The 117,442-nt window shown below is 37.9% G+C and overlaps 6 protein-coding genes across 9 annotated transcripts; 3 read left to right on the top strand and 3 right to left on the bottom strand.

The window, feature by feature from the left end:
* The first annotated feature begins 5,352 nt into the window (after positions 1–5,352).
* Positions 5,353–9,573, top strand: ing2 (inhibitor of growth family, member 2). The gene is made up of 2 exons (XM_042512397.2): positions 5,353–5,649; positions 8,202–9,573. Exons 1-2 carry the CDS (start codon positions 5,505–5,507, stop codon positions 8,900–8,902), a joined length of 846 nt encoding a protein of 281 aa, XP_042368331.1. The 5' UTR covers positions 5,353–5,504; the 3' UTR covers positions 8,903–9,573.
* Positions 9,574–10,148: 575 nt separating this feature from the next.
* Positions 10,149–42,495, bottom strand: LOC148185581 (uncharacterized). Its single transcript, XM_088073341.1, has 30 exons — positions 42,442–42,495; positions 41,836–41,931; positions 41,428–41,728; positions 40,588–40,787; positions 40,081–40,496; positions 39,728–39,882; positions 38,787–39,001; positions 37,916–38,055; positions 37,716–37,826; positions 36,285–36,443; positions 35,287–35,410; positions 34,924–35,127; positions 33,871–34,215; positions 32,995–33,521; positions 32,219–32,358; positions 30,424–30,552; positions 29,206–29,414; positions 27,349–27,474; positions 26,838–26,971; positions 24,213–24,341; positions 23,638–23,885; positions 21,115–21,280; positions 19,862–20,051; positions 19,571–19,704; positions 18,726–18,847; positions 17,312–17,460; positions 16,134–16,340; positions 15,849–15,943; positions 13,164–13,288; positions 10,149–11,244 (listed from the first exon to the last, which is right to left on the bottom strand). The coding sequence occupies exons 2-30, from the start codon at positions 41,860–41,862 to the stop codon at positions 10,997–10,999; spliced, it is 5,475 nt and encodes a 1,824-aa protein (XP_087929467.1). The 5' UTR covers positions 41,863–41,931; positions 42,442–42,495; the 3' UTR covers positions 10,149–10,996.
* Positions 42,496–46,288: 3,793 nt separating this feature from the next.
* On the bottom strand, positions 46,289–52,806 carry rwdd4 (RWD domain containing 4). The gene is made up of 7 exons (XM_088073883.1): positions 52,614–52,806; positions 51,860–51,940; positions 49,388–49,497; positions 48,330–48,480; positions 47,925–48,033; positions 47,047–47,224; positions 46,289–46,965 (listed from the first exon to the last, which is right to left on the bottom strand). The coding sequence occupies exons 1-6, from the start codon at positions 52,635–52,637 to the stop codon at positions 47,160–47,162; spliced, it is 540 nt and encodes a 179-aa protein (XP_087930009.1). The 5' UTR covers positions 52,638–52,806; the 3' UTR covers positions 46,289–46,965; positions 47,047–47,159.
* A 1,836-nt stretch (positions 52,807–54,642) lies between these two features.
* On the top strand, positions 54,643–58,989 carry LOC121962386 (uncharacterized). The gene is made up of 2 exons (XM_042512647.2): positions 54,643–55,013; positions 57,935–58,989. Exons 1-2 carry the CDS (start codon positions 54,728–54,730, stop codon positions 58,348–58,350), a joined length of 702 nt encoding a protein of 233 aa, XP_042368581.2. The 5' UTR covers positions 54,643–54,727; the 3' UTR covers positions 58,351–58,989.
* Positions 58,990–59,807: 818 nt separating this feature from the next.
* On the top strand, positions 59,808–73,321 carry tspan5a (tetraspanin 5a). 3 transcript variants are annotated; one of them, XM_042512523.2, is made up of 11 exons: positions 59,808–60,213; positions 62,146–62,196; positions 63,918–64,064; positions 64,162–64,332; positions 64,793–64,918; positions 65,124–65,171; positions 66,301–66,417; positions 66,525–66,586; positions 68,430–68,545; positions 70,380–70,420; positions 70,527–73,321. In XM_042512523.2, exons 1-9 carry the CDS (start codon positions 60,133–60,135, stop codon positions 68,500–68,502), a joined length of 876 nt encoding a protein of 291 aa, XP_042368457.1. In that variant the 5' UTR covers positions 59,808–60,132; the 3' UTR covers positions 68,503–68,545; positions 70,380–70,420; positions 70,527–73,321. The 3 variants fall into 3 exon arrangements, with proteins under 3 accessions (XP_042368457.1, XP_042368459.1, XP_042368458.1); XM_042512525.2 differs by lacking the exon at positions 68,430–68,545; XM_042512524.2 differs by lacking the exons at positions 70,380–70,420; positions 70,527–73,321 and having other exon boundaries at positions 68,311–68,431.
* Positions 73,322–76,792: 3,471 nt separating this feature from the next.
* On the bottom strand, positions 76,793–116,096 carry rap1gds1 (RAP1, GTP-GDP dissociation stimulator 1). Of its 2 annotated transcripts, XM_042512110.2 has the most exons (15): positions 115,710–116,096; positions 111,211–111,318; positions 109,747–109,869; positions 107,119–107,244; positions 100,408–100,554; positions 94,344–94,472; positions 92,834–92,959; positions 90,514–90,657; positions 87,495–87,626; positions 86,919–87,053; positions 85,048–85,173; positions 84,353–84,492; positions 82,275–82,401; positions 81,000–81,128; positions 76,793–80,013 (listed from the first exon to the last, which is right to left on the bottom strand). In XM_042512110.2, the coding sequence occupies exons 1-15, from the start codon at positions 115,711–115,713 to the stop codon at positions 79,886–79,888; spliced, it is 1,824 nt and encodes a 607-aa protein (XP_042368044.1). In that variant the 5' UTR covers positions 115,714–116,096; the 3' UTR covers positions 76,793–79,885. The 2 variants fall into 2 exon arrangements, with proteins under 2 accessions (XP_042368044.1, XP_042368045.1); XM_042512111.2 differs by lacking the exon at positions 100,408–100,554.
* Positions 116,097–117,442: the final 1,346 nt, after the last annotated feature.

Genomic DNA, 117,442 nt, shown 5'->3' with positions numbered 1-117,442 from the left:
CATTTTAATTTTGCTTAAAAAAATAAAAGGTTAGGCTTAAGGGGAAAAATGAAACAATATTGTTGAATTGCTGAACTAATTTAAATAAAAGGGAATTGTACAAGAAATGTCTTTAGCATTAGTCTTGGTCAATTTAGTCAAATTTGCCAACACAACAGGAGGAGCAGGTGCTTTTGTTTACCAGTGAGACTGTAATGTCTATGACTGTGAGTCAGCTGCCTTCACAGTGTTGTGTTTGTATAATAATACCTGATCTGAATTTTCCTAAACCTTGCCCCTGACAAATTCTACCCATATTGTTAAAAAGAAAAAAAATCCCAATCTAACTGTAACTAATAAAAAACTATACACATTGTTGAACAATAAAAGCTAAACTGAAACAAGCAAACCCTGCAGATGAACAACAACAACAAAAAATAACAAAAACAAAATACAAACAAACAAACTAGATACAAACCACTGATTCTGATTTAGGGAATTCTTATTCAGTTTCCCAACTTAATGTAAAAAAAGAAGGATTACAATACATTAAAAGTAATACTATTCTTGTTTTCTGCAAGTATTTGAGGGTGTTATAGAAAAAATAAGTATCCCCTAATATGCACCTCAAAATGCCCATAAATGTTTTGCCTTAAATTAATTTAAAATATAACTTAATTCAAAGAGTACTTTGTAAATTCAAGCTGTTATGGGCTTAAGTGGGTTTTCTGAACGGATTACAGGGTTATATTAGCTACTTTAATGATGTTATTATAGCTAAAATTAAAGAATTCATCACAAATCTTACTTTATGTTATATATTTTATATATATATATATATATATATATATATATATATATATATATATATATATATATATATATATATATATATATATATATAGCTACAATATTTTTTCAAATTAATATATGACTACAACCATGGAAAAGGCTAACTACATTAAATAAAGGTGGTGAATGAGAATAACAAAATGATTACTGTAATTATTATAATCCACAATATTATGAATCCTCGAAAATCATTATGCTTCAAGCAAGGCATCCTTGCTTGCTATAGCTATTTTATTTTGAAAGAACAAACCCGAAACGCGGGTGTTTATAGTTAGTATGTGCTGATGGTGGTTTTAAACTTGCCAACTAACAGCAATACTCAGGAAACGAAAGTAATGTGACAGCAGGGAGGGAACTAGTTGCCTAAAAGTGGAGCTAAAGGTCGCTTGTCATTTTCCACCAGGAGAAAACGAAACCGTCACCTAACCGGACTAACCGCACACGTACCGAGCAGACCGGCTCCGGTACTTTGCTCATGTGATTTCTTTATCGTGTCAGCATGTAACTGCGTTTATCACGGCCCTGATTTCAACCACAACAAACATTTAAATGAAGAAGTAAAGTGGCTTTAGGCTGCCAGCGCAACGCATGTGAACACACTGCAGCTGCAGAAAGCAGCATTATCAAGCCTTCACGCACTATCTCAGCAGTCGCAGCCATCATGAGGCTGGAAGTGGTAATATAGCAATAAAAATCGTAAAAGTAGTCTTAGAGGTGGCATTTTATAGCAGCAGTTATAGTATAATTGTGGCAGTAACAGTAGAACTGGCAAAATTCCAGCTGGCAGTTTTTGGTTCTCAAAATGTTTTTAAAATGGTACAATGCAATGTTTTAGAAACGTTTTCAGCTGCAAGTTTTGTTTGAGTTTCCAGAATGTTGTTTTAAAAGTTAGGGTAACATTCTCTATAGATATCATAAAAATGTCATTATTTTATTTTATTTTTTTAACATTTCACATTCACAACAAAGTTTTAAAAGAAATGTGTCATCATCAGGCCATCTGTTTATTTATTTATTTCTGTTACTAATTTTCAGGTAACATTTGACTAATTTCTTGCCAAATTTCGAGTCATTTCTTTTTGAGCTTTATTTCCATGTCTTTGACAGAAACTTAGCCAATTTGTTCAGGTTTCAAAGGGTTAAGTAATGACATTAAGTCAACCTAAAGAAAATGAGTCAGCGAAAATGATATCATATTTACAATTCACCACAACTTTAAGCCTACTCAACGCAACTGAATTATTACTTTAAAAAATAATTTCTGAGTAATGATGCATTAAAGTGTTTAGCACTTTAATGTTGCAGCTGGTAACAGTTGGGCTTATTTCAATTACTTTGCATAAGATATTGCTGGGTGGCTTTACCTGTAATAATACATAATAATTAGTTAAGTAGTTGATTTATGTCTCTGCAAAGTAACTAGTAACTAAAGCTATCAGATTAATGTAATGGATTAAAAAGTACAATATTTGCCTGTAATGCAGTGGAGCAGAAGTCTAAAGTACAAGTAGGTCAAAACTTTACTCAAGTACAGTATTTACATAAATGTATTGAGTTACATTCCACCACTGAGTATATGATGAGCGGCTGGGGTGGCAACACTTGTAGTAGCAATAGTACTATTAGTTATAGAGGGCCTATTAGTAGCAATGTACATAGTAGTTCTAGTTATGGTAGGAGAACTGGTAGCTGGAGGAGTAGTAGTATTTGCAGCTGGAGCAGTATTGTTGATATAATGGTAGTGCTGTTTTTAGTAGCGGTGACACAGTTACCCACAGTAGCTGGCCTAGTAGTATAATAATAGTAATAGTTGTAGTAGAAGTATTAATAAGAAGTATTAATATTGTAATTGTACTACAGTAGTAGTAGTAGAAGTAGTAGTAGCATTGGTAATAGTAGTTTATTGTATTATTGCAGTTAAATAGAACTGGCAATACTGGTAGTAGTAGTAGTAGTAGTATTAATAGTAGTTGTTGTCATTGTACTAGTAGTAGTAGTGATAGTAGCAGAGGTGGTAGTAGTAGCAGCAGTAATGGTAACAGTAGTTTATTGTATTGTTGAAGTTTTATAGAACTGGAAGTACTCATAGTAGTAGTAGTAGTAGATAGTAGTGATAGTGGCAGAGGTGGTAGTAGTAGTAGTGGTAGTATTGGTCATAGTAGTTTAGTGTATTAGTGTAGTTGTATAGAACTGGCAATACTTGTAGTTGTAGTAGTGATAGGAGCAGAGGTGGTAGTAGTAGTAGCAATGGTAGCAAAGGTGGCAGTAATAGCAGTAGAGGTGGTACTAATAGTAGAAGTAGTAGTAGTAGTAGTAGTAGTTATAGTAGCTTACTGTACTATTGCAGATGTCCAGAAATAGTAGTAGAGGTGGTAGTAGTAGTATTAGTAGCAATAGCCTAGTTAAAGTATAGTGGCAGATGAAAGAAAAGAAATGCAGTCCTACTTGTTGTATTTGCAGTAAATGAGAAGCTGTACTGCAGTAATATAAATCAGCTGAATGTTGCTGTTAGCATCAATGCTAACATGGTTCACAGAACACCAGAAAAAAAGGAGTCTGAAAAAGTAACAAAAAAAACAAAACAGATAATAATAAATAAAAATTTTGCACAACTTAAAATGACAAAATAAACAATGAAATGTTTATGCTTTTATGTTAACACCTAAAAGTCAATAGAATAAATAAAAACGAGAAATAAAAAGTGATAGACAGAGAAAGGCAGAATACTGAGGACATTTCCTGACTGCATGTGACTCAGAAAGAGGAAATAAGTCAGCTCTCTCACACACACACACACACACACACACACACACACACACACACACACACACACACACACACACACACACACACACACACACACACACACACAAACATGCAAAGACAAGAGGAAGGAGCTGCATATTGTCACAGTCAGGCCTGGTGTCACCTCTGTGTGACTGAGAGGACAGCAGATGCATTTGAGGTGCTCTGAATGAACGCATGCTCTGTCAGAATCAGAATCCAGTTTAGGGAGGTTTCCACACCCAAGGAATGAACTTTGGTGTTTTGGTGCATAGACCAAAAACATTAATATGGAATAGAAAAAAGAGACACAAATAAATATGAAAATTAGGCCTATATGTGCACTGTGAATGTTAAAATAAAACAGTGCGGCAAGAATATTCAGTGTCAGCTCAGTTCCTGTTTTTTCCCCTTTTACTTTTGTTGCATTTACAGCTGGTTCACAAAAACCTAAATAATGCAACATATCTAAAAATCTGAGGATTTGTTCATTTTGTAACCCTGTATCAATTTTTCCTACTCCGTGCTCCAAGCTAGGATTGTGTTTTTTGCCTATAGGAACAGTCTTCAAACAAGTACTTTCTAATTAACAGCAATGTGCTTGATACATTTCCCCCAGTCACTAAAGTAGGCTCAAGGAAAAATATTTGTAGCTCTCGAAACAACCAAACCAAACCAAAACAAAACAAACCAAAACAAAACAAAACAAAACAAAACAAAACAAAACAAAACAAAACAAAACAAAACAAAACAAAACAAAACAAAACAAAAATGTCTTTCACAGGTATTTAAACCTTTGAACCCTGAGAAAATTGGCACAGTTTCATTCAAAAACATATGTAAAAAGCAATGAACAGCTCAGTAAGAAATGTTCCATAAATAGCAAGAAATTAGTAAATGTAGATTTTTTTAAACAAGGTAAAATGTCTATAGAAAAAAGAAAGAGCTAGGGAAAACTATATTTATAATTATCGTAATTGTATATCTAAAATTACATTTTATTACAAGTTTTACTTTTAAACACACTCAGCACATTAAACATGTATGATTTTAAATATTCACATACATGCAAGTGCTAATTGTTTATTATTACTACTATATTTCTATTTATATATTTCAGACACTTAATATTTTTTTTAAATATTCACATACCAGGGCTAATATGCTATTGTTTTTATTATTACTGTATTTCGATTTTTTAGTTTACATACTTTGTGCTGGTGCTTATTCCTACTTTCGATAATTCTCTATGATTCACTGTAATGAACTACAAAAAAAAATCTACTTTAAATGTAATAGATCAAAAATAATGCAGTTTTTCCCCTCTAAAAACATGCCTGCATCATGATAAAAAGTTGGCATTTAAAGGCTTAACTCAATATGTTAAATTAACTCAAATATCATAGATAAGATCATATTAATTTGTAATAATTTTATAGTCTGATTTTGAAAGGAGTATTTTGTGTGCAGAGCAATACAAGTGTGTATAATATTGAAGCGGACCCTGAGGGTTAATCTTGCTGCTGCTCTTTTCTTATAAAACACAAAGTCGAATTTGGTCTCCGTCGAAACTCTGGCAGCTCTGTGTTTTCTATTTCCCCATTGGTTCAATTTCCCGGGAATTGTTTTTATGATAATGAGGTCACTCTGTGCCAATCCCTACCCTGCAAACCCATTTAGTCCCGCCTTCGGTGACGACAAAAGAGGGGAAACTGTACAATACCATAAAAGGAAAATACTCCCGCATGCGCAGTGGCTTGAGTTTTGTTTGAAGTGAACTGCTGCCTGGGACTGCCCTACAAGCTGCAAAGTCGCCAAGCATTTGATTTTCAGTGTATTTTTCACATTTCCTACATATTCTTTCAGCGCCTCTATGCATCGTAGAGACGATGTTAGGCCACCACTATACGAATTCCGACAAGTCGCAGCAACTGGTCAACTATGTGGAGGATTATCTGGAATGTGTGGAGTCCCTGCCTTTGGACATACAAAGAAATGTTTCTCTGCTTCGAGAAATTGATGCAAAGTATCAAGGTATTGTGCTCATACATTTCTATCATTAATTCCAACTGCGTGTGTACAACTGGCAAACATTAACGGCAGTCTGACACGGTGTGCTGAAATGGTGGAGCTGGCGCGAGCCTTGTGTTCCCATTTTGCAAAACCCGAGCGCCCCACGGTCATGTCTACTTGGATAAACAGTAATGTGACTAGCTGAAATATAGCTTATTACGCTGACGAGACTATTGCTGGTCAAACAAGTCAACCAACGGTCAGTTAACAAAACCCGGACACGCTCCGTCCTATTTAGTGTGTTACACCAAAGTCAACGTAAAAAAACAGAAATTTTATATTTCTCACTCTCGGTAAAGCTACACATCCATTGCGACATAATACTGGAGCTGTTGTGAATAAGTGATGTCCAACAGCAAATTCGGCATCAATATAATCCAAAAACCAGCACTATATTATGATAAAATCTTAACTTTTTCAGTAGATACACACTACCGCCCACCACGGTGTTTCCGCGCAGGATTATTGTGCAAATACCAGTGAAAACAATGAATAAACTTGGATATATACGTGGATTAAACGCTGTTTAGTGTGTTTAATATGTGCAGAATCCCAAAACACAGAAAAGAGATGTGTATATGATCATAAACCGTGTTCATTGAGGTGTGAACCCCTGCCACGGTTAACATGCCGTTTTTAAATGTGAAAACAAGCCATATCGATGTTTTATGTTGACGCAGGCTGAGCAGCGGAATAACTAGCCTCATTATCCATAAAATACGGGATAACGTCGACATATAAAATGACATAAACGGAGAGAATCAACGACGCATTCGATTCAAATTGTTTAAAGGGAGATTACACATCTCCGGGGGATAGTCTAGTGTCTGCCTCTTTACTCAGCTCCGTCGAGTGAGAGTCGCACAGCCGGAAAGCTTCTCTTCTAGGCAACCCCCTTCAGCATCTGACTGGCGTCATTTCCTGTAGGCAGGAACTCACTGCGGCTCAGCCCTCCTCCTCCTCCTCCTTCTTCTTCCTTCAGGGTTTACAGCAGTTGGCATCCTTGATGTCGAGATACTGTCTCCCCCTGGATGTGGGTCCAATCTTCCTTTTTTTTTTTTTAAAAAAAAAACGTCCTTTTATTGGTCCAGTAACCCCAAAAAAACGAAAAAGCCATTTTCTTCCCTTCACAAATCTCTTCACTCCATAACATCATCCAAAAATTCAGAGAATCCAGAGAAATCCTTCACAGGGCAAGGCTTAAAACCAACACAAAACTGCGACCTGTGACCCCTCAGGTTGCTCTGCCTTAAAAACCACATGATTGTATTAAGGATATATGGGCTCGGGAATACTTTGGAAAACGGCTGTCGGTAAACACACTTCATCGAAGGAACTACAAATACAAATTGAGACTCTAGCATGCAACGTGAAAGCCAGATATCAACAACATCCAGAAACACAGATGACTTCTCTGAACTCATCTGAGGTGGACTGACACAAAGTGGAAAAGTGTGCCGTGATCTGACAAGTCCACATTTCAAATTGGTTTTGGAAATCATGGACATTGTGCCCATGGCATCATGGGTAACTTCACACCTGTGAAGGCACCATGATTGGTAACAGATACATACAGGTTTTGGAGCAACATATGCTGCCATCCAGACGACATCTTCCACCTTGTATGTAGTCAAGCTACTACAACTACTAACCGACGATCTGTTGTTCTTTGAGGGGCAAACAGTAGATTTCACTTTTACCTGTTCAGCAGAATCCTGTTCATGTACGATTTTGAAGTCCAGCTCCCCAACCAGTACTGCACTGTGCAATACCAAACCCCTCCCCACCCTAACAAAAACACAATTACTTGCGCAGCCTGACCTAAAACCACAAATCCTATAATAACCGTACGCTGTTCAAATAATCTGGTAAAGCACCACTTTAAAGAAATCATTTTGGGACATTTCATTCATGTGAAACTAAGGCCACCTTTAGATGAGAATGAGAATGAGAATGAGAAAAGCTCTCCTTTGCATTTAAAAAAAAAAATCCATGTTTATATGATAACAATTCTTGTGTACATGGATCTACAAACATGCTGTAGTATGCATTTCAGGCCAGTAGTTGGCAGTGTAACCTTGTAATGACACACCATAGAAGAACCGTTCTTCCAGGATCTACGCATTGCCAGTTTACATGGCGACACTCTGGAGCCCGGTTTCAAAAGTTTGCATTTTCAGGCACCCAAAATGCCGTTGACGTGAGAACGAAAGGCAAACCCGCAACAAAAGTTAAATCTTTCATGCAAGAACCGTTCCTGTGTAAACAGACCCTTAGATGAGCACGAAGACACTTTGCCCCTTCAACAGATGAACATGAAAAAAGAAAAAAAACTTTGCATATGCATATACCACTCTATACAGTAAAGCACAATAAATAAACTCAAGGAACAATAAAAAAAATATTTTTGAGTGTTGTTTAAAAATGTTTTCCTAATTCTTATCAACATGTATTCCCTGTCTGTTTCTCACTTTCAATAATGTGCAAAAATCTCCATCTTTGTACCCTTGCAGAGGTGCTGAAGGAGGTGGATGAGGTGTTTGAGAAGTACAAAGGGGAGCAGGATGCAGCTCAGAGAAAGCGGTTGCAGATCCAGCTGCAAAGAGCGCTCATCATCAGCCAGGAGCTGGGCGATGAGAAGATCCACGTCGTGACCCAGATGACGGAGCTGGTGGAGAATCGCTCCCGCCAGATGGACTCCCACTCCCTCTGCCTCCAGGAGCCCAACGAGGCCGAGCGACTCACTACAGAGCGGCGCACTAGTGTCCAAGACACCCCGGCCCCTGAGCGCACCTCAGCTCGCCGCCCACGGCGCCAGCGCAACAGTGAGAGCCGCGACTCCAGCCACCCGTCAGCCAACGGCTCTCTGGTGGACGACCCTGTGGAGGAGCTGTCCATCCCTCAGCCTCGAGAGAAGAAATCCAAGTCTGCCAAAAAGAAAAAGCGCAAGGCCAAACAGGAGCGAGACGCCTCGCCGGTCGACTTCGCCATCGACCCCAATGAGCCCACCTACTGCCTCTGCGAGCAGGTGTCGTACGGAGAGATGATAGGCTGCGACAATGACCAGTGCCCCATCGAGTGGTTCCACTTCTCCTGCGTGGGGCTGACCTACAAACCCAAGGGCAAGTGGTACTGCCCCAAATGCAGAGGGGACAACGAAAAGACCATGGACAAAAGCCTAGACAAAAACAGAAAAGACCGCCGGTCCAGGTAGTGAGCCTTCAGTTGCCCCTCGCTCATCTGGAAGACGTCTCCAGGCTGAGGGTTAGGACTATCAGCTGTAGTTGATAACAGTACTTGTGATGTTGTAAGAGCACAATCGAACACCATTAGTAGCAGCGCTTCTTATTAATCAAGGACATGTTGGGATTGAACTCGTGCTGTTACGTCACTGGTTGTCCCCACTGGCTATAACTGTATCATAGTCCACAGGAAGTCCAGCTGCTGCAAGAATCATCAGCTCAAAGCTGCCACACTCCTCAAGTTTTTGACTTTCTGTGAGACTTTTATTTTGACGAATGAAGAAAAAAAAAAAAGAAAGCATCTTTTGATTTATTCTCCATTTTCATTCTGGACAAGGTCCGAGTTAAAAATGCGGCGTTCCTGCTAATGATTATTTTCTGCAGTTTTGGCCAAACTTTTATTTTTTTTTCTTTAACTTTCTACATTGTATGCAGTTCTTTGAAATCATCGTCTGTCTATACAATAATGGTTCATAGAGAATAACCTACACACGTGTTTACAAGAGATTGATATTTAATTGAGGAGATGATTGTTGACGGGACACTGGAATAAGATGTCATGTTTGTGGACATAATGTTTCACTGGTTCACTATCACTATTGTGTAAATTTCTTTTTATATTCATTAAAACAAAGTATAGTCATTCAGTTTCCTTTCAGTCTTCTTTTCTCCTTCAGCATGAACTTTGCAATATGGTTTCTGCATCAGTCTGCTCTGCCACTTGTTAAGATTGTTTTCACAAATCATATTAATATTCTTTTTTTAACCCCTTAAGCAGTGGGCCTTTGGGCTGGCCATGTTAGTCACTAGTGGTTAAGTGAAATATCACCTAATGGATGTACTAGATTGCTCTAAACTTTGAAAGAGAGACATAAATTCATTATTCTTCAACCAGAGACCACGGATTACCAGAACCATCTGGAAATATGGACAAATATAGAGCAGCAGCCAACAATGTTAAAGGTGCAAAAAAGGACTAAATTGCAGTCTACGAATATGAGTTTTACTTTGTATAATTTCCATCAGGGGTTGGCGGCTTGTTCCATGCATGATATATGAAATAACTTTATCACTAATGTTGAGTATAAATTGTCTAGTTTTCTCACAAAGCGGGTTTCCATTAATCCTCAAATTAAGCAAATCAAAATTGCACATCCAAAATTCACCTGATGGAAACGTTGAATTTCAAAAAAGCTATCATTTATCGCAAAAGTTTTTACACTCACATGGGGTGGTATTTCAGGCGATTCAAAAAAGCAATATTTTATTAGCAAAACTGCAACTTTTTCTTTTTTTCTTTTATAGGTCACATGATATACAACAGAGTCACATGGCCTTCTACAAAACATGGCGCCATTAAACCCAAATAATAATAAGTACAACCCAAGTCACATGACATTCTACAAAACATGTAGACGTATGTGTGATGGAGGAAGAGACCAAGTTCTTCCTAACTCTTACGCAAGACAAAGAAATTAGTCCAAGTTAGATTGGCTTTATTGAGTGGCTGCAATAGAAATTAAACCTGCTAATGTTTTGAACATCCATCGCCATACTGGAATGTTATCGTGAGAGGAAAGTTGCGTAACATCACTCAGTGGAAACACAGTCATCTCGCCATCTCTCCCCCTTTCCTGTCACTCTGACTGTACCATAATAAAGCCAAGAAAAGCCCAAAAAAAACCCTTGAAAAAAAAGAAAATTGTAACAGTAGTGTATATACTTTTATTATATGACAGTAGCTACTGTATTTAACTTTATAGTACCTGCGGTTCATTCAATAATTTTGTAATGTAGTAGTTAACATTAGTTATAAGTACATTTAAAAATATCAAGATATATATATTGTGTAATGCAATCTAGCCTTAAAATATTGCAATATTATTTTAAAGCCATATCAACCAGCCCTAATGTCCATGTAACAAACAGTGATTGATTGATTGATTGATTGATTAATTGATTGATTGATTGACTGATTGACTACAAATCATTTGACACCCACTGGCCTATAAGACCTTTTCACATACACAATAGTTATGAAGAAAGAGGAGTGAAATGCTGACTTTTCAGGAGTCTTCCTCCTCTTCCTCGCTGCTGCTGGACTCTCCAAACAGGTCTTGGTGTTTAGAGACTTGAGTTGCAGAGCTGACAGTCCCAGATGTCAGCCTGACGCAGATGAGGGCGGGGCTGTGGCTGAGGCCGAGCAGGATGGAAACCTGGTTACCGTGAAGCAGCTTCATACAGCGGACACGTGCGTCCAGGGAGAGCACAGACAGGACATTGCACGCCTCCAGATCCCACAGGCTCAGCTCTCCTGCATTATTACAGCAACAGAGAGAGACTAGGCGAGATTCTATTACAGATTTGCACAACACTTAAGTGATATTTCGGAAATGTTGATTAAACACAATTATGAGATGACTGTGTGTCCACTGAGTGATGTTCTGTGACTTCTCCTCTGGTGATAACACTCCCAGTGACCATGGTGATGGATGCTCAAAACATTAGCAGCTTTATTTCTTTTGCAGCCACCGCACTAGCCGTCATTATTTACAATCCAAGGCCACGTAGGCGTGTTATGGAGCCATAATGGAAAGGCGAGCCCCTTATATGTGGGAATGGCCACGTACATAGGGATTGCTGGGAGGTGATAGTCCACGATTTCACAGAGGAATTGTGGATTCAAAACTTCCATATGATCTGCTCAACTTTTGACGAGTTATGTGATGCAATAACAGCTCTTGTAGCTCCTGCTGCATCATGAGGGAGCAAGTTCCTACTGACAAGCACATAGCCATAGCATCATGTGACCTAGAAAAGCCTAAAAAGTGTTTCTGTTGCAATTTTTGAATTGTCTGAAATACTACTTCATGTGAGTGTAAAAACTTCTTTTGACAATTGGGAGTTTTTCGAAATTGACATGTTTCCATTATTTTATATCTGCAATTCCATTTTGCGCAATTTGAGTGTTGTTGCAAACCTGCCTTTTGTTACACATAAGGATATTCTGCTGTGTATGATATGACTGATAAAACATTTTTTCTTAGGTAGTAATGTGTACAGTTATGTTCTGTTTACACAGCAACGGTTCTTGCACAAAACGTTAATCTTTTGTTGTGGATTGGCCTTATAAAAGTGTTTAGGGGGCCTGAAAATGCAAACTTTTGAAACTGGGTTCTAGAGTATAATCTTTTGAAAACGCCACCCCTTTCTGTTGTGTGGCAATGTGCAGATCCTGTGAGAACAGTGATATCACGGCGGTACGTCATTCAAGCACATGGTCTATGGTGCGTCGTCACAATGTTACACCAGCAACTACTGGCCTGGCATGCATACTACAGCATTTCTGGTTGTTTTTGCAGATCCATGTACACAAGGATTGTTTTCACAAGGTTATCATATGAACACAGATTTTTTTTTGAAATGCAAAGGAAAGACATTTTCGTTTTTAGTTGAGCAGTTCCTTGCCTAAACATGGCCAAAGACTGAGTTTTTAGAAATCCGATTTTTGGAGTATGTTATTATCTTTTTAAGGCTTCAGCTCTAGAGGATCTGATGTTACCTGCTGTTACTGGTGGTAACATTGAGTGTATTTTGACAATAAGGTCAAGGGAGCAAATATGGCATAAGTGGCAACTTTACAAGCTCCCTGTAACACTGCTGCTGATCCAACGTATCCCAGCAGAGAACCATGGCCTCAGACATGGAGGCACTGACTCTCATTCAGAAATAATACATCTCGTAGTACAAAAAAGTTCAGTTGGTCTTAAAATTAAATGTATGTCAGCATCCTTTAATCCTTTGATACCTGAGCAAATTGGCTTAATTTCTCATATATATATATATGCAGTTTTTCTCCCCTTTTTAAAAAGATATCTAGTAATCACCACAGGCTAACTTTCAGATTAAAGTAGCTCTTTATGTTTCTTCACTGTTTTTGAAAGAAATTATAGCACTTTTCTCAGGTTTCAGAGATTTTAATGTTTGTGAAAGGCGCATGGACGCAGAAAACTGACGCTGATCCAGGTGTTAAAGGGTTAATCCAACCTCATCTTCCTGTAACTGCACTGATTTCTCTCGATTCAAAGTGTGAAAGAATAAAGAGCCTTGAGGAAACAGTTGGTTTTTAGCACCAAAGTGTGAAGACGAACACACACTTCAGTCATATGACTGAAAGCCAAATAAATCTTTCAAAGCCTTTAGAGGAGCCTAATGAACTGTTGTGTTTCCTACCTGACAGCAGGATGGCTCTGCTTCCTCCCTCTGTCACGTGAAGCTGACTGGAGGCTTGGATTGTCAGGTTCCCATAGCCACTTATGCTCCTACAGTTTCCTTTGAAAGGCTCCCACACGGTCAGTCTGTCAGAACAAACACGGACAGCAGTAGTTATTAACTAGAATTAGTTAATAGCTAAGTTTTATGCCTCACGTTGCATTTACAGTTTACATCCATCACTCTGAAAACACAAACGCTTCACAAAGATCTACACAATCAGCACAGGACTATAAGGTGCTGTACAGAAAATCAGGCAACTTCAGTTACTTGAGAGTCAGAAAGTGCCCAAACAGAGACAGAAAACTAAATATTGGAGTGCTATTGGAGTAGAAATGATATATATTAAAACAAAGCTATGCAAAGTTTAAACACTTCTAAAATGTGGAAGAGAACCAGCTGATCTGATACTGAGGTTGTCAGGAGCTGACACAGCGGGAACAGCTAACATCCGCCACTGAGCAGTTAAATGGTCCCAGCAAACTCACACCATCGCTAAAATAGCACCACTCTGTCATTTAACTTATTAATAACCCTTAGGTAACTGTAGCCATGTGATGGCAACAGTTAGCCCTGTGATTTAGTTAGTTAGATCTTCATTTCGAACATGCCCAATAAAATGGAAGAAAAAAAACATATATAAGTAAGAAAAACAACACCAGCATGCCCATTGGACATATTTAGTAAACTTAGTATTTAGCACAGCACAGACCTGGAATAATCTTCCAGATTATGTTAAACAAGCCCCGACTGACCAATTTTAAGTCAAAACTAAAACATTCCTTTTTCACACTGCCCACTCCACCCACTAATGACCACAAACTTATTTTTTAAACAGGATTTGATATCATTTAAATCTTCTTTTTATCTTTGCACCTCATCTTCACTTTTTCTATTTTAATTTTTTTCTATTGGCATTTTTTTATTTCAAAATTTCAAAATAACGTAGTGATTAATTTTTCTTTTATCTTATCTCTTTGTTCTATTATTGCAAATCTGTATTTATTAGGTTTCATGTTTTATTGCTCTGTAAAGACCTTTGAATCAGCCTGTTGTACAAAATGTGCTATACAAATAAAGTTGCCTTGCCTTGCCTATGTCATGTCCGAAAAGAAGTCGGCGGAAATGAATACTTATACTTATCATACCCCCCTTTTTAAAGTTTTATATAAGAAAAGGTTCATTTTAAACATGAGTATTCCCAGTTTCTGTCCCAATATTCACCACACACACCTTGATCTAATCAAACAAGAATAAAGACAACAACAACAACAGATCAATCTGAATTAACAAACACACACACACACATCACAGAGCAAAGAAACACATGAACACAAAAATAAAGGTCACACTATCAGAAGCAGCCTAGCTGTCTAGAATCATATCTCACTGCCTGTTTCCTGTATGTTCTACCAGCTCATATCCCTTTAACTGTTTTTAACACTACAGCTGTTCCATAAACAGCTGTTCCTTTAACTCTAATACAATGATATTTTGCATTAGTCCTCACTAACTGTTTCTTGAACACAAAAATTCTTCTCAAATCATGTGAAATTTCTTTCATTTGAAACAACTTTTGGATATTATTAGGTAGCAGAGGATTTTTAGCTTTTTAAATGATTTGAACCGTTTTGAAATCAACCAGATCTTCAAATTTAAGTGCCTTTTATTTGGTAAAGAGTGGGTGTGTTTGTAAGTAATTGTGCGTGCACAGGCAGACACTCCCTCTGTCACTGCGGAGTACTGCAAGGTTCTGTGCTTGGACCAGTCCTATTCACTTCATATACGTTAACCCTAGGCAACATTACTAGAAATCACTCCATAATTTTCCATTGTTATGCGAATGATACGCAACTATACTCATCGATGAAGCCAGAGGAAACAGATCAGTTATCTACACAAGTGTGTCTTAAGGACATAAAAGCCTGGATGAGCCGCAATTTCCTGATGGTAAATTCAGACAAAAGTTGTTGTTCTTGGCCCCAAACATCTTTGATTTTGATTTTTCTAAGGATCTAGTTTCTCCAAATGGCTTGCCCTGGCCTCCAGCTCAACCGTAAGGAACCTCTGAGTTATATTTGAATTTGACCTGACTTTGGAAGCCGTTCTTCCAACACGGTGTTAATGCGCTTTGAGGTCATAAAGTGGGAACAACATGGAAGCTACAAAGAAGATGGGTTGCATTTTAATGCTAAGAGCATTTGAACAAGAGGTTGATAGCTCTTTCCATTTTGGTTATATTTGTATATATTATTTTATTTTTCAAATGTGTTTTATATATTTTATTTTTATATTTAATCTGGGTCACTCTACATGGACAGCATTAATACCACATTACAGTTTACATGTGATCAAAATTTGATATTTAATATGTGAATTAATAAAAAAGTTTCGTCCCATTGACCAAACAATGACTTTTGCCTGCCATATTTATGCATTTATGACGTCAAGTCGGCAACTCTTGTTATAAAATAACGTTGTTATCAATGTTAGTATGCTGGCCTGGCATGCTTTATAGTTCAAAGTTTGCTTGCTTGCTGCAGCTAATAGATGCAGATGCTAAAATGTGCTCACCTGTGTTACCATGATAGGACATAGTGCTGAGCTGATGAATAACACAGCCATGTCACTGAGCTGAACACTCACCTGTTACATCCTGTGACTCCAAAGACGACCCTGTCTGCTCTGTCTGTGATCGCCACGCAGCAAACGCCAGCCTCACTCCTTAGTCTCTTCTTCACCTAAAAGAATCAGCACAAACATAACCTGAGGACAATATGAAATCAAATCATCCACAAGACAATCACAAATGACCTATTCTGGCCTCCAGAGAACCGAGAAATACAAGGAATAATCACTGAAAAGAGTAAAATAAACTAAAAGCAGAACATTTTGGAGCATAGCAAAGTGTAACAAAGATTGAGAGCGCACCGTCCCTGTGGTCAGGTCCCACAGGCTGATGTCGGGGGTCCTCTGCTGTTGGTTGTAGCTGTTCAGCAGCAGGTAGCTGCCGCTGTAGGTGACAGCTGCAGTGTGGAGACTCAGCAGTGACAGTTTATCCTCCAGCATGTGGATGTGTTCCTGTGACACCAGGCTGAAGACATTAAGGTGGTGAGCAAAATAGGAGCATACCACCACCTGCAAAATAAAGGAGGGGAACATTGGGGGTCAATGATGCAACAGCTACTGATAAAGTCAAAGTTTTTTTCTCAACATGTTCCCTTAAACTATAGCTCAGTTTGCCACAAGTCTAAACACAAAATTCAGCAAATCTGTTGCAAATTGAAACACTGTCTATATTTATCCCAAAACAAGCTGCAATGTGATGATATTAGTAGTATAAAGACTGTTGCCTTATTTCATTAACCCTTAGGGCCTGTTTTAATATTACACACACTCATATTGCTCTGCAAACAAAGTGTGCTTTTCAAAATCAAGCTGGAAAAATATTATATGTTAATATGATTTTCCACTTTCATTGAGTTAATTTCTTTTAATCAACATCAGTACTGATAATGAATATCACATATACATCAATTTTCTGAATTTTAACCTTTTAAATGCCAGGTTTTTGTCATGAACAGTACAATTATTGAGTCCATGTAAATATTTGTGTCAAATTAGAAAAAAAATACTTGAAGGTATACTTGAGATATTGCATTCACAAGAATGAAATAAATCTAAGGTCACCGTGACCTTTGACCACCAAGATCTAATCAGTTAATACTTTAGTCTACTTGAATGTTTGTGCCAAATTTGAGGTAATTCCTTTATGGTGTTCTTGAGATATTGTGTTCGTAAGAATGAGAGAATGAGAGATGTTACAGTGACCTTGACCGTTGACCTTTGACCACCAAAATCTAATCACCTCATTGTTGAGCCCAAGTGAATGTTTGTGTAAAATCTGAAGAAATTGCCTCTAGGTGTTACATAATGCTTCCAGGGCTGGGTTTGTAGAAATGTAGAACATCAGCATTTTTTTCTGCTGATTTGTTGTGTGTGGAATTCTACAGATACAGAGCTGATTTATCAGCCTAAAACATGGCAATATTCCTTCCAATAAAAAAGACAAAAAGATGGTTTAAGTTTCTAGTTGTTTTGCTGTGTACCTGTTCATCTCCACTGAGGAGGTACTGCTCTATAGAGTTGTATTTCTCTCTGTGCAGCCTCCTTTGGGCCTCTCTCTCCCTCTGAGTCTCTCTCTCCAGCCTCTTCTTCTTCGCACCCTGGCTCTCTGTTCGAATGTCCCACGGCATCACTGTGGCAAGGAAGGAAAACTTGGAGTTGCTTACAACTACAGACCTATCCACACATGGACTACAACCTAACCAAGTAAGGTTTTATAGCAGCACAGCATCAACTTTTAAACAAGAAAGAGTCCAACCCATTGTCTACATGTTTAGGTTTGATACAAACAAAATAAAAACAAAACAACAAACCCTCGGCTACAGAACATCATTTTTTTATTTCGTTTTTTGACCCTGTACTTATTTTCTACCCCTATTTTATTTTATTGTTTTTATTTATTTAATTAAACTGCAAAAGAAATTACCTGCATTTATTTAGTTTAAAAATTAATCTGCCCCCCTCACCTATTTATTTGTACATTCTGTTTATTTATTTATCTATCTATTCATGTATCTATTTATTTATTCATTTTCCCTTTTTACATTATTAAAATGTCTTATGTTCATTTGGTTGTGTATTTTGTTTTTGTATGTTCACATAAACCAATAAAAAGATTATTACATAAAAAAAGAAAGAGTTGATGATTCCTATATTTCTGAGTGCAGAATTTGAAGAAAAAAATGAGAATCTTTACCAATTTTTACCATAATATAGGAAGGAGAAGACATTACAGAAAATATTAATCAGGAATCACATGGCCTGGCACTGTCACTCTTGTCTAACTTTCCACAGTTTCTTTTGATGATCCATGAAAAGCTTTCTTAAGGTGTTTACTTTAACCAAATCTAAAACTTAAATCTATGTTATGGGTAAACAGAAAGAGTTTGTTTGTATTTGGGACTCATTTATGTCTGTCTATATCAAGGAAATGATATATGGATAAAATGAATGTATTTATCCTGCCTTTTATTTTATTTTTATTTATTATATTTTAGCTCATTTTATTTTATTTCTTTGTTTGTTATTTCACTTTACTACTCAATTTTTATTCTTGTTTTAAATTGTTATTCTATTCTTTCTTCCTTAAGTTTTAATTTATTTTTTAAATTATTTATGTATTTTGGTTAATTTATAATCTGTTATTGTTGGAATGTGTGACTGATGTACATATTTGATATACACTTGAAATTAAAAAAAAATATTGTTATAAAAACCTTAAATTTAACTTGACCTGTACCAAGTACTTAGTTGAACAAGATTACACCTAAAAACACTAAAAATACTGATAGGACACTAACAATTGGTTTGGATGTGTGGATCAGTCAAACCCACAAAAAGGTGACTGTTGCTGTTAAAGAATTAGATCAAAAAAAGAAAGGGAATCAGGGGGCTCACAGGTGGGCTCTCTGTGTGGTGTCCTGTCAGGCTGCAGGTGCTGGAGCACTGACTCTCTGTGTGAGGGTTTGATCTCGTGTTTGATGGAGCCAGAGTCCAGGTCCCAGAGGATCAGATGACCTCTGCAACAACAGACAACACACAGAAATCACACTGGAGGTCTGCTGGAGGGGATTTTTGCAGCCCTGTCGCCAGGAGAAAATTTTGGCATTGTTTGTCTCTGCAAACCTCGACTACATTACATTTGTACAGTTCATAGATCATATCAATGTCTCTAAAGTGCCCTAAAATATGAGCTGACTTTCTCATCGGGAGAAGACGAGATGCGAGACGTTATGACACCCAGGCGAGACGCCTGTCATGCTGCAGTCATACCAACAAACAACAAAACATTTTTTTTTTTTTTTTTTAGTAAGTCACTGCTGCGTTTTCCAGCGGTTTTTTAGCCACCAAACAGATTTTTTTTGTTGCAAAAATGTTGACATACAAAAATACAATGGGTCTGTACTTAGACTAACATTTCCTTTATTCTACACGCCTAGAACATGGAGGACACTCGCCTAGAGGAGCAAGGTAAAGAAAATATTTACATAGATTAAAATTAAAAAAAATCATACCTATGTTATTGTTATAATCATATATATATATATATATACATATATATATATATAGTGTGTGTGTGTGTTAAAGTAAAAGGTAGAATAATCAAAAACAAAGATCAAAACATTTTCCCCCTTTACTTTTCTTAATTCCCAAAACATTTTCATATATGACACTCATATGGTGTGGAGTGGCCCCATAACTGCAGACGTTCCACGCTCCCTGTATGCCACTGATGAACTCACCTGGTCTCTGATAGGCCCAGAAGTGTCCGTCCATCCCCCAGAAGACGGTACTCATGCTGAGGACAGGGGACAACTGAGATCCCAGTCTGTCTCCTCACGTAGCTCCGCTTAATCAGGTCATACACCAGGAGAGTCTGGGAGATCACACATGACACATACATGTTACTGTGACAGGATGAATGGTTAGTTCAGTAATTCAGAGCTTAATGATGTGCCAGTTTAACAATGTGTAGACAAAAAACCGCTGAACACATGTAGTGAGAATGAGCAGATGAATATAGAGGAACAGACCTGGAATGGATGTGAGGGGGCGTCCATGCTTCTACCTGTGAGGATGTAAAGTTTGAAGTCATGTGCGAACACCACATCAGTGCTGCTGTAGAGGCCGTGCTCCACTCTGACTGGTCGACAGGTGAAACGCCGTCTGGCCAGGTTCCACACATACACCGTCCCTGGTCTGACAGAGCGGCAAACAGCGTACCTGCCAGGAGAGGGAGCCACATTCCATCACAGGAGCATCATGGCACATAAAAAATTTGGACGTTAGGGCACCTTCAGGAGTCACTTTGGATGGGAAGTCTTCCTTGATACCAGTGGTCGAGCAAGTATTCAGATCCTTTACTTAAGTAAAAATACTAATACTGTCGTATTAGTACTGTGAGAGTACTCTGTTACAAGTAAAAGTCCTGCATTGAAAATGTTACATAGGTAAAAGTAAGTAAGTATAATCAGGAACATTTAGTATTTAGTATTTAAAGTGTTCAAAGTAAAAGTACCTATCCAGAAAAATTTTCTTTTTTTTTTTTTTTTTAAAAAAAAGGAGAATAACTCACTGAAAAAACGCAGTTATATATATTTTTTCTTTTTAGAAAAAACACCCCATAAACTCAAAACTTTAACACTCTAAATTTAAAAAAAAACCCATCAAAACTTAGAAAAAAATAACAAAAAGCACCCCAACTCAAAATTATTGAGATAAAATAGAAATGTGCTAAAATAGAAAAAAAAGATAAAACAATAAAAAATAAAGACTTATTAATGACAAAAAAGATGAAAAAACACTACAAACTTAAAATTCTAAAAAAAAACATCCCCTCAAACTCAAAATTATTGAGAAAAACATAGAAAAAGTTTTAAAATAGAAAAAAACCCAATACAATAGAAAAAGACTTAAAGGGTTTTAAAAAAGATAAATACGATACAACAATAAACCCCCCTCCCCACACCCCCCAACCCACCAAAGAAAATTACAAAATATTTAAAACCACCAGCCAAAGTAAAAAAAAAAAAATAGAAAAACAAAATAGAAAAAGATTTCAATGTTTATCAAAATAGTTGGCAATTAATTTTCTGTGAATTGACTGATGGGACTAAAAATCTGCCAAATGTCAATAAAACAACACAAAGTTCAAATCCCACATACAGCAGCCTCTTAAGTCACATGAAACATACTGAGATAATATTTCTTGACACTGACTAATATCAGCCGTTTCTGAATCAGAAACACCAAAAGATCAAGGTCAGTGTTCCATCTCAGTCGTTACCTCTGGGCTTTCCCCATCAGGACTACATCCTCGGTGCCGTCACTCCTCAGCTTGTGGATGTTATAGGTCAGAGCCTGGTCAGTGATCCTGGAGCTCAGATCCCACAGACGAAGGTACTTCTCTCCGCTGCAGATCCCCACGCAGAGACGCAGGTCAAAACACAGGCCTAAGGGGACAGGAACATTTCACAATTTTGAAAAGTATGGTAAACCTCAATTAATAGCCCGGGCTATTATTTGCTTAAATCATTGAACTTAACAGGCAGATATTTGGAACAGGCGTCTATATGCGACAAGCTTTCAATTACTTTCACACACAAGTTGCTCAGCAAAGATGGAAATACTTATTTTTTTTATTTTATTTTTTATTCTATTTATTTATTTATTCTTTTCCTCTTTTTTACTTACTCATCTCCTGCGTGCTTCCACCGTTAATACTGTTGTAAATACTTGCAGTTATCATTATTGTAGTTAGCATTGTTGTCATCGTTTTCATTGTCGTTGTTGTTGTTATTGTTGCTGTTGTTTTTGTTGTCTCTTGTGTCTTCCCCTCCCCTCTGTGTCCCCCAACCTCTCTCTTTTCTCTCTCCCTATCCACTCTAACATTGTGCTGTCCGGTAGCCTTGCCAATAAATCTCAGTACGGACTGCAACAGGAAGAAGTATGTCAGACTCCTCCTTTGCAGAGCAAATCTGTTATGGCACCTCAAGGCATCCAGACCTCGCATACTGCATGCCTAAGCTGCCGAACAGGACAGGTTACAAAAAAAAAAAAAAGATGGAAATACTTACAAATCATTTTATTTGACCCTTTGAAACCTAGGCAAATTGGCTTTTTTTTTTTTTAGAGAAAAACAAACAAAAACAAAAACATTGGCATAACATGAGCAACAAAAGAAAAAATGACCCCCAGCTTATCAAGAAATCAGTGAAAAGTGCAAGAAACTTAGCTTATAATCTGCCAAAAAAGCTTCACCAAAAAAAGAAAAAAAAACATGAGAAAGTAATTCTAACAAACAAAATACGAAGCAAGAAATTACCTGAAAAAAGCATATTTATAATTTTAATTAAATAAATATGAATGTAATTCACTGGACATTTTTTCTATTTTTTTTTTCATCTCTTTTGTTTACTGTGTCAGCAATACTGTCTTCCTTGGTGCTCATGGTTTCAGTAAAATTAATTGAATGATTGAATTGTGGAGAATCGTTCCAGGCTTAACATGTGTGCAGCATGTCCATATTAACAAACGTTTAAACATTGATAAATATTTATATGTGTGTTCTGAGCAGCTAACTAACGTTATCTGCAGCAGCTAACAACCCAGTTTTATAAATCCAAGAAATAACTTCTATAAAAATGAACTGCATAATAGTCAGACCAAGCCTCTAAATGAGACAGGCCTTTATTTGTCAAAATGTGTCGCCACACTAGGCTGGCAAAAGGGACTGGGAGTTTAATGGCGACCAGGCTTTTATTTGAAGTTTTAAAGTATTGTAGTATAATCAACAGACCATTGCTGTGTGAAGTGATTTCAGGGAAACTACACTTCATAAGAGTAAAGTTATTCAATATTTTTGTAGAAACTTTTTTGACATTGCATTTTGAAGACGGTCCCTGCTCACTTTGTCCCATCTGCACAGGTGTTATTTGAGCAGCTTAGAGGATGGCTTGTTTTAATAAAATGTTGCCTATGAATGTAGCTTATTGTCTACCCTGATGGAAAGCGGTGTTGCTTGTCTTTGAGGAATGTTTTGCTTATGATTTAGTAATCTGGACAGTTCAAATCTGTAAATGCTGTTCAACTATACCAAACTGTTTTAGGCAGTAGCTGTCCCCTCTTCCTGGCATTGGGCCTAGCACCAGACCAGGCCTCCTTTAGACCCTGGTTATGAGTTAGTATGGCAAAGAAATATCCCAAAGATAACGGCTACTCGCAGTCAGACACACAGCAAATACAGCCCCAATCACAGAGTCTGCAGAGCTCTGAAGCCTCGCTGCCACAGAGTCACAGACCACTGTTCGCTTGTTTATTCACAAGTTAATAATATTTAATGAATTGTGTGTCTACACTGCACCAAATTTGAAAAAAAAAAAAAAATTTGAGCTATTCTATTCATTTAATCCTTTAAAGCCTCAATAAACTGGTTTGATTTTTCTAATGAAACAAGGAGGGAAAAAGGCAATTAGCAAATTGGCAATGAAAAATTGCAATAAATTAGTAAAAGATGACAATAAATGACCTAAAAATGTGTTTTAAAAAGAGGACAGGATCATAAGAAAATTATCCCCCCAAAATAGAGAAAATGTCCAGCAAACTATACTCATAATTAGAATAATTTAAAATGTAAACTTATGTTACAGACATAAATAAATAAATAAATAAAATAATGATTTTGTTTGTCTTTGCATTTTTGTTCTTTTTTTGGTGCTTATTTGCAGATTATTGTCTTGTGATGTTTCCTTATTTTTCAGTTTTAAAGAAATTTGCTCAGGTTTCAAAGGGTCAAAACACAAAAACGAACCTTTGGTTAGTACTGCAGGGAAGCGAGTAATATGTTTGTGGTCCTCTGTCTCCAGGTTCCAGGTGACCAGCTCAGTGATGCCGGTACGTAGGGAGGGACAAAAGGCCACGACATGTGTCCCCGCCCAGTTGACAGAAACCTGGGAGATGCAGTCCTGGCTGCAGCCCAGTATAGAGCGCAGGTAGAGGAAGGACACAGCGCTGAAGAGCTCAATGTGGATGATTTCACCACCCCTCTTGTACGGGTATCTGACAGGGACAAAATACAAAAAGTGAGGTGTCACACATGGGCCAACTAAGTCCAGGGAAACACCACATTTTGTACAGAATTTAAATTTTGATTTATTACTCCTATTACTTAGTGAATTGTCCTTCTGAGCATTTTTACATCTTTATTAGAATTACAAGCAATTAAAATCTTTTATTTCAGGCATTTCTTTTTTAAAATTATGAACTTTTGTACATAGTAAAAGACACAGTGCAGACACAAATTCTCTCGGAGAGCTTCTGGAAGTTATAACAAATACAGAAATGGACCTGTATTCCCCCTGCGGTGTGTTTGTGGTGTTGGCATACCTGCAGAAGAGCAGCAGGTAGTCTTTAGTCATCTCCACAGCTTGTATGGAGGCAGCACCATGGCGAGCAGAGAGGACAGACAGCACAGCGCCCCCTCTAGCACTGAACACTGTTGCCTCACCAGCAGACCTCAAACACAGAGCACAACAACTAAAAACCCAATAATCATACAAAAGTTGTCAGAAGCCAAAAAACTGAGTGAACCTGGTTTGTAAATCATTACTCACACAATTACTAACAATTCAATCAATATTAAGTGCAATGGTGCTATTCACCTCTCACAGATCATGAGCATTACACACCGGTAAATTTTTTTAACTGCATCTTGAGCGGTTGTGACTCTATTGTGTTGACAAAATCTGTCCTCAGACAGACATATAAACACCTTTCAAAGTACTGTGTCTGTGGTATTTCTACTACAATATTTGCCACCTGGACCACATTTTGCCATGAGGACACAGACTCACAAGGTGATAACAACATCAGCCCCACTGACACAGCCAGTAGACAATAGCAGAATTAATATATCATGCAGCAAGACAAGTTGCCAGAGAAAAAGATGTAACTAGCTACAAAAGCTAAAATCTACATTACATCGGACTCAGAAACAATCAAGTTTGATATGATCAATGTAAACTGAAAGTTTATCTGGAAGCCTTGCGCTGCCTGACCTCATATATACATATTTTACTAGGTCCTGAATGTCAACATGATAGCGAGCACAAAGCAGAGGAAGATCTAGAATCCAGAAGTCTGTGAAAACATGGATGCTTCAAGCACAAAGGATCTATACAATCTGCACACTTTTATGGTGGTTCATGAGTTATGGCAAAAAATATGTTAAATAAGCTCATCATGATCCTGACCTTTGACCATTAACCACCAGATCATTTCTTTCTTGAGTCCAAATGAACACATAAGTCAAATCTCAGAAAGCCATCTACAGATATTGCGTTTGCGAAAATGAGACCGATGGAAGGTCACAGTGACCTTGACCTTTCAACCCCAAATCCTAATCAGCTCATCGTTGAGTCCAAGTTAATGTGTGTGTCAAGTTTGACTAAATTCCCACGAGGTGTTCTTGAGATATTGCTTTCAGAAAAATGAGATGGAGGTCACTGTGACTTTGACCCTTGACCACAAAGATCTATCCGGTCCATCCTTATGTCTATTCAAACATTTTTGCCAAATTTTAAGTAGCTCCCTCAGAGTGTTCTTAAGATACTGCGTTCACAACAATGAGACAAATGCAAGATCACCTAGTCAGCCCATCCTTTCGTCTTCTAGAACATTTGTGCCAAATTTGAAGAAATTCCCTCAAGCCGTTTCTGAGAAAATTGCGTTCACAAGAATGAGACTGATGAGATCATAGTGACCTTGACCTTTGACCACCACAATCTAATTGGCTTATTGTTGAATCCAAGTGAATGTTTGTGCCAAATTTGAAGGGATTCCCTGGAGTCGTTCTTGAGATCTCGCGTTCACAAGAATATGACGAATGAATAGACTGATGGACAACCCAAAAACATAATGCCTCCGGCCTCGACACTGGCGATGTGGAGGCGTAAATACTAGAATTGTCCTGCAGATCATCTCAAAGGAGATTTCTATAAAAAAAGGAATCATGAGAATATTGATAAGCTATCTGCTACAGAGCACTTCCCCTGCCTGTTGTTTTGAAAGTTCAGGCTTCATCACTAACTGACACTCTGTAGAAAGCAAACAGTAAATCTGATGCTCTGAGGCGCCCATATTATTACCATCCCTGCCGTCTCTGATTACCAGCAGCCACCAGTGACCCGCTTCTGTTGTTCACCTGACACCTCCTCCTGTCAGGTGTGAGGATATGGCCTCTGTGCTAATTACTCTGAAGCTACTGCACTACTGCCTTTTATTCAGATGTTAATTAAATGATAACAGGATGCAAAAAAAACTGTGCAAACTTTTTTTTTTATCTTGCCGCTATCCCCTGGTCATCAGTGTCATTGTCACTGATCTTTGTGACAGGAAGGCATCTCCTCTGTGCTACATTACACTGAGGAGGCACATATGAGTACTGGCCCGCCTTAATAATTCACAACGGTTTCCAAAGCCATCGCTGACATTTGTGTGGGGACTATGGATGCCTGATTTCACAGCTTGTTAACAAAGGGACATGTGATAGTATTTAAGGACAAGGTCGCTCGCGGTGACACTTGTGACTCATGCATAGTGAATGTGATGCTGCTGAGGTCACCATTGTTTGACAGTCATAGTACCCAAGAGGGATCCGGCCTGCTGTCCAAACAGGGTTTTGATAATGAAGGTAGTCATTTACACCGAAAACTGAGTTTCATAGTTATAGTTTGTGTGACTCACTAAAATGTGTCTGTTCTGTGTTCAAGTCTTGACTGTTTTCCTCAATACAGTTTCTCAACTTAATTCTCATCATTTTGACTTTTTTTCTCATCATGCATAATAAAAAAACCTTCCTCCTCTCAAAATTATTTCTTCTGTCTGGCCCTAGTCCTCTTCCATACATATCAAATATTGCAAAAAAAATTCCAATGTTGTGCAACCCTATCCAGCATTTAACAAAAGGCCATAGCGTGGTTCTGACCTGGGTCTGAACTCATGCTGTCTCACCTGTAGGCACAGAGGACATAGTCCTGGACGCAGTTGTTGGACAGCAGAATGCAGCAGTCTTTGTGGATCGCCTCACGCTCCATGGAAATGTCTGCACAGTGCAGCATAGAGCAGGATGAAGCTAGGTCAAAAACCTACAGAGACACACCAGAGAGACACATTTAGTTCATCTATATAAACCTTTTTTTGTTTTACTTAATGAAACATACAAGGCTCTCTGTAAAATTTGGGATAATAACTCTGCTTAACAAATTCACTGATTTTTTTTCTGCAATTCAGGGGCAGCAGAACAAGATGTTTTTACACATTCAGCAAACTAAGAGCAACATCAAAATACATTTGGATTTTTTTTTGTCCATCTGATAAATTCAAGTCAAGCATTCTCATTCAGTTTTGCTTTTGTCTGCAACACCTCCTGAGGAACACATCTTTTTCTTTAGCTGCTGAATTTTCAAACTATGTTCACCAGCTAGTCTCTAACTGTGTCTGTCTGCTGTTTGCTGCTGAGCACCTTGACTCGATGACTTCCATCATAGAAAACCACCAGTAGCTGTCCTTCACAAGTCGTGGTGACGATGGGGACGTCCACCGAGTCACTCTCTGAATACACAACTCGCCCGGATTCAACCTCTCTCACCTGAAATGCAACACACTCATTATTTCAGTTGGGTTGGCGTGGTATCTAATAAATGATTGCTTCCTGAAATTTCACCAAGTTCTATGGTATATGACGAGTGTGCTACTCACTTTTAGCTTTTCAGATGAATAAATAGACAAAACGTGAAGAGAAGCAATATTTTCACAGCTATTTTCCTTGTCAAACAGAGAAATGCAACTGTACACCTTTTGAATTTAACTTTCTCTCGGTCACAGAAGACTGACAAGGCTTAACTGCCTAGTTAATTCATCATAAAACACACTTCATTCAAACTTGGCAGAAATGAAATAAAGCTCACTTAAACCATCTTGGTTACTCTTGTTAGTAATCTAGTTAGAAAGTCCACTGTTCCAACAACCACCAGCTCCGGTTTGGTCCAAATAAATTCTTAATTCAACAAGTTAAATGTAAAAAAAACATGCCGTTATTCCCTACAGCCTCTCTGTGCCTGCTGGCCGGCTGTTTACAGTCCTGTAACTTCTCCCTCCACCACTAGGTGTCACTGTGTCTTTCAGCTCAGCTACCCATTCCACCAGTAGAGATCAGAGATTGAGCTCTGGTGGTGTGTGCTGTACACTGCATACAATGGCTTTAATAGAAAAAAGAGCTGCTGTATGTATGACGGTATTGAAAAACATACCTTAAGGATTTCTAAATACTTTGATGTTTAAGGAATTTCTGATTGGGTCTGAAGGATCAGCATAGAGCCTGATCAAGGAATTTTTAATTGATTGGCATCAGTTATTTTGAGGAAGCGCCCCACCCGATCTTTTGTTCATGTCTGCTGTCATACAGGTGTCATAAATGGAGAGCATGATTTGTGGCAGATATTTAGATTTTATTGTAACGCTGCTACTCCAATAAGTAGAAACTGTTTTTTTCATGTTTAACTTAAGTGGCTGCACCACTTTAAGTATAATTGAAATTGTTTCAGTGATCTAGTTTTACTATAATAATAGTAATAATAATAAAAATAATAATAATAGGTAGAATTGTGGCTGATTTTTATTTGTTGTGACTGGGAAAAATTAAAGTTTAGCTGTGATATTTTTGAAGTGGAATTGTGATTATATTACTTATTTTTTGTGTTCTGTACTTTTATTACATTGTTACACTGAGTGAATTTTAGAGCAGTTTCTGAAGACACAGTTTGTTGACTTTGTTATTGTATTGCACTAAATAGAAATAGGATAAGAGCCATTTAAAAATACTTTTTGTTTGTTTAGTTAGGTATTTTGTAAAAATAAAAGCCCTTCATAGCTGTTTGGATGCAGATTGTTTTGTATTGCACTGCAGAGCTATGAGACTGCCAGGCGTATGCACCGGATTGATTTCAATAACTTTTATGAACTTGAAGTGTGCCTTGTGCAGCTGTATTAGCCAGGTGAATGCAAGTATCAGATTGGGACTCGGTATCAGCGGATACTCAACATCAAATGACTCGGATTGGGATTAGGGGCAAAAGAACTTGATTGGGATTACCTGGTATGCTGTAACTCCACCCAAGCCTAAAGTCTGTATCTTGTGAGCACAGTCTTCCAGTTGTTTTGAAGGCTTGGTGTTTTTTAAAAAAAACACAACTTGTTTTCTACTACTTTGAAATAATTGTGAAATAATTAAGTTACAAGCTTACTTGTGAAGATAAAGAAAAAAAAAAAAAAAAAAATCACTTAAATTAAGCAGTGAAAGAAAATGTAGCCGAACTCTAACCTGCAGACTTTGTCCCATGCAGACTATAACCATTTTATCATCCAGACCCAGGGTGATTGAATCTCCCACAACTCCCCCCACTGGGTCCAGGCTCCTGATGATCCGCCTCTGCTCCAGATCCCAAAACCTCAGGCTTCCATCAGATTCACTAGTGACGCCCAAGGGTCCTCTCTGCCCCCCTCCCAGGGCAGTCACATTGGTCAAGTGACCTGGTTAGTAAACACAAAATCATTCGATTTGTATATTATTTTAATGTAAAGCTATAGCATGCAGTTACAATACACTCATATTTGTTGAAATATTTAGAAAGCATTAAGTGTATTCATCAAGTCAAGGCAAAATCACTTATTTAGGCCAATACCACATTTTTTTAGGGCTGTAACGGTTTGTGTTATTGTCCTGAACAGTCATTGTATGAGGGCCACAGTACATACACAATTTTTAAATTGATGCACATAATGCAAAACCAGAGATGACAACCACGAATTTCACTTGGTAAAATGCCCCACTTTACAGCAGAAATACACGTTTAATGCCTGATACAAAAAACGCTTTTGGTCTCTGTTGCTAATTTCCAACTTCATTCAACTGACTTGACTTCATGACAACTAAAAGGGGAGGGGGAGAGTTTAAATAATTCATTCAGTTAAATGTTATTATGGCTAAACGTTATGTATAATTGCCACTTGGAGTGATAGGCTGTGTGCAAACAGTGCCATCTGGCTCACAGTCCATCCTCTCATCCAAATATGGCCACTTATGGCTCCAGACATACAAGATGGCAATGGCCAAAATGACAAAACTTGAGGCTTAAAATAGGAGCCCATAAACCAATGGAGGACATCTTTGGCACTTCTGTTTGTTCACAGTCAGTAAAAAGAAACATATCTTTACGCATTTGCGTTTTTTTCCAGTTGTGCTGAACTCACACTAAAGCTGAATTCTATCTACGCTGTGGTATGAACTGATCTATGACTTCTTTTATGAACCCAACCATCTATACAGCATACAACACTCTTAGGCCTTTGCTCCATGTAAGGAAAAACTTCCTCCTAAAAATAAAGAATAAAAATTAAAAATGTACCCTAAGGAAGAGCAACAAAGGACAGACAGACATGCAGTAGATGTCGTGTGCACAGAATAAAACAACACTGCAAAACTACAGTATGGACAATCAGGATGATAACGCTGTAAAACAGATCAGATATTATGTGTTACCTGCCAGCAGGGTGTGTTGGAGGCCTCCTGGGGGCAGAAAGCAGGTGGAGGAGGGCAGCAAAACAGGAAGGGAGGACTGAGCACACTGAGCCAGCATCGAGTGGAGGTAGCTGAACTTCAGCGGGTCACCTGAGTCACACACGAGATCGAAAAATATTCACCAATATCGGAGCACAATATATTTAATAGAGTTACAGAAAATTCATACAAAACTCTTTAAAAAAAAGGCTGCAATTACTTCTCCAAAGTTTTACTTTGCTTTAACAGCAAATCCAGTAACTGTAGTATTTTAAACTGGTCGAATATGTTTTGCCACAAAACATAAAATTCCCTCACAGTACACTGATTATGCATGGGTAAGTCCATTTAATTGAGCAATACATACATTATTGTCTATTCTGTAAAGTAAACCATAGTGTTCTATATTTTATAATGTTTTTTTATGGGTTTTTATTGTTTTTTATGTAGATTGTTGAGAGCCTGTGGATGCAAGACAAATTTCTGTGAAAATGGACAAATAAAGTATCATCTTATGTTATCTTATCTTGTCTTATAGTCAGTCAGTGTCCGCCTCTATGCAGATGACTGTCACATCTACTTCTCTTTCACCATCCATCTCTCTGTTTATGGCATTCATACTTTTGAATGTTACATTTTATTTTATCCCATGGTGGACAAAGTGGCTGAAAGTCATACTTGAGTAGAAGTACATACCTCTGACTTTGGTAGATGTTTAGAATATTACTTGAGTCTTAAAGTATCTGATATTTACTGTATTTACTGCAGTATCACAAGAAATTTTAAAATATTAAATGTAATGAAGTTGACAGTAAAAGTACGACTAAATTGTGTTAATAAAAAATGCAAGCAGTCAGAATTTTGAGAATTATAGTTTATGCAGGATGCAGACCACATTAAAAATTGTGCAAATATTGCATCTAAAGAAAAACAAGTTTGTTTTTTTTTGTTTTTTTTTTTTAATTTAAAGGATTCAGAGAACAAAGTCTAGTTTTTCCTTCCTTCTCATTCCTTCATTTGTCTGTCCGTCTCTTCTTTCTTCAGTTCCTTCCCTATTTTGTAGTAAGTAACAAAGATGCTTAGGGAAAGTATACATTTTTTTAGGAAACATTATGTAACATTCTGTAGTGACAGAAATACCAATACTTAAGTAATGGAAATGTACTGTTCTCTAAATACTATTATTATTTACATTACAACAGTGATTTTATCTTACTATTACTTACTATTTATATGGTCTTTCACTCTGAATTTCTCATTTTCATTTCCTTTTTTGTTTACTTAGTAACTTGTTTTTAAATGGAGAAATTAAGTTAATAATACTTCAATTTACAAATTAAGAAGTATGCTGGTTTAGATTCATTCATTCATTCATTTATTTTCCGTAACCGCTTGTCCTCGCAAGGGTCGCGGGGGGGAGGGCGATGACAGTCCCACCTGTCATCGGGCGGAAGGTGGGGTACACCCCGGACAGGCCGCCAGACTATTGCAGGGCTGACACTTATAGACGGGCAATTTAGAGTCACCAATTAACCTGAGCTGCATGTCTTTGGACTGTGGGAGGAGCTGGAGACCCCGGAGAGAACCCACGCAGACACGGGGAGAACATGCAAACTCCGCTGGTTTAGATTCCTCATTCAAATTTATACACCTCCATAGTTACCACTTTTCTTTTGAGACAAAGGCACGGTTGTACACTGTTTCATAGTTAATATGATTTATACTGTGAATAAATACGGACATTCACAATTCAAAGGCAGATTCGATCAGAGTGTACCTTTGGCCACAGGACGGTCCTCAGTAACCATTTGTCCCAGTCGACCCATAAGCTGGGAGGCCAGCTGACAGGGGTCCTGCAGCAGCACCTCTCTGGACATTTCCAGAGCATCCGACAGCACCTTCACATCCACCAGCACCCTATAGGAGGAGGAGAGGGAATACACACTCTGTCACAAGCTCCTGTCAGAGGTATCTGATTAGATAGCTAAAAAAAAGTAGCAGGAAAATCAAGAGAAGAGCTCCAAAGATTGCTGAATTCAAATGTGGGATGAGATTACAACTGCACCTAAAACACATTATTGTAGTGCAAACAAAGAGTCAGATCATCTGACAGCATTTAAAGTCTCCTTTTAGAGGACAGAGCTGTGGAGAGGTAATGTTTGACAATTTTTGGTCTTAAACCATCAATCATGCCACTGTGTGCAGTGACTCGCTAGGCGTGAGGAGGCGTTAAAGATTGGATTTTTCATTCAGTTTGATACAGCGCGCTTTTGTTGATTTGTTATTTTCCCAGTTTTTTAGCAGTGTTTTTATTCTTTTAAACATTTTGGCAATTTGTTGTTTTAGTCCCCCCATTATAGGGTTTTTTGGGGGGAGTTTTTCCTTAGGCGATGTGAGGGTCTAAGGACAGAGGGATGTCGTATGCTGTCAAGCCCTCTGAGGCAAACTGTGATTTGTGATAATTGGCTTTATAAATAAAAATGAAATTGAACTGAAATATATACCATTTGAGACATAAGGACAGCTTTGTGTCTGTCTTCTGATTGGACCTACTTGTCTGGAAGCACAGCCTTCTTCAGGTCCTCCTGGATGTCCAGGACAGACAGACCCCAGGCCTTATGTAACAGGAACTCGTAGTTGAAAACACATTCAGACATGAAGGGCAGGATTTGATTGGAGCGGACCAGGTGGTAGGGTAACCCATGAAGCTTCCTCAGATTGAATCTGTAGCTTTTTGTCCGTCCTTCACCCTCCTCTTCCTCTTCCAGCGTCCATGCCAGGGGGTGAAATATGTGTGCGTGTTGCGACTCATCTCTGTAGTAGTTGGCGTAGTCTTCGTGCACAGCCATGCAAGAATCATCTGTTTTTAAATAGTGCTTGACACACACACGGCCCAGCTCAGAGTGCGTCCAGCGGTACACCCATGTCCCGTCTGTCCTCACCTCAGTTAGGTGGCGGCCGAGGTCATGCCTCAATCGAGCCCACAACACATAAGGCAACCTGGAGTGGCTGGACAAGGGGTGGCATGAGGTCACTTCCTGGAGCACCTTTTCATCTTGGGCCAGTAGCTCCAATAACTCCTGAGAACACAAATACGTAATGCAATGATGAGCAAACAGACAATATGTTTATATGTTTATGGAAATATGCTTATTTCTGTAATATAATATACCCTTTCTTCTAAAATTACGACTTTTTTTCTCATCAAATTACAACTTTATTCTCATAAAATTACGACTTAATTCTCATACAATTGTGAATTTATTTTGGTAATATTACAACTTAAGAGGTTCTTCTCATAAAACTATGAGTTTATTCTTGTAATATTATGACTTAATTCTCAAAATCTTACTTTTTTCCCCCGTTTAACATGGCCCTGATCCTTTCCTGTAGTATGTGCAGTATGTAGTGAAATGTAGATCTCCCCACCTCCTCAGTGACACCCCAGCGCGAGATGGATATCAGAGACGCAGCCCGCCTCACCAGCTGCCTCCCCAGCTCTCTCTCCAGGCGCGCCAGCACACCGAGGTAGAGGCCCTCCAGGCTTGCGGGGAGGCTGAGGCTGGTCTGGGGGGAGTAGGAGGTCCAGAGCCGGCTCTCATAGCAAGCTGCCTCCAGGTACAGAGGGCTGGGACAGCACAGACAGGCCTGGAGCAGCCGTTGCCACTGATCCTCCTGTAGATGCCGCCGCTCAGTCCGCAGCTGGCTCTCTAACGCTGCTGTGATGTCATCAGGACTGAGTGGAGAGAGGGACAGGACTGTGGGACGGGCTGACTGTTGGGGAGAGAGAAAAATCTGTCAACACTAAATACCATATTTACTTCACTGCGTTTAACAGTGCAACATGTACTATTTTCACTCTCTGAAAGCTGGAACGACATTTCTTGTGCTGCATTTAGATTTCTTTGACATGCATTTAAATCCTCGAACCAAGAGAAAATTGGTTTGATTTATTTTAAAAACATCTCTAAAATAGCAAGCAAGCAATAGCAACTTGGCAAGAGATGTCCCAAATTGGGCTAAAAAGTTGACAAGAAAATTACATGAAAAGAGACAAAGAGCAATTATTTTAATAACATTTTTTTTTAAATGTGGAAAAAAATGTCCCGGAAACGTTCATAATTAATTAGAATTATATACATATTGACTTTTTTAAAAAATGTATTCATTTATATATATGTTTTTTGCTTTTTACACTTTTTTTTTAAACCTTTTTTTCTTTTCTTTGTGCAAATTTTCAGGTAAGTTTTCTGTTACTTGTAACTTCCTGTGTTTTTGACAGAAATCAAGCCAATATGATTTGATAACTCCTCCTAAAATCATTACCTACTAAGTTCTCACATCTGAGGAAAAAAATTCTAACCATGTAAGGTGTAATATTTTACATTTCTTGTTTCTCACATTTCTGCCTCTTTGCTGTATCCTCCCCTCTGTTTCCTCAGTGAAATGAAAAGTTTCAGTCTTCAGCTGAGCTGGACTGACCTGCAGAGTGTGAGTGCAGGGGGAGTCAGTGGTTGCAGAGAGGATGAGGTAAACGTTTGGAGGGAGAGAGGCTGAGATCCAGGAGAGGTCTGCACCGTGTTCCTCAGACAGCTCATCCAGCCCATCCAGCAGGACCATGAGGGGCCTCTCCTCTCTGGCCAGGCCCAGCAGAGCGTGGAACTCATTGATCAGCTGAGGGAGGCCCTGAAGGAGAAACATAACCCTTTAGACTCCAAATGTATCCTAAGTCATGTGATCCAGATCAGTCAGAATTGATAGACTGTTCATTTCTGGAATTAATCCTTACGGTTCACAGGCAAACATATGTCAAACGTTAAGGCTGGTATCACCTGATTAAAGTACCTCTGACAGCTGTGTGTGGGGACAGCAGGCTTCAGCCAGCTGGATGCAAAGACTCTGCAGGAGCAGACGAATATTCCTGCTCTCTCCAGTCAGGCCAATGAAATGCACCAATATCTTCACTGCTCTGAACAAACGGGACAGGAAATTAAAATTAGCTAATCAACAAGTCAAAGTGCACGTTTGTGACTAATTTGAAGAAATTCCTGTAAGATGTTCTTGAGATATCCATGGTTACAAGAAGCAGACAAACGTAAGATCACAGTTGCCTTGACCTTTCACCTATGACCAACAAAATCTAATCAGTTCATCCTTTAGTCCAAATGAACATTCGTGCCAAATGTGAAAAAAATCCTCAAGGTGTTCTTCATAGGAATGAGACAACTTTTGACAACCAAATCTTATTACTACATTGTGGAGTCCAAAAGAACATTTGTGCCAAAATTTAAAAAATTACCTTAAGATGTTCTTGAGATATTGCATTCATGAGAATGAAACAGGCAAGGTCACAGTGACCTTGACCTTTGACCACTAAAATTTAATTAGTGCATAGCAGTGCAAATGGGTGTTTGTGCCAAATCTGAAGAAAAAAACAAACAAAAAAAAAACAAACCTTGAGGTGTTCTTGAGATATGGGGGTTGATTAAAATGAGGCAGATGAGGTCACAATAACCTTGACCTTTGACCACCAAAATCTAATTAGTACATTGTTAAGTCTAGGTGGACGTTAGTGAGAAATTTCAAGAAATTTCCTCAAGGTGTTGAGGATATCAAGAATGGGATGTACGAACAATCCAAAAACATAATGTCTCTGGCCATGAATATCACCTATGCAGAAGCATGAAAATTGCATTGTTATATCAATGAAACTGTGTGTGTATGTACTGTATGTAATCTATGCCTTTAAATTGTGTTACTAGCAATGCATGTGTGCAAAACTATGCTGAACACCAAAAACCTTCACTGCTGCCATGTGTTCATCTGTTTTACCAGCAACTCACCCTGGCAGCCAGGAGGGCGCTAGCTGTGCCACTGCAGCCATAGTGGTGCTCTTTCCCCAGCCTGCTGGTCCCAGCAGGAGGATGGGTCTGCTTTTTGACTGCTCCACTGCTTTCTTCACTTCCTCTAAGAAAGCCTTCCTCAAGGTACAGTCCTCTGCCCTGAGAGATGAGGGGAAAACTCACTGCAGTTAAAATGGAACCTTGGCGTGTGTAAAATTACTGCATTTACTCTGTTTAATTGTCTGATTAGCCCAGGTGATAGCTGTAGGTTGCTCTGAAACGTTATACTATTTTGTCTCCAGTGATTGGTAATAGACAGAACAGACAATGGGCCTCATGCAAGAAACAATATACAAGCTATTTTTCCCCTATTTTTCCAGGATTTGTTCTTATTTTGTTAGTACCAACTGATTTTTGGGATTCACCAATGTTTTCTTATTTTTGCTTTTCTCTTAGGTGAGATGAAATTTTACGAGTGGTCAAGAGCACTCGTACCAAGATTAGAGAAAAACATGCACAGGCTACAAATTGTTGTCCAACAGAAGGAAAATAAGTTTTATATTTGAGGAACATTTAAAAATGCATGAATATCATTGAATCTAATTTTAGTGATGATGTTTTAGAGTAATAATTATAACTGGATTATTAAATTTCAGGGCTAAAGGGATACTACTATACTTGGTCTATTGATCGAAATGACTGTAATTTCAGTTCCTGTGTGTCCCTCTGCTGACCAGAGCTGGAATGTTATCAAGTACCTTTACTCAAGTACTGCACTGAAGTACAAATCTGAGGTCACGTTTACATTACATTGAGTATTTTCATTTCATGCCACTTTGCACTTCTACTCCACTACACTTCAGAGGGAAATATTGTTTTTACTCCACTACTATTATGAGATAACTTATTTAAGTACAAACACAGCTGAAACAATTAGTCACTTAATTAGAAAATTAATTGGCAAATATTTCTATCATTGTGCAAGTAATTTTTCATCCAAAAATACCATATCATGGTTCCAGCATCTCATAAATTATTTGATTTTTTTCAATTTTATCACATTTACTTTATGTTTATTTTACAGTACATCAGTTTCTTTCCTGCAAAAGTTCTTCTTACAACCTTTTTTGGTGTCATGTCTCCAGTCTTGTTCATGTGTCAGAGTCTTTGCACACGGCACAAAACCTGCCCTTATGTGGTGTTTAGGGGGCGGTACCTGTGCTAACAGGTGACTTATGATCAGTGGGATTCAACGTTGAGCAAAGGTGGTCAAAGCAGATTTGGATAGTTGTTTAGACATTTGGTGCATCTGAACTTACTGACTGACTGAATCTCTGACTTCTCTTATATTTTCTCTTACCAGAAAATTAAGAGTAAATTTAAGAGAAATTTAAAAGAATGTTGCTGCGTGAGGTCCAGTGACCCACTCACAGACGGAGTCCAAAGCTGACGTGACGCTGTATCTCCTCCTGAATCTGCACTCTGACAGCTTCTCTCCTCACTGTGTCCAAAGAACCTTTGGTTTTGGTGACCTTGATTACTCTGAAAAAGTGAAATGACAAAAAGTAGCTGTGGCTAACCCATAAAGCACAGACATATTTATTGATTTATAAAAAGTCTGTATGCTGTACTTGTTGAGGGAGCTGATGACAGTCCTCTTTAAATGGGACAAGGTGCGCTCAGTGTAGAACTGGCGTGAGCAATTTTGTTTGGACTCGAGGCCTTTTCGTCCCCATCCCACACTACGCTCATAAATGTTGGTGTGGCGTAGCTTGATGAATTAGACACAGAAATAAATACAATTTAAATGAGGCGCAACTAAAAGACAAGAGAACCAAATCTATAAAGACATGTTTTGCCCGTTGGTTTACTTAATCCATTAACACATGCACATGCACATCAGTTTTCTTGTGCTGCTTTCAGACGCCTTTTACAAGCTTAAAAACCTGTGGCACCTGAGAAAACTGCTTTGATTTCACTCAAAAAACGGAAAAAAATGGAAAAAAACACCATTAGCAATATGGCAAGAAATGGCCCTCAGCTTGCAGAAAATCTGTAAAAGGTGACAAAGAAGTGTGTCAAGAAATGTTGTCATTATTAGCGTATGAATTCTTGAGTTATGGCAGAGAACATGTGGACGTTTGTGCTACAGTTGAGTTTAATCCCTAAAAGCCTCCTCCAGCTACCGTGTTTACGAGAATGAGATGGCTGCCAAGTCACTGTGACCTCAACAAAATCAAATAAATTAATAATGTAGTTCAAGTGAACGTTTGTGCCGGATTTGAAGAAATTCCCTTGAGATGATCATGAGATATCACATTAATAAGAATTGAATAGATTGACAACCCAAAAACTTGACGCCTCCAGCAACGGCATTTGCCAGTGCAGAAGCAAAAACATGTTAACTATTACTTAAGAAATCACTTTGGCACAATTTCTGACAGCAAAAATACATAAAATGTGATTTCATTTGGTGTTTACAGCTAGTACGAGAGAAAATACCTTTTCATGGAGCCGGTCCATAAAGTGCTGGTATGCTGTGCTGAGCTCTGGATCTGGCTGAGCTCGTCCCCTCAGGACGTCGGTGTGCTGAGCAGTGAGTTGGTTCTTCAGGTTGCAGTTGAGGTCTGGGATGAGTCTCTTGTAGCAGTGACAGTGCTCCTCTGGTGGAGCCCCATCAACAGTCCGCAGACCAGTCTCCAGCTCCCAGTCAAGAACTACACAGAAAAAAGAGATGTTTGTGCCCAAAGTCATTATCTGAGAAAGTTTCATGTCAGACATTAATCAAAATGTGGAAGTTAGCATGTACTTTAACCCTTGTCTTTTTATGTTTATTGTTAATTTAGTTTCTATCTAACCACTTACTTTTTTTACGTGCTTTTATTAATGACGTATTTATTATATAGCTTTGTGCTTTTGAACAGATTACTTAATTTACTGATCTGTGTTGTTTTTCCTCTTTTTTCCCTTTGCTGCTGTAATAGCGCAAATTTCTCCGCTGTGGGACGAATACAGGATTATTTTTCATTATCTTATGTTAGAGAAAAAAAGAAAAAAAGAACCTTTTTTTTTTAGCACTTTCTTTTCTTCTTACTGCTGCTTTTTTCTTTTTGTTTTTTCTCTCTCAGTTAATTCCTGTAACTTTTTACCGATTTCTAGCCGTATTTGATCCATTTTGCTGGTTACTCTTCACCCGTGTTTTTGAAGGAAATCAAAAGAATTTTCTCAGGTGTCAAAGGTGTTCTTAGTTCTTGTTACTGCATTTAAACTATAGGACCTGTTTGAGTACTACCAAATTAGCTACCAAATTAAATTCATCTATATGTGATTTCACTGTCATTTTCCACACTTGCACCTCTTAAGCCGCAGAGAAATAATCTAACAGCAAAGTAGAGTGATATCTCCAGTCTAAAGGATAAAGGAGAAACCAAAACCCGCCATACCTGTTCTGAGTAACAGTGATGCCTCCTCTTGTCCGAGTGCCTCTGCGGCGCCGCGTTGTAGAACTCCCCACAGTCTGCAGGCGGTAATGCTCCATTCCTCCTCGGCCCGCCTCCTGTGCTCCCCGTCCATGCTCAGTATATCAGGGTGCTGAGAACTGTGAACATTAACAGAGATAATGAATGCTGTGACAGGATGATAAATAGTGATATACACGTTTGAATTTTAATGCTTGAAGAAGAAGACTAACATTGCATTTTTTTTTTATTTAAAAATTTTACACAAAAATATAAAGGGGAAGACAATATAATGGCAAAATCTGATGTCAAACTGTGACCACAGTCTTCGCCCTCACCTGATGGGAAGTAAGCGATAGACAGGAGGAAGGCAGTTCTCATCCAGCCTGTAGCACATCTGGAGTGATGTTAGATCTTTGTCTAAATCTGCGGGGCTCCTTGTACCCTCAGGGCTTAGTCTCGCTTCTCCTCCTGCTGAAAATGACTCATGGGAGCTCTGGCTTAGCAGTCCTGAGACTGTAGCCTGTTTGCTGAAATTCAGATAATCCTCGTGGATGGAATCTTGGAGGAAACTGCCAGAGCTGCTGTGTGAAGTGATGCTGGACCGAGAGCCTGAGGCAGAAAAGTCCTCCACTGGTTTGTTCTGAGACGCCTGCTGTCGGTTTCGGTCCAACACTCTTACTATGACTTCAAAGGCCTCTCTGGGGATGGTAGAGGGAAGACTCGGGACCTCATACTTCTGTCCAACAAACAACTGACCAACAGATCGGAGTCATACATGAATTTATCATTCTAAGAATCTGCACTCTAGTGCTGTCAAATAATACTACAGTATGATATCTTACAATAAAGTTTGGTCCCCGGGTTTCCTGACATCGCCGGAGATTCTCCAAATGCAGCTCTAAAGTGTCGTGACGTTCAGAAGCAAATGTTCCAACCCCCCAGTGGAGGTCCACCATCCTGAAGTCGTAGCCTCTCTGCTTACAGTACAGGTACAGTCTGGGATAAACGTTCTCCATGAGTGCACTTCTCTCCGCAACTGTATCTGAATGAAACACATGGAAAATAATCATTACGTGTACCTGTTACAGTATGCCAACAGTGACTGAACTTGCTTTAGAAAACACAGAAAGACACATTCAGAATGAGCATTACAGTAGCGGCATTCCTTTGCATTTAACATAAATATGGTTGTGGTTTTGAAACTGAAAGTGATACAGTTCAGGGCTTTATTGGAAAAATAGAAGGGCAGAAAGCAGTCTACCATTCCAAAATCTAATCACGTCATCCTTGACTTTTGTGCCAAATTTGAAAAAAATTCCCTCTAGGTGCTATTAAGACATCATGCTCACAAGAATGAAACAAATGCAAGTTCACAGTGACCTTGACCTTTGACCACCGACATCTAATTAGTTCATCTTTGAGTTTAAAAGTTGACGTTTTTGCTGATTTTGAAGAAATTCCTTCACGATGTTCTGAGATATCATGTTCACAATAATGAGACATACAATGTCACAGTGACCTTGACCTTTGACGTATAACGACCAAAATCGAATAAGTTCTTCCTTTGGTCTGAGTGAATTTTTGTATCAAATTTGCCAAATCACTTCATTCTTGCATTCAAGTGAACATTTGTGCCAAATTTGAAGAAGTTTTACAACCATGACAGTTTTGTTTATTCTTACCTTTGTATCCGCCACAGACGTAGACCATGAATCTCTTCTCTTCACCATGAAACAGAGCCTCGTCTTTTCTGGTATTTGCACCACACAGCAGGTTTGTCACTGGGAATTTGTTTTCACTTCTTTTATCCACATCGTCTTTGTTGGACCTGACAGACACATGAGTCCAACTGTCTGCCTCCCTAATGTGACCTTCATCCTCATCCTCTACAACCAGTGCCTCCATGCTCCTTAGTAACTGTGTTGAGTCCTCAATTGTTCTCCCATAATCATGCAGGTCTAAAAAGGACTTGGCAGCTTTAACCTGTTAAAACAATTGGGCTCTGTGATTAACGGGACACATTACAGTCTTTTTATTTTATTTTAAGGATGCAAAGGTCACTGACATGTTCAAGTCTATAAAGTATGTACCTTGAACAAATGGCCTTGCTGCAGCATATCAGTTACCCTGTCCTCTGAGTAAGGATTGCTCTGGGTTTTGCCTGTTTGCTGCAGCTGTAGTCGACACTGGAGACATACAGGATAACTAAGTCAATTTGTATTTAAACTACTTAATGTAAACACTTACGAACAAAAAATACATTTGCCAGTACGCTACGTTAAGAAGATTACTGTAACCAATAATTTCATTACACACAACAATATCCTGTGACTTTTATCATAACCATCCATGATTTTTTTTCTAATTCTATGACTTTCCAGGCCTGGAAAAGGAAATTGTGAAATTTCATGATTTTTTCAGGTTTTCCATGATGGTGTGAACCCTGGTACAGAGGACTTTCCATAAAAGGCCAACAATATACCTAGTGCACCCAAGGAGCTGTGATTCATTTAGAGGACATAGGAAATCCTGCTCAGCCTTACAAGAAAAATCAAACAAATAACCAAAATTATTTCTATAGCATACCAAACAACTCCTTGAATTCAGACACAGCTCAGACACATTTAAATTTTACTATTACTATCAATAGTTATATACATATCTGTTACATGATAGTACCTCAGTGCAACGCTCACCTGACACAGTGAGATCGGGCCATTGTTCAGAGGTGGAAGTGTTACAGTCTCTCTGTCCTCCTGCAAGACAGCGAGTGTCCAATATCACTTTACTACAGAGACTCATCCAGCTTTTATGAAACACTGCATAAATACATATGACCACCTAAAGATAAACAACATTTTGTGTATATAATACCTTACAAAACTGGAACAGTCTGCATGAGCGTGATATGGTGACATGTAAGAATATTGGAATTATATTGTTTTACCATAGGAGTGCAGAGTTTTTATACTCATCCAATATGTAGATGCAATATCAAATATTGATAATGATAACATAATGGATTAACTCAATGCTGGGTAAGCAAAATGAGGAGGTACTGCAAAAAAAATAGAATTAAAAAAAGAGCTGGGAAGGAAGTTAAGTTCTTTATTTGGGTTAGGGAGGGGACATCAACTTTAAATGCTTGTTATTTTGTATTTATCTTGAATATCTGCATAACCCCCAAACTGGGAAGTGCTTTTAAAAGACATGGTTTGATGAAAGAAAAAAAATCACACCATTTATTATAGCCATAAACTGTGAAATTGTTATTTAATCATGATATTTAAAAAAAAACAAAAAGAAACACCACAGTCACAGCCCTATTAAAATAAAACACCGTCCCTCAGCTGCAGTGAGCTCTAGTACTGCAGTTATTGATGGCAGAAGTCTTGATAAATAACCTGTGGAGTTATTTATTATTGACAGTTAAAATTATATATTATTCTTGAAAGCAAACACAAACAAACAAACAACAAATCCCACTTACTTTCTTCTTCTTTTTGGGAAAAAGCTCATCTCTGTTGTAGGTCCACATTCTGTCACTTGCAGCTGAGACAGGAGACCGCCTCTGTCAAGCATGAGAAATGAAAGGCAACTTCCAGTCACGTATTTCAAAATAAAACATTCAAAGGATCACATCAAATTCCAAAGAGACATCATTTTGGTGAGACAGTGCAACAAGCTGTTTTTTTTTACATCTCAGATATATTCTTACAGTAAATAGCAACATTAAATTTGCTTTGCCTGAGGTCCACTTCTGCAAAATGATTGTAGGCCAGGGGCCTGTTAATAGGCAAACATATTATTTATCAAATGAAATGAATAAAGAAGGCAAATCCAGTCGCAGCAGCCCCTCGAAGATGATCTGTATGCAGGGGTGTTTCTAGGATTTGAGGACATTTGGGGCTTAGCCCAGACCCCTGATCCTCCCCTTGCACTTTCTTAAAATTAATTAATTAATTAATTAATTTTTTACTTTTTTTAAATAATAAAACAAACTAAACAAAAGGCATAGCAAGCACCCAGTGCTGTTTACAGAAAATAAGAGAAAGAAAAGAAAAGAAAGAGTAAATAATCTAAAAACAAACAAATCTATATCACATAATAAATAAATGCATAAAATGTTATGAAAGCAAAAAAGTGAAAAAAATAAATACATGAATGACACATGAATTCAAATAAAAAATAAAACAAATACACTGAGGCGCATATAAACAAACTATAAATTTAAATAAATAAAAAATATAATAATACAATAATCTCTAAGCATACACATATATAAAACGTATATAAAGTAAATCCAATAATGTAATAAAAGCACAAAATAATAACACAATAAAAAACTAACAAACAAACAAAAAACATAAATATAAAACATTTAACATACATTAAAATTCGAAAATGTATAAAAATTAAAAACATGATTACAATTAATTTGAATAAATACACTTATGTACATATAAACAAACTATAAAAAAGAATAAATAAAAATGCCCTCAGATTTACTGCTGAATTTATACTGTTACTGTTTATTGAAAAACCTTTCATTAATTAATTCATGTATATATATATATATATATATATATATATATACACACACACACACACACACACACACACACATATATATTTATATATATATATTTTTTTATATATATATATATATATATATTTATTTATTTATTTATTTATTTTTTTAAACAATAAAACAAACACAAATGATAGTCATGAAGCACTTAGTGCATTTTACACAAAATAACAGAAACAAAGACAGGGAATTCATAGAAAGAACTTAATTCCAAATACTGGCAGAACAGAAGACTGCCTCTTCTGCGAGGAGGGACAACAGAAAACAAACTAACACAAAACAACAAGAACTGACAGACTATCTGTCAGGATGCAGCATTGGGCAGATTTGCAAAGAAAAAGATAGAGTGGCACTTTATTTAAGTACATAAACTGTATTTTGAGTTTTTGTGCACTCTGGCACCTTATTTATTTTGATAGTATCAATAAATAAATATATATATAAATGTATTTTTTTAATTTATATTTCGGCAAGGTTATATACCAGTGATACTTACATCACAGCCCAGATCTGGCCCATGATAGGATGCATGGTTGCACACACATTGGAAACCAAGTGATTAACTATATGGCAGTTAGCTTCTCCATTCAGAATGTGGCAAAATAATATAAAATAAAATAATTAAATGTTTCTACCTCATAGTTTCAGGTTGTTGTTGTTGTTTTTTTGTCATATAAACCGTTTGTTGTTACTGCCACAACAAACATAACATAAATTTATTTAGGCCTTAACTAAAGTAGAAGCAGTAATACCACAATGTCAAAATAATCCACTAATAGTTAATCAGTTACACATTACAGGACTTCTTAATTTAGATTCATTCTTTTAAATATATATGTTTATTAGTTATAGGCTTTTAAAATAAACAATAATTAATAAATTCAGCAGTGAACCAGAGGTCATTTTTATAGTTTGTTTATATGTGCATATGGGAATTTATTCAAGTAACTTTTATTTGTATTTATGTTTTTTTATTGCTTTATAGTTTTCTAAATTGCAATTTTATTTATTTTATTTGAAGGTTTATTGTTTATTTGTGCTTCTATTGTATTTTCTACACTTCAATTTTACGTGTATGTTGAGATTATTGCATTATCTTTTTTATATCTATTGTCCATTAATATGCATATCAGTGTATTTTATACATTTTATTTGCATTCATGTGTTTATTCTTGTCTCTTTTTTAAATGTTTTTCTTTATAATTTATTTAATTTCGCTTTTGTTACATTTTTCTCCATTTATTTATTAGGTTTTATATATTTTTGTTTATAGATCATTTACTCATTTATTTATTTCATATATATATATATATATATATATATGTCACTTTTTAACCCCTTTTTAATACACCCTACAATGACATTTACAGCCAACTTCAAAGCCACACTGGAAAGACTGTGAACAACATTATGCAATTATTCACAATCAATTTTTAGCCATAGATATAATTATTACTAATTACCTGAATTTAACATTTTATAAATACACACATTCATATGTCTTTTAAATAGCTTTATGAGGTGTTTGTCTAATAACATTAAATGAAAAAATATATTAATTTGTTGCATTATGAGTCCAAACACTTACCAACGGCCTCACTAGGGCAGCTATGGCTCAGAGGTAGAGCGGGTCATCCTCATCAGAGGGTTGGTGGTTTGATCCCCGGCTTCCAGTCAACATGTCAAAGTATCCTTAGGCAACATATGGAACCCCGAACTGCTCCTGATGGTTATTCCATCAGTGTGAGTACGTGTGAAGGGTTAAAAACTGAAACCTCACGCAGCATATAACCTCTTCAATCTGCTTCTTTCTGAAAAACACTTTTTGTTTTTCCATAAATGCTGATATCATTTCTTCGGGGATTGCAGTTTGACAGTTTAGACCATCACAAAGGGGGCGGGCTTAGCTAAAGGGTCATTTCAAACCAGTGGTCATTGATATTATGAGACAATCAGTTTACCAAATTCTGATTTATTTATATATACAAAAAATAACTTTTTTCAATTTGTAGGGCAAAAAACATTTGTTAAAATAACAAAAGTTGAATTAAGTAACATTTTGTGTGTTTTTAAAAGTTTCTCTGCCCCTTGACACATCCAATTTAGAACCACAATGCAACATTTTTTATCTCTGTTGCCTGGCAGCTGAGCCGAATGTCACACTCAAAACATGGCAGTGACAGCAAGTATCTCCAGTCCGCTCCGCCTTGATGGATGAGTGAGCATTTTATCTGTGTGCTAACTGTATACAACCAACAAAACCTGACGATATGTTCCTACACACCTGACTGCTTTCCACAAACACATAAAACACAGTAAGGGCTTCAGATAACTCCCAGCTCAGTCTCAGCTGGAAGCGTGTGTGTGTGTGTGTGTGTGTGTGTGTGTGTGTGTGTGTGTGTGTGTGTGTGCGCGTGCGTGCGTGTGTGTGTGTGTTGTCCCAGCCTGCTTTGTTGCTCAGGGTGGAAGCAGCCATGTCGAGTGTTAATGTTGAAGGATGTGAAGGCATCTGGACAGAAGCAGCAGCAGCAGCAGCAGCAGCATCGTCAGGCTGTACTGAGATCAGTCTTCACAGCATGAAGCTGATCGCTGCTCACTAATCATCGTCTTTTCCTCCCGTTTTACTCAACTGCGACAGGAAAACACAAGAAAACAATGAGACTGTGTGAAGGATCTCAAAGATGTTCTCATATAGATGGATTTCACTTACATGCTGGAGGATCATCAGGTGGACATGAGGAGGGAGAAAAAGACAGATGAATATGGACAGCTTCATGGTGAGTGTCTGAAAGCTGAATTAGTGTGCCATCTTGTGGAGAGAAGCTAAAATGCACCTACTTTGATAACATCCACCCAGTTCCAACCTCTGGGCAATTCTCCTTTGTTATCTGCAGATAGAAATCATAATGATATGCACCATTATCTGTTGACTAGAACACATTCACAACTCACAAAAGTAACTGTGAGTAAAAGTAAATGTTAGCTTCCTGCAAGACTGCTAAAAAAAGTCCCAATGGGTAAGTAACAGTTCCCAACTGGTGGGTCGCGATCCAAAAATGGGTCACAGGTCCTTTCTTCAGGGCCGCAAGTGACTTGTGAACATGTCAAGTTTGCAAAAAAAACTCTATTCTGAAGAACAGTGAGTTTCTGGCACAAAGCTTTTATTTTGAAGTGTCATTTTTTCTGTTTATTCTTGCAGTACCTTTTATTTTTTTGTGTTATAAGCCAATGTGATATTTATGTTTTATGAAATAAAATTGAATATGTGGTAATTTATCAAATTAAGGAGAAATATGGACCCCGCAGCTGGACCATTTGAGAACCACTGCCCTAAAACACTAAATAAAAACTTTGAACTACAGGGATTTTTATTGATGGCTAAATTTGAAGAAATTCCTTCACTGCGTTATGAGATATGGCGCACGCGAATGGGCGGAAAGTCGGACAGACAGACAACCCGTACACATAATGCCTCCATTCTCGGCTACGCTGGTGGGAGGCATAAAAATTATATTTATAGTACACACCAACCAATATGGTACTTTAAATGAAAGACCACTTTTGCCATGAACAGTCTGCCTGATGTACCTGTTCTGTTGATGATCCTCCTCTTCTGAGCTTTAGTCAGCTGCTCCTTCCTCTTCTCCTTCTTGGCTGTTGAGGCGGCAGTCGTCACCTCACTGCTGGATGTCAACGTCTGCACCAACACGAAGTAACATGTTTAAATCTGGGGACTGTCTGTTCAGCAATCAATAAAACATTCAATCAGGACACTCAGGGAAGATTTAACACAATGGGTCTTTTTCACAGCAGACATTATGACCTGTCATGATAGAAAAACACAGGTGGAACTGATAACATCAACAATGGTTCAGCCCACAATGGTTGACTAAGACAAGCTCTCTGTGGCTGTGCAGCAATCGGGGGCTGTGTACCAAAAATGGACCCAAGACGCAGGCCTTTGCACCAATGTATTTAGTGAAATATACTAACCACAGCAGTGACTACAGGCTTGTGGTTCTCCATGAGAGCCTCCTGGTTCTCCTTGGCCCACTCGAACAGAGTATACATCATGGCAGTGCCCAGATTGGCCTCCACCTGCTCCTCCAGCTTTAACAGGATCAGCTGCTTCGTCTCCGCAGAGCTGTTTTTGAATCGACGAGAGGGAAAGAATCCACATGAACATGGTATAAATGATATGGCCAACAACAACAACATTGTCACACTGTGGCTATACACTCAAGGTAAAAAAAAGCTTGCTCGTCAGTTAGGCTTATTTAAAAGCTCTATGTGTGGGCTTTAGAAATATGGTGCTTCCCAGCAATAGCATCAGACCAGACAGCAATTATTCTATATTTTAAAAGCCTGCACATGATGAGTTCTATTTAGGATGATTTGAGTATTTAAGACTAATTATATCTAAAGGTACTCTTGGCAGGATTTTCCTAAAATAAACAATGTGTAGACTAGTGATCCTTAACATAAAAACGTGGGCCAAATCTCGCTCCCGACTGGGTGCTGATCTCTTCAAAAACATAGAACGAAGGCAATGGGCAACTTAAGAAAAGGTCGAAAATTAGCAAGAAATTAGAAAGAAAAGTTAAAAGAAAATGACCTGAAAATAAGCACAAAAAAGATTTAATTTATATTAAATCTTTTTTTTCCCTGTGAAATTATTTTAATTAGAAAATTATAAATACAGTTTTCTTGACATTTTCCACTTTCATTTTCAAAGCAAAATTTTAGGATATTATTTATTTTATTATTTTAATTGCTCGTTGCCTTTTCCCATGTTTCCTAAAGAAATCAAAGCAATCTGCTCAGGTTTCAAAGGTTTAAGTGCTTGAGAAGGGCGTCTGAACGCAGCACTGGAAAACTGATGTCGATCCAGGTACCAAAGGGTTAAAACTATATCTGTAACAGTATGATTATACAGTTTAGAAACCTGCGAAAGCAAAAGACACCCCAGATTTTAACATCATCTTCCAATCTGCCATCAGTGTTTTTAACGTAAAGAATAATAACAACACAGCGATGTGCTCGCAACTTGCATTTTGTTGTTGAAAAAGGCATCAAGGGAGATTTGTGGGGCCGTCTCAGGGTACGTCTCAGGCCACGTGATGTCCAGGATGAAGGCTTTGGTGTCCTCAAGGTCTCCTATCTGTTGTATGACATTACAATAGAAAGTAAGACAAGGTACTAATACAGTATTTATCCTTTTATTTTGTCAAAGGTCATGAAATAAAAGTAAAAAAAAAAAAAACAAACAAAAAAACATAAGGGCCAATGATGTGGCATGCAACTTTGATGTAAAAATATAAGGAAAAGGTTTATTTAAATAACACATTTATTGAATCTATTAATCTGTCGTCAAATGATATCAAAACATATTGAGGATATTGCAAAGTTTAAGAATTATTCGTCATTAAAGTCACAAAATATTATCTCCGATAACTCTCTGCAACCTCATGCTGATGTGCAAAAAAAGCTACAAAAAGAAATTAAAATCAAATAAAACCTAAAATTTCTGCCACAATTACATCTTTAAATATTTTTAAAAAATTATAACACCCTGGTGATTTTTGTGTACTGGAGCATTTTGTCCTAAAAAGTTGGCCACTGTCATCCAAAATAAAAAGCAATGAAGAACAATTTTATGAGGCTTTTAAAAAATATATGTTCTCAGACAGAATGCTTCACTGTGAAGTCCCTGAAAGACCCCCTGACAATGGTGAGAGGTTCAAAAGCTTCTCTTAAAGTGTGTTTAATTAACCCTTTTCGCTCACTGACACACAGGGATAAGATCCTGAGTCATTTGGGATAATGCTGGAAAAAAACATATATAATGCTGATTTTATGCAAATGTTTTTATTCGATATGAACTGACATACTTGTTAGTTGAAGTTCAGGGTGGCAGATGTCTGTTGGTAGTTCAAACAAGAGCCTGATTAAGGTTTAAACTGGGTTTTGTCATACTGGATAATATTTTTGTCTTTTGCGGTAACAGTCATTTTCTGTTACACCAACATGTCATCCATTATCTTGGTTGACACGATTTTTTTCTTTTTCTTTTCGGTACGATTCCCTATGCATAACATAAACATGGATTATTTATAAATATAATATTTAGGTTCTGTTAAACTGACAATTTGTGTGGAAATTCATGAGGTGCTATACTGAGTAACAATTTCAGTCCAGTGGGATAAAGCTAATTTTTTTCCCTTACAAACTCATGTAATGGAGCTGAGAAAACAATAACAGCATGGTACTAAGTAAGAGATTTTCAGACATATTGTGGCTTAAGTCAAACTGCAACATTAAAATATGGGTAAGGAACTTAAACAATGAGGGTTGCGTCCAAAACAAACACATTAAAATTAGATAAAATAATTGTGCACGTTTTATTTTCTGAGCTCTTTATACAAGTTACTGTCTCACTTTATACATTTACTAAGTATTAATGATTTTAAAATTTTTATTATCATATTTTAAGAATTCACTGATGTTATCTTATATGGCATTTTTTTTCTGGTGTTGTCTTATGATACTAAATTAACCTTTAGGGCCTGCTTTAATATAACACACTCGGGTTGCTCTGCGCACAAGAAAATATTGTACATTTATATTATTTTCCACTTTTATTTAGTTAATTCTTGAACATCAGTCCTATTATTAAATATCAAATATGATTTTCAGAATTTTAACCCTTTGAATGCAAGGTTTTTGCCATGATGCCAATATGTTTCTAGATGGAAAAAAAACAAAAAAAACCCAACAAAAACATCACCAACTAAACAAAAAACACACACACAAAAATATGAATTATTTCCAATATACATATGCAAAGTATTTTTTTGGTTGTTTTTAATGAACTCCACCTGGTACATGTCAATGATTTGCAGCAACAATGATTGTGAAAGTACACTTTGTGGAAATAGCATCTACAGTATTTTCTCCATATGCCAAATATGGTAAAGACATAATACAATGCATGTTTTTATGCTTTGATGGCTGTGGGATCAAAAACTGCAGTTTGAATGGGTTTCAATGGCACATATTTTGCAATAAACAATATAAATATAAATATTTTGTTTAAACAGTGCATTTGAGACTGATCATGGGAGCTGAGCTGGAAATTCCAAGATTAATCATAAATATACAATCTTGCCAAAATGTATGCCATATGCATGAACACTGCCAAAATGATCAGAAATGGAGAATGAAAAGCGCATAATGCAGTCCCTAAAGGTTAAAACGCCTAAAATACATTGTTTGAAAATACGGTTTTTAACTAAGTAAATGACATCCTCATGACACCAAAGCCCCTTTTCATGTTCAGTTTTAACATATTTTGGCCAACTTAAAAACTTTATTTGTCTCTGGTCCCTATATGTTTCTTGCTTTAATTTGATGTATATGCTGATGAAACAGGGTGTCAGGAGGCACAGGTGAGGATGTTTTTTAAAGCAGGAGAGGACAGTACAGAAAGCTGTAAAGGGGACAAGACAGAGGACAATACTCACCCTAAACTGAAAAGAAACTGAACTGATTTCCTTGAAACACTCATCTCCCTCATAGATGGAGCGAAGAGCCTCCAACTCCATCTGGTGGAGAGGAGATGTGAGAGGAAGTTAGTCAGCTGTTAGCAGTAACAGCTTGTCCTGATAGCTTCAGCGCACCAAATAACATACAGAAATATAACAATTTACTCTTGGCAAGGGTATGCAGAACAGAACCACAACTGAAAGCCTCACACGAGATAATTATGACCTATTTCTTTAAATCGGCATACATGTAATACTTCAGACATCAACTGAAAACCATTAAATTTAAACTTAAACTTGCTAATGCCACTCGCTAACCTACTACTTATTACTCTGGTTGCAGATGGCACAACACCGATATTTAATCGGTATCACGTTGCTGTTTGATAGACAATGGACACACCGAATGGATTCAAGAACGTTTTGTATCCAGAAAATGAATTAACTCGTGATTTATGTGACACGCCATCCTCCCTGAGCTTAAACACAATTAAACTGAAACGCTTTTAAATGGAGTTTGGCGTGACATTTACTCCGGCAAAAAAACCCCCCTCAACAGCAGCTGTAAATACACTCTGGCTTGAGCTCTTGTACATTGAGCAAAAGCTTACATTTTTGTTTGCTGTGTGACGGGAAGAAATTTGTCAGCTAAGCTCCTTACGCTGCTGTCATGTAGTTAGCACTTAGCCGCTAACAGCGGCTAGCCTGCTAGTGCATCATCATTCACACATACCTCTTGATCCTCGTTAGCTGTCATGGTTATCCTTCTGTTTCTGTGCGACGTACTCTCTATGTAGAGACTGTAACGTAGAAAAATACTAAAGTTAGCAACCCATTTCTTTTTTTAAAACTTTACTTCCCCGGCTGGTACTTGTGGATGGTACAGCCGCTACCACCATCTTGTACGCATGCGCTGGTCGGCAAGCTACACTTTTTTTCTCCAAAATCCGAATCAGAAACTTTATTGATCTCCGGGGGACATGTGTTTCTTTACAGTCGCGTGATGCAAAGCATAGAGAATTATGGAAACAGTAATGAGTGCAAGCACGACGTATGTAAAATACGAAATATAAAAATAATAATGATAATGATGATGATGAATAATTAGCGCTAGGATGTACATATTTAAAAATGATAAATATGTATCATGTGATAATAATAATAATTCTAATTATTATTATAACTTAATTTATATAGTATAACTTTCTTTATAATTGTCACAGTATGGTCTTAAAATGTAGGCCATGGAAAGTATCTTAAAATAGGTCTTAAAAGGTTTAACTTCAGGATTCCTGCATATAGCCTAACCTGTCTTGCTTTTTTTAAATATACCACAAAATATTTTGACAGTCTACAGATTGATATTTTTATCTAACTTTATACCCTCATTTACTCATTATTTCCTTTTCATTCATGTTGAGAGTAGCCATGGCCTTTAAATTTTTGCATAAACAGCACAAATTACTGCTTAAGAATTCATCAGATTGTAGGAAGTTAAGTGTCTCTCAAAATCTCCTAGAGGAGGGCCCCCAGGCCCCCTCTTGATTTGTGTCCCTTTGGTGTAGGGCAGCATGGTGTCCTTTATTTTTCCACCTGAAATATGGCAATCCAAATAACATTCATTTGACATAAAATGCACTGTCCGCGACTGGATCAAAAAGGGAGGGGATTTGTCCCGCATTTTCCCAACTTCACTATAAAACATCCATGCGTATTTTCATGATGTTGTGCATATGCTATTATTTAAGTTCGCCGCTACTTTTTCAAAAGTAACATCATACAGAAAGTAAAGTTAAAAGTAGGGCTGCTTGCATTCAAACAGGGGTGGGAGTGAGGAAGATGCCACCACAGTAATGCCAAGTAGTTTACTTCCAGTTCTTCGCGAGATTTGTCTATACTGGTATAATGTGAAACTAGAAGACCTGAGAAATCCAGTGGCAATCTAGCCATGCCTTACTAGCTTCTCAGGAAGGGGGCTAAGTAATGCTCCAAAGTTTAAATTTTGTCAGTGGAAAAATGTCATGTCCAATCCACAGGGGTCTCTTGACCTCTGACCTCAAAATATGTGAATGAAAATGGGTTCTGTGGGTACCCATGAGTCTCCTCTTTACACATATGCCCACTTTATGCTAGTCTCGTGCAGTTTTTTGTTGTCAGGTATGAATTGCTGTGCCTTGTCAATATGGACTTCAAAACTGTTTTGTACTGCAAAATACTGCAAAAATTTAAAATATGTGATTGAATAAATGTGATTAGCTGTGATTGATTGAAATTCTGCAATTAATTGTGATTTAAAAAAAATATTGTTTGACAGCCTTAACTTGTATTTGTAAATAAATGTGTATTTATTTTCATTTCTTTTTTTTTATTTTTAACATTTCTTTTTTCTTTGTGTCTCATTTTAGGTCATTTTCTTGTAACTTGTGCTTTCTTTCCATATTTTTGAAAGATACCACTTTGCTCAGGTTTCAAAGGGTTGATGAAATTCTCTTCACTGCTTCATCTAGAATGATGAAGACATTCTATGTATAACTGTGTAAGTTCATATTGAGTCTGCACAGTCATACCTTACTGCTCTTGAGTCCAGTGTTTCCAGTCGGTGCCTCGGCCCAGTGTCTGTGCAGGACTGTGTCTCAATGTAGTCCATGGTGCAGTGTTTGTCAAAAGGAAGTAACATTCCTCTGCTTCAGATTGGGCCTGCTTCACTAAGTCCTGACGGCCCCTGTGGTTCCTGCAGACCTATTAGTGCTCAGACTGTTAGAGTCGCCTGCCAGGTGGAACTTTGACAGTAAAACAAGAGCAGATCCAGGATCAGATCAGAGCTGTTGGAAATTATTTGAACTCAGAATGTTCCGAGGAGTCTGTTTGGGATTTTTTGACGTAACACTGATCTTCCTCCTGCTGAGTTACGTCTCAGGCTTGCTGCTGATGGATCACCGTAGAGATGCAGAGGACGACCAGGAACGCAACAAAGCCATTTTGGAAATGTTACATATTAATAAAGTGTCTGCGAACCACCAGGCTAAACCCCATCCCTACATGAGGGGGATCTATCAGCGTCTGGACTCACTGGAAACTCAGGACTTTGGGAGTTCAGATGGAACACTGGTGCAAAGTTTTCGGAGTGTTGTTGGTAAGGATTTGAAATGAATGATCTTGTTTTGAAGCAGTCACAGCTACTTTACATGGCTTTATAAAAAAAACTATCTGAGAGTGATGTTTTACATTTCATGTTTTAGTGAATTAAAAGTAGAAAAGAACAACTGATTAGCATAAGCAGTGTTCCAGTGATGATGTTTTTGCGCTAGCCTACCTGGAAGTTTTCCATCTGCAAAACACCTTCTGTGGCATCACTGCTGGGGTTCTGAGCAGATGTCAACATGCTAAAAGTTAAGCCTACCAAATAGGAAAACAAACCGAGTGTCCTAGTTTAAGTACACACACCATAAATGCACTGAAGTTTGCTTTTTTTGGCCACTCAGGGGCAGCAGAACAGGCTGTAAACATAATATTAGTTATACTAACATATTATCATCATATTAAGTTGGTATGGCAAACATGTTGGCAAACAGCCTATATAGTCGACAAACGAGCGTGTCCCTGCTTAATGGCACATCTTTGTAACAAATGGGACAGCTGCTTTATTCCCAGTGAATGGTTGTACACCAAAACCCATTTGTTGCAGCTGCTCCCCTTCTGGGCTGCAGGTCGAGGGCTTTTGTATCAGGTGGAAATTTGGTCAGGTATTTTTTTGAGTGACGATACTGGTCAGACATAATTTCTAACTCTTTCAACATTTATACAATCTACAGTAACGTTAGATAACTAGTACCAACCATTAGTGTGAGGCTAATTAATGGTTTAGAACAGCTTTAAAGCGGAGTGATACATGCAGAGTAAAAAGTCCCAGTGATGTTGCACTGTATATCAGCTCTCAAGGAATGCCTCTCGATCAATCAATTTGCTTGGTCCGAACTAGCTAAAAAAACAACTGTAAAGCTCATTTGGAGTCTTTTTTGTGTCTACCTCATGAATGTAACTCCGACGTTCAGTCTTTTTTGAGCTCTATTTTGGTCTCCACCAATTAAAGAAAAATCTGGCTCCTCATAACAGCAGCAATTAGCTTAAAGAAGCCAAGAAATGTGTGCGTTGGAGCTATTTCACTGAAATTGATTTGCCCACTCCTGCTCGAAACAAGATAGAGGAGGGTGCTAGGACTGATCCAAAACAGTGAAGTTGTGATGTATAAAGCAAGAAAAAAAGGAGCTCTGTACAAGTTTGAGAGCAGATGATAATTTTCTGTGGGTTCACCAAGTGACACTTTTCAGATGACACACTGTCATTTCATTTATTGCCCAAGAATTGACGTGTTTTACTGCTTTTGTCTTAAAATTAGTCACTATCATGAAGCACCAACTTCAGTTGGTGCTTCATGACCAGAGAAAACAAAAAAAACCCTACAACTACCAAAATGTGCTGCGCTATACCTGACCAATAAACCCTACTGATGAATGACTTAATGCCAGTTTCCCTACCGGCTGGTAACATATGATCTTGTCTTAGAAATGTTAAGCTAAAATATGTTGCTGAAAATGTTTTAGGCATAATCAAGATATAATCTTGGTTTATATTTGAACAGTGCTGTTCAATTTTACTGTTTGAGCTCAGTTTTAGCATCTGTTTTTATGATACACCATAATTATGCGCCAGTATGTGATTTTAGACAGCATGCCAGCATTGTGGAACCAAAAGAGGCATCACTGCATCAACCTCTATCGCAACATATAACATATGCATCAGCAGCACATTCTAAACAATAACAAGGGTTCACCTCCTGTTCCCAAATGTAATACAGCAAAAAGGTTACACAAATTTCTGAAGAGATTTATAATCATTTTTGTAGTTGTTTTTGTCCTCTTTGCAGTCGTTGTGTGTCTTTCCGTGGTCATTTTGTGTCTTTTTGTAGTTGTTTTGGTCTCTTTGTAGACATTTTGTCTCTTTTTTGTCGTCATGTGGGACTCTTTGTAGTTGTTTTGTTTCTATTTGTAGCCTTGTTGATTAGTTAATTACATTTATCTAAGGTAATTTTATGTCTCTTTTGGTCTTTTTGTGTATTTTTGTAGTCATTTGTGTCCCCTTGTAGTTGTTGTGTGTCTTTTTGTAGGTGTTTTGGTCTTTGTTATCATATGGGGCACTTTGTAATTAGTAATTTTATGTAATTTTGTGTGTCTTTGTAGTCATTTTGTATCTCTTTGTGCTAGTTTTGCCCACTTTCAAAGTTATTTTGTGTCTCACTACAGTTTGTTTGCATCTCTTTGTGATCTTTTTGTGTCCTTTTTTGTGTCTCTTTCTGGTCGGTGTGTGTTAATTTGAGACATATTGCATGTGAAGGCCAGAGTCCCCCCTGACACTCTGGGCCTCTGGGCCTATGCTTACTAAGTAATCCATCCATGAATGTGATAGATTACACTGCGTAAGTAAATTTTCTATAGCAAACAGAAACCAACAGAAACCAACAGATGTCAACAATTAAGGCAGAAATACATTTGAAAATCTAAAATTCCATTGCATGGTCAGCAAAAATATAAAGTACAGGGGACATGATTTGAAGTTAAGGAGCAAAAACAGTAAAATCTTACAAATGTGTCAGTATGACTTTTTAACCCTAACCTGAGCAAATCAGCCTGAGTCCCTTTAAAAATATGGAAAGAAGGCAATGAGCAACTAAACAAGAAATGACCCAAAAATTTGCATGAAATTAGCAAAAATTACCTGAACCAAAAAGAAAAAAGAAAAAACAAGGAACTGACCATTGGTCATTTTCTTGTCACCATATACCAATTTCATGAAATTTCCAGGAATATGTCTTGCCAAGTTGCTCCTTTTGTCCCCATGTTTACATAAGAAATCAAACCAGTTTACTCGCATTTAAGAGATTTAAATACTTGTGAAGGTGTCTGAACGCAGCAAAAGAAAACCGATGTTCCAGGTTTCAAAGAGTTTTACTGCAGCTTTAATTTTCCTTTTCACTGTTTTTATCTTCGGATGGTGCAGCTCCAGCTCACGCTCCTCCAGGGTGGATCTGGTTCAACGTCAGCGGCCTGAACCCCTCCATGCTGGCTGCAGAGCTGGTTTTGTTCAGGAAAACCCTGCACCCCCGTCCCATCAGCGTGACGGTCACCCTGCACAGTGTCACTGCGTCACAGGGAGCTCTAAAGGAGAGTCCTGCCCTGGCGGAGAGGCTGCTAACCCTGGACCAACGCTCCCCCTCTGGATATGATGTGTTTGATGTGTCAGCTGTTCTGCCCATGAGGCCTCAGGAGGTTCTGGGCTTTCAGCTGCGCTACACAGACGAGAGCGGCAGTCTTGTCCTTCATGAAGCGCTGACTCAGAGTCTTTACTGTCTGAACAGAGGCTCTCTGAGTGAACCCTTACTGGTGCTTTACCAGTCACACCCTATGCACTTCTAACTCTTACTGGGACCACCATCAGAGTGAAGCTGATCACAAGTCTTTTTCATCAAACTTTAATATATGGTGGATATAATGTAGAACGTCACATACAAAATTGGCAGCAGGACGAGGACACAGAATGATAATGGTGAGATTAAAGTGTAACTCTTAACTCTTTAACCTCCTCACCCAGAAAAAAAGCAAGGGGAGAAAAAATATTTGCATTTTTATTTCATTTGGGCTATAATAACAAGAATCAGTGTTTTTTTTTTCTTCTAACATACCCCATAATTTTTAAATATAGCCCTCTGCCAAACAGTTGAGGTGGGCATTCATGGTAATGGTAAAACAGAGGAAAAAATATCAAAATTACAAATCATTTACTGTTAAAAGCTTGAAATACATTAGTATACCAACAATTATCAATTTGTGACCATGGAATTAGTATTATTAGCAGCACTAATATCATTTCCAGACATATTTAGCCTACCATTACAGGACTTTTAAAAAAAAACATCTCAGAAATGGTGAAAAAAATCAAACTGATATAATTTCTTTAACCAAATATATAATGGACTAACATTAAAGATATGGCATTTACATCATGAATATCCATCCTTCCTTTATATTTCATAAAAAATGTGTTTTTTTTTTGACTTAGCATCACTACTTTTACCATAAAAAGCCAACTCAACATTTTGGTGTTTTACCAAAAGGTTGAGTTGGCTTTTAGACAGTTAAAAAAAAAAAAAAAAGTATATAAAATGCATAAGATGAATGTACAATGAATAATCAGAATTATTCATGTCTTAGCAAATTTTAGTTTAATCAGATTAGCTTCACTACTTTTACCATAAATGGCCAAATCCACTGTTTGGAAGAGCATTTAGAAAAATAAATAAATAAAAATTGATTTCATTTTTTGTATAAAGTTACATAAATCTGTTCCCTAAGATCTCTGAAACTCTAAAATGTTTAATAAATATGCCTACCTTTGAAAATTCCACCACACAGATCCTTCATGTCTGGTGTGATTTTTCTTCTAACTAACTTCTTGCAAGAGGCAGGCTGATAAGGCACTCACAGCGACATGACACAGAGTAATGCCTTCCTTTAAAAATAATTGATGACTTAAAAAAATATTTGGCAAATTTATTTTTCTTTAAAATCTTTGTCAAATTTTTGGAGGATCAGTAAAGGAGTTTTTACTGATTTTTTAAAATGTAATTTTAAAATACTGCCAAATTTATTATAGAATATGTATATATATATGTGTGTGTGTGTGTATATGTGTTGTTGTTGTTATTATTATTATTATTACTATCATTATTAGCGGGATCTCTGTTATCGTTACTGCACCACTGATCCTTAGAAATAGATTTTCTATGGCTCTGGTACATCATCATCAAGGAGACAGGAAGTGCCATATATATCCTCTACTGTGATTGGTGGCATTATCAGTCTTTCAACTCTTTTTCCAGCCAATCACGGGCGAGCAGCCGCAGCAGCGGTCCTCCCTCCTGTAGGCGCAATTTGCCCAGAAAACATCGGAGTGGTTTTATTGTGCGCTTTACTGCAATACCGACCGCGTTCTGTCTCCGGTTCTGCGTGTGTGAGCGCGTGCTGACCTCCTTCCGCCATGCTCCCGGTGTGGCCGTGAAGCGGTGTGAGGACATTTGAAGCGGACCCAGTGAAATGCATCCCCGGAGCGCTGAACCTGTTCCGTCCCTCCGCACACAAAGCCTGTGAAGCAGGCCGTGTTTTTCTCTCTCACACACACTCCGCTGATGATGCTCAAACATGTCGGGGAATCACTACAAAGGCCACGAAGTCAGCTGCTGCATCAAATACTTCATTTTCGGATTCAACATCCTGTTCTGGGTAAGAAGCTTTGTGTTTTATTCTGCGCGGCTGCAGCTGCTTGTTATCATGACCACCGGCCAATGGGGAGGAAGGCCGCGAGCATCGGCGCACCTCAGCACCGTTATACCGGTCAAGTTCATACTCAGTCATAGCAGAGCTCTCAGGTCTTATCGTGATTATATTGGTCCGGTAATGTCCGGGTTAAAGCAGCTGCTCTGTTCACCACACACGCACACACACACACACACACACACACACACACACACACACACACACATACATATACAGCTAATCGGCTTTCTCTACTGAACCAATGACAGCTCAGCGCCCCAGTGTCAGCCTGCAGCTCCATCATTCATATCACACACAAACACACAAACACACACACACACACACACACACAGAGTTAGGATTTAATCTTACAGGAACATAAAATTATTTAAAACGATAAACATCCTTAATGTTCTTTGAACATTAGATTAAAATGTTTTCTTTAAAACATTCTTGTAACTTATAGTGTTGTGGAAACGTTTCCTGCTAGCTGGGTATAAATTTTTGTCATATTTTGCATGAATAATAAGGGGTCACAGGGCTAGTTGAAACTTTTTTTCAAATCTTAGGGACCGTTTGTTATTTATCAAAGGGGAAGGGGTGGTGGAAGATAAGGGAGGCACTTAATTCTTTTTAAAGCACCGGGGAGGGACAATCAACTTTAAATGGCAACATTTTGTATGTATTTTTAATACCCTCAGAACTCTTGCTTCAAGGAAAAACATTTGTAGCTCCAGAGGATCACGATTTAAAAAGAAAGAAAAGATAAAAGAAAGTCACACCCCATCCACACCCCCTTCTTTGATAAATAAAGTACACTCCCTTACTTGAATATGTTAATTATAGTTTTATCTATCCAATCACTAATCTAATAAGCTGCTCATTTTTTTCAGCTTTAATTCAGGCTCAGATCATATGGAGTAAATCAAATATCACAATATTTTTGTGCAAATACTGTGGTATGCCTTGATAATGGTATTGCAAGATTGCAGGGTTGACTGCTGGTACTATCACAAAATATTTGCACAATGATAGTTTTGATAAATAATCTGATCGGTAAAGGAAAATAATAGAATATCTAGAACAGTATGGTAAATTCAGAAAATTAAAAACATTTTACTGTAATGCAGGCTTTAATACCACGAGAATAAAACACAATATACAAAATTTAACTCTCATATCAATAAAATAATAATTTATATGTCCCAGTCCTACTTTAATGTACATTTTTGTCCAGTTATATAAACATTTTATATAAATAGGGGAGCAAGGGGTCAGTTGGAAAAAAATCAAATCTTACTTAAATGTAGGGCTGGAAAATATATTGATATTATTTCAATATTTTTTTTAGATTTTGGATGTCCTCATATAAGTTTTGTCTTTTTCTAGTTTTAAAGACTGCATCACAGTAATGTGTTGTTATTTGAATTTACCCAAATGTTCAAACTGTTCTGTTATTTCCCTTTGCCCACTTAGTGATTATATCCATATTATTGGTGACTATTGATCAAAATATCACTGTGTAAAATGTTTTGAGAGCACAAAGAGTCAACCCTAATATATTGTCACATTATTGATATTTAGGTATTTGGTCAAAAAATATTGCGATATTTGATTTTCTCCATATTGCCCCTGCCCTACTTGAAAGTGTTATATATATATATATATATATATATATATATATATATATATATATATATATATATATATATATATATATGAAGCTGTGATATCTCACTGAGACAGAATAAAAGACAACATGGAATCGAGACGGCTGAGGGTTACAGCGACCTCAGAGGGAATTCATTTGTATTCTTATTGATTAACAACACAATAGATTGCCATCATGTCGTTTTACATCAACATCTGGTGATCTGACACGCCTGTGGTGTTTTGCAGCTGCTGGGCATGGCCTTGGTTGGAATTGGACTGTGGGCATGGAGTGAGAAGGTAAGTAGAGACACCAGAGTTATTGGTGATGATACTGGGAAAAAGAATAAGAGTGTTGTTAGTAGCAACACAGTCTCACAGAAATGTGTTGAATGAACATTTAATGACAGCTTATGTAGTGGTGGGAACAAAATGTGCTAGCAACATGAAAACAATGGCAGTGCAAAATCTACCATAAACAGTTGCAGTTTTGTTGCAAAACAGTCGCAGTTTGGCTTAGAGACAGAATAACACTTGATAAAGCTTAGAAAACAAAAAGAATCAATTTTGATGTGGTTTTGGTTAAAATAACTATGTACATGACAGTAGTGATGTAAATGTGTATTATGTGCATGTGTGTAATTATGTAAAGAACCCACATAAAGTACTTTATGCAGTTATATAAAGTCCTTAAATTCACTTACTACGTTGACTTTTGGTTTCACACTGGACACTAAGAGAATTTTTGGTTTTCAGTAAAATAACTACCTACAGAAAAATTAAGTAACCGAGGTACTTTGAGTAGTTACTTTTAGTCTGTAAAGTCAGGAAACTACTTTGACTTTTGGTTTCACACCGGACACAGACAGCGGTCTCCTGGTTGAAAGTCCTTGTTTGTTTGACCCATTCACCATGGTGGGCAAGAAATGTGTTAGAATAACGTGCTGGTGACATGAAAAAAATGGCAGTGCAAAATCTACTATAAACAGTTGCAGTTTTGTTGTGAAACAGTCACAGTTTGGTTATGTATAGGGACAGAAGAACACTTGATTAGGTTCAGAAAACAAAAAGAACCAAATTTCTGTTAGAATAACTACATACACGACATGACGTAAACCTCTGTCTTGTGCGTAGTTAGGTAAAAAACCTTCGTAAAGTACTTTGTGAAAGTGTGTAAAGTAACTTACTACACTGACTTTTGGTTTCACATTATTAATATAGTTTTGGGACATTTTTCTCTAGGTTCCCCAGCTAATTTGTAGGGCATTTTCTTGGCACCTTTTTTTTGCAAAGTCGCTCTTGTATTCTGTAACACATTCCTCCCCATATATTCATGCAGTCAAGCCAATTTTCTCAGGTGCCATGCTTGTGAGAGGTGTTTGAATGCAGTACAGGTGTTTGAGGGTTAAACTGAAGGTGACAGAAATTAGAAATAAATCCTCTTCCAAATAAACATCTCACTGAATCCCTTTATATTCCCAGGTATCTAGTTTAGTATTTTAAATCTAAATAAGTGAAAAAATGTAATAAATTAAAGTTCAAAGCAAACATATTACGCTTACTCGCAATTTAACATTTTGTGATTTTTTTTAAAACTGCGTGCTGAATCCTTAAAGCGGATATAAATACAGTCAAAAATAGAACAGCACTCCAATATAGTGTTTTTATATTGCCACACACTTCGGGCCAGATGCCCCTCTTCAGCGTGAACAATTGTCAATTGGTGTTATTGCCAGTTGTACATGCTGAAGAAAGACGTCTGGCCCGAAATGTCCGTGTGGCAGCAAAAAAAACCCCACTATATTGGAGTGCTGTCCTATTTTTGACTGTATTAATAAATCAAAGTGCAAACCATATCTAAGGATAACACATTATTTTACAGCTTCAGCAGCATCGTTTCTACTCTGAGTTCATTCGAGTTCCTTTCTGGAAGCCTTTTGACAAATGTCTCCTGTCTTGAGAGAGACACAGCCTTGTGCCTCATACTGACTGTGTCTCTGTGTTCTGTCTGTCCCTTACAGGGGGTTCTGTCCAACCTGTCGTCCATCACAGACTTGGGGGGGCTGGACCCAGTCTGGCTCTTCATGGTGGTCGGGGGGGTCATGTTCATCCTTGGCTTCGCAGGATGCATCGGAGCACTGCGGGAAAACACCTTTCTACTCAAGTTTGTACGTTCCATCATAAAACCTCCAGTTTGCACAGCACAGTGATGAATGATGGGAAAACTGACAGGGTGGTATGTCACTGTGTGTCTTCCTGCTGTAGTTCTCTGTGTTTCTGGGAATCATCTTTTTCTTGGAGCTGACAACGGGAGTCCTGGCGTTTGTCTTTAAGGACTGGATCAAAGACCAGCTCAACCTGTTCATCAACAATAACATCCGGGCGTACCGGGACGACATCGATCTGCAGAACCTCATCGACTTCACTCAGGAATACGTATGTTAAAAAATACAGCAAGTTCACTGACACAAAAGTTTATTCTTGACTTTGGAAATTACAAATAAATATGACTTACTAATTTTTTCCAGAGCTTTCAACCATATCTCAGCCTTCTTCAGCATTTGGAGTTTGAAATTGGCAGGAGTTTCTTGCAGCTACATGAAATAACTGTAAATGAGGATTCACGGTGAGAAATAAAATGTGTTGGGCTGTGACTGCAGGTCCTTACAGGTAGAACACAGATAACGACTCTTTTAGGCCAACAACAACAACAGTTCCTTATTGAAATGAGGTGAAGTTGGCTATGGGGACAGTGTGCACATGGACACGCTGCAAAGGAAGCCAGTCAGGTCCATGAGAGATGAGCCTGAATCTTTATCCTGTCTGTCCACAAATCAAAGAGATCTAGAATACAATATGACCCTTTAACATTTCTCTCCTGTGTGTTCGACCTCAGTGGGAGTGCTGCGGTGCGTTCGGAGCAGACGACTGGAACCTGAACATCTATTTCAACTGTACTGATGGGAATCCAAGTCGAGAAAAGTGTGGTGTCCCCTTCTCCTGCTGCACCAAGGACCCAGCGGTACGATACAGTCCCTCACTCTGCATGCATGCCCACATGTGTACGGAGTATAGTCCTCCAGGGCCAGAAATGAGCGGGGGCTCAATGTCGCCCTGATTCTGACTAATTTATGATCAAACACCTGCAAAACTAATGACATTCCTATCAGCCTCAGCATGTTCACATGGTCGTTTTTAGCTATAAAGTTTCTTCTCTGTGTCTCCAGGAGGATGTAATAAACACTCAGTGTGGATACGACATTCGAGCCAAACCAGTAAGTAACATATACTGGACTTAATCACTCTCACCTATTCATCTCTTCCATTTTGTCGCTCCCACAACTGCCCATCTGCTTTTTATTTTTCTTTCTGTTAAAGTTTTCTGTAGAAAATATAACAGTCTATCTCCTCTAATCGATAATAGTTCAATATTTAGTGCTTGTGATATTAACAGGGGTTTTGAAGACAGGTCAAAGGTGGAGGAGACAGGAACAAGACGTGATAAAATGAGAAACTGAATAATCTGGACATCAGATGCCATTGCAGTACTGTTTTTATTTGTTTTATTGGAGGTTTGTAGTGATTTTTGGTAATGATTATCAGAGACTGATGATTTGCTTCCAGTCACATTCTGGTATAAGTTCCCAAAGATTTAACACGATGATTTTTCTCCCAGGAAGATTAAAAGTCTGACAGTTTAGGAAGTTTGTGCGGTCGTCTGCTTTTTATGCATCTGCACCAGCGATAGCTGAGGCCAGAGGTTATTATTTTATTATTTTTCTGGTTGACCACATTGTTGTGAACACAATATCTTGGCAACACCTACAAGGAACTTATTCAAATTTTCAACCATGAACTGATTCGATTTTGGTGGTCAAAGGTCAAGGTCTCTGTGACCTCATCAGTCTCATTCTTGTGAATGCGATATGTCAGTATCACCTTGAGGGAAATTCTTCAAACCTGACACAAACGTTCACTTGGACTCAACAGTAGGCTGTTTAGAATTTGATGTTTGAAGGTCAAAGTCACCGTGACCTTGCCTCCATCTCATTTTTGTGAACCTAGTATCTGAAGATGGCCTTGAGGGAGTTTCCTCAAATTTGGCACAAACGGCCAAAAACAGCAGACTCAAGAATGAACTAATTTGAATCTGGTGATCAAAGGTCAAAGGCTAAGGTCAAGGTGACCTCATACAACATGTTTTTGGCCATAACTTAAGAGCTACCTTAAAACTGTGCTGATTGTAGAGATCTTCTGTGTGAAGATGTTTTCAAAGACATAGATATGAACTGTAACTGCAACTTCAATAGGCAACAACCGTGTGGCGGTAAATATGGTTTTCCAAAGTCAGTTGAAAAGATGCGGATCATAAAAATCTTTTTTTTTTTTAATCTGTGGTCCCAGGACTCGGAGCAAAAGGACTACATCAACGTGAAAGGCTGTGTGCCGCAGTTTGAGAAGTGGCTGCAGGACAACCTCACCTTGGTGGCCGGAATCTTCATTGGAGTGGCTCTACTGCAGGTCAGTTCCATTCAAGTGTTTAACATGGTCTAATAAAAAGAATACAAAAAAGCATAATTTCCCATTCTAAAAAAAACTCAATTTTTGTTGTTTTTTTTCTTCCACAGATTTTTGGGATTTGTCTGGCCCAAAACCTTGTGAGTGACATCGAGGCTGTGCGGGCGAGCTGGTGAGGATATGATCTTTGCTTTTAATATTCAAGTTCAGTCTTTCATGTATCCTCATACAGTCAGCACTGTGTTACCCTTGAGCTGCACCCATCTGTTTCATATCATAGTGAGGAGTTTCAGCTCTGCCAGAGTAGAAATGCTGGAAGTGTCTTGCAAAAATTATAGCCATATTTTGGATTTTTTTTTAAAGGTTGAATTCAGAGTGAGTGCAATGATTTTTATGTCATTTTAAAAACCCAAAGTTTATGTTTGTGGATTAGATAAGGTCTTAAAAGTTTCAATATTTGCTCATTTAGTTTGGATTACAGCACTATTCATATATGTAAATATAGTTTTAGTTATTATATAGTTATAGTTATTTTGCCATTATTTGTTACTGACCTGCCTCAGAGAACATCACAACCATTATGTAACTCAAATATAATAACAAACTTACGCTGCTTTTTCCTTTGCCATCGGAAGTCAGAGCTTGGAATTACATGTCAGCTGAGTTGACCACGTTCCAGTGCAAAAAGTCGGAAAACTAAGATGTTATAAGCTATGCCAGTTTTAGCCACTGTTTGCAATACCCAAGATTCCAGTGGTCATGGAAAACCTGGAAAAAGTCATGTACTTTCACAATCACATTTTCCATGCCTGGAAAAGTCATGACATTAATCGAAATCATTGAAAGTTTCTAAAAAAGTTATGGAATATTGTTACGTGTAATGAATGTTACAGTAGTCTTCAGTGGATGAGCTTTAAGGTAACATAACAGTGAATTTATTTTCTGTAGTCGATGTGACGTTTTGTTTACGCCTCTTCATTTCCTGTGTGTTCCAGCTATCTGAAATTAAATCACTTGCAAGTAGGGAAAGAAAAAAGTTTGAAAATGTGTAGAAACCCTGAATACAACACATTACGCTCTATTTTGCGCATCCAAACAGCAACATGTCCATATATAGAAGTCGCACAGTACTGAATGTAAAGCTTCTTTAATAGACACATATAAAACAGAAGATTTCTGACTCAGAAAGTCAGAGGATTTTATATTTGTAATTTCAATTTGTGCCATTTGAGGGTTATTGAAAATACGCCTCATGCCTAACCTGGCTCAAACTGGTATTGCTAATAACAGTCTGGCTTTTCAACTTGCTACTGGAATGCACTGAACTCGAGTGATCCTGGGTCACTCCCAGCTCTGATTTCCAACTTCCAAAATAAATGGAGCTCAGTATTCCTCCAACTTTCAAAATCAGATATCCAACTTCAGTGGGAGTTCCATTTGAAATTTCCCACTGGGAACTTTTCCCAGTAGGAATAAAATGCACTAATAATAATGATAACAGCAAGAAATAGTAGGTTTGAACAGTACAGTCCTCTCTGGCAAAGTTTTTTTGTTTACACATGATCCATAAATCTGTTTTGATGAAGGTATATATGTGTGTATCTTGTCCTGTTAGCAAAGGATCCTCATCTTGCTTGCACTATTTTCAGTTTTTTCACTTAGCCATAATGTGCCTTGTGCATGTAAGTTATTTACTGTTTGCATATTTGTCTTGTTTATACAAGATCAATATCTTGGGCACACAAGTTGTTCGCACAAGATATTGTGGCACTGCTTATTATCCAGTTTGTACAGGATTTATATTTTGTTTGCTTAAGATTTTTAAGTTTTTTAAGAGATAAATACCTAAAGCTCATATTACCACCAGCTTTTCATCAAACATCCTTTTTACTGCAGTAAAAGATGTTTGAAGTCCCTGGCAGGCTGAGGGCAGTGAAGCTCCTGCCTCTACTTACTGAGCGTTACCATCGCCATGCCGACACTCACCTCACTCTTCCTCCTCCATGCTCCATCAGGGTGCCCCCCCCTCTGTCCATGCGTCGACTCCCACCACACCCCAGCAAGAAATCATCGGCTTACTACTCATGAGACACACACACGCGCGCACATGCTGTATGTGTGTCTGTAGCCGGTGGGTGTGATGGATCATTTGGTCACTGTTTTGTCTTTGGTGTGCTGTGAATGGCTGGATGCTTCTCTGTTTGCTGTTGTGTTGTTTTGTTCCATCTGAGGGCCAAATCTGTCAATCTGGAGCTGTTTTATGATAACAGCTTCCTCTGGAGGCAATAGTGAGCCACCGGAGTCATTCTGTCATTTTTCAGTGTTTGATTCTGTCAGTTAATAATCAGATCCAGTGAAGCAGGAATACTAAATTTCCCACTTTCTAGAAAACATTGCGTCTTCAGTAGTGACCTAATTCTGCTCCGATGGGTGCAACTAAGGAAATTCAACCAATTAAGTTCTCGGAAATGTATCAGCAATTCAACCCATTCTATCAGTTCAATTAGCATTTAAAGGTCCAGTGTGTGGGATTTAGCGGAACCTGCTGGCAGAAATGGTAAATAATATTCATAACTTTACTGTTACCTGAAAATAACAATTGTTTTGTTTTTGGTTACCGTAGAATATGCTGTTTATATCTAAGCACAGAGGGGGTCCTCTCCCAGAGTCCACCATGTTGTGTCTACAGTAGCCCAGAACGGACAAATCAGCCACTGTAGCGCTCCTACAAGCTTCGCACATGGGAGAAATTTCAGTTCTGCAACCTCACCACTAGATGCAACTAAATCCTACACACTGGACATTTATATTACACATTTAAAGAAAGCAAAAAGTAAAAAAATAAAAAAGCAAATATCCCCAAAAAAAGTAAATTTAAAAAAGCAAAAGTCAGTAAAAAAAACTTAAGTTGAAAAGGTTAATTTAAAAAAGTACATTAAAAATACAAATATCTAAAAAAAAATAATAATAATAAAAAGTAAATTTAAAGCAAAGGTAAATTGAAAGAAAAATGTCTAAAATAAAATGTAAAAAACAAAAGGAAATTAAAAAAGCAAACATTTCAAAAAAAGTAAATTCAAAAAGCAAACAATTAGAAAACTGAAAGTAAAAGTAATTTTAAAACTGGAAATAATTTTTAAAAAAATGCAAATATTTTAAAAAGTAAAGGTACATTTAAGAAAACAAACATTTAAAAAAGTAAAGGTAAATTTAAGAAAGCAAACATTAAAAAAATTAAATTAAAAAAATTAAATTAAAAAAAGCAAAGTTTAAAAAAAAGGTAAATTAAAGAAAGCAAAAATGTATAAAAAAGGGAAAGTTAAATTAAGAAAAGCAAACATTTAAAAAAAATAAAAATATTTTTTGTAAAATGCAAACATTAAATTTGTAATTGAAGTGGTAATTTTTAAATACCGATTTAATCATTGAATTCAAAATGGAAATGACTTTTAAAACGACCTTTACTTTTATTCCCTGTGTTTATGTTTGCCTTACATGTTCATGCCACATTTGATTTCCTGTTTTTTCATTTTAATATCACTTAAACTAAAGTTTCCAGAATTTCCAGAAAAATTAACAAACTGACTTCATCAGGGGCAGACCAAAACAACACTCGCAGGTCAGAGACGAATCCAAAAAGTGTGACTACATGTTAATGACCCTCCTACATGTTCCTACTGAGCGGAGTGGTTTGCATTAATACGCCTTGGAGTCATGTGACCTAGATAACAATCCTGTCTTTCTTCATGACCTTTTCCTCCACTGTGACTGTGTCCAACTGAAGATATGTCTCTCTGTCTGAACACGTAATCCTCAGTCTTCTCTTTAGTTTAGACCGCTGATCCTCTGAAGAACACCAAATATTCCCGACCTAACCCTTATCTCCTCTGCTTTCTGTTGTGTCCTCAGCTTTTATTTTTAAAATCTAATGACTTAAGCTTTCTATCTCATCTTTTTTTCCCCAGTTTCTTTACCTAACGCTGAAGCAGCACTTCAATTCTAACAGGTAAACTTTTTTATGACACTGAATTTTATAATTAAATTTAAACCCAGTGTCGATCACACAAAAACAGAAAATGTTGATTAGATTTTGTCTCATTTTGTTTTGTCAGTTTTGGGTCTTTGAACGCGATTCCTTGAACACATTTTCCGGGAGCATTCAGAGGACCTCGCCGATCACCTGCACCATTTTGTTCACTGAACCAGCACCTTTTTTCAAGGCACTAATATGTGAAGCTCTGTATATAGCACTGTGTGACTTCTGTAAAAAAGAGAATTGTTGTGGAGGATGGTTAAATGTGCACTACATGCAGGTCGTCACAACGCTCCGGTTTTGATAGAAACGTGTAGAGAGTAGGAGTTTTGATACATCTTTTTGATATTAGATCGGTATTTTTCACTGTGGAATAATGCTCCATCGCTAAACCCATCATGCATCATGTAGGACTGTAAAATATTTGTGTGCAAGAAACAAGATCTGATTATTTCAAAGTTGAGTACTTGCTTTAGGTACCTTTCTAACACTTAGAAAGGCTTAGGCAGGTGAAGTGATGAAAGAAATTTGAGGATTATTGTGTGGTCAGCAGATTCCAGGACTACTTCTGCACCAGAAAGTCCAATTTAATCAACAAGAGTTCTCTCTGCTCACTGAGTAGTCTGCAAACCTGAACACAATTCTCCTTGTTGCATTAAGTGACTTTGATCAGCGACCGCGTATTATATTTGTGTGAATTATCGTGGCAGTTGAAAACTCTTCCAGCACCAGAGAGGAGATGAATTCTTTAGCATAATTAGTCACTACTCAGCTAATCACTCCTTCCAGGATTTTTTTTTTTTAACTGTTGCAATTAAAATGTCTAATTTTATGTCAGCTTCTATAAACAAAATTCAGTGCATGTCATGATGTTTTAGGTGTTTTTACAACGAAATCGCGGGAGCAAGTGAAAATTGCAAAAAATATTTAAACTTTTATAATTCATTAAAAATGGAAGGCAACTTGTTTCAGTGAGAATAAAAGCACTCTGCACTGAGTTTGGGGATATATATCACACTTACGTTAACCATGCCTTTGTCATGGAGATTTGTCTTGTGTGTTGTCAAAACATTTCAGCAATTCTCCGCATGCATTTAGAGGTTGTGTTTTGCAATCGATGTTGCTTGTATTCCACTACAACGTCATAATAATTTTTTAACGCCTCTTCTGACAGTTTGAAAAATGGACCCCTTAAAAGAAAGCACCAGAAATTAGAACTAAAACACTGAAATGAGTTTGCGTTTCAACACCTTCTGTTCTCTCGTCTCAAAGTCAGTAGGAGAGTTTCCATTATGGATTTGCACAAAACGAATGATGTTCTGTGACTTATTCTCTGGTGATAACATTCCAGAAGCATGGCAATGGATGTTCAAAATATTAACAGCTTTATTTCTATTGCAGCCGTCACACTAGCCATCATCATATCCAATTTAAGCCAGTTCCTACTGACAAGCACATAGCCGTAGCATCATGTGACCTAGAAAAGCCAAAAAAGGGTTTCCATTGCAGTTTTGAAAAATATGGCTTTTTCAAATCATCTAAAATGAGTGTTTGATTGGATGTCTGAAATAAGGTCTGTGGTTTAACACAAGCTGAAAAGACCTTCAAGATTTGTTGTGCAACGTAAAATATGTCAATCAATACCCAACTGTGAACTTCGAAGCTTTTATGCTTCTTACAGAAGACGGTCGCTAAATCGGCTAAATGAGACTGCAGAATGTTGTCATGCTGAACATGTCTTTACAGCCTCGTGACAGTGACGGTAAAGTCTTGTGACTGTAGTGTAGTATGTTTAACATTAGCTTTTTCCTTCTGGTGATTACATTCAATCTTGAAAAATCCGAAAAAGTGGTGTTAATTTGTGAAAATGATCTTGCTGAGCAAAACGTGTAAGTATCATAAACATTTTTTTTTAAACACAGAACTTATTTTCTGGAATAATCCAATGGAAAAATCCCATAGGCTTTTTTACGAGGGAACCAGAGCGACGCTGACAACTCGGATAAGTCCGGCTAATTCTAAAACGTGTTAAAACTCTGACCTACATATGTCTTTGTGCTGTCATTTTATTTCACATTCTGGTTATAGACATCACTGAGGAGTTCATGTTTACTGAGCACTGAGCAGGCGTCACGCAGTTTGGTGGTTAGAGCACTGGCCGAGGATCAAGTGACTCGTCTTTAGTGGATCTGAGAATTTTTAATACTTTTTCTCACATTATGAGGGCAGCTAGGAACATTTTCAGTATTTTCTTGCTCAGTCCTGTCCTTACAGTATGAAAACAAACCTGCCATCATGTGATTAACTTTCATTTGAAGGATTTTGACACAGATCCTAGTCACAACAATGAATAAATAAGACTTTCAAATACAGCCGATTCTCGATTGAAACAGAATTTCAAAATTGAAAGTGTTAAGATGTTTAATATTCTCTGTGGTTTTTTTTTCTTTGGATGGCTCAAAGCATGCATCACATGTTTTTTTTTTTTTTTTATTATTATTTTCAGCAATGTTCAGAATGGTGTTGTGAAAGTCATACACTGAAAATTGTGGAAGTTACTTGAAAAGGGATCAGTAGTGTTTCTTGATACTAGATATTTATTGTACATTTGATTTGGTTTCATAACATCCCCGCTACTGAAGCTAATGAGTCTCTACAGACGGAGCTCGCTGTATGTGAGGTTGTGACCGCTCTAACGAGGTGTACTAAGCTCCTCATTCATCGCCACTTGTCACTTCTACGATTGTTTAGGTGATCACGGTATACCCCACAAACATTGTAATGTAACTACCTCCTCTCATTTCCTTGTCTCATGTCCTGTTGAAATTGGACTGATTTTAATATCAAGTAAAATTAATTACAGTGACAAAAAAACAGTATTTTCTGCATTCTTGAATCCTTAATGTGATATTTTTTTGGTGCCAGGAGCTCACTGCTTTGTTTGTGCATCGTGCCTCCCACACATCGTCTGTCAGTGTTCCTGGACATCTTTGCTGTCTGTCGATAGAAACTGGTCTGAATTCTGTTTATTCCAAACAACTGGACTGAGTAATGCAACTAAGGCTGTCAGTGTTTATTGGAAATACAGACTGCCGTTAGAATGTGGGAAAAATTATGTATTCAATAAGAAATTCAAAACTGACAGCGTATGAGCACCACGGGGCTGACTTATGCTCCAGCCAGGAGGAGAATGGACTCTGACTCTACCAAGACTTAACCAACACCATATATATATATATATATATATATATATATATATATATATATATATTTATATATATATATATATGTATGTATGTATATGTATTATGAATTATGACTATTGACATACTATACAATGATGTTTTTATGATATTTTGGAAGAGATTCTATACTATGACATAATGATACTTTAGACGACATTATATACTATCTCATTTTCATGATACTTTGGACAACATACTACAAGATGACTTTTTTTTATTTGTTGTTGGAAATACTATACTTTGATATTTTTTTCAATTATAGCATGTTTTTTTTGTATTTTTTTACGACATACTATACTATGACATTTTTCATGATATTTTGGATGAGATACCTATGACGTTTTAATAATGTGTTGGATAACACTGTACTATGACATTTTTTTTTTGCCGTACTGGAAGACATTCTATTCTATTTTCTGCATAAAAGCTAGTATGGGGAGGATGTGCTTTTTGTAGTCTATCATGTGAACATTGTGGTTTCATCACAGCAGACCTACAGCAGTAACATACGCCATCGCATAATTACAGAGCCCAGGAGAGGTGCAGTCTCTTCTTCAAAGTCCTTATGAATTCTTCACATCTTTGCTTGACCTCACAACGTTTTCTGTCGAGGTTAAGGAAAAGTAGTTAGGAGAGGAAATTATTTGAACTTTTCAACTGCAGTCTGACACACGGCCTCTTTGGAAAACAGAGGGTGAGTATTGAACTCAACACAGAAATTAAGGTGAATGAGAAGAGTGCGGATACTGTATTCCCCCCATTTATATTTGTATTTGACACATTTGTATTTGTTTGGTCCTTTCCTCAGCTTTCAGGGACCATGTGGCCGTTCATGGTCACAGTGATATGATGGACAACATACTATTCTATGAAATTTTTATGATATTTTGGATGACATATTCTACTGTGACTTTTTTGTGTTTTTCTGGACGGCATACTAAATATGACTTTCATGACATTTTGAATGATATACTGTATGATGGATTTTTATAATATTTTAAACAACATACTATACTATGATATTTTTGGCAACAAACTATACTGCAACTTTTTTAAAAATAATATTTTAGATGACATACTAAACTATGACTTTTTGATGATATTTTGGACAACATACTACAGTATATGTTAATTTAATGATATTTTGGATGACAATCTACAATGTTGTTATTTTATGATATTTTGGACAGCATACTATACTATGACTTTTTTTTAAAATCATACAATGACTTCATCAATTTACTCTACTAAAATGTTTTTGTCAGTTTTTGGACAACATACTATGACATTTTTATCAATTTTTGGACAACATACTATACTATCCTGTTTTTATACATTTTTTGGAAGACATGCTATACTATGACATTTTTATCAGTTTTTGAGCAACATGCTTTACTATGACATTTTTATTAATTTGTGGAAGACATTTTACTGTGATGTTTCCATCAAATTTTGTCCAACGTACTATAGAATGACATTTTTATCAATTTTTGGATTAAATACTTTACTGTGATGTTTTTGGCCATTTTTTGGACAACATACATACTATAACGTTAATATCAAGACATACTATACTATGACGTGTTTATCAGTTTATGGACGACATATGATGCTATGATGTTTTTATTAATTTTCGGAAGACATACGTTTTCATCAATTTTTGGACAACATACTATATAATGACTTTTATCAGTTTTTGGACGACATACTATAATATGACCATTTTATCAATTTTAGGACAACATACTATGGCGGTTTCATGAATTTTTGGATAACACACTATCCTATGATAATTTTATCAATTTTGGGAGAATATATACATTTGTGCGGCATGCTATACTATGAGGATTTATCTCCTTTTGGACGACATACAATACTATGACCATTTTATCAATTTTTGGACAACATATCAAACAGTGATGTTTTTATACATTTTTTGATGTCATAGTATACTGTGACCTTTTTATCAATTTATTGACGACATAAGATACTATGGCGTTTTTATTAATTGGACAACACGATACCATTACAATTTTATCCATTTTTGGACGACATACTATAATATGACCATTTTAATCTATTTTTGGACCACATGCCTAACTATGAGCATTTTGACATTTTTTTGACTTCATACTGTACTATGATGATTTTATCAATGTTTGGAAAATATAGGCTCCTTGGCCTGACCAAAATATTAGTTGTGCTTTTTGACAGACGTCACAGCCGATACTGAATTTTCCCTGCCAAGAAATTAGTCAGTTATTGTTCTGACTCATATATCAGTTGAGTTTTCGACAGATGACTGATGTTTCTGCTGATTTTTTGGTGACATACTATACTGTGATGTTTTTGAGGATTTCTGGACAACATACTGTACTATGACTTTTAATGATATTTTGGATGACGTACTAAGCTGAGACTTTATTCATTTTTTGACGATTCACTTTGGAAGGTACAAGATAGAGGTTTTTGGGTTTTTTTTCAAACATAGTTTAGAAAATATGAAATTAAAATTAGTCCCAAAATCCTGCTACATATTTTGGAGTAGAGGGAGACGTTGAGGAGTCTCACAGCCTGGGAAAAGAAGCTGCTCTGTAGTCTGGTTGTTCGGCAGTGGATACTTGTGTATCTTTTTCCAGATGGCAGCAGGGTGAACAGACTGGGGTGGCTGCTGTCTTTCAGTATCCTTTGGGCTCTGTGCAGACACCTCACTTCAACAAGGTCACTGATGCTTGTAGATGGGAACCAGTGATGTTCTGGGCAGTTTTAATCACCCGCCGAAGAGCCTTCCCTCTACCCCTGTAGACAGGGGTGTGTGTCTTTTCCTCCTTCTTTGTAAAATCAACAATCAGCTCCTTGGTTTTACTGATATTGAGCAGTAGGTTGTGCTCTGTGCACCACTCTGCAACATTGTTTATTTCCTCCTGGTATGAAATCTCATTTAATTGTAAAGTCTTGGTTACTGAAAAAAAGAGTCAGGTATTAAGCTTTTCCAGTAAGTACAGTTTGTTTTACTGGCTTTAAGACCGTTTCTAGACAGCAAAAAGTAACCTAAGCAGTAGTATTCATTGGCACAGTGCAGGAATAAAGACATCAACCATCACCAGCTATCATCTTTTAATTATCTGCTGAGTTACAATCCTCCAAATGTACAACTCATGACATTTATAACAAACACTTAAGTTTATAGTATTTTTACGCAGTTACTATGGATACATCTCCACAGGCATGTGTCTTTAGAAGATCACAAATCTGATAAATAACCATTCATACCTTTAAAAAAAAAAACAAAGCGTGGGCCCAGACCAGGAAACACACCGTGGCATGTTAACAGAGTGTCAGTACAGTTTCGGACATGCTGACATATGCATGTTAGCAGAAATCCCTTTGACTAGAAGAACCAGCTGTCATACATTGGGAGAGACCTGTGGTGGTGCTGCTGTGTGTCTGCATTCAGTTACCTGTTCTCACAACATCCCAGACTTTTCTCCACAACACACACAAACTGTACACACACAGAGGAATAGTGGCTGCAACTACACTCACTGGTTTTCTTATAGCACACAATAGTGTTCCCATTTTGTCATTTTTGGGGACACTTATGTGTCATAACTATCCCTGGAGTGCATCTTGAACCTAAGCTGTAATGCTCCTGTCTGCTTTCTGAGTTCCCATTATCATGCATACTTTGACTTTAAATTCTTATTCATGGCTGCTCTCCATACCTTACTCCACCAAAAATACCTGAAAATGTAAAAAAAAAAAAAAAAAAAATCTTTTGATATTTTTTTGGGCTTTGTCCACAGTGCGACTAGCAAGGATTTTATTTGTAGAAATCTGGGTACGCGAAGTCTCAAACCGATTTGGCCAGCAGCCATGCATTGATTGGACTGATGTTAGAACTTTTTAGAAAGCTATAAGATGGGAGGAAAAACTGCCAGGTGGCTGCATCCGAACATGACTTGGTGTGCACAATAAATGACTTTAGAATTCAAGTCAATACGAAAGGTGAAATCAAGGATTATGCAAAAAAGACACCCCGCACCATCTTTGATTTGCCATTGTTTGAGACATTGCTTTTTTCTGACTAAATTGCACCCACCTGACTTTGCTTCCCCCAAATTATTGGTCGCCAAGAAGATTAGTGAATTTGTTAGTCCCTCCAGGATTTTGCAATTGTAGCAATTCACGCAAATACACCTAATGCCCGTGAATTCTGCACGACCTTGCACTTTTGTCCAATCATATCAACCTCACAGCAGATTTAAAACAGGTCAGATGTCTTTTCATTGTAGAGCTGCAGGCACAGTATTGAGTGAGTGTGAGAGTCACACACACACTGACGGGGCTAACTGTCGGCATCACACAGCTAACATTACCCAATGTTTGTCAACAAATTGATGACAGAGTGGAGCCGTTCGGCTGTCGGTGTGAGACTGTTGGGACCGTTTAAAGGCACAGGGCCCAGAATGGGCCGCTGCTGCTGTGTTAGTTCGAGCTGGGCAGAGACAGCAGAAGGAGAGCAGCTCCCAAAGAGACAGTCGCTCAGAGCTGATCAGCAGAAACTTAACGCCAACGATCACCCAATCCATCCCCCTTACAATCATCAATAGATTCTAGTTATGTGGGAAATGCTGAATGCTCATAATAATGAGCTCTGAACCTGACACAGCATCACAACTTTTCACTTGCCCCTTCAAATTTGTTGCAAAAAACATCTTAAAATACTGCAACATTAGATTGTTTAGAAAAGCTGCCGCAATTTTGGACATTTAAGGGCGTGACAATCACAAAAACAGCACGCAAAATCCTAGAGGGACTGGTTTGTATTCACAACCTCTTCCCGTAATCATTTTAAGGAGCCGCTCAGTGACTGAAGAGTCCAACTTTGGAGAGACGGCAGCGTGAGGACATGATACCGTGGTATGACAGTGCTGGGTCAGGACTGACACAGCTGCTGCAGTGGGTGATAAACTTTTCAGTATATTTCCCTTTGAATAGACACATTATCACTTCCCTACTTTGGTCTAGACTTGAACTTGGCTGCACTCTTAGATTCTTGGGAGCTAAGACAGAAAGACAGACCTGACTAAAATTCTCCACTGTGATGCAACTGCTTCTGACATGATTCTCTAGCGATGGACTGAGGAGCCTCTAACGTCACTGTACAGCTGTTGGAGCAGAGGGAATGTTTTTGGACTGTGGAATTAAAAATCTGTTAAAATCTCTAGGTCCAACTCTTCAAGAACAAGTGCAAAAAAAAAAAAGTGTACAAGACTGGAAGTGTGAGTGGAGGAGGGCAGGTGGACGATGCGAGCGGCAGAGGTCATATGAACACTGTCACACCTTCAACAGGACTAAAACATGCACAGTTTCTAGTCAGTTTATACTCGAGCTACATGGGACACGACTGGGCACATCATGGATGACTGCTTTTCTTAAAAATGAAAGAAAAATCACAACAGGAAGTCTTTTTTTTTGTTCTTTTGTGCACATTTTTCACTGGTGGGTTACCGGCGGATGGTATCACAGCTATGGTCGTAAAAGAGTGTCGCCTCTTATCTATTGCGTTCGGCTGTTTATGGCGCCTCGGCTCCTGTGGAGCTCCTCGTAGCAGGAGATGCATGCACAAGTAGAGGTGGGGACCAGAGTTAGACTGATGGATCAGACCGAGATGGTAAATAGACCAGCGAGTCAATGGCGTCCACCTTTAGACACATTGTTCAGTTTAAGGGCTATCGCCTTGTTAAAGCCTGAAATGAAATGCGCCTCTTCCTGCCCTCAGGACCTGCTAACCCAACAAAATAAATCTCATTATTATGGCTTTCAGAGGAGAGTTTTGGTGTCCCACAGTAGTCTAAAAACAGTTTCAGAGGCTTTTCCACCTTAACAAGGATTCAATTACAGTGAATTCTTGTCACTCCAAATAAAAATATTAGAAAATGCTCAGATTTTACACAAAGTATTGGCGCTCTAAAACATCAGTCTAACCCTGGTAGCGGTGGGCGGGGCAGAGGGTCGGGGGTCGAGACATGACGATGTCTGGCTGGCAGTTAACGCGACGTGGTACCTTGGCACATGACGATGGGGCACAGGGGAGAGCAGTCATGAGGTGTCATTGGGTGATCACGTGGTCAGGCAGGCATTTTGGGTGGATGGGTGTGAGTCGGAGGGGGGGGTTGGACACAGTCATTTAGCTCTGGGCAGTTAATCGCTGCTCTGTGAGCGACGCCTGGTGTGATACCGTTTTGTTTTCGTGGGCCCTCAGCTTGGACACCACGTCGATGAATGCCAGGCTCTGCACCTCTTTGTGGAGAGGCTCTGAAAGGAGAAGAGAGGGAGGAAGACAATGTCTGAGTGGCACTGAGTTACACTTGGTTTGATTTCTTTCAAAAACATGGGAGAAAAACAAGGAGCAACGAAAGAAGAAATGACCCAAAATTAACAAGAAATTAGTAAAATACATGAAAATAAATCCTTATTCATAAAATAAAGACACACAAACACAAAAGCAAGTTACAAAAATAATAGAAGAAGGAAGATATGACCTGGAAAAGTGCATAAAAAATTATATTTTTTTTAACATAATTTTGAAGGGTTTTTTTAAGTTACATTTTACAAATTGTTGATTAAACACAACAAAATACAAATTCACAACACAAAGACATCTAAAAATATCTACATTTTACTTCCTCATCTTAAACAAAAAAAACTATCTTAAACTAAATTACATGCCTCTTGTTTATATATTCCTTGAAGAGTCATATGTTTAATATGTAATTAGAATAAACATAAAAACATTTTTTCCCTTGATATTTTTCCTTTTAAAAAATACTTTTCTAAATTAACAAACAGCAAACAAAAAAAAACATGGGAATGTAAAAATAAAACAAAACAACAAAAACAAAAAAGGTAATTACCTGAAAAAGGTGCTTAAAAAAAGTTTTGAAATCTACTAATTTCTTGCAATTCATGGAACATTTACTATCAAGTTGCTCATTGTTTTTCCCCCCCAAATGTTTATGAAAGAAATCACACTAGTTTGTTCAGGGTTAAAAGGTTTCAATACTTGTGAAAGGCGTCTGAATGCAGCACAAGAAAAGTGATGTTGCTCCAGGTTTCAAAGGGTTAATATGTAAACATGCAGCATCACGAGAAGTTATGATTATATCAAATTTAAAAATTCAAATTTGGATGTGGAGTTCATGGGTCAGATGTGCTGCAGAGTCAGTAACAGTGTCATTCAGTCTGAGTTCAACAATAATATCAATAACAATAACTGTGTATATGGTTGGAGGCAGTCTCACCTGAGCCCATGACTGCACAGATGAGGATCATGGAGTTGTATTTGATCTCTGGTGCGCTCCTCTCGTCTGACAGCAGCTTGTGAAGCACTGACACCAGGTTGGCTCCGACAAAGTCCTTCTCAGCTGCAACTGAGATCCACAAAAAACACTCTCAGTATGTTTCCAGCATGAATATAAGCATATTTTCTACTGAATATGCAACAGAGTGAAAGAGCAGCTTTACTTTGGCATATCATTAATAATGCAGTCCAAAAATGCATCCTGCTTCCATTGTGAGTCAAAGTGTTCTGTGCTCTTTCAGAGTCCTCTGCACACAGTTTACACTCAAGCAGCAACCTCTGAGGGCTGAAAAATAAAGCCAGCGAGGCCTCTTGCTGAGTCAATCCCCACACACCCTAATATTATTATTATTTTTTTTTTTTTACTAAGTTAATCATTATTATATGAATAACAAAGTTTTGGTAGCCTAATAGAACAATAACATCTTGTTTTTAGTCCACTTGATACATTTTGCTGCAATAAAATCGACAGAAGTGAGAAACTTAATCTTTAAAACTTTATCTTGGATTAAAAAAAAGGTGACAAATTTTTCCTTTGGGGACATAATTTACAGTTTAAAAAAGGTATTAAATCACAATGTCTTCCCTCAGCAAAAAACGTGAAAAAGGTAATAATATTGTATTGTGAGTTCAGTATTGTGATAATGTTGTATAGTGAGTTAAGTATCGTTATACTATTGTATTGTGAGTTAAGTATTGTGATAATATTGTATTGTGAGTTAAGTATCGCGATAATATTGCATTGTGAGTTCAGTATTGCAATATTATTGTATTGTGAGTTAAGTATTGTGATAATATTGTATTGTCAGTTAAGTATTGTGATAATATTGTATTGTGAGTTAAGTATTGCAATATTATTGTATTGTGAGTTAAGTATTGTGATAATATTGTATTGTGAGTTCAGTATTGTGATAAGATTATATCGTGGGGCCTCTGATAATTCTCACCCTAGTCATCGATCATAAACTGATTGTGAAAACTGTCAACTTCCTTCATTTTCTTTCATCTGTCAAAAGAGTGAACTTTGCATTGTCAGCTTTCTTTTTTTGGGGGATGTCCAGTTGAGGTGAGTGCTGGTGAGTGTGTGCTTTGGATTTAACATTTTTCTGTATTTTATGAAAAGCATAAAAAGAATTCAGATTTTGTGTTCAAAGTCCTTCAGAGCTGCAAAAACACAAACAAGAATGACTGACAAATACGACTCATTATCTCTTACCTAAATCCAGCGCTGCTATGAGACCCAAAGCCACCAGAGCTTCATTCTGCATAATCATATGCTCACTAGTTGCCATGGTGACTAAGTGCTTGACTCCTCCCCCCTGGATGACAGTTCTGACGACTTCCTGAAAATATAAAGACAAATAATAAAATAATCACTTTATCTCTTAAGGACTGTTTGGTGCATTTCACACACTTAGTATTCCTCATTTTTGGATCATTTTGGCTGTGTTCATGCATATGGCATACATTTTGGAAAGATTGTGTATTTTTGTTTAATCTTGGAAGTTCCAGCTCAGCTCCTACAATAAGTCTAATATACACTGTATAAACAAAATTGTTACATTCAGACTGTTAAGTGCAAAATGCTCCATTGAAACCCATTTAAACTGACATTTTTTCCAAAAATCATGACATCTTGACAAAAACCTGGAATTTAGAGGGTTAAAATTCTGAAAACATAATAAATATTTGATATTTATAATTAGGACAGATGCTGGTTAAAAAAAAATATAAATATAATATAATATATCAGCGAAAGTAAAATCATATCAATGTATAAGATTTTTTAAAACTTAACACTGAAAGGGGCATTTTGTGTGCAAAGCAGTATGAGTGTGAGTATTTGACACTGCACAAAAAATAATAAAGTATAAAAATCAATGTTGCTGCTTATCATTGACATATCCCAGGCTGTGTATTGTGTATGAAAAGGTTAAAATGCTGAAAATTAATGAACATTTGATATTTAATTAACTCAGTGAAAGTAGAACATAAAATTAATGTAAAATATATTTTTAAAGCTTTATTTTGAAAAGCTCATTTTGTGCACAGAGTGATATGAGTGTGTGTAATATTACAGTGGGCCCTAAGGGTTAATAAACCAATCGAATAAACTACTGATCTTATGGTGGCTTATTGATTTCACAGACCACTTTTCTTCATCTGTGCCACTGTCACACTGTGTTTTAGCGTTTACTAATGTCATGTAGCACCTGTGGCTGCTGCTGCTGTTGCTCAGCTGAGGTCATACAGAGTTTATTAATTCATAATGTGCAGTGTTTCCTGTGGTAACGTTGGTATGGTAGAACCCTCCTCTCAGCACAATGTCTGTCCTACGGCTGTGTTCTCACAGAAGAGCCCACCCAAAAATAACTGATCTCAACCAGAGGCTTTCAAGTCTGACACTGCAGACGCCCTTCAGACAAAAACTGCTCGACACAGCCCCCTCTCCAATTTTAAAGACTTGAAAATGTGTTTGTCTGTGACCCCGGGTTTTATCACAGGGCCACTGTCTGTGCATGAATCAATAAAAGAGACGTGTCAGTGCTCCAGGAATATGAGAACCATGGGCCATCCCGCGTCTCAATACTGTCAGAACAATAATACTAGTTAAACATGAAGGAAAGTCATATTTCTGGATTTTGTCACAATGATTATTCTAAAGTCCCCAAGTCTTTCAAATAGTTTTCTTGTGGATGTACTGTTAACAGGAAGTACAGTTTTGCCCTGCTGTGTTTCCCACAGAATCAGGATCTATGTGTGGTGGTAGCTGATGAGGGTGGATGCTTTCAGCAAACTTCCCTCCTTTGTTTTTTAATCTTGAGTGTCCCTTTTTTTTAAAAAAAAAAATCATTCTTAGTGCCCTATCTAAATTCAGATGTTTTGTGGTCTGTAAACGCAGTGCAAGCAAAACTCATCAAGTTATTGTTATCCCTCAGCAGCAGTTTGAGAGGCAGCGTGGATAGTTGATCAGTCGATGAGGTCAGAGCTGATCAGATCGATGGGTGAGAGGAAAAGCAGAGTGGCTGAATGCAAACTTTGACACCAACCTTAATTAACGGTTAAGTTTCATTTTCACTGCGCGTGGTGTACTGCTTCTCCATCTGTGACAACAATGTGCTCTGTGCTCCTAGAATGTGGTGCAGTGAACAACCACAAGGTATACATATTTCAATCCAGAGCCCATAAGCCCATTTGTCTGTGACGTTGTGGAAGCGTTCTAAGCTCCAGGCTAACACTTGACTGAGCCTGGGGCAGTGTGCGGTGTGAAAAGAGCCAGTGTCTGAGTCTGACCTTGGACTTGCTGTGTCGAATGAGAGCCGACAGCAGCCGGTTGGACTCGCCCATCACTCCTGCGTGATCTTTGGCTTCACACCACTCCACGAGCCTCTCCACCAATTTCCCATTGGTTCCCAGCTGGTCTGCGGCTTCAGCTGAAACAACACGTGATCATCAAAAAACATTGCTGTCATTTATTCTGGTGTTTACTGTCACTTAAGTCTAGTAAAATGCATCAGAGATTGTTTGTTTTTTCAAACTATCTGTTCACAAATATTCCCAAATGCACTTGATATGGGTCAGTCACATGTTTTCGAAAATCTCAGCTGGAAGTTTGGATTTGAAGCAAATGCAGATTTTCATTTCACTGCGCTGATGATGACTTTCTGTATGTGAAACCATCTGTCCAGTGTCAGGACTTGTGCAGTGTCTAGATGACTCAGAGGAGAGGCAGCTACAGTGAGACCCTCTTGATAATCATAACAGAGCTTCAATAGAGCTGAGAGAAAAGATTCATTATATTCACTTAGAATATCTTTCACAGAGCCCTCAGACAGACTTCATGTGGTGTGTATGACATGACTACTGACCTTTTGGAGGAGACACACAATATAATTCAGACCTCCTTCAGTCTACAATGCGTTGCTTTAATTGCTGTGATCATTTCACGGAGTTGGTGCACAGAAATAAAGAGCTGATAAAGTGCCTACCTTGTGTGTCAATGAGCATGCGTAACGTCCCCAGGAGTTTAAACTGGACTGGAGGCATCTCTGATTGCAAAAACTTCAACACCACGTCTGCTACTCCAGCTGACAGCATCTTGGATTTGTTCACCACTGAAGAAAGAGAAAGGGAGACAATGCACTTTAAAAGAGAAGCAAAGACTGACATTGACGATCATTCTTTGTGGTTTGTAAATGTATTTGATGCTTTGTCTTCTTTGTCTTGTGGGAAAATATATCTCCTTAATTCCCATTCACCAAAGTCACACGACAACACAAACTGCAGATAGAGGCAGTGGTAGACCAGCAGCTCCCATGTTCAGTGAGGTAAAATTACTCAGTGCGTTTACGTGCACAGTTAAGTGGAGCTGCAGTTTTAGCTCCAATAGGCCATAAATTGGACTACTGTCCTTGTCCTAGTGTACAAGCAGCGGGGGAAAATCCATTTATTGACAGAAGTATGTCCGACTCCACCACAGCAGGTGGAGATATGCCCTCTTAGCCTTTGATATGCCCAGACACCGAATCACAATCTTTAGTTACAATAACTTCGGAATAGAGAACCAATGCATCACGTACATATAATCAAATGGTGCTGTGCAAACTCTGCCTTCATTGATTAGTTTTAAGCCAACTCAAAAAAATTAATTTCAGTTTAAGAGTATGCTAGATTTAGAACATTTTTACCTCTTTACCCTAATGTAAGACAGCCCTTACCGACGGGGATTTAAAGCCGTTATATAAAAGACACCAGACTCCACTGAGAAATTTTATTCTACTGAATGGTAGCTCTGCCGCTGCCTCAATCATCTGTTGTGAAAGGTAAAAAAGAGACAAGATTCAAATATAATGTTCAATTAAACTGAGATTATTTTTATAGGTGGCTAAAATATGATAAGGAGTACATTGCTTGGCTTCCTTACTGGTGTTTAGGGGCTGGGTTTGACTATTTTTAAAAAAGCATACGGAATACTACCATTTAAAGTTTATCGTCCCTCACATAAGCCAAAATTTAAAAAACAATTCCCTCCTTAGTGCTTAATTTTTCTTAAATGCCTGACCCATTTTGCAGCACCCATTCCCCCTCATAAATAACAAAAAGTCCTTGTCCCTAACCATCGAGGCAGGCCAGCACGGCGAACAGGAGCATGTGTAGAACACCTAGTCCTCAAAGGTCTCAGTGAAAGATCAGTGGTTTCCAACTGGTGGGTCACTGTTCAATTCTGAAAAAACTACAAGTGACTCCTGACCATGTCAAATTTGTGAAAAACACACTTGATTTTGAGGTACAATGAATTTGAAACACAGAGCTTTTATTTTAAGTGCACTTTCCTGCTACAGAGTGAAAAAGTTTTGTTTTTCCAAGAACAGGAACTAGTTTATTGCCCTGTTCGTGGTATTATATGGCCTATTTTTTTTTCTTTAATAAGAATATGCCTAAGGGACTGTTCTTTATTTGTCAGCGGAGGGGTATGGCTGTTTTATTTTTACCCTCTCCAAAGCTACAAATATTTTCCTTGAGTCTCCCTGAGTGACTCAGGGAAAATGCATTAAGTGTGTGTCCCACATGATTTATTCAAAGAACATCAGAAACTTGAAAATCCAACCATAATTTCTGTCTTTACAGTTTCTGCTTATGACAAATGGTGTCATTTTTGGTGATTTTTATTTTGCCAGGCCTACGAATTTGTTGGTGATAAAGGTTTGGTGTGTTTTCTTTGAAAATAACCAAAAAATTAATAATTAAAAAAAAAAAAACGCCAAAAATCTCTGAAGAAAATAGTCATTTAAAAAAAAAAAAAATTTTTTTTAAAGAGAAAATATCACTGCCAATGCCAAAATTATATGTTTCAGCTCACCAGGTATGGCCAGGTTCCGCAGGGCGCTCAGTGCTGCATGTTGAACGGTGACGTTTCCCTCCTCAACGTGCCGATCCAACAGCTCCAGAAGCTTCTGCACAATACCAGTGTCCACCATGTGGATGCAGTTCCCATCTGCACTCAGGAATACAGACAGCAGGAGAGGACATACAGTGATGTTGTGTCAGATACTGACCAGTGCTGGTCGTACAGTTTCATTACTGTCACCTGTCATTAATACTGTGACAAAATTAATCAACGGTAGTAATGTTACGTGTTAATGGAACAGGCTGGGACAGGTGTCTATCTGGGGCAGGCGTCTATATGGGGCAGGCTTTTAATTCCTTTCACAAAAAAAGTTGCTCAGTAAAGATGAAAATACAATCAAATTGTTTATTCAAACTTGTCAGACCTGGGCAAATAGGCATAATTTTATTCAGAAACTCGGGAAGAAGGACGCTCTGAAAAACTATAATAATTCTGAATAAAGAATTTCCTTCCAAACAGATGATAAAGCTTTAGTTGGGTAACCTTCCTCTGGGACCTCGTTTCTCCACAATGTGAGGTAAAACTTACCGTTGCGAGCAAAGTTAGCGATGGCCAGAGCCCCAGCCAGCTGCAGCTGATGGTTATGTGATGGTATCCAGGACAGGACCCTCTGAAAGACGCTGCCCTTTCCTCCCTCAAACAGCTTCTGCATGGACTCATCTGCACAACACAAGGAGCACACTGGAGGTTACTGACTGCTGCTCAGTAGGTACAGATGAATAAGCTCACAGATAACTTTTGGTCCCTTTGTGTTTGAAGACAGCAGGATCTTGAATTCCACTCAGGACATGTCCCCCTAACATTTATAGTTTCAGTTTGCAGGTCTATGAGTATTGTCCTCTGGCTGTCCTGCCTCCATAATCCACATCAGAGAAGAGAGGAATCAATGAAAATGTTGATACACTCATTTGAGGTAGTAATTGAGTCAAAGAAGTCAATAATGACAGTGTGCTCAGTCAGTGCTCTGTGGACACTCCCTGCCCTGTGTATCGCCTCTCAGGCTACCTTATACTGTCGCTTAAACTTGAAAAAGAGTGGTGAAGTAATTAGTCCTAAAATGCGGAAGTCCGTTAGCTTTCTTCCGGTTCCCTCGTCTCAAAGTCCTGGGTTTTTTGGGGATTTCAATAAAATGCCTTAAATAAGGTCTGTAGTTAAGACAGGCTAGAGATATTTAGATGTTTTGTTCTGCAATATAAAATACGTCAGTGTAAACCCAATTTTTTAACTTTTAAGGTTTTACGTGTCTTAAAAAAGGTGGTTGCTAACATGTGGCTAAATCTGACTACAGTGTTTGTCAGGGACGTTAGTCGTCATCACACCGGACACAGAAACTACCAGTGAGACTAGCATGACATAGCCATGATCATTCGCTGGATCTAAATCTATATCAGAAGTTGAACGATTCAGGGTGGTGACGTTTAAGTATGTTTATGTAGTTGGTTTATAGCCTAACAATAGCTTTCTGCCTCCATTCAAAAATCCCATGAGGCTTTGACGAGGAAACCAGTGCGATGCTAACTTCCTGGTTGGCCTACAAAAATCATATGATGAACACTCACATGAAGTCAAGATTAATCACACATGACTTCAAATGTCATTGTCGGAGCTTTATTGTCTTTACAATTTATTATTTCTTATCTGTGAAAGTTAATAAAAGCTTTGTTTCCACTAAGTGAAAGGGTTGTGAGTTTACAAAAAATAAACAGGTGGTCTGTGTTGCCACAATATGTGGTTAGATTTCTGGGGAGCTGCCTGTCAGTCCCTGCATGACAGGTGGAGGCTGCGCAGACATCGGCTACTATCAGAGCATGAGATAGATTCAGAATGAATAAACAGCAGTCATCAACAGAACGACTGTATACATCCCATGAGGATGTCATACAGAACACAGTCAATAAACAGTATGGCTGTAAACAAAAGCCAATTCATATCAATTGAAGATATCAAGTGACAGCCTACGGGCAAACACCAGCACTTTCATCATCACTCACTCCAATGGTGTAACCATGCCTTCCATTCTGTCGTCCAGCCAAAAACTATCATGTAATCTGATCGTGGCACTGGATGATGGCCAATAATCTGTTACACACTACACTCAGTGTCTGCATACCGATGAAGAAGACGGGGAGAATGTTGACTATTTTCGAGTCCATTTAATAAGCATGAGGATGAGTTATTGCCTAATGGCTCATTAGATGTGTGAACCGTGGCACAGCACTGCTAACATGCCATCAGCAGAAGCACCATCATGTGATCTGACCGCCCTAATCAGAGAGGCAGCAGAGTCCATGATGTACATTAAAATACACCATGCTCAGGTCGATTGCAGGTCCATTTATTAACACTCAACACCAGAGCTGGACAGAAGACTAGTCATTTATATTTATGGACACATATGTGTGCGTAGGTTATAATTAATGAAGTGTGTTAGGGGATAATACTCTCCCTTGGTGACCTTGTTCATTTGGCTGCAGGATGTGTGCTGCAGAAAGTAATCTAACAGTCAGGAGAATGAATTTTTAATCACTCTTACACAAGGTTTTCAGTTCAGATTGAGAGAATGTGAATATGGCTGTCTGTGCATAAGTAGAAAGCTCTGGGACTGGATTCATGTGTTTTTGCACACATTTATGACATTTCCAGTTTTGTTGCTGTTGATTACAGAAAGTTAATAGTACACTCTTAGTACAATTGAATCTGTTTTTTTTACCAGTGTGACATCTACTACACTCATCTTTCTGATTGTTTTTTTTCTTTTTAAACAGGAAAATATATTTCAAAAAGGTAAATAAAATTATATAAACTTATATATGTGTGTGTGTGCATGTGTATGTATATATATATATATATATATATATATATATATATACATACATACTCATAAATACCACATATTAAACTAAATAAAGGAGTAAGTAAATAAATAAATACATAAATTAAAAATACAATATGAAAAATACTGTAATAAAAATACTATATCATATATTTTAGAAATACAGAAATATAAAAAAAATATTTAAATTAAGAAAAGAGGATAATTTAACCTGCTTTTATCTTACCATAGAGCAGGGATGTATGTAACAATAATACATGTAGAATGAAAAAAAAAATTCAGCAGCTTTGTCAGGATATAATCTAGATTTTCTTTCAAATGATATTTTTCATGCTACAGTAAAAAGGACGACTATCCGACATATTTGTGGGGTTGGTTTGGGAGTTTTTGTTTTAGTCTGTCAGATCTCTAAAATCTGTCTGTCTATTTCATGAACGAGAAACATTTTGACCATGTCTTGGTAAATGTGTCCATTTGCAAATTAAGTGAGAGGATGATTTTTTACATTACGTGTATTTCATTGATCATGTTTACACATTCTTCTACTGTGGGCGGGTCAGGGTGCAACCAGTGCCTAATCATGTGTTTCTTGCTGTTAAATATTTCGTAATAGAACACATCAACTTAAATATTTAACCTAAGATGGTGATACTAAAACATGTTATTAGGAGTTCACGTTGTCCCCACGTGTTGGACGAGCCCTGAGGTGTTTACCTCCCAGCAGCAGGAGAACCATGAGGTCTGAGGCGGTCTTGAGCTGGGCGATGTCCTCCTCCCTCTCTCCGTCGACAGTCTGAGCCACCACCTCCAGGAGACACTCCACCAGGCCCGCCTCCACCAGCTGGAGCTTTATCACATCTGGCAGGAGAAGGAGGGTGAGACAGTGAGACACACTGCTGCTGCTGCTGCTGCTGCTGCAATGCAGTGGTGCATCATATGATATGCATCATATGACGCAGTTAGCACACATGGGAGCCGTCACAGCCCCACATACCATCCTGACTGCACAGCATGGGAAGCAGAGTGATGAAATGTTGGTTAATTAGTCAATCTTCACCTAATCACAGGGTTCGACACATTTCATGGACTTTTCATGACTTTTCAAGAACCCTGTATATATATATATTTATATATACATTGATCCGAAACTGTCGATGCCTGAAGATATCACCATGAGCTGTAGAAACTTGCTAAAGAAAAAAAAAATTATACTTTTTTTGTTTAACGACATTTAATCATTCATAGATGTGGGGATCACCAGAAGTTCCACAATATGATATTATCATAACACTTAGTCACGACACAATATTACATGTCTATATATAGCAATTTGTAACCTTTTGTCAAATGTAAATTATGCCCCCCAAGAAAGTAAATTAGCAATATCTGATTTATCTATTAAGTTAAAGGTTTAAAGATAAAGTTTCTTGTTACAAACATGTTTTTTTGCAGCAAAATGTATCTTGTGGACTGAAAAAGCAAGTGATGTAGTACGCTACCAGAAGTTTACTTGGTATTTACAATTTTAATGCGTTTTTTGACTTTAAAAAAAATAGTTGGTAAGTACTGATATAATGTTGCCTCATAAAATATCTAAAATACTACGCTGTATCATTTTATTCTCCCACATCGGTAATTTACAGACCACATGATCATTAAAAACATAATTATCAGACAAAAAAATCCTCAGTCTCAATTTATGTTTACCAGCACTTTTTAAAAAGATTTATCAATTTTCCTTCGATGTAATGACAATAGAGTAAATGAAAATTGAATAGACAATAGGCGGGTTTCCATTATCCGTCAAAGTGCGCAAATTGAAACTGCGAATATAAAATACGCCTCATGGAAACACGTACATTTTGGGGAAAAAATCCCTCCTGTTTATTGCAAAAAGAGTTAAAAAGAGGCAACTAAAAATCTTAAAAAGCCATATTTTGCTAAACTGCCATGGAAACACTTTTTGGGCTTTTCTAGGTCACATGATGCTATGTGCTTGTCAGTAGGAACTGGCTCCCTCTGATACAGCAGGAGCTACAAGAGCTGTTCTTGCATCACATAACTCCTCAAAAGCTGAGCAGATCATTCTAAAATTTTGAATCCACAATTCCTCTATGAAATCGTGGACTATCACCTCCCAGAAATCCCTCATATGTGGTCGCTTCAGCGTATGAGGGGCTTGTCTTTCCATTATCGCTCCATAACATGCCTACATCATCTTCAACTTGAAATAATGACGGCTAGTGCAGCGGCTGCAATAGACATAAAGCTGCTAATGTTTTGAACATCCATTGCCATGCTTCTTGGAATGTTATTGTGAAAGGAGAAGTTGCAGAACGTCACTCAGTGGAAATGCATTCATCTTGCAATTGTGTTTTATCGGCATTTCAAAAATATCGCTGAACTTTTGCACAAATCTGTCATGGACACCAGCCTAATGTTAACATTAGTTACTATTACACGTTTATCTTATCCCTGTCTTCCTGTCATACCTCTCATTTTGTCACATAAGTGTTTAATAGTTGTCTCACAAGAAATCTGATGAATAAGATGCAGTGTGACGGATGAAAGAGATTGAGAGACAGCGAGGTTTCTCTGGAGTAGAGTTAAGTAGGACGTTGTCCTGGAGACTGACAATGTAGGAGCACCCAGTGTGCACAGCATGATGATAACAACAGTAAGTAAGATGCTCTCTCTGCTGCTCGCTCACACATACACACACACACACACACACACACACACACACACACACACACACACACACACACACACACACACACACAGAGAAATATTTGAAAAAGAGCAGCTGAGCAAAGGCAGGAGCTGTCTGCCATGACTGTGCAGTTAGCAGCTAGGCTGGAAAGCATGAGTCACACTGAGAGGATCATTTACATGACTTTCATGTGAAGGCATGAGAGAACGCGGCAGTCTCTCACCAATAAGTGTTTAAATCTCCACACTTCCCACACACTGGATAACAGTCTTTTGTAGAGCTTAATGACGATAAAAAAAGATCAGAGAATCATCTCATTACCATTTTCTGCAAGCGGAGCCAGAACCTCAAAAATCATCTCCTTCTTCTCGTGCTCAGTCTGCTTCTGGAAAAGACGCACCAGCTCCTCGGCGATGTTGGTGGAGGCAAACTGCTCTTTGCTGGACTCTGAAAAACCAGAGGAGAATCACAGGCATGTCATGAGAGAGAAGAAATCCTCTCCCCTACATGGACATTGTATGTGCATTCCATTTAGGTTAATGGTTTGATTTTCTGCAGAGTGAAGGCATTCCAGACCCTGCAGGAGGAACTGTGAGCCGCTTTTGATGGCAGTCAAAAGTCAGATCACGCTGATTTTCCAATTTATCAATAAATTGTTTTCATTCTTAAAGAAAAGACTAGAATTACCACCACGAGAATGTATGCCTCCATGTTGCATGTTGCAGTTAGTTTACATCCATGTCTGTGAAAATATAATACACACATCATCCCCCGACAGCACAGAAGATCTCTACAATCAGCACAGTTTACAGATTAATGTCACCAATTCACTATCTGACCAAATGTCTCTCCTCCTGAGATTGACGTTGGGTAATGGCCAGAAAGTGGGTTTTTTTTAACAGAACATTATAATATTATAGTGTAGATGACCTTTGACCTTTTTGGATACACCATGTCATCACTTCATCATTTTATCCCATTTGTGTGATTTTTTTTAATAATTAGTGTATAATTATTTAAGTTAAGTCCAAAATCATGTTTTGTGAGGTCACATCTAACTTTGACCACCAAATTCTTATCAGTTCAGTTTTGAATCAAAGTGGACGTTTGTGCCAATTTGAGCAAATTCCCTAAAGGCCTTCTTGAGATATGGTTCTTTAAGATGGATAAAAGGTCATGGTGACCTTAATCTTTGACCAGCAAATTCTAATCAGGTTATCCTTGAGTCCAAGTAAACATTTGAGCCAAAATTTGAGAAAGTTCCTGAAGGCCTTTTTGAGAATGTTTTCACAAGAATAAGATGGATAAAAGGTAATGGTGACCTCAATCTTTGACAGACAAATTATTATCAGTTCACCCTTAACTAAAAGTGGAAGTTTGTGTCAAATAAAAAAAAAATACCTCTGGCGTTTTTAAGATATTGTGTTCAAGAGAATGACAAAGATGAGGTCACAGTGAGCTTGACCTTTGAACACCAACATCTACACCAACATGGACATTTGTACCAAATTTTAAGAAATTCCCTCAGGCATTCTTAAGAATGGGAAGGACAGACAACCCAAAAACATAATGCCTCCGCCCAATGCTACCGCTAGCGGAGATGCATAAAATACGATTTGAATATACATCAAATGATCTCCTGTCATATCCAAACCTCTGAGTGTCATGTTTTTATCTTCTTCCACTCATGGTGAGCCGATGATGGCAGACCAAAATGATACAAATTACAGTAATTAACAGTAAAGTTGAAGAGATCTAGTTGAAATGTTACTGATAATTGTCACAATTTTAGAATGGTTGGTTGGTTTTCAGTATTTAGGCATTTACTCACCGAGCTCAGCCAAATTCCCAAAGGCAATTAGACACATTTCTGTCAGGGCAGTGTTGTGGGAGTGGATGCCGAGCAGCTTCACCAGAGTGGGAATCACACCCATATTGATCAGCTGAGCTTGTAAGGAATCTGCAAAAAGTGAAGATACAGAGAGAGAGACAGGAAGTCGATCTGTGGTTCCGAACATTATGTGGAGCTGTTAAGGAGATCAAGAGCAAAATATGTGACATCAGATTTTTAATTTGAAAGCTGATTTGTTATACATAGAGAAACAGTGCCTATTTCTATAAATCTGAATTTGAAAGATGATTTTTTTAAAAAATATGAGCTTAAAACCACTGTGCCTTATTCCATGGAAAGTAGATGGTAGCATTACGGAACACTTCCTCTAATGTTAAAAAGATAAATGAATCACCAGCAAAACCTTTGGTCAATGCAATATACCAAAGAGTTTTGTTGCTACGGCCTTTAAAAGGTGCCTTGGGAATTTTCCAACTTGGACCCTATTTCCCCACATTTTTGTGTCCAAGTGACTAATAGGCACAGGAACTTTTGAAACTGATCCAGTACTGAGAGAAATAGCTGGAGCTGCAAAAAAGGCCCCGATGTAACCACTCAGGGCAATTGAGCACCATATATTTAGGCCCGTTAAAAGTGTTTGTCACAGACAGGCTCAAATTGTCTTTATAAGTGTTTGACAACATTTCAGAAAGGATCCCTACAAAGACAGACCTTTTTAAAGAGTAAGATCCTTTTTGTTTAATCAAATACAGCCCCGAAATTCCCACTGCCAAACCGTTTAACCCTTTGAAACCTGGATCTACATCACTTTTCTTGTGCTGCTTTCAGGCACCTTTCATGAGTATTTATAACTTCAAACACTGAGTAGATTTGTTGCAATTTCTTTCAGCAACATGGGGAAAAGGACAATGAGCAACTTGGCAAGAAATGTTCCACAAGCTGTAAGATATTTGTAGATCTAGAAAATTATTTTTACAAAGTTAGGGGGAAAAGAAAAAGAGCTAGGGAAAAACTACGTTTAGAATTATAATAATTACATATGTAAAATTAGCTTACATCATTATTAGATTTTTAATTACTTAACCAAGTCATTTTTTTTTAAATTAAAATTATTATTATTACTTTTTTAAAACTAGTTTTCAGGTTCTCTTGTAATCTTTACTTTTTTATTTTTTTGAGGGGTCTTTTTTTCATATCTCATTGCCTTCTTCCATGTTTTTGAAAGAAATCAAGCTAGTTTGTTCAGGTTTCAAAGGTTTGAACAAGGTGTAATTTTATCGTGAAAATACATTTTATTTAACGTTGACAGAAGCAAAATAACACTCACAAAAGCCTTCCTCCCTCTGTAGGACGTTTTCCCGTAAGGTTGTCGGACACTAGTAATCATAATCTGAGCCTCTCGGTGGCAAAAAAACCCCACAGATCTCTTTTAGTGGATGTACAGCCATGTGGCTCAACTGTCTTTAAGTATTTAATTGCTTATGTTGGGCAGTTTGCTGATTTATGACTCTTCTTGTGCTACTACATTTGCATTTATCATTATCATACATTAATGCCATTTGTGACAAGCTACTTTCCAGCAGCTACATAGGTTTTGCATTCAAATGTAATAATTCACCAAAAATCAGTACCTTCCTTAAGTACATTTGGCATTTGACATGGTATGACATGGCTAAACGTATCCTAGTTACAATGTGCAACAAGCACAACTACAATTAAACACTTGAAATGGTGGATTCATATTTAAGGCAGGTTTCATATACAAACCTGCATTAAATTGTAATTTAGCCAAAACCTGATGTCTAGGCCCTCTACGCACATTTTAGATTTCCAAAAGTTACATTAAAAGGAGCAGAGAAGCATCTGCAAATTGATGGGAAGTAGTGGCAGAGCTTAGACGTGCCTGGAGAACAAAAAGAAAGAATTGAGATTTTTTTTTTAAATTGGAAAACCAGAGTGAATGAATCAGTGGTGGAGGAAGATGTGAGTGGGCAGATGAGCAGAACAGATGGAAAATGTCCAGTTAAAGTCTCAAGACATATGCTGATAATTGAACATTTGAAGTCAATCAGAACTTACAGAAGCTAAACCCCTGAAGTGGTGTGAAGGTAAGAAGCAGAAAAAACCAGTCAAACAGATGCTGCATGTTTCCAGTTCAAGGAGCCTTTATATATTGTTTATGCTGATTATATTGATTGTCTGCCGTTTGGTAACAAGACATTGCAGGTCAGAAGTGAAACCAAAAGTGTTGCCATTAAGAAGCTAGTCCACCAGCATGCACTAAAACATCAATAAGGTCAATAAGGTAAACTGATGACCCCGCACAATATATTTTTTTTTATTGCATAACAAAAACTGTACAGAGCCATTGATAAACTGTAACTATAATATTTTGAGGCTATATTGTGACACACAACAAATATCTCGATATTTTGAAATCTTCTCTAAACTGCTGTAGACTACTTAAATATAAACTTATTATCAATCACTGCAGTTACGCTTAAGTGAAGTAGCAACTCTCATAATCCGGTAAAATAAATAAGTGTTATAATAGTGTTAAAGTTTTGTCTTGCTATATTAAAGTTAAATTAGGTGCTGTTAAAATAAAGCTAAAGTCTTGCTATGATAAAATTATTATTATTATTATAATACTGTTATAATAAATAGTTTTTATATTTGTACCTAATATCTTTAGGAACTTTAAAGACGATTATCTATACAATGTTGTGTGTGTGTTTCTTCTATTCTTATTTTTTAATATTACACATACTAGGATTTGTTTTTGACATGTTTGGTGTTATCTTCTCTGTGGTACCTGGTTATTTTTCAATTAGCTCTTTGGTTTTTAACTGTGTATTTTTCTAATGTAAGATGATAAGCACTGAGTGAAGGCTATGTAAATATAGCTTGTGTTCAGGTCTTAACTGTGCCCTTATCTTGTGGTATTTTTAAGTGTATATTTTGAATAATAATCTAAACTTGAAAATAACATTTTTCTTTTCAGTTTTCTTCAGAAAAAATTATAAAATGTTGAAAAAGAGGCCAAATTTATTTGAACTGACTGGTATCTTTGAAACACTGCCATCAGTAAGGATAATGGTTGATAACATTACAAACAGCACAATGGCTGTCACAGAAAAATCTTGAATATACTGGTGTCTTTGAGACTCTTTTGCACTGATGCAGTGTTAGGAAGCGTGGAGTTGTCTCAAAATTAGCTAGATATGAAGAGTCAGCGAGATGCTGAAAGCTGCTGAAAGCTGCAGAAAGCCACAAAAACTCATCCATTCTGTTAGCTTAACTCAAAACCTCGCATCAGCCAGCCAAACACATCCAACCATCGTCCAGTGCCAAAAGACACTTGGCAGGAGACCTGAGTCCGTCAGATCACATACTTTCTGCCGTCAACAAGCCTTGTTGTCACAAAGACACAAACCGTAGCACAATCTAGAAAAAAAGATACAGGGATACAGTGGAAAGGAAAAGAACTCTCATTTTTAAAACTGTCAAAAATATGTCAAATCATATAAAATTTATAGTAGATGAAATCATAGTAAGTCCATAGAAAGTAATGCAGATACATTATAAAGTCAAAGACATATGGAATAGACAGCATACTGTGTGTAAACTGTTTGGTTTAAGTGCTACTTTTTTAAGCATGGGAATAAAATCTGGCTAAAATTACTTCATTCTCTGTTAAAAAGAAAAAAAAGTTGGTTATTTTACTGAAAATCTGTACAGAGCTAAAGGATTAGGATTACTTTTTCTTTTCACAAGATTGCTGGATAGATGTATTTCTTACATTTTTATACAAGTTACTCTGGTTTGACCACTAAATTCTATTCAGGTCATTGTTGAGTCCAAGTGGGCTTTTGGGCCATATTTAAAGATATTCCCCTCAAGGTATTCTTGAGACTTTGCATTCACGAGAATGTGCTGGACAGGGCAAAAGTGACCTTGAACTTTGACCACCAAAATCTAATGAGTTCAACGTTGAGTACAAAAAATTCTTTAAAAAAAAAAAAAAAAAATCCCTCAAGCTGTTTTTAAGATGTTGCGTTCAAAAGCATGGGACAGATGAGGTCACAGTGACTCTGACTTTTGACCCAAGACCACACAAATCTAACCAGTTTATCATTTAGTCTAAGTGGACATTTTAACTCAAAGTATTCTTGAAATACTGCACTCATACTCATGAGAATGGAACAGACATACAGCAGACAGACAACCTGAAAACATCATACCTCGGCTATTGCAGTAAGGAGGCATAAAAATACACCTACCAACTATTATACCACTCACTGATTAGCAGGTTGTATCTGTACACAAAAAGAAATGTAAAAAGACAGAGTCTACAGCCACACAAGCAGCCCTATGAGGCTGAATTTAAGCACAGATGTGCTTTGAGCTACATGCTAAGATCAGAATGCTAACATTCTATCAATAACAATGCTAACATTTGGTGACAGGCATATTTTTAGTATGGTAACCACTATAGTTTAGCATGTTAGCATGCTAACATTCGCTAATTAGCACTAAACACAAAGTACCGGTGAGGCTTATGTCACAAATTCTGCACGTATTAGCCAAAAACCAATCTTAGACAAGCTATAATTTTGACCTAATGACAGCACTACATGAGAGGTCAAAGAATCACCAAAGCCACTACAATTCATACTAAAAAGAACATGAATGTGGGAAGCACATTTCATAACAATCAATCCAATACTGACACATTTATAAACAAACAGTTCACTTAAAACCCTGAGTGTCAACCTCACTGTGGAGCTATGGAAGTGTCACTAGGAAACATAATCTGGGAACCGTGAATATCTATTAAATAAAAAGTGTGCCAATTATCTTGTAAATTTTGCAGTATTTGACTGAATAAGTGAAAACTTTGACCGCCTGATTAAGCTATCCAAAAAGTTAGGTCTTCCCCAGTTATTAGAATTAATCCTCTGGGGACAATGAATATTTCTACAACGTTTCATGGCAATGCCCCCTATGGTGTTCGAGATATTTCAGTGTGTACCAAAAACATCAATTCATTGGGGCTTGAGAAAAAGTCAGGGGCTCATCAAAGTAATTATAATTCATCCTTTGAGGACCATTAAATTGAGTACAACCCTTCATGGCAAGCCATCCAATAGTTGATGAGATACTTTAGCAGAGATGCACATTAATATCGGCATGCCATCGGTATTGGCAGAAGTTGGCTTTAAATTGAAATATCTGAATCGGCCAACATGCTAATCTCTGTCAATATCAAGAAACAATTTTTTTTCATTGACAAAGTGAACATCTACAAAACATCAACCCTAAACTGAAGTGTTTTTCTTATTATGCACAATAAATGAATATGACATACACCAACAGCACTGTATTTTATGTTTCCATCTGCTGGTGGGCCATCACAATAAGAGTATGCAGAATATGATGTTAATTCTAGCATAGAAGAGACTAGAAAATCACTAAAATTAGGTGGGGAACAAAAAAGAAGATATATCCACATCAGTGGCGGTTGTCAGCCAAGTGAGTTAGTATATATCAGCATAACAGATATCTGCAAAACAATCAATATTGCGTATCCCTATAATTTAGTACGCACCACAGTGATGGACCAACAGACCTAATTTTCCATCCTTAGAGCAAAGCTGCTAGCATGGCTAAAGAGCAGGGGGAGGACTAATGAATACCTTCTACCTCCTACATCAAATAACAATACAAACTTAGAGGAAGGAAGAGGAAGAAAGGGTAGTGCTACTATGAAAGCTGGCTCTCAGCAAATATTAATAACTGCAGATTACCTCAGAGGTGTTTGTTGTGGTGGAAGTTGAGAAAAGCAACAGACAGCAATGGTAGAAAGATCAGGAGTAAAATCAGTCCAAAACAGAAAAGTATAGAATGTTCTGGTTCATTTTAAACCCTACTGTCTTGTGCCCAAAACAATGATGTGACATCATCTGTGTATAAGAAAGAGAACATCCGCTGATTAGTTGAGATTAGTTAACATTTGTTCTTGGGGAAAGATGGTCATTACCATTATCATTGCTATAGTTCATCAGCATGCCACAAAAGACAGTCAAGAGCTTCTCATTTTCCGGCTCAGTATTTTGGTAGAGGGATTTAATGTGTTCAGCTACTATCTGAGCCCCTCCTGCCAGGTCAACTGCACTCCTGCCCTCATCTGCAAAACAAAGAGGCCAGGACACAAATCAACCACAAAGCAAAGGGAAAAAAAGGAAAGAAAAGAAAAAATAACCACAACCTGAAAAATACATATGAAAGCAATGTTAAGTAAGCAGTACAAAACACACAAATCAATGCAAACTAAGGCTAGAAAACAGTCAAAATGCTGAATAAAAGGGTAAAGGAAAGTTATTACCACAATTATATAACATAAAGCAAATCCAAGTTTAGGATTCATATGAAGGTAGCAGTCCATCTGAGAAATTCAAATTCATACAGGAACATAGAGTTGGATTTATTTAGTGCCACAATTGAGAAATGACCTGCCTTTATTTAATCATTGGGTGTGAATGCTTATCTTATACATTTAAGCCAGTGTAGCTTTTCAACAAGCTATTAAGTTTTCTACGTCTTATTTTTAATTCATTGGTACTATTCAAATTTTTCATGACATTAAGAATTAATTTATTGCCACTTTTCCTCCTTCTTCACCTTATTTTTACACATTAATAGCCAGCATTGCAGTGTAGCTTCAGCTTTTCAGCATTAAGCATTCACACTCTTAATTTCTTCAGAAACTGCAATTCTCTGTGTGAGGCAACTGAATAAAGCTCTCCCTTTACTAGCTGACTAGATAGAAATTTGTGAAAGAATTGGAAATCAACACAATCCACAAGTGCCAAATCAAAGAACTGCAATCTTGGAAAAAAGCTTGAAAAAACAGACTCAATTGACGATGGCTATGTTTGGCATTATCAAGCTTTTGTGCATTTCCAGATTATACTCCTTTGAAGGCCAGTACACTTTGCCTTTGATACCCCTTACTAATTGCTTTACTGGTGTTATTTCATTTCTTTGTTTACTCAGAGAAACAGTAAATGCATAGCATTTGTCTGGGAAGGCTTTGTCTCATAGAGTAGCTGCCAAAGGAAGCATTACACAATTCTCAGTGTCAGTGAGTCTACTCTCATTCACTTGTGGCGGCATAAACTCCCAGCAACATTGCATAGTGGATAATATTTCCTTTTTTCTGTTCACATGGATCTGCTGTTAAACAGAACATGAATGAAAAAGAATATTAAAAAAATGGAATAAACAGATTCTCAAGTGACTCGCAGAACTCAAGAGGCTGCCAGCAGGAACTTAGAGATACTGGTGATGGGATGTGCTAGCTTTCAAGGTTTAGAATTAATCTATGTCTAGTCCCTAGCTATCAAAAATGCCCCTGCCACTGAGGAGTGCTTAACCCAGAAGGGAGTGGTTAGCAGCTATGGAGATGGACCTTCAGTCAGTAGCTGTGTCCCCAGGTGTCACAGCAGGCTAGTAGCCAGCGGCAGTGCTCCGTCTGACCAATGTTAAGGCAGCAACAGAAAGTCTGCTGGTCCCGCAGGGAGTCTAGGCTATCCGGTCTTCCAGGGCTGGGGTTTATGCTGGCTAAATTTAGATTTCCGACAGCCTCTGACTGGGGGTCTGTTTACGGACTAAATGTTTGTGATTGCTTACAGCATCACCACAACCTTTTCTGTTTCTTTCAACTGTTAACTCTGGGTTACGAAAAAGTTGATGCCCCAAATGAAAAAGTTCAGAAGTCCAAGTTTCTTGTGGTCACCTATGATCACTGGGTTGCATGCAACAATTTTCGCAACTTTATGAAAGAGACAACCAGACAATCATACAAATAATCCTGTCCAGGTCAATGCGTACAAATGAATGCAACATTGTTTTCAAGGAGAAATCATTCAAAAGTGTTCACTGTTATCCCTATGTTATGCAGCAACCACATCAGGAGTACAGCGAGACAGTGGGATGCAGTCAGGAGGCTATGATGGCAGGCTTTCTGCCCAGTCTTGGAGGTGAATTTGCGAATCCTAGGATGGCAAAGGAAGGACCTGCCCCTACCCTCACCCTAACCAATCCCACTCCTCTTGCCTAAACCTAACCACCCCAATCAACGAGTAGTAGCCAATCAGGGAGAGAGTGTAATTGGTCATTCCTTAGCTATCATAGGATTTGAAAATGTGTGTCTTGGAGTGTTCTGAACTACCCTAACCCTAACGCCTCTAAATGGCTTACCCTGACATTTTTACCCTTACCTAGAGCGGGACAATATTTCTTTAAAATAATATTGCAATATTTTAAGGCTATATGACAATACACAATATATATCTTGGTATATTTAAATGGCCTTTAAACTAATGTTAACTACAAAAATACAAAGCTGGTGAATGAAGTGTTGTTACAGTAAAGTTAAATAAAGTAGCTACTGTCAAGTTGAATGCACTAATGGTATGACATTTAATAATATACAGTTAGAAAAAAGTTACATAAAGTAATTTTATAATTGATTTTTTTAAAATTATTGTTGTAATTAAATTAATAGAAGCCAGACCCCATGGTTATTTTATTCTGAAGGACCTGGCTTGCCTCAGGTGCAAAGTGTTAATGTTTTTGTTGTGGATTTGAAGCTTCCGGTCAGCAGTTGGATGTTAGCAGACAGTTAAACAAACACGGCGGCACCTTTGACTGTAAGGATACATTCACTGAGAGCGGGCGAGAAACTAATAGCTCTGTAGTTCAAATATTAATATTTGCAAGTCGCTCTGGTGCTCCGTGGTCACAAAATGTGACTAAATAGTGACGCTCAGAGCTCCGCAGATACAAAGACACGCCTCACCTGCTCACACTACCACCACTACTACTCATTAAGATAGAATGTTAACGCAGCGCCATTAAACATGATGATTAATTCACTGTGAGCGGGAAAAAAACTAACAGCTCTCCAGTTCAGAAATTAATAGTATTTGCAAATCGCAGTAGTGCTTCATGGTAAATAGTCAGAGTCTGGAGCTCTGCAAAAGCCCTGCTCTGTGTGTGTCTGTGAGAGGCTGAAAGCTGCAGGAGAGAGAGAGAGAGAGAACCCTTATAAAAACTTGGCTTATAAAAACAACATGACAACTGATACTCAGTGTTCGCAATATAGTCATTTCATATATCGCACATGGAACAAGCTGCGATACCTCCAGTATATATTCGAAATATATCCCCCACCCCTACCCCTACCCCTGCCCTAACCTAATAAATCATAATCCTCTTGCCTAAACCTAACCACCTCAATCAATGAGTAGTAGCCAATAAAACAGACAGTATAACTGGTCATTCTATAGTTATCGTAGGATTTGCAAATTAGTGTCTTGGAGTGTTCTGACCTACACGTTGAAAAATCTAGTTAATTTGAGGCATACTAAACTATAAAGACAGGCAGAGGACCTCAGACATTTGGGAGGAGCCCGGAGCGGAAAGCTGCTACTTGAGGTGGTCCAAGCATCTATGGAAAACCTCATCCTAATTACCTTTATCCTCATTAGTACTGATATACATCTGCCAACTTATTTCTGAATATACATTAAATTTAAGATTCTGACTGCTTAAAAGTCAAAAACCATAAGGTGAGACATACAGTACATACATTTTTCATTTTATATTTTTTATACTGCTTCTATATTTTTATCTTATATTACTCGATTTAAAGTTACTAGTTTTATTCTCCATCTATGTCAATTGTTTTACACCAAACACCAACTCTAATTTCTTGCATGTGTAAATGTGCTCGGCAATAAAACCTGATTCTGATTAATATACCTTATTTTTTTATATGGTTTTATGTCATCAAATGTGAAAAACATGTTGTTTATGTAAGGCCCTATAAATAATTTAAAAATAGTGCTCTGTACTTACAGTTAGTAAGTTAAGCAAGTATTTAAAAAACATGACATGTTAAAACTCTTTCAGCTTTATATTGATCTTGTGTCATCTTCTGTCCACTCACTGAGTGTATTGTATACTGTGTAGACAGCAACAGAACTAATTTACTCAATTTTATCATGTTGTTCTGAAATTGATTTTGGAAGATCCTGTTTTATCTGTTTTACTGAGGCAACGTCTCCCATGGGTGCTTCTTTGAGGTGGCAAGCAGCTGCTTCTCCACACTCTCCCAGTGCGTCTATCATAAAACCATGCCAGCTTACTTAGACCCCCCTCCACTCAAACAAATGTCACATCCCACCAGATTCCACAGACACCCGGCTTTCCAACAAGACGAGAAACTATGCACCAAAACTGACAGCTGTGATTAAAGCCTCTAAAGCTGGCTGTAAAATCAGGCTAACTCCGCCGTTCTTCCCTCAGGTCAATAATCAAATATTCCACTGATCCATTCACTGAACTTTCTCTACAGTACATATCTCGGAGTCTCAAAACCCAGACTACATTCTTCATAGCCCCTTCCTTCATTACAACTTCAAACACACAATAATTACCTCATTCAAAAATGGAATTTGAAGCCCTTTGGATGCAAAAAGAGCACGCACTCAAAGGTTTAGAATTTGAGCTAATTTTGTCCAATAAATTTGGACTGTTGGAAATATTTGATCTTCATGTGCCCATCTATGATATTAGCAGGTAAGGATATAAGTTGAAGAACAAAGTAAAAACACTTAAATGCCACGGTCTTGCTGCTGTGTGAACTGCTTGAAAAAAGTACAGTTAAAACTAATCTCCTTACATTTTTCCATCTGGAGATGGTAAGAACATTTCGTTCAGATTTGTAGTTTCTTCAAGGTAATTCCCCTCTATGACCTTAAAGGTTCTGTATGCAACATTCAGAGCATTAATATAGCAATAAACCACTATTTGAGCAGAGAATGAAGGCAAGCTTCCTCTGTATGTGCTGTAATCCGAGCTTCTGTTTTGTATTGTGGTAGATGGTCTGCTGCACATTAGTGCATGTGAGTCCCTGTGTGTGTTTTCCAATGGCTTGATAATCTCTACTGCTTTGCACTTCATGATACTGCAGTTAACACTGATAACAGCATTTGTTTACTAGAAAGTTCATTGGTTTCTTGCAGTCTGAGAGGAGATATGGTAAGGACTCTAAAAAAAATGCGTAATAAAACTACGTATCTGGCAACATTTTGGATTTGGAGGACTGACAGCTGGCTACCACAGTGTCCACTGCCCGCCCTCTGATCTCCTCTGATTAGCAAGCCTTAGCCACTCTGCAATGCACACACATAGACTGCATATAAAGATGGACAACATGACAGTTGCCCCACAGTGTAATTTTTAATCCCGGATCGCCCCCTGGTGTCTGACTGCAGTATAGTTCATAAAGCCCACCCCTCCATTTCAGTGAATGGATATAGTCCAAACTAAAAACTCAAAGTACACTCACAGATTGCAGTTCTCATCACCCATCTTCAAGTGTTTGTTTTTATAATAAGTTTGGTTTTAATGTTATGAAATTATACAAAAGGGGGGTTTTCTGCCATGACTGACAGCTGTGACAGTCAGTCCATATGCTCGCATTCAATGGCACTGCTCGTGATTGGTCAGACGGGTGTTTTGATGGAAACTCCCCAACCGCGAATATTGCTACCGCGCAGACTCCAGCTCTCAGTGACATCACCCTCACAAGGTGGCAATCTATATCTTGATTTTAACCTCACCTCAGCATAGTGATGGTAAGTGGGGGCGTGTCTTCCATCATTATATAAAGTCATAACATAGTCCTGTCCCATCAGAGTTGCTCTGGAAACATTGTGCCCACCCTCCAGTCTCCCCCATGTCACCCCAGTGACAAAGCAGCTCAATTTGGAGCTGCCACCCCTCTTTAGCATCACTGTAGACTTTTTACACAGGGATGGTGCTATAGGGCTGCACTAAGCCACCCCCCTGCATTTTTACAAGGCATTTTGCTTTCATTCATGCTAACAGCTGCTTTTTAAATCTCCCGTGGTGAGTCGCACGCATAAACATGTCATCAAAAGGTGCTGCGCATGGTCACGTCCTTCCAGCTTTACACAGACATCGTTACCTTGCTGTTACTTCTTCTATTCCTGGCTCAGAAACCGCTATGTCCTCCCTTCCTGCTGTCGGCTGCTATATACAGAACGGCAAGGTGGCATAACGATGTGATATTCCCGCCTTGAACAGGAATTGTAAACGCGGCCTGTGAGTTCTGTTAGCACCGTTATCAGTGTCAGCACAGCTAGTGGTGCTAACATAGTTTTCCATATCATTAAAAAGCAATAGAGGCATAAGATAACATTTTTGGACTAGTTTGGTTTTTCTCTTTATTACCATGGTACTGCTCATTTTCAGTGCTTCTCTATGTCTGTCCTTTCATGTTGTATTTAATGCTGTGTGAAATGTTATATTGCAAGTACAGGACATTGACAAAATATGCAATCATCAGCTAGTGTGCTTTGAAATAAACAAACTATTTACCTTGATGTCAAAGGAAATACAACTGAAGTGTTCACCCTCAGCAGACAGCGAGGCAGCAACTGTGGAGCCCTCTACTCAAATGGTTAATTAAAGCTCAATATAATTTCCCAGCATTCAACACTATAACCCTGTTAAAGGTTTGATGGTTAATTATCAAAGTTTTGTCTACGGTGGCCCATGAGCAGCATCATTGCTCTGACTCTATTAGCTGTGTGAGGGTGATGACAAGGTTCATGAGGGATTCAGTGTTCCCAAAGCAAAGCAAACTTCTACTTACGGCTGTCATAACAGATGTTGCCAAGAGCTCGGCCAGTCTGCAGTAAGACCTCCTGGTCGGTGGAGTTTAACAGCTGAATTAGAGGTGGGATGAGGCCGGCTTCCACACAGGGACTCCGCATGAACTCTGAGAGAGGGAGAGGGGTTGGATAAAAGGTCAGTATAAAACTGTCTCAAGTTAAACTAACTCAAGGAGGTTAAGAGCATCAAACTTCTATATTACTCGCATTTCCTACAACTTTACTGATAGTATCTGTAGCACATGGGCTGATCACATGATCAAAACATGCAGTGCCTTGAATAAATAAATACAGTATACAGTATATAAATACGAATGTCTTGAAAACTTGACAAAGATCCAAAACTAGCCTTAACATTTCATCAGCTAATTTAAACTGTGAAAAGTCAAAAGATGAAAATTTGACATTGCTGTGACTTGTTTAACCCATAATTAGGAACGGGTACCAAAACCCGGTACTAAACAGGCCCCAGTGGAGAATTATAAAAGACCGGAGGATCGATAAGCTTTGACATTAACTGTTCTGCTATCGGTATTGGAGATTTTAAGAAAAAAATTATCTTGGTTATTTAGGTTACGTAACGTTGTCTTTTGCAGTTTCTAATTTGCATCAATATTAAAACATTCGTCTGCAGTCCAACTGCTCTTTAACTCAGAGAAAAGCAATGTGTGTCTCAGCCTGCAGCATGTGTGAGGGGCGGTGTCAGCTCTGACACACACACACACACACACACACACACACACACACACACACACACACACACACACACACACACACACACACACACACACACACACACACACACACACACACACACACACACACACACACACAGAGCTCTCTGTGACACGCTCCAAAGTCTGCCTATACTTCTCAACAGTTGATGCCGACACTGGTCGTTGCCACAAGTGCAACAACTGTTTTGCACATTAGTAAAAAAAACATGAGCGATCTTGCAAAATAGCAAACAAACAGTGTACAGGCAGAGAAATGCGCAGTTTTCAACTGTCTAGCTCGTAGTTCATCTCCCGTTATTTCTCCCTATTCCCCTCAGGAATGTTCGAGTCTGTAATAGTGATTTGCTCCAAACAATGCTATTGAAGAATGTTAACTTAGATAATTTCTTACATACAGTACTTACTATATATATATATATATATATATATATATACACACATACATGCATACATATATATATATATATATATATATATTCTGCTCTTAATTTCTTTAACGGTATTAAGAATACCGTTAAAGTACCGGCTTGATAAGCAGTATCAATAACAGTTGTAGTACCATTAAAATCCTAACGATACCCATCCCTACCCATAATCCTCCACTTCATGTTAAAACTGCACTGGGCTAAGTCCCACAATAAAGAATCCAAATAGATAATATATATGTATCATATTTAAGTCTCTAAACTGAACATTTTCCTTGTTGCCGGCTGTCTTTTTGTTATTGTTGCCCTCATCATAATGTTTCTATCTGATGTCATAATCTGAATCCTCTGTTTTCGGCCGCTGGTCCGCATTGGCCAACGCACCTTTCCCTCCAGATCATGTGACATAAATACTCCTGTTGTTCAGAATTAAAAGTTGACTCACTGCAGACTGTTTGTAACAAACACTGACTGAGCTTTCTGAGGTGTGAGGGTATATGGACTATTCCCTAACACCCTGATAGTTACTCACCTAGCTAATGTGTGATGCTGTAATAACGAGTGTTATGAATGGGATGACAGAGACAAAGAATGAGGAAATAACTTATTTGATTCACTGACAAAGACAGTGTGTGCAGTTCCCACTGAAGCTCAGAGGACTTCTCAGCAGTGACTACACTGTGATCACATTTTGGTGTGGGAAATCCTCAGGGTCTAACAGGGGATGAGACACTATTCTCTGTTGTGCTGGTGATTTGTGCTAATTAGTCAGATACATTTCTACATTCAATCTTGCCTGGTGCAGCTTTAAACAATTGTGTCAGTTCAAATGGTCAGACATGGAGGGAGTTGTCTTGAGCCCAGCAGTCACTTGGCTGCTTGCAGACATTTCCGGAAGCAGTGACAGATAAATGCCAGCAGGTTGTTGCCAAGCTTGGCAAACTGCTGGGGAGTGATCATTAGCTGCCGTCTTGCAGGCTGCTAAAAACCCATTCATTATGCTAACCTTTTCTTGCCCCAAGCTTCTATTCACGTCTGCTTTTTACTTTAAAAGCTTCTCCTGTGCTCACACAGTGGCATAATGGGAAACTGAAGCTCTCCGACGCTGCAGTTATGCAAGGTTTGAGTCCTTGCACAATAACCTCACAGTCACTGACAGCTTTGCTCTGAAATGCCAAGAAAGGCTGCTAAAACTAGCCCTGTCTGAAATGGCCTGTCAATCAAATACGCTACCATTTGATTCTTCAGGTATTTAATATACCTAAGAAAAGTTCTAAAATATCTTTAACTGGTAATCCGCTGTCCCGACACACATTGTGTTCATGAGGGAAACATGAAGAAAGCAAAAGATGAGAGCTGGAGAAAGTGTAAAAAATGAATACTGAAAAATGGAGGAACAGAAAGACAGGATGTTCCTGGATGGAGGGGCTTGGAAACCGAATCTCACCATTTTTGGCCACCTCAGCTATGATGTTGGCTACTTTAGGGGTGCAGGAGGACTGAGGGTTTAGCAGGGTGGGGAGCAGGGGAAGAATGCCCATCTCCTGGATCTTCACACTGGCCTCAGTGTCTGGAGGGAGAAATAAAAGAGAATAAATTTCAGTCACATTAATTTATTCTTCTGAGAAATACAAGATTTATTAATTAATATTCTCCGTATCAACACTATAGCTCTTCTAACTGAAGGTTTTTGCTGATACAAATATCAGTGTGAGACATCAAAGAGGCTGGAACCGAACTAACCAATAAATTAAGAGTGGATTTTTCACAGATGAATGAAGATCACTGCCTTTAATAGACATTTACAGTTCATGTACAACTTGCTCACTCTAAGGCAATGATACTGAAACTGTGGCCCGCGGCCAAATCTGATCCCTGATTTCAGTGCTGGGTGGCCCCCCCAAATAATTTCTAATTCACAATAAAAATAAAGTGATTCACTCTGGGAATTTTTTTGTACTTTTAGTTTACATAAGGTGCCAGAATGCATAAACATGCGAAAATCCTAAATATTTACAAAAAGTCCTAAAATCCATGATACCTCCTAAAATTCATGTTTCAAATCCTCGAAATGTCCTAAAACTCGAGAAAAATGTAGGGCTACTGCGACTGGCCCCTGGACTCCTATCATTTGGCAAAAGTGGCCTTCAAGTGAGTATCCATAGTATATACATACATACACACACACACACACTGTCAGTGGCCCGTTTACAGTACACATATAGTATAGATAAGAGCAGCAAACCCAGGCCACCCGCCCCTTTTTTCGGTGAAACCAGACCCTTTAATTTGATTAATTTAATTAAAACGAATGCATATTAGGGAACTGTAGATTGAAAAAAAAAGGAGGGCAATATTCTGACAAAAAACAGTCAGAATTTCCTAGATTAATGCTGCAAATTTGTGACAAGAAAACAGTTATTCTTTGAGTTTATAAAGTCAAAAATTTGTGAGAAAAAGCACCAAAGTGAAGGACCACATCACTTCACTTCACTTTGGATCAACGTCATCAGACACACGCTGCCGCCTGCTGTGTATCAATCCTGCAGCGGATGAACTGATTATCATCAGCATCTGGACTTGGAAGAGACACTTTCCTTAACTGGGCCTTGGAAATTCAGAGGGTTTCTTTCTCTCATAATATTGGCCTACAGTGGCCCTCATATACCGTTGTAAAATACCGTTGTAAAAATGTTATAGTAATAGTCTGGAATTTTATTGTGATTTGCTGCAAAAGCAGTCACAGTAATCCCTGTTAAAATAGGATGACTGCTTGTGTTTATATATTTAAAACAACAGAAAATATTACAGAAATATTACAAGGTTCAGACTGTCAGAGACTTTAATGGGAATCTTAGAAGGGGAGGTAATGTGCCTATGACACAGTAGGTGCAAATCAGGCTCTACTCACTGTTGTTGGCGAGTGCTTTGAGCAGGCAGTCCAGACAGCTCTCCACACTGTCTGTGGCGCTGTCTGTAGACGCTAGCTTCAGCTTCTCCAAGGCTTCACTTAGGTTGTCTGGAAACAGAAACATGGAATGAACAAAAGTTGAAAGGTTTTTTTTCATTTAGGGAGATGATATGGCTGAAAATGACCAGGGTTTCTCACACATTTATTTATCTGTGGTGGGCAGCCACATGAGACAGGTTTACATTAACCTGACTAATGTCATGTTTTATAAATGCATTCAATAAAGTCAGAAAAGAAAAACAAATTCCAACTGGCTCATCTTGAAATGAACAGTCTGACATTTAACCACAGAGACGCACAATGACACACTGCAACGAGCAAAAACAAAGATTTTTACTGTGAGGTGCCAGCCGTCCACAGTAACTTCCTCAGGAACTCACTGCTCTGCTACACACTCCAGCCGTATACTGTTTCCTTCTAGTTTAGTTGTCTTTACTCTGTTCTGAGGACAACAAGTCATCGATCTGCTTCACTGTCGGCCATATTAACCACAGAAACACAATCAATGATCTAGAACTTCTGCACATCCATCACATGCTGGGAGAGACGATAAGGTTATCATATCTTTCATTCCTATAAGGCAGTGAAATAAACAAATTAGAAATTGTATTTTTCCTCAAGACACAGTCTAGTAGTGACTGAGCTCTGCTCACAAACAAAATAATGGAGATGAATTTTGAGATACTTGACAGTTGCTCCACATCTACATTACAGACACTTTCTTCACTTGATCTATACCTACAGTGTGATGTGATACACTGATAGCAATCATCTTCATCAGGGATACTTAACTTTTCTTGCTTGGGGGGGCCACTTTTGCAAAGTGACAGGAAGCCAGGGGCCTGTCACAGCAGCCCCACACATGTTACTGGGTTTTTAGGAAGTTTATAGGACTTTTGGACATTTCTAGAATTTTATGGTGTTTCTGGGATTTTAGGACATTTCTAGGATTTAAAGATGTTTCTAGGATTTTAGAAAATGTCTAAGATTTTTGGAAATTTCCAAGGTTTTAGGACATGTCCAAGATTTTAGGACATTTCTGAAATTTTAGGACATTTTTAGGATTTCAGGATGTTAGGGGCTTAGCTAAGACCTCTGTCTAGGGTGCAGGAGATCAGCTAATGGCACTTTTTTTTTTTTATTAACCAGCTCTGTTTTGATGCTGTTCTATGCACTCTGGCATCTTATGGATACTAATGGTCTAGGATTTTAGGATAGGATATTTCTAGGATTTGGGGATGTTTCTAGGATTTTAATACTTTTCTTTGATTTTAGGACATTGCTGGGATTTTATTGAATCTTGGATTTTGGGACATTGCTGGAATTTTAGGATTTATTTTTGGAGATTTAGGATGTTTCTAGGATTTTAGGTCATTTCTAGGACTTTATGACATTAGGGGCAGAGCAAAGACAGAAAACGGGGGGTGCAGGGGATCCTCCACTGGCACTTTTTTCATAAGCAAGCTCTATTTTGATGCTGTTTATGTACTCTGCCACCTTATGTAGACTTAAAGTACAAAAACAATTCCCAGTGTGAATCTTTTTATATTTTGTATTTTAAAAAAATTGTTGGGGAGACCACGCTACACCCTATCAGGAGCCAGATTTGGACTGTAAGATGAACGCCACTGATCTGCAACAACTCGGTTAAATAATGGGTGACGAATGCCTAGATAGCAAGTGTCTTAAACACAGTGTGTTATATAAGCTAGAGTGAGGCTTGTGAACTGGGCATATACAGCTCTGTTTTTTGGATGCATATACTCCCAGCCGACAGTCTACATTCACGGCAAAATCTGATCAGGACTGACGACCTGTCGGGTTTAGTCCAGAATGCTGTCTAATTACTCTAGAAGCTGGCACACTGCTTTCTCGTCTATTTCGTTGATCATCGGTTGAGAAATGGATTTATTATCGGAAATGCTTGGAATTGTTGCAACAACAGTGTTCTCGACTGTCACCCCAGCATTGTGCCAACACACCAGGTTATAGTGAATTGCATAAGGCTTGCAGACACTGTTGCAGCGACCTGGTTGTTGCCGTGTGCACTGCAAAACCCACACATCCATCCCCCATGATAGATGCCTTGTATCGAACAACAACATGAGTGATCCAGCCTGGGATTACACACTGTGAAATGGCTCATAAACTGTCAAACACATATCGCTCCATATGGCATTCAGGGTTGCCAATGACTCATACGGTAGCTGGTTATCAAATGTGATAGATGATTGATGATTTTTTTTCTCCATTATTCTGTGTCATGCACACAAACATGTGCCAAACCCTCCTGGGTATACAAGACACCTTTACAATATTGTTATAGTGATCAATCCAAAATACATGTTATTTTACTGCTCAGTCAATGTAATACTCTGCTTTCTATTTCACACCTGACAAACAGTCTGCCGCAAAAAAGGTTCTCCTTCTAAGCATGACTCATATTTTTCATTTTCATCCAATCAAGAGAAATCAGCACAAATGGAGGAGCACATCACTTATACCTTTGTGTGATTGTAATCGATTGATGTCTTTTTTTGAACATATTAAATATAACAAAAAGGGTGATAAAATAACAAAAAAGAGAAAAAGAAAAAGTCTAAATTCCATGTGCATATTGTATCAATTTACAAGTGCGAAAAGGAGTAGGAAGAAGTATTAACTTATTCAATCATAGTCCTCTATTATTAGTATTTATTATATTCATCTTAGACAGTAAAACAAAAAAATTAACCTCATTCTCAATTTCTCCTGTGTCACACAACAAGCCTGTCCTCCTCAGGAGTGGCATTAAACTTGCCAGTCTCTCAGGCTAATGCTAATGTTCCTGAGCAGAACTATTCACACAGGGATCTTTGTCGTCTGTTTAAATTATACATCAAATTGCAAGGTAATATTGCCATGTAATTAGCAGATATTGGTTTTAGAATGAAATATTGCAATCGGCCAACATGCTGATTTCAGCTGATATCAAAACCCAATCTTTTTTAAATTGACAAATTGAACATGTACAAAACATAAACCCTACAATTAAGTATTTTTCTTATTTTGCAAAATGAATGTAAATTGTACACAATGAAAAGTGGGGATGCATGACAATATTGATACATTTTTGATATAAACCAATACTGGCTTAAAATGCAATATCAGAATCAGCCAACATGCTGATTTAATGCTGGTATGACAAACCAATTTTATTTTAATTGACCAAGTGAACATGTCCAAAACGTCAACCCTAAGATGAAGTATTTTTTCTGATTCTGCTCAAAAAAAGTGGGGATGCATGATAATATCAGCACATCATCTCTATTTATTAATATTGGCTTCAAAATGAAATATTGCAATCGGCCAACATGGCAATTTCATGCTGATATGACAATATTTTTTTAAATGACAAAGTGAACATGTCCAAAACATCAATCCTAAATTGAAGTATTTTTCTTATTTTGCTAAATGAATGAATATTACATATATTAAAAAGCATTGTATTTCATGTCTCCATCTGCTTATGGGCCATGATGATAAAAGTATCCAGAAATTGATGTTAATTCTACAACAGAAGAGGGGGGAAAAAGTGGATATATATATCGGTTATCAGCTAGATAAATTGTTATATATCGGCACATCGGATATCTGCAAGAAATCCAACATTGTGCATCCCTCATTAGTGTAAATGCCATTTATGGATGCCACTGCCTCATATGAGAGCTGGTTTTCACGTGTGATGATGGTGAAGCAATATAAAGTGAGTTAACAGCATGTTTTAATGTCATTTTATATTCAATTCCTTCCAGAGATATAACTGCAACAGCAGTCACAGGCCTGTGCTCAAAACATATCAGCATCCAGTGTGTGTCCAGCATCAATAACCAAAACAGTCAGATTGTAGGGAGCAGTGCAGTATAAACAGCAACACACAGTGGGCTGCTGGATCCTATTGCATAACAGCTGTGGAGATGGAGGAGTGCCATCTCCACCATCAACACCTCAGCCATGTCAGGGGATCTACATTCACTGAACAACTGCGACCTTCGAGCCATTTCAGGTCCCTGCTGAATTCCATCGAAATGGAACGAAGGCGATAGAGAATATTTTCAGAGCTAGCGTTGCTAAAAGGATAGAAATCCGGAGAGGGCATCGGATGGAGAGAGAGCTAAGTACCCCACCCGAGTACTGAAGCAGAGACGCGCGCGCACGCGCACGCACACACGATTTAGCTACAGTCAGCTTTTCATATGACTAACTAGCGTTAACGTTAGAGTCATAAAGCACAAAGCTAAAGGAAATAAAAGTGGCATAGTGACATTATTGCATGATACATCGCGTCAACCAAACGTGGCTGCTTGTGTGCGTTTCAATAACCATATGACGGTTTAACTAGTGGTAGAAACAGTTCTTGTTAGCTTACCCGGCTCACAGTGAGCTAGCTGTCTACTCACCCATCTCAGCAAGATGTTGCTCCGGAAAATAAACCGGGCTGTTAAGTTCTCCGGGGCAGCTGGAAACCGAGTTGTACTAGCCGGAGGCCCCGCTGTCCCCACACTGCTTGTCCCTTAAACCGTCGTTAACTGGTGAAGTTAGCGGGTTGAGGTTAGCCAGCTAGCTAGCCAGTTAGGTAGCGACGGAAGCCACCGGGCCGGTCGATCGGTACGAGTCCCGCTCTGATGGATGCTGCCGTGCAGCGGCCTGTACACCGGGACACTACCAGGTTAACACATCTGACTGGCTCTCATATCCACACCGACAGTCAGGACCTGCTGGCTGGCGCTCCCCTGGACGACTGGCTCACTGTGACATGCCACCACCGAGTCAGACACCAGGCTTCCGGTTACAGCCTTCAAAATAAAAGTTATGATTCCCAACTGGTCCAGCCACTAGGTCTCCTTGGTCATAAGTTTTAGGTCTACATATAGGAGAAATTACCACACAATCAGTTTTATTTGACCAAAATGTAAACAACACGTGGGCTACAAACACAATGAAATAAAACATTTTGCAAGAATAAAGTGCAATTGGTTAAAACCAAGGGCGTATGTAGGATTTGAGGACAATGGAGGCTTGGCAGGGAGCTATGTACAAAAGGGCATACTTTGTTTAAAATTTTTGGATGATTTTTTTTAACTGGTTCAGATTATTTGGCTTTTTTCCTTTAATTTTTTTGGTGTTTTTTAAAAAACGTTTGGCATTTTTTTCCTTTTATAAATAAAAATAATAAATACAATAAATATATTTTATAAATTCTATTCATTTATTTATTTGTGAATTTTCTTTTTCTCTAAAATTGTTTGCTGTTGTTGCTGCTGTTGTGTTTTTGGTTTCTTCCAAACCCACAAAAAAAATCACAGAAAATCACACCATTTAACCACATGCAGAAACTGTAAAACAGTCCTTGAACAAATCTTGTGGGACACACACTTCATGCATTTCCTAAACACACTCAGAGAGGCTCAAGGAACAATATTTGTAGCCTTAGGGAGTGCAAAAATCCATCCCCATCCTCTGATGAATAAAGAACAGTCCCTGGCTTGTTCTTATATTTGGGTGGCAGGCAATCAAATAGTTACTGTTCTCCAAAAAAATCTCTACAGCAGGAAACAACATTTCAGACTAAAAGTGCTGCATAGCAGATTCACTGTAGTTCAACAAAAAGTGTGTTTTTCACACACTTGACATGGTTATGTGTCCCTGCAATCCATTAAAAAATGGACCCGCACCCCTCTTTTGGACCACGAGCCACCAATTGAGAACCACTGCTTTACAGTCTTCTCTAAGAAAAATAAAGTAATGGAAGTTTTTTTTCCTTGGGGTTATAATAAGAAAAGATAATGTTTATATTTTTAACATACGGCAGTTTTTTTAAATATAGGACTCTACTAAATGATTGAGATGGCCATTTATGGCAATGGTGACATTGAAAAAAATTAAAAAATCAGAATTACAAATTATTTAGCCTACTGATATAATGTGTATAGTATGTTAGTATACCAACATATATCAATTTGTGACCGTGGAATTAGTAGTATTACCTAGTACTAGTATTATTTCAATGCATATTAAGTACTTTGAAAACATCTGAGAAATGGGGAAAATTCATACAGATATAATTTCTTTCAACACATATATAATGGAATAACATAAAAACAAGATACAGTGAATATCCTTTTTCAGTTTC

Source organism: Plectropomus leopardus, chromosome 23 (assembly GCF_026936395.1).
Source record: "Plectropomus leopardus strain MGB_pleo_1.0 chromosome 23, ASM2693639v1, whole genome shotgun sequence".
Lineage (NCBI taxonomy): Eukaryota > Metazoa > Chordata > Actinopteri > Perciformes > Serranidae > Plectropomus > Plectropomus leopardus.
This window is presented reverse-complemented; position numbering and strand designations above follow the sequence as displayed.

Coding starts and splice junctions, on each gene's coding strand:
- ing2 (XM_042512397.2), top strand. CDS start 5,505: ATGTTAGGCCACCACTATACGAATTCCGACAAGTCGCAGCAACTGGTC. Junction 5,650..8,201: donor AATTGATGCAAAGTATCAAG/GTATTGTGCTCA, acceptor GTACCCTTGCAG/AGGTGCTGAAGGAGGTGGAT.
- LOC148185581 (XM_088073341.1), bottom strand. CDS start 41,862: ATGCTGCAGCAAGGCCATTTGTTCAAG. Junction 40,497..40,587: donor CCCGGGGACCAAACTTTATT/GTAAGATATCAT, acceptor TCTGTTGGTCAG/TTGTTTGTTGGACAGAAGTA. Junction 30,553..32,218: donor GGACCGTCCTGTGGCCAAAG/GTACACTCTGAT, acceptor TGTGTGACTCAG/GTGACCCGCTGAAGTTCAGC.
- rwdd4 (XM_088073883.1), bottom strand. CDS start 52,637: ATGACAGCTAACGAGGATCAAGAG. Junction 51,941..52,613: donor CAGCTAACGAGGATCAAGAG/GTATGTGTGAAT, acceptor CCTCTCCACCAG/ATGGAGTTGGAGGCTCTTCG. Junction 48,481..49,387: donor GCCTTTTTCAACAACAAAAT/GCAAGTTGCGAG, acceptor ATTCAAAAACAG/CTCTGCGGAGACGAAGCAGC.
- LOC121962386 (XM_042512647.2), top strand. CDS start 54,728: ATGTTCCGAGGAGTCTGTTTGGGATTTTTTGACGTAACACTGATCTTC. Junction 55,014..57,934: donor AAGTTTTCGGAGTGTTGTTG/GTAAGGATTTGA, acceptor CGGATGGTGCAG/CTCCAGCTCACGCTCCTCCA.
- tspan5a (XM_042512523.2), top strand. CDS start 60,133: ATGTCGGGGAATCACTACAAAGGCCACGAAGTCAGCTGCTGCATCAAA. Junction 64,333..64,792: donor TCGACTTCACTCAGGAATAC/GTATGTTAAAAA, acceptor GTTCGACCTCAG/TGGGAGTGCTGCGGTGCGTT. Junction 65,172..66,300: donor ACGACATTCGAGCCAAACCA/GTAAGTAACATA, acceptor CTGTGGTCCCAG/GACTCGGAGCAAAAGGACTA.
- rap1gds1 (XM_042512110.2), bottom strand. Junction 84,493..85,047: donor CATGCTCATTGACACACAAG/GTAGGCACTTTA, acceptor GTGTTGTTTCAG/CTGAAGCCGCAGACCAGCTG. Junction 80,014..80,999: donor CTGTGCAGTCATGGGCTCAG/GTGAGACTGCCT, acceptor TTCTCCTTTCAG/AGCCTCTCCACAAAGAGGTG.